Source organism: Mytilus californianus, unplaced genomic scaffold, assembly GCF_021869535.1.
Source record: "Mytilus californianus isolate M0D057914Y unplaced genomic scaffold, xbMytCali1.0.p SCAF_9, whole genome shotgun sequence".
NCBI classification, from domain to species: domain Eukaryota; kingdom Metazoa; phylum Mollusca; class Bivalvia; order Mytilida; family Mytilidae; genus Mytilus; species Mytilus californianus.
Window position 1 is genome coordinate 56433218 of NW_026262745.1, and position 144179 is coordinate 56577396.

General features: G+C 32.5%; 2 protein-coding genes and 1 long non-coding RNA gene across 3 annotated transcripts; 1 reads left to right on the forward strand and 2 right to left on the reverse strand.

The window, feature by feature from the left end:
• Window positions 1-29125: 29125 nt before the first annotated feature.
• LOC127714496 (uncharacterized) lies at window positions 29126-50825 on the reverse strand. The gene is made up of 6 exons (XM_052220568.1): window positions 50411-50825; window positions 48276-48328; window positions 45937-46008; window positions 39141-39209; window positions 34983-35090; window positions 29126-31723 (listed from the first exon to the last, which is right to left on the reverse strand). Exons 4-6 carry the CDS (start codon window positions 39202-39204, stop codon window positions 29460-29462), a joined length of 2436 nt encoding a protein of 811 aa, XP_052076528.1. The 5' UTR covers window positions 39205-39209; window positions 45937-46008; window positions 48276-48328; window positions 50411-50825; the 3' UTR covers window positions 29126-29459.
• Window positions 50826-52048: 1223 nt separating this feature from the next.
• LOC127714511 (uncharacterized) lies at window positions 52049-73472 on the reverse strand. Its single transcript, XR_007987760.1, has 4 exons — window positions 73429-73472; window positions 56857-56919; window positions 55050-55230; window positions 52049-52426 (listed from the first exon to the last, which is right to left on the reverse strand). It is a non-coding gene; the product is annotated as an uncharacterized LOC127714511 (long non-coding RNA).
• Window positions 73473-75678: 2206 nt separating this feature from the next.
• On the forward strand, window positions 75679-100678 carry LOC127714500 (uncharacterized). The gene is made up of 6 exons (XM_052220572.1): window positions 75679-75831; window positions 78946-79028; window positions 92818-92926; window positions 94024-94058; window positions 94843-94902; window positions 100136-100678. Exons 1-6 carry the CDS (start codon window positions 75683-75685, stop codon window positions 100384-100386), a joined length of 687 nt encoding a protein of 228 aa, XP_052076532.1. The 5' UTR covers window positions 75679-75682; the 3' UTR covers window positions 100387-100678.
• The last annotated feature ends 43501 nt before the right edge of the window (window positions 100679-144179 follow it).

Consider the following 144179-nt stretch of genomic DNA (forward strand, 5'->3'; position numbering starts at 1 on the left):
CTAAATACCGTTTCGATTCCTAACATCACTGAAGAGACATTAATTGTCGAAATCCGGATATGGTGTACGAAAACCTTTGCACCTTTTGTTTGCGGTATACCATCTTTGCCGCAAGTTTATTGTTTGGTATTAATTTATAAATATGATCCATTTATTACACCTGGTGATCCGTTTATTTGGCAATCGCCAATGGCAGTCGGCAGGGTTTAAGAACATTTGTTGTTCGACCAGTTAGTCAAATACGTTTTGTTAAAATATACTTTTTCACTTTTTTGGTCTTTTGGAAAATGTTGTTTGTGCTGTATTTAGACCCCTCTAACAAGAAATTTGTTTTGCATGCACACGTATAAAAATTGCGATTTTTATCCAACGCAATCATAGGTTTGAACGTTGTTTTCAATTTAGACTTGTTTATATTTTTTCGTTTGAGCTTGTATTATATTTGCCTTCGGGTTTATATGATCCGTTCATCCTATTTTGACTCCTCAAAATTCAAGAGTCTATCCTAAATTGAGGTAAATTATATGGCCTTCCAAATACCGTTTCGATTCCTAACATCACTGAAGAGACATTAATTGTCGAAATCCGGATATGGTGTACAAAAATCTTTTCACCTTTTGTTTGCGGTATACCATCTTTGCCGCAAGTTTATTGTTTTCTGTTTTGTATTAATTTATAAATTAGATCCATTTATTACACCTGGTGATCCGTTTATTTGGCAATCGCCAATGGCAGTCGGCAGGGTTTAAGAACATTAGTTGTTCGACCTGTTAGTCAAATGCGTTTTGTTAAAATATACTTTTTCACTTTTTTGGTCTTTTGGAAAATGTTGTTTGTGCTGTATTTAGACCCCTCTAACAAGAAATTTGTTTTGCATGCACACGTATAAAAATTGCGATTTTTATCCAACGCAATCACAGGTTTGAACGTTGTTTTCAATTTAGACTTGTTTATATTTTTTCGTTTGGGCTTGTATTATATTTGCCTTCGGGTTTATATGATCCGTTCATCCTATTTTGACTCCTCCAAATTCAAGAGTCTATCCTAAATTGAGGTAAATTATATGGCCTTCCAAATACCGTTTCGATTCCTAACATCACTGAAGTGACATTAATTGTCGAAATTCGGATATGGTGTACGAAAATCTTTGCACCTTTTATTTGCGGTATACCATTTTTGCCGCAAGTTTATTGTTTTCTGTTTGGTATTAATTTATAAATATGATCCATTTATTACACCTGGTGATCCGTTTATTTGGCAATCGCCAATGGCAGTCGACAGGGTTTAAGAACATTTGTTGTTCAACCTGTTAGTCAAATGCGTTTTGTTAAAATATACTTTTTCACTTTTTTGGTCCTTTGGAAATTGTTGTTTGTGCTGTATTTAGACCCCTCTAACAAGAAATTTGTTTTGCATGCACACGTATATAAATTGCGATTTCTATCCAACGCAATCATAGGTGTAATAAATGGATCTTATTTATAAATTAATACGGAACAGAAAACAATAAACTTGCCGCAAAGATGGTATACCGCAAACAAAAGGTGCAAAGATTTTTGTACACCATATCCGGATTTCGACAAAAATGTCTCTTCAGTGATGTTAGGAATCAAAACGGTATTTGGAAGGCCATATAATTTACCTCAATTTAGGATAGACTCTTGAATTTTGAGGAGTCAAAATAGGATGAACAGATCATATAAACCCGAAGGCAAATATAATACAAGCCCAAACGAAAAAATATAAACAAGTCTAAATTGAAAACAACGTTCAAACCTATGATTGCGTTTGATAAAAATCGCAATTTTTATACGTGTGGATGCAAAACAAAATTTCTTGTTAGAGGGGTCTAAATACAGCACAAACAACATTTTCAAAAAGACCAAAAAGTGAAAAGTATATTTTAACAAAACACATTTGACTAACAGGTTGAACAACAAATGTTCTTAATCACTGCTGACTGCCATTGGCGATTGCCAAATAAATGGATAACAAGGTGTAATAAATGAATCTTAATTATAAATTTAATATCAAACAGAAAACAACAACCCTGCGGCAAAGATGGTATACCGCAAACAAAGGTGCAAAGATGTTTGTACACCGTATCTGGATTTCGACAATTAATGTCTCTTCAGTGATGTTAGGAATCGAAACGGTATTTGGAAGGCCCTATAATTTACCTCAATTTAGGATAGAATCTTGAAATTTGAGGAGTCAAAATAGGATGAACGGATCATATAAACCCGAAGGCAAATATAATACAAGCCCAAACGAAAAAATATAAACAAGTCTAAATTGAAAACAACGTTCAAACCTATGATTGCGTTTTTATACTTGTGCATGCAAAACAAATTTCTTGTTAGAGGGGTCAAAATACAGCACAAACAACGTTTTCCAAAAGACCAAAAAGTGAAAAATATTATTATATATATATAATCTAACTAATTTGCAATCAATTCCATCTTCATGCCTAATATATCGTGTACTGTGTTACAATTCTAGATTCTACTGACGAGGAAAGGTAACACTAGGCCACCGAAAGCTGAATTTTTAGTTCAGTCTAGGTGGCCGAGTGGTCTAGAGCGCTGGACACAGTGCAGGTGGTATTGTCTCGATATCCCAATAGCATGAGTTCGAATACCGGCGAGGGAAGAACACAAATTTGCTTCCGCAAATTTGCAGATTTAACATTGTTGTGCTGATATTTAGAATAATTACCGACGTGCTCAGCTAGTTGGATATGACTGTGCATGCGCAACATATAATATATATTGTACATAACGCAAATATGCATTATTTTATATCCACTATATGAAAGCAAACAGAAAACACGTCATTTAACTATTGTACATTCATTTATGTTAGAGTCACAACTGTGTAGCATCACCATCGGATTTAGGTACTCTTGAAGCAAAGAAACAATGATCGCAAAAATTACCTATTCTAATACCCGTACAGTAAACAACTATTCGCAGCTATTCGCCATACAATTTATCTGCTTTATTGACATGAATTTCTCTGCAACCACCAATCAATAATTTTAAATAGGCCGTTTATTTATAAATTATAAAGAAACTCAGGTTTCAACTCCCTCTGGCAAATTTAAGTTTTCTTTTTCGATTTAATATTAATTTTCTGTACTGAAAATAATTCACAATAACCTTGCAGTATTACGATATATAAGAAATCTCTGGGGGCTTTTTTTTAAAACGGTCTTTAGCACCGAGTACAGGGGATTCATAGTCTTTTCAATTCAATCTCATGCTAACTTTGTATTTACAGTCAATAATAAAATGATTGATACATATTACAGAGGCGAACTAATGTGTTTTAAAAACAGGGATAAGAAAACTTAGGAATAGCAGTGAAAAATCAGAAAAAAATAATATAAAAACAAATTTTCTACTAAAAGAGAACTCCTCCGCAATAAATTAGATTATAGTAAAAAAACTTAATCCGCCCATATACTATTTCCTGTTGACAATAACATTTGAAGTGAATGGAATATCTAATAAAAATTTAAACAACACTTGACAGCATACGTCCGAAGCGCTTTTCTGTATTTACCTACATCCGGAACGCTCAAAGCTGAATATTTGGAAGCCAAGTAAATATAAGAACCGAAACAATTGAAGAGGTGTATGGCCAAAAGGGACATTAGAAATAGCAAAATCCACCTAAAGGAAACTTTGCCCGAAAGAGTTGAAACCTGAGTTTCTTTATAATTTATAAATAAACGGCCTATTTAAAATTATTGATTGGTGGTTGCCAGTGGCAAATATTTTATGCATGTTCAGGACGATAACAAATTAACAATACATACAATAGGTAGTTTCTGTAATAGAGTCCGTTCAGGGTGGAAGTCGGCAAATTTAGATCGCTACTGGAAAATGAGGGTATATTGGATAGGGACAGAAATTTTGCAATAAACGAACCACTCAAAGAGATTTTGTAACGGTTCGTAACGTGCAGAGAGCGTGGCACTCTCTCTATACGCCCCATTCTGACTGGGTGTGGCTGCGTACCTGTATTTTGCTCAAAGTTGATTGTCGCACAATAACTTACAAAAGTGCAAATAACAAATACGGAACTATCCCTTATTTCAAAAATCAAATATCCCGTTTCCTTTTATTCGTTATTTAAAAATAGCGGTAATCACAAAGTCGACAAGTATAATTTCTGCATATTGTTCATTTAGTTAGAGAATCAAAGTGTGTCAAAACCAGGTCTTACTAATTATTTTTAAGACTTAAAGAAACATATTTATCTTTTTCACCCTGTAGATCAAACAAAAGAGGGGCGAAAGATAACAGAGGGACATTCAAACTCATATGTCAAAAATAAACAGACAACGCCATTGCTAAAAAAGAAAAAGACCAATAGACTAACAATAGTACACAAAACACAACATAGAAAACTAAAGACTGAGCAACACAAACTCCACCAAAAACTGGGGGTGATCTCAGGTGCTCCGGAAGGGTAAGCAGATCCTGTTCCACGTGTGGCACCCTTCATGTTGCTCATGTTATTACAAACCCGGTAATAAGTAATTCGGTAGGTCACAAGTTAGCCTTTTGTTTATATAATTTTATTATATTTAGTTTTTTTTCAGAAAATATTGTTTTCGTTTTGATTTGTTTTGGTAAATTTCATTTCGTTTTCTTCCATTCTTATTCCGTTTCTCACGTGTAACAGGTATCCACATTTTAGTCCTTTACCCCTTTCCTATATTTTATTAAAAAAAAAAATTCAAACTTTCAAAAAGCAAAATGATCAAAACTGTACGTTCAGTTTAGTATTTTTAAAGTTTGCTTAAATATCTAAACTATTAAATTTTAAAACGAAGTTTATAATTTTAAAATTTTAATTATTTGGTGAAATTTTCAAAATTTAAAAAAAAATAAAAAATTTGGAATTTTGATATTTTAAAACTTTGATCAAAAATCCAAAAAACTAAAATTTGAAAACTTTTTGAAAGTTTGAATTGATAAGTGTTACACGGACCGTGGTGGTCGTTATAAGGACGTGCCAAGTCTTCATGATCGTGGGGGTCCACGACCAACTTTGAACATGCTCAAAAAATTCGTAGTGCAGTCGTGGCCAAAACTTGTCGTAGTAGAAGCGTAGGAAGGTCGTAGTAAGTACGTAGTAATATCGGGATGGGCATAGAATCATCGTATTGGATAACTTCTATGACACAATTTATTTCTAATCCAAAATTACGAAATAATACAAGATACAAACGTTTGGAAATAGCACATTTATAACAGCTTTTATTATGCAAAAGAAAACAGAATCGTATTTTATTTAACATCACAATTTACTGATTTCAATTAAATTATGTCCATTTAATGGTCACTGTTTTCACATTAAATTTGTTAGCATCTGTGCACTGTTTTTTAATTACATGTGCATGATAATTGTTCACACGAGTAAGCTAGAAGTAATTTACATATACATAGACAAAGACATAGTTCGATCACCAACCGTAGTTATACTGCGATTGTAGCAAAGAATTATCGAACTGTCGTCCATCCAACCGGAGTAACCTCACAACTCTGAAAAGGTTGTGCTTTTCTAAATCGTGGCTATGTCTTGTAAGTACATCTTTTAAAAAGGTGGAATACTGAACAATTTTACAATTTCTTTTTAAATAATACAGGAATGGTTAATTATGCCATTTTTTGGGGTACATTTGAAACCTGTCGGTAACTGTTTCTTACTTATGTATGAAATATGATTTCGCTAGAATGAATGGTTCATTTTTTCAACTGCATACGCCTCGTTAGGAACCTTTCCATCACGTATTATTGTGTCATGAATGTTTCCTAATATTATGTAAAAGGTATATCTATTCATACGGTAATTAGATTTGAATGGTCTGGGATTCATATTTGTAATCATCAACTTTAGGTTTATAATCTCTTCTAATAATCAAGTTTTTTACACTTATAATATTTTTAGATTTAATGCAAACCTCAGAAAGGAAATCTTCCTAATCGTCATCAAACATTTCCAACATACACATTGTTCGAATAATGATTTCATATTTACTAGACTAGACTGGTACCGTACTGTGTTCGTTCAATCTGCCAGGAATCTGCACAGGAACGTTACTTAAACCAAACTAAAGTTCGTGATGGAACTAGGCCTTATTCCTAAAATGTCTCTGTCAACTTCTGTATCAGTTAGGAGTGTTTACTTTGTGAAGTTATAATAATTTAAAATTGGCTACTTGAAAAACATTTTTTCAGTTGTTCAATTGTTCAATTGATAATAAAGGGAAAAAAATAGTTTTAAAGTTTGTTTTTAATTTAAGCAGAAAACAAGTTTTACCGTCGGTTGTCAAAATAAAATAAAAATAACCGTATGCACCCCCCTCCCAAGATAAATATTCGGTGCATCATGAAAATCGTTCTTCTTATTTGGAGCACTTTTAAAGGATGTCACGACTACATTATAAAACACAGGCTACATTAGCGTTTCACTTGGCGAAAAAAAAATTGTTATTTTCAGATTATTTCAGCAACGTATACGAAAGATTACTGCATTTTTAACTACCGTAAGGGTGACTGGGGTATAGAAATATGGTCACCTTGGTCTTCTTCCGTCCTGAAGTAAAACCCTTGCAACAGTAAGCTAGAGCCGCGGTTGGCTGTGTGGGATTTATAAATTCACAGCCACGTCCTGTTAGAATCGGAACGTTAAATTCGTTACCATCGTGTAGATACACGCCGATATTGCACAATAAAGAACCATTGAGACAACTCTAATTAATTTCTGTATTTATCCGAAATACCCTTATTTCAGGACATTCTAATTTTACCGCCCTATATTCAGGAAGATTATTACAGAACCTACCTTTTGTATTAATTGTTAATTTGCTTTCTTCCTGAACATGTATGAAATATTGGAACTTTACGTTAATCAAACAACAATCAATCAATCAATCAATCATTTGTCATTTGTATTTTATTCCATTTTGACTTGTCCTGCACATACATGTACTATAAAATTGTTTCTTCACATGATACTGCTGTCATTAATTTATTTAAAACGGTCTTTAGCACCGAGTACAGGGGATTCATAGTCTTTTCAATTCAATCTCATGCTAACTTTGTATTTACAGTCAATAATAAAATGATTGATATATATTACAGAGGCGAACTAATGTGTTTTAAAAACAGGGATAAGTAAACTTAGGAATAGCAGTGAAAAATCAGAAAAAAATAATATAAAAACAAATTTTCTACTAAAAGAGAACTCCTCCGCAATAAATTAGATTACAGTAAAAAAAACTTAATCCGCCCATATACTATTTCCTGTTGACAATAACATTTGAAGTGAATGGAATATCTAATAAAAATTTAAACAACACTTGATTGCATACGTCCGAAGCGCGTTTCTGTATTTACCTACATCCGGAACGCTCAAAGCTGAATATTTGGAAGCCAAGTAAATATAAGAACCGAAACAATTGAAGAGGTGTATGGCCAAAAGGGACATTAGAAATAGCAAAATCCATCTAAAGGAAACTTTGCCCGAAAGAGTTGAAACCTGAGTTTCTTAATAATTTATAAATAAACGGCCTATTTAAAATTATTGATTGGTGGTTGCCAGTGGCAAATATTTCATGCATGTTCAGGACGATAACAAATTAACAATACATACAATAGGTAGTTCCTGTAATAGAGTCTGTTCAGGATGAAAGTCGGCAAATTTAGATCGCTACTGGAAAATGAGGGTATATTGGATAGGGACAGAAATTTTCCAATAAACGAACCACTCAAAGAGTTATTGTAACGGTTCGTTACGTGCAGAGAGCGTGGCACTCTCTCTTCACGCCCCATTCTGACTGGGTGTGGCTGCGTACCTGTATTTTGCCCAAAGTTGATTGTCGCACGATAATTTACAAAAGTGCAAATAACAAATACGGAACTATCCCTTATTTCAAAAATCAAACATCCCGTTTCCTTTTATTCGTTATTTAAAAAAAGCGGTAATCACAAAGTCGACAAGTATAATTTCTGCATATTGTTCATTTAGTTTGAGAATCAAAGTGTGTAAAAACCAGGTCTTACTCATTATTTTTAAGACTTAAAGAAACATATTTATCTTTTTCACCCTGTAGATCAAACAAAAGAGGGGCGAAAGATAACAGAGGGACATTCAAACTCATATGTCAAAAATAAACAGACAACGCCATTGCTAAAAAAGAAAAAGACCAATAGACTAACAATAGTACACAAAACACAACATAGAAAACTGAAGACTGAGCAACACGAACCCCACCAAAAACTGGGGGTGATCTCAGGTGTTCCGGAAGGGTAAGCAGACCCTGCTCCACATGTGGCACCCGTCGTGTTGCTCATGTTATTACAAACTCGGTAATAAGTAATTCGGTAGTTCACAAGTTAGCCTTTTGTTTATATAATTTTATTATATTTAGTTTTTTTCAGAAAATATTGTTTTCGTTTTGATTTGTTTTGGTAAATTTCATTTCGTTTTCTTCCATTCTTATTCCGTTTCTCACGTGTAACAGGTATCCACATTTTAGTCCTTTACCCCTTTCCTATATTTTAATCCAAAATTTTTTTCAAACTTTCAAAAAGCAAAATGATCAAAACTGTACGTTCAGTTTAGTATTTTTAAAGTTTGCTTAAATATCTAAACTATTAAATTTTAAAACGAAGTTTATAATTTTAAAATTTTAATTATTTGGTGAAATTTTCAAAATTTAAAAAAAAATAAAAAATTTGGAATTTTGATATTTTAAAACTTTGATCAAAAATCCCAAAAAACTAAAATTTGAAAACGTTTTGAAATTTTGAATTGATAAGTGTTACACGGACCGTTGTGGTCGTTATAAGGACGTGCCAAGTGTTCATGATCGTGGGGGTCCACGACCAACTTTGAACATGCTCAAAAAATTCGTAGTGCAGTCGTGGCCAAAACTTGTCGTAGTAGAAGCGTAGGAAGGTCGTAGTAAGTACGTAGTAATATCGGGATGGGCATAGAATCATCGTATTGGATAACTTCTATGACATAATTTATTTCTAATCCAAAATTACGAAATAATACAAGATACAAACGTTTGGAAATAGTACATTTATAACAGCTTTTATTATGCAAAGGAAAACAGAATCGTATTTTATTTAACATCACAATTTACTGATTTCAATTAAATTATGTCCATGTAATGGTCACTGTTTTCACATTAAATTTGTTAGCATCTGTGCACTGGTTTTTAATTACATGTGCATGATAATTGTTCACACGAGTAAGCTAGAAGTAATTTACATATACATAGACAAAGACATAGTTCGATCACCAACCGTAGTTATACTGCGATTGTACCAAAGAATTATCGAACTGTCGTCCATCCAACCGGAGTAACCTCACAACTCTGAAAAGGTTGTGCTTTTCTAAATCGTGGCTTTGTCTTGTAAGTACATCTTTTAAAAAGGTGGAATACTGAACAATTTTACAATTTCTTTTTAAATAATACAGGAATGGTTAATTATGCCATTTTTTGGGGTACATTTGAAACCTGTCGGTAACAGTTTCTTACTTATGTATGAAATATGATTTCGCTAGAATTTATGGTTCATTTTTTCAACTGCATACGCCTCGTTAGGAACCTTTCCATCACGTATTAATGTGTCATGAATGTTTCCTAATATTATGTAAAAGGTATATCTATTCATACGGTAATTAGATTTGAATGTGGTCTGGGATTCCTATTTGTAATTATCAACTTTAGGTTCATAATCTCTTCTAATAATCAAGTTTTTTACACTTATAATATTTTTAGATTTAATGCAAACCTCAGAAAGGAAATCTTCCTAATCGTCATCAAACATTTCCAACATACACATTGTTCGAATAATGATTTCATATTTACTAGACTAGACTGGTACCGTACTGTGTTCGCTCAATCTGCCAGGAATCTGCACAGGAACGTTACTTAAACCAAACTAAAGTTCGTGATGGAACTAGGCCTTATTCCTAAAATGTCTCTGTCAACTTCTGTATCAGTTAGGAGTGTTTACTTTGTGAAGTTATAATAATTTAAAATTGGCTACTTGAAAAACATTTTTTCAGTTGTTCAATTGTTCAATTGATAATAAAGGGAAAAAAATAGTTTTAAAGTTTGTTTTTAATTTAAGCAGAAAACAAGTTTTACCGTCGGTTGTCAAAATAAAATAAAAAGAACCGTATGCACCCCCCTCCCAAGATAAATATTCGGTGCATCATGAAAATCGTTCTTCTTATTTGGAGCACTTTTAAAGGATGTCACGACTACATTATAAAACACAGGCTACATTAGCGTTTCACTTGGCGAAAAAAAAATTGTTATTTTCAGATTATTTCAGCAACGTATACGAAGGATTACTGCATTTTTAACTACCGTAAGGGTGACTGGGGTATAGAAATATGGTCACCTTGGTCTTCTTCCGTCCTGAAGTAAAACCCTTGCAACAGTAAGCTAGAGCCGCGGTTGGCTGTGTGGGATTTATAAATTCACAGCCACGTCCTGTTAGAATCGGAACGTTAAATTCGTTACCATCGTGTAGATACACGCCGATATTGCACAATAAAGAACCATTGAGACAACTCTAATAAATTTCTGTATTTATCCGAAATACCCTTATTTCAGGACATTCTAATTTTACCGCCCTATATTCAGGAAGATTATTACAGAACCTACCTTTTGTATTAATTGTTAATTTGCTTTCTTCCTGAACATGTATGAAATATTGGAACTTTACGTTAATCAAACAACAATCAATCAATCAATCAATCATTTTTCATTTGTATTTTATTCCATTTTGACTTGTCCTGCACATACATGTACTATAAAATTGTTTCTTCACATGATACTGCTGTCATTAATTTATTTAAAACGGTCTTTAGCACCGAGTACAGGGGATTCATAGTCTTTTCAATTCAATCTCATGCTAACTTTGTATTTACAGTCAATAATAAAATGATTGATACATATTACAGAGGCGAACTAATGTGTTTTAAAAACAGGGATAAGAAAACTTAGGAATAGCAGTGAAAAATCAGAAAAAAATAATATAAAAACAAATTTTCTACTAAAAGAGAACTCCTCCGCAATAAATTAGATTACAGTAAAAAAAACTTAATCCGCCCATATACTATTTCCTGTTGACAATAACATTTGAAGTGAATGGAATATCTAATAAAAATTTAAACAACACTTGATTGCATACGTCCGAAGCGCTTTTCTGTATTTACCTACATCCGGAACGCTCAAAGCTGAATATTTGGAAGCCAAGTAAATATAAGAACCGAAACAATTGAAGAGGTGTATGGCCAAAAGGGACATTAGAAATAGCAAAATCCATCTAAAGGAAACTTTGCCCGAAAGAGTTGAAACCTGAGTTTCTTTATAATTTATAAATAAACGGCCTATTTTAAATTATTGATTGGTGGTTGCCAGTGGCAAATATTTCATGCATGTTCAGGACGATAACAAATTAACAATACATACAAAAGGTAGTTCCTGTAATAGAGTCCGTTCAGGATGAAAGTCGGCAAATTTAGATCGCTACTGGAAAATGAGGGTATATTGGATAGGGACAGAAATTTTGCAATAAACGAACCACTCAAAGAGTTATTGTAACGGTTCGTAACGTGCAGAGAGCGTGGCACTCTCTCTTCACGCCCCATTCTGACTTGGTGTGGCTGCGTACCTGTATTTTGCCCAGAGTTGATTGTCGCACGATAACTTACAAAAGTGCAAATAACAAATACGGAACTATCCCTTATTTCAAAAATCAAATATCCCGTTTCCTTTTATTCGTTATTTAAAAAAAGCGGTAATCACAAAGTCGACAAGTATAATTTCTGCATATTGTTCATTTAGTTTGAGAATCAAAGTGTGTAAAAACCAGGTCTTACTAATTATTTTTAAGACTTAAAGAAACATATTTATCTTTTTCACCCTGTAGATCAAACAAAAGAGGGGCGAAAGATAACAGAGGGACATTCAAACTCATATGTCAAAAATAAACAGACAACGCCATTGCTAAAAAAGAAAAAGACCAATAGACTAACAATAGTACACAAAACACAACATAGAAAACTGAAGACTGAGCAACACGAACCCCATCAAAAACTGGGGGTGATCTCAGGTGCTCCGGAAGGGTAAGCAGACCCTGCTCCACATGTGGCACCCGTCGTGTTGTTCATGTTATTACAAACCCGGTAATAAGTAATTCGGTAGTTCACAAGTTAGCCTTTTGTTTATATAATTTTATTATATTTAGTTTTTTTCAGAAAATATTTTTTTCGTTTTGATTTGTTTTGGTAAATTTCATTTCGTTTTCTTCCATTCTTATTCCGTTTCTCACGTGTAACAGGTATCCACATTTTAGTCCTTTACCCCTTTCCTATATTTTAATCCAAAAAATTTTTCAAACTTTCAAAATGCAAAATGATCAAAACTGTACGTTCAGTTTAGTATTTTTAAAGTTTGCTTAAATATCTAAACTATTAAATTTTAAAACGAAGTTTATAATTTTAAAATTTTAATTATTTGGTGAAATTTTCAAAATTTAAAAAAAAAATAAAAAATTTGGAATTTTGATATTTTAAAACTTTGATCAAAAATCCCAAAAAACTAAAATTTGAAAACTTTTTGAAATTTTGAATTGATAAGTGTTACACGGACCGTTGTGGTCGTTATAAGGACGTGCCAAGTGTTCATGATCGTGGGGGTCCAAGACCAACTTTGATCATGCTAAAAAAATTCGTAGTGCAGTCGTGGCCAAAACTTGTCGTAGTAGAAGCGTAGGAAGGTCGTAGTAAGTACGTAGTAATATCGGGATGGGCATAGAATCATCGTATTGGATAACTTCTATGACATAATTTATTTCTAATCCAAAATTACGAAATAATACAAGATACAAACGTTTGGAAATAGTACATTTATAACAGCTTTTATTATGCAAAAGAAAACAGAATCGTATTTTATTTAACATCACAATTTACTGATTTCAATTAAATTATGTCCATGTAATGGTCACTGTTTTCACATTAAATTTGTTAGCATCTGTGCACTGGTTTTTAATTACATGTGCATGATAATTGTTCACACGAGTAAGCTAGAAGTAATTTACATATACATAGACAAAGACATAGTTCGATCACCAACCGTAGTTATACTGCGATTGTACCAAAGAATTATCGAACTGTCGTCCATCCAACCGGAGTAACCTCACAACTCTGAAAAGGTTGTGCTTTTCTAAATCGTGGCTTTGTCTTGTAAGTACATCTTTTAAAAAGGTGGAATACTGAACAATTTCATATGTTTCACATGTAAACTAAATCCTATAAAATTAATTTGGTGCATTGGTTCTCTGAAACACATTTTTTTTTAATTTGAGAGTGTCACCTCCCTCATGAAGTAGTGGTTTCGGTTAGTATAAACATACAACCAAAGTCTATGTTGGAATAGTAAGTTATTATTTCATTTAACATTTTTACAATTGTTGACAACAAATAAAATGTTATGCATGTTTTACTTAGCCATACGTTACTAGTCGTCTCTGGTTTGAAAAGTTTGTAAACAAAATTTAAATATCATATTTATATTCAAACTGAAGGATTTAAAATTTAAATGATTTATGTAAAAACTAATGAATACGGAGCGTGGGTATTGCACGAAGTCAGCCAGACTAAATCCTAGCCTCCGAACTTGTATGATCACCTAATCCAAAATTTAGCGTGTCAGATGAAAAACAAAACCGCTTAGGTTTAGGACTACAGTTGAAAACTCGCATTTGATAAAAATCCATGCAAAATAGTAAGATGTATGTTCCTGAGCGTATAATGCACAAAGAAAGGGTTGTTGTGTACTTTTTAACTTAGTATGGTAGTATGGCTACCATGCACCTTCCTGTTATAACAGATACGAACGACGTGCACTACAGAGGAATTACGGTTTCAGTTGTTATAGTACACACACAATTTAATTGGGCTAATTTGGTCTCTGCTGCATACTAGTTTATTTCATTGGCAATCATAGCCCACACTTTTTATCTTTAAAATTCACTTTGCATTAAATATCTAAATGAAATTACATAGGAATAACTTGGAGTGTATACAGGTATATGTAAAAAAAAAACAGAAACCAACAGCAATATTTGACAAAGACGAAATTGATGATCAATGGAATTTTAACATATTACAATGCATGTCGAACCAGAACTTGAATTTGACAATAGGTATACATAGAACCGTCGCTTTTCCAAAGTATTGATGCATAGTTAGAATTTCACGTGCTATTTCACAAGGTTCGCATTATAGTTATACATGTTCAATATAACTAACAATTGTGAGGACGAATTTCTTTAACTGTTCTGGAACGTTCTGGTTGAAATATAAATCTGTGATTTCTCTATATTCATAACTTCGACGAAGCAAAGCAAGTTAGAAATAGAACTGGACTGATATGCATAAAACGATATCCAATCGTAGTATTGATTTATCGTATAACATGTAGAAAAATCCGTCCGTTCGGAACAAATCTTAACTTTAGTACCTTTATACATATACGGGCCCTGAATATAAATCAGATCGGTTCTGCAGGTTTTTGTCTTATTTTCAAAATACATATTTTAAATTGTGACTATCTTTATATTATGTTATGGGAACAAGAAAAATTACTGTAGGTACAAAATACTACCTTGTGGTTACAAGAAAACCATCTTGAGGAGACAATATACTCGACTTGTGGGTACAGAATGTTACATGTATGTTGTTGGAACGAGCTAACATATTTCTTGCATGGCCTCATTCTGCCACCGCACACACATCACTTCTTTGTACCATCCTATTTGATTAAACTTTGTAAATTGCTGCTCAATATCAAATCAATATCTTAATTGCGTAATTATGCTTAATAAATCATCTAATTTAGCCACTATGCCAATTCTTATCATTTTTTTCTCTCATAAATTTCTAATTTTTATTAGTATGCATGGCTTCAAAAACAGCCAATACTATAATGTCCGTTGTTGGCTATGGTTGTACACATACACTTAAGACTCATACATTCAGACATAATACATGTTGGTCCCAAATGTAAATATAAAGATTTTTGCATAATCAGAATATATGAACACTCTTCATTATTTTCAAAAATAGTTTTCCGTACATTTCGGATATAGCGCGGAGGCATTGTTCTACGATACATAGAAAAGTGTTGCGTGCAGATGGCTACGAACATATCTAAACATTTGTGTTAATATGTCGAAATACTTTTTTGTTTCTAAAAAAGCGAGAAGATTGTTTATGTAGATATTCAACAAATGTACATTATAGGATTAAACACATTTTTTCTCCAGATTATTGATAGGAACATCATTCAATGTTTTTTTCATCATTGTGACTATTTTTATTATGTTTTAGACAAAGCAGAGACGAATGATATAACAACTAAATCAAATGGTCAGTCTAACGGTCAGGATGCAAGTAAGTTGATGCCATGGTTAACAAATGTTTAATAATAAGAAAAGCGGATTGTGATCACTTGATGATTCCAAGTGTCATAATGGCTGTTTGTTCTTGGTGTTGTAGTCTGTTAGAATGCGCTGTTGTCCCAACACCGCCGTCTTCAGCACTCTAGGTTTTCTGTCGGGGTTACCTCACCCTTAACTTCGGAACAAATGTTCTGATCCTGGAAGTACAGGAAGGATGTTACAGATTCCTAATCTGGATTTTTCTCGAGGTTGTCACCTGAAGCCTTTCCCTGGCATAAGGGTGTGGCCATAAGGCAACGGAGGTTTTGAGTCAGAGTTTTCCTTCTCCTAGATGGGCTACCCTCCAGGTTGACGATCCCCATCTGCCCGAGTACCACTTGATTATATATTAGGCGAATCACATTCAAAGGAGCTGCGTTGAATAGAAATCGACCTTCTGCAAATGAATATCAATACATTTGTTTACCTATATCGAGTTAAACAAATCTCTATGCAGATTCTGTAAATGTTAAAATTCAGTTGTTGCCTGCAAAACAGACAATGAATTCCTCTTTATTTCGTATTCGAATGTTCCAAAATCAATCAAAGTCTTGTATATGTAAATGTATACGCCCACTGGCATAAGGTCGATTTCTATCCGACGTAGCTCAATTAAAAGTATTGCCAACGTCTTGTATGTCGGGATTTCCCTATATCAACAAGAGATCGATTCAAAACAGAAAAACATCAAACAAAAACACAGACCAGTCGTGGCAGGGTAGTAGACATTTTCGAAAAGTCGTCTACACTGACACTTACATCGACACCGATATCTACACGGACTATAAAAATATAGGGACCGTCTCAAAATTTCGAAACATACTGAATGAATGACCTCGTAAAACTTGGTTGCAGATATAAAAAATATATTCTGTATTTTTTCTTATGTAATTTTTTATTCGGAATCGGAGCTAGAAACCTCGAATGCTCTCATTAGTTTTGGATTATTTTAAGTAAAGAATTTGTGACATTCAATCTGCTTTTTTTATTGTCTCCGTTTGCAACCATTCAAATGGAATACAGTGTTGCAGTAGAATATACAATTGGCGAATTGGATTGCTAGAAAGAATTCGGAACATAAATAAAGTATCTTATATCTTATTTCTTATGAAGCAAGGCTTAGCGTATATTAAATCAATGTAAGTCAACAGGTCTTAGGATTTGTAATGGAAGTTTCGGTGACTCGAGTTTAAAATAAAATTTTGGTTATAGTCCAAAAGTTAAAAAATAACTGAGAAAAAAACAATAAAAACGAAATGCAAAAAGTAATAAAAAAATTACAAAATTACAACAAAATAAATAAATAATGACCCCCCCCCCCCCCCCCAAAATAAAAACAACTTTTTTTGCTGAAATTCCTAAAAACAAAAACAATTTCTCAAAAGTAAACACAAAAATATAGTTTTGATCCCCTTCCTCCACCTTTACAAACAAAAACATGTATATCAAAGTTATATTTGACAACGTGCGCGGCAAAACCAGTGTTGAATTGTGAAGTGGAATTTCTTCCTAAAACTTTTCAATTTAATACCCAAGTATCAAAATTAGTAAAAGAAAGTTTCATAAGAAATAAAAAATTGTTTTCTTTGTTTTATCAGGGGTGTACGGAATTTTACAATGTATTTTCAACACCGGTGTAAAATTCCGTACACCCCTGTTTACACCAAGCTAAAACATACAATCATCATTATATCTATACGTTCTGTTTCACGCTTTAAAACACTTTACACGTTCCCGTTTCTGATTAAAGTTTTACTATTTTTTTTACAAAGTACAATATTCAGATCGATCAATTCTCAGCTACTAAACAGACCTAATAAAGTAGCAAATCATCCAAAATAAAAGTTTTAAAGAATGTTTAAAATGTAGATTAGACAAAAATATAATATAAATGCCTGTGGTCGTTGTACATATTGAGATGACCCTTCTCAAAAAGGTTACCTGTAGGCATAGGCGTAGGTGTAAGCGTCGGTATCGAATAGTTTTCGAAAATGTCTAGTTATACATTCCTCATCCCTAACATGAAAAAGACACTAAGTACAGATCTGAGAGTACTCGCAGTTAATGGCTGGTTCAAAGCCAATAATTAACTAATAAAAAAATCATGTATCTAAGACTAAAATATCGATCAGTACACATACAATTGATTTAGTATAAAGAAGTCATTAACAGTAAGAGAAAAAAATGACCTTGTGCAATTCCAATCTATAGGTATCGACAGATTGTAGTACCGTGAAAGTACATATGCGTATAACAATATCATTTAGTATGGTTTTAATTTTCTGATAACAAAATCAATATTTATACCAATAAAACAATACTCAAAGATGTAATTGCAGTGTTGAATTGTTAACCTTTATAATAAGTTTATTTAAAGGATTGATAAGTTTACTCGGATCGTATCTAAATGTCCGTGATATATAAACACCATAAGACATTGCCAAAGGAAAATAGCAGTCCAAAAAAGGAAAATGAACAATAAGTAAATGCTGAAAATAGTAGAAATGTCAGAAATGAACAACATTCAAAACTGACCAGAAGCCATACCGCATATCAAGCTTTTTTAAAACGGCCCGACATGTAAATGTAAATCAATTCAAACGAGAACACTACCTACCTGATTAATGTACAAAACAGTAAACGAAAAAAAAAAAAAAAAAAAATACAACAACAAACGACAGCAACTGATTTACAGGCTCTTGACTCTGGATAGGCACATACAGAATGTGGTTGGATTATACATGTTTGCGTTTGCCAAAAGCTAGCCCTGACCTGGATAGAGGTGTAACAGCACAGCGTAAGAACAAACTAGAAAATCAGGTGAAAAAGATTTGATTCATCAAATCGACACAAATCAAACATAAAACTACTAAAGTTGTATAATGTTTTCTACAGCAGGTATTTTGAGTTTGTATAAAACTTTCTCTAATTCTTCGTCAATTTATCCCTTTCTGCACCCATTGTATAAAAAAAATTTAATCAACGTGTGGTTTGTTTGATCTCAGTTCTTCATTGGTTAAAATCCGATTATGACGTCGAATTTTCTTGCTTTCCTCTGAATTTCCTATTGTGACGGTATGAAAAAAGGCGACCATGCCTGATGAAGTCACATAGAAAGAACACATCTTTTTGCAGATCATTCGAAAAGAAGGAATACATTTGCCTGCGTATTGTTTGAAAATCATTAGAGAACCAGATTCCACCACCAAATCTCGTGTAATATGATATTTATCCACTCTCGACAGTTAAATTTTAAATATTTAAAACGCTCGGCGAGCCTCGCGTTTTAAATTTGAAAATTTAACTGTCTCGAGTGGATACATATCGTATCACACTCGATGCAGTGGTAGAATCTATATTTATCTAATTCTTACTCGAATTATCCCTATCCTGAGCTGTTGATTATTTATATTTAATCAACGAGTGGTTCGTTTGATCTCAGCTCTTTATGGGTCAAAATTCGATTATGACGTCAAATGTTCTTGCTTTCCTCTGAAATTCCTATTGTGACGTCACGAAAAAAGGCGACCATGTCTAATGACGTCACGTAGAAAGAACACATCTTTTTGCAGGTGGTTCGAAAAGAAGGATTAAGACTGTCTGCATATCGTCTAAAAATCATTAGAGAAACAGATTCCACCACCAAATCTCGTGTAATACGATATTTATACACTCTCGACAGTTAAATTTTAATTATTTAAAACGCTCGGCGAGCCTCGCGTTTTAAATTTGAAAATTTAACTGTCTCGAGTGGATAAATATCATATCACACTCGATGCAGTGGTAGAATCTATATTTATGAAATGATAGTTTGTGAACATTTGCGCACATGTGTACAAATGATGAATGCTTGGAATAGCTTCGAGGCGATATTATTTTTTTAGATGTTCATACACTGTAAAAATAGCAACTATAATAATGTTATCTATTATTTTAAATTTTCCAAATGGATGTTTGTGTATTTAATATTTAGTTGCCTTAAAGTGGAAATTTTCATGAACGAGTTTGTTGCGACCAATACTTGTCAATGTGTTTCAGCTGCTGCGATGTCTCTTAATAAATTGGACAGTGGGCAAGTAAGGGATTTAGATAATTTATTACAATATACGTCGAATGCACAACAAAAATGAAATAGAATGTAACGTTTAAAAAAACCTTCAATCTATCTAAAAGATGGACAGATTTTATACGTTATGATTATATGTAATATACATGTAAATATGTCAAGACATAATGTCATGTATGTTAACTACAAAAGTAAATGTATATAATTGTATTTTCAAGTTGCAGGAAATGTCAACATTGCTACCTACACAACTTGCGTAGCAGTTGGCAGCGTTTTAGTTGTCATCTGTGGTCTACTTGGGAAGAACAGAGAACCTATTTGTAGACGAAATGGTAGCACCATTGCCATGAAAAATGAAAGAACGAAAAGAAAGCTACCAAGATTAGGTTCTGGAAAAAACAATGGTAAAGACAAAAAAGAAAGCTTGTATGCTGATATTAATGAAAAGTACATGATCAATTTTGACGGAGAATAAATAAGAACGTACCCAGATTTTATTTTCAATTAGATATGCTAATATAAAATAAGTTTGTATCTGTGTGTATATGTTATTTGTCTAACCTTTTTATTTACTATTTATGTACTGTATTTAGGTCTTTCCACTTTTCCGTGGAAAGTCATATTGCTTTTGTAGATTATTATTTTTTTCATCTTCTGCCACATTATTTTCTTGTGGTGTATAGTGGTTTCGCAAGATGTCGCTTAGATTTTTTGCATAAAAATTATGATATCGAACAGTTATTGCGCTTTTGAGACTGACCCTGTTTAACCGAACACTTTTTATTGTAAGAGTTATCTCCCCAAACACTGATTTTCTTTTGTGCGCATCTCCTTCGCAACCGTAAAAGATAACGACAAAATTATTTTCCCAGTTTGCTCGTTACATCCTCAGAATGTTGAGAATAATTTTGACCGAAGCTATCCGGAGACTCCATATAAGAGTTATTTCCCCTTATGCATTTGATATAAGTGATATGCATTTGTAACTGGTAAACCATAAGTGATAGAGACCTAGGGTCTTTTGATTTGAGGTAGTGGTCCAAAAAAAAAAAAGAAGAAAAATTAGGTCAAGGTCATGTTCTTATTTTTTACATTAATTTCATATTGCTTCTTCCCAGAAAGAGTTATAGATATCGACAAAAAATGTTAACCAAAAGGTTTGTTGCAACATGGAAATTTTTTGTCAAAATGGTACGCGTCATTTTATTGTAGGATCAATGCCCCTGCAATGGTCAAATCATCAAATTACTAATTATAACTTCAAACTTTGCAGCTATTCTGTTGTAAATGTATCTTATCTCAATTATCAACCAAAGTCTACCACTACACTCCCCCCTCCTTTCCAACTGATATTTTGTTGTTGTTGAGTTATCCCATTTCTATGAAAAGAAAATCGCCTTCAGTCCCCGTACATTTTACTGTAAAAATGCTAATCCTTCTTATGAACAAACTTTTGAAACAGAAATCCATCCCTGCAAAAAACTGCTCCAATTCATCTATTTTCTGAAATTAATTGATGAACGTTTTGATAAAGTACTATAAAAACAGCATTATTTTTTGTGTGCATGCAGTGAATGAAGACTAGACAATAGTTACATGTAAAATGAATCAAGAAAATATATTCCCGTTAGCACTATAAATACACGAGCGGTCCTCTTGACGGCCTGACCTGGATTGAGAAATAAAAATCAATGACATAGAAATCGCTCCCAAGTTCGTAAATATTAGTGAAATCCTACGATCAAATTTCTAAACATGCATTAACATACAAATCTGTGCTCTCGTAAATATGTGTACGAAAAAAGCATGCATGATCCGACATCAATGACCTGTAAAAAAATAAAATCAATAGTTATCGTGTTACTCTTGTCAATACACATGAGGTCTGTTCAACGGTCTGCCCTAAAAGTTCAGACATATATATTCGAGCATCACGTGAGTTCACAAACACCACCACGCGCGCGGACCTAAATTTAGAATAAAACATAATGATTCCTCGTACAAATATAGAAAGTGAAACTTCCTAGACAAAAGGCTACTTAGTTTTCCTACAAATTCAAACAAAATGCATACACAACAAACAAATGAAACATGAAGTCCGAGGTAACATTGAAAATAGAGAAAAATTATAAACGGAGGTTGCTAGGATCAATTTTTATGAGGACATCCAAGGCGTACGTTTGGCTGTGCGGGAATTATAAATACGCAACCACGTTCGGTTAGAATATGGGCGTTAAGTCCGCTGCCTAGGCCTCGCACAGAGAAAGTGCCATGCAAAATTTCAATCAATCAATCGATCAATCAACCAACCAATCAACCAACCAACAAATCAATCAATCAATCATGTTTCGGAGGAGAAAGACCCTTAACAATTATTTTTAAAACAATTGATTTATTTTTTTTAATTGTTTTTGTTAGTTGTTTGTGTGTGTGTGTATGTGTTGTATGCCCATTTGACCAATCCAGATTTTTCCAACTGATTTTTAGTTTGTTTTTATGTTGTGTTGTTTAACCAATGTCAAAGGTTAAGTAGAGGATTAAACGCTAAAATACATAGTTAACCCCGCCACATTCTGTATATATGCATGTCCTAAAAAGTCAAGAGCCTGTAATACAGAGGTTTTCGATGGTTGCTGTCTATCCTATTTGTTTTTCGCTTATTTTTTTTGTACATAAAGGCCATAAGTTCTCTCGTTTGAATTGTTTTGCGTTGTGACATGTCTGGAGCTTTTAAAGCTTACTATACGTTTTCAGTTTTTTTCTTTTCTTTTTTTCATGAATGCCGTACGGTGACACATAGTTCCTCACATGTACGTCACTTAGTCTCATGTGGATATTTGTTTCATGCACAAACATACACATGTTGAAGTTCTTACTTTATAATAATCTACCTTTTTTATTATATGATATCGAAATCATCCTTATCTGATGTTATTGTAGATTTTAATGACTAATTTTTTTTTTACTGCGTGCTATTATACAAGAAGCTTCGAAGTAGCGGGGTATATACATTTGTAGTTTTTAAACCGTCCGTCCGTCTGTCACCTCATTTTTGTTCCGGATTATTGCCTTGATTCTAAGTAGAACATGTTCTACAGGGATTTCAACTTCACTTGAATATATGAATTGTTACAAACAATGAGAGGAGGATCCTTATTACTTATGAGGTCATTACTTGTAATGTCCATGTCATAGTTACATGTACCTAAAATAAAACAATACAACATATACATGTATGCAGAAAACTGGTTTCAAGAGGCTAAACCAAAGTAGAATTGAAAAACCACGACATTCGAAATGAGAATCAATCTCAACATTATCTATATGGTCCTAGAAAATTGAATATAATCTTAACCCAATTTAGATGTTCGGCATCTTTCTTGAATTGTGACTTGTTTAGAGCCAACATTATATCTGATCCCACATGTAAATGTGGTTTGAATATTGAGGACATGCGCCACTTTTTCTTTGATTGTCCTTTCTATTTAAATGAAAGGGCTATTCTGTTTAATAATCTCAGCTGGCTTCCAGAAGGCTGCGATTTGGACTTAAAACTATTGGTTTTTGGAAAAGAAACTCTTTCCTACGATCAAAATGTGCAAATTGTTAAACAAGTATTCAATTTTATAAAGAGATCAAAACGATTCCTTGTAGTATAATATCAACATAGGTAAAACCCACATCATCATCTTAATCTCATTCTTTCTTCATCCCCTTTCCTTTTTGCAGTATAGTTTAGTAATATTTATGTTGTTTATATTATATAATGCATGCTCACATTCAATTTGTATTGTTATATATATTGTATTGTGGAGAAGACTTTATAAGTATGTTTTAATTGTGTCTGATCCTTTTTGCTTTGAGCAAATAAAATATGTTTAAACTAAACCAAATACTCTATATAAGATAGCATCATAACTTGGACAAACGATCACATGTTATATAGGAAGATCCCTATCGGTTTGAAAGTCATTAGATCAAAGACCAAGGTCATAGGTCCAAAAAATTAACCTACAATTTGCTAACAAGGAGTTTCGGGATTTTAAATCTTTACCTAATATAAGATCGGAACCAACATTGTATAAGGTTTCGTATAGACGGAGAGCCGCTTGATTCGGAGATCTAACTCTAGATGTCGTTTGCATTTTTGTGTTTTCATGTTGCTGTCTCATATTAACATGTGAAGTTATACAGGGGCTATTTTAATAAAAAAATCTTACGACAAAAATTGGTCGTAAGTTATACTGTATTATTATACCTCAGTATATAAAAAATAATGAAATATTTGTGCTATTTCATTCCACAGACTATTTGCCAGTCAATAAATTCAAAGACTATTACCCAGTCAATAGTTTTATAATCATATTTCCCGTACTTTTTCATACTTATTTTTCATTAGACAATAATGACGTCATTAACTATTTTGTTGGATTTGTGCGCTTGGTAACTTCAATCTCTGATATCGTTAACACTATAATCTGTTTATGTCTGTCTTTGTTATTTCATTTTAACATATCACTTACCAGAAGTAATTAAAATAGAAGAAGAAAGTCTACGCGACACATTTTAAGGTCTACAACATAATAAATGTATTATAATATGGGTCTGTCGTCGTCTTCATTTACTGTGATTGCTTTGGTGCACAGTAACTCAGATATATAGAATTTATTATATGCACACGAATTTTTACGCAAGTATACCTAGTCTTGATTACAGTAAATGAAATGTTTACAAATACAACACGGACTATAAAAACAATCTTATAGCTCATCTTGTGCATGTTTATGTGACATTATTTTTTCTTTCGGATGATGTATGTAGACTTTTTAGAAAGTTTGTTTGATTGGTATAATAAAACACTTAATGACTGGTTATAAGGGTAATAGCAAGTTTATTGTCCCTTTGATACTAATTATTGCCCTCGGCTTCGCCTCGGGCAATAGTTGGTATGTCAGGGACAACAAACTTGCTATTACCCTCGTAACCAGTCAATAGGTGTATAGTATTCATGACTGACGAGTATTAGTTCTCGTAAGATTTTTTTTGAAATTAGTCACATCAGGTTCCTAATATTGTTGACACAATACCTAGAGCATGATCAATTTGCTCCAATTAAATGTTGATCAACTGTTTTAAACAACACCAAGAGGGCAATCAGAAACCATGCAAGTTATATCTTGACATGTTTTGTGTTTTTTTTTTTAAAGATCTTTATTATTTTCGTTTGATGGTGCATATGTAACGTTGAGCTCATGTAAATAATATCTTTAGATATAGGAAGATGTGGTATGAGTGCCAATGAGACAACTCTCCATCCAAGTTACAATTTATAAAAGTAAACCATTATAGGTCAAGGTACGGCCTTCAACACGGAGCATTGGCTCACACCGAACAGCAAGCTATAAAGGGCCCCAAAAAATTACTAGTGTAAAACCATTCAAACGGAAAAACCAACGGTCTAATCTATATAAAAACGAGAAACGAGAAACACGTATGAACTACATAAACAGACGACAACTACTGTAATCAGATTCCTGACTTAGGACAGGTTTCCCCATTTTATGTTTTATCAATATAATTACATTTTATGACGTTACGCCTTTGATTTACGTGAGGTTGTACAAGTTCAGATTTATTAGATGCTGGATGCTCTGTTTTTTGTTTAGAGAGATTATAATCGGTAAGAGATTGTTATGAATATTTTTAAACGCAGTATTTTATTTAAAAGGAAAAAAAACGTTTTTCTTTTTTTTAAGCAATGTAACAAAACATGTTCTATTAATTCCAACATACTTTTTAACTTTATGTAGTTATTTAGAAACGTAATAGACAGTGACTATGTATGTTAAAAGTGTAATTATCTTTTTATGGCAAAGTGCTGATTGTAAGAGTTGTTATGTTTATTCAAACAAAACATTTGATTAATAAAATATAATTGGTGCAAATCGCAAACTTGTCTAACTTTATAATGATGTCAGCTGCTGTAAGGTTGGTTAGGTTCTGACGTGTAGTAAACATCATAATTCCATCTTGTACACCATCATCTGCCATTAGAAACTGTTCTCCAACTGTAGTGACTGTCCAAGGTTCTGTTAGGTTGATCTCATTGCGTGTTTTTGGTAGTGCTGGTATGAGTTTTGATCTCTCGCTGTAAAAGCTACCTCTGCAGGATTCAAAAGTTGGCAGATTTTCTACTACCTCTTGTGTTTCGTCATTCCATTCTGTGTTGCGTAATTTAATGACCTCTTGTTCATATATAGTTGGAACTGGTGTAGTCTCCTCTCGGCACCGTTTCTTTATTGTCTGAAGTATCTCATCTACTTTGAGTTTAACTTTGTGGTTGTCATGATTGTGTCCATTTGGTAGTTTGGTAGGTATGTTGTTGCGAGTATTTAATGTAGCTGGGCAGTTGCGTGTAGTACATATCCAGTATACTCTATCATCTCGTCTGGTTTTGACTCTGTACTGGTACCCATTGTGTATATTTATACTCTGGTTGCCTAGTTTATTGGTAACAAACTGAATATCTAACTGTGCATTTTTTTTCTTTTTGACTGAATAGAAAGTTCTATTAATAGAGTAGGTATAAAGAATAGAAAATATCTAACTGTGCATTTGCCATACTGACTTGTGAATGAATAATTTCCAGAAAACATTTTATTTTATACACTTCTTAGCTTGGAACTCAGCAATATGTCATAAGTGAACTCATTTCACTTTAATTAAACTTAATTATTGTACCAATTTGGTCAATTAATTTTAAATCACTAAGAGTAAGTAGTCTAAGCTGTATCAGTGAGATTATATCATATCAATTATTAAACTTTAACTATTAAGTAATAATTTTATTTGATAGTTATTTTACGTTTCAGTTGAAAAAAAATTAAAATTAATTATTTTTTGTTAAAGTTTTGTATTGTTTATTGTATAATTCATATTTGTATATCATAATAATTAATAAAAAATTTGCAAGATCAAGTGTTATATTTTATATTTATTTAAAAAATTTTTTTTTTATCAATTTCATTTTTACTAAATCACAATTTTGCAAACATTTTATTTTTTGTTTCTAACTTTTCAAAGAGTAAAATTAAGTGCTTAAAAATACTGACTGTATTTTACCTGTTATTAATTAATAATTGTTAAAACAACACCTATTGTATTTTGTTTGTAGGCATAGGTTGAATATATTTTTATCAAATGTTGGCATAGGTTGAAGACACCCACTGGTGATCAACTGATTATGGTAACTGCAGATACCACGATCCCAATATGGTGGAGGTAGAAATAGGTAAAATCGTTGTCTGCTAATTTCTCCGTGTAAACGTGTTGTTTTCAAGAATTACTCAGCTGCCAGGTTGATCTGTTCGGTTTTGTTCTGTATGTCTGTTCTTAATATCATAGATCATAGATATTCTATATATTTCACAAGTTAAAATTTAAGGTAAATATGAATTGGTATATTGTATACATTTTTACTTAAGGAAGAAGAAGATATATTCCTTAATTTTAAATGATTTGGGAAATTTTAAAACATTTTTTCAATCAATCAATAACCGTTTTTCTGTGACTTACAGTTCATTAACAGAGATGTCGACCTGGTAGTAGTAATAAGATTAACGGTACCAATGTTCCTATACTGCAACATATGTGTATTACGACAACTCATATCTTCAGTGATGCTCGAGACCAAAACCTAACACAAACGGTGCAGAGCTAATAAAACCACAAAGGACCTAAAGTATATCCGAATCAGGACAAGGAATCGGAGCTTTGCATGAAGGACTTAATTCCTTTATTTAAATGATTTCTCAACTTTTATATTAGCAATGAAAAAATATCCGTATTTTAATACTAGTACCTAAGTAGTGGCTACTGTGCAAGTGACATACCCGGGGACTTATAGTCCACTAACCAAGGTATCGGCCCAGCGGCCCGATATTAGTTATAACATTGACGGTACCATTTGTTCTGCTCCAGATGCGCTTTCGACTATTTCTGCTGATCGTGTAGAAATGGATGCCTTTTATGACAACACATATAAGATTGATTGATTAATTTTTGGGTGCTTAAAGTCCAGTGGCCAATATTTCATGCATGTTCAGGACAAGAGAAAATTAACAATAAATAATGCCCTGTAAAAGGGGCCTTCCGGGATGAAGGTTAGGAAATTTGAACTGTCACTGGAAAATGAGGATAAGTTGGGAAGGGACTATTTTTCCTTGCAAAATGTCACCTTTGGCCCCTCAAAGAGTTTTTGTAAGGATTCTCAACATGCAGAGAGCGTAGCATACTCTCTACACGAGGCATCGGATTAACGTCCCTATTCTGACCGGACGTGGCTGCGTATTTATACATCCCGCATAGTCAAAACGGACGCCCCACTTTGGCAAGTAGGATTTTACTTCCGTTGGGAAGAAGACCAAGGGTGCCCATATTTCTATTCCTTAGTCACCTTTGAGAAGTTAGGGTAAGGGGGACCCGATATTAGAAGGTTAATCAAAAGATAGAATATAGCATACAAAAAAACAAAAAAAATCAGGGAATAAAAAGAGATGTTTCTTCATAAAACGAAGTAGAAGAGCGCTCACAAGCATGTTTAACCCTGCTACATTCTGTTTGGAGCCTACAATTTAGTAGTTGTCGTTAGCTTTCTCTTTGAGTTTTGCACATTGTTGAAGGGGCTGGGGGTTCCTTCGAATTGGGACATATGGTTAACCGCCCTTTTTATCTTGGGTTGGAACCCCCTTTAAAAATGGTTGGATCCGCCCCTGGTGCATATATTTGTTAACATCTTAAATTCAGGCTAATATAAAGTGATCATGTATGGTGGTGAACAAAATAAATGACGAAGCACTATCGCGTTCGTTGTAATTATGACGAAATCTTTTTATTAAAATCAGTTACTATTATCATTGAAATATTCTGCAGTTACGATCATCTTTCAAGTTATTTGTCCAAACGTTACGATTATCTTTCAAGTAATTTGTCCACAAGTTACGATTATCTTTTTTGTCAAACGTAATACAGAAGATTCATTTTTTTTTCTGTTCATTAACAAATATGTTTTTGAATGCTACAAGTAAGATACAACCTTTAAACAATGAAGATAATGATGTCAACCAATATTGTCAATGCATAGTAAAGCAAACCCAAAATATTTATAAAAGTTGCTTTGTCCGTATCTTTTCTCTCCTTTTGATATGTTCAAATAATTTGCAAGTCTTTGAGGTGATATATGGGATAATATAGAAACGCATTAAATTTTTGTAATTATCAGCAACAGGATTGTTAAAAACCATTTGATAATTAATTCTGTAAGTCAAAGGTGTTAAAGTTTTCAAATTTGTCGATGAAAATGGTATATTTTATATAAGAAATGATGAAGTTTTTGCATTCTTATGGACGCGGAAAATACAATGATTTTGTGCGAAAAAGTTTCGAAATGTAAACGGCTTGTGATGAATCTGTCTCATTTATGATAAAGGTCGACATACACATAACCTCAACTGACATATTTATATACTTTCTTAAATTCCCAACTTAATAGGAACATTGTTATTTCATAAAACATAATGTTAACAATTAGGAGGTTCGTTCTGTATTTTCTTAATACTTCAGCAATGTTCGAATGCCCATTTTCAGGGAACTGTGAGGGCAAATATCTTTGCTGTACCGCAAGTACCGACATATGCTTTTGGTAGATTAGGATCTCTAATTATAAAACAAATATTAAAAAACAGATTGACTTAATCTATATTCCTGGTATTACAAGCAAATGGAAGTAATGATCAGTTATCTTTATTGCACTAATTATCATCTGAATTTGAATGCAACCATTAATCGACCACATCTTTATGATTCTCTTTGCAAGCAAGCTTAAGTGAGTTTACTTTATCTTCATCAGAAATATTTGGTTTTGCCCCTTTTTGTAGAAGCAAATCAATAATTGTATAAAAACCTTTGAAAGAACTAATAGAAAGAGCCGTCCCTCCTGTTTTGTCTTGTTCATTAACAACGGCTTTATTATCCAACAAGATTTTGACAACATTTGCATGCCCTTTTCTGCAAGCTTCATGGAGAGGTGTTATACCATCTTGAGTTTTTTGATTTACTGACGCTTTCGCGTGAATTAAAATGTCTATTATACTCTCATTTCCCACTTTGCACGCATCGTGTAAAGGAACAGCGCTTTGATCATTACTGTTAACCTTAGCTCCACTCTGTAAAAGCATTTTGACGATGACTGTATTTCCGTTTTTACAAGAAACACGAAGAGGTGTCATTCCATTATCTGTTTTTTGATTGACCACGGCTTTTTTGTCAAGTAAAAGTTGTAGAACCCTTTCATGATTTGCACTACATGCAATATATACAGAAGTTTTACCAAACAAATCTACTGCATCTACATTCGCACTACTATTAAGTAAAGCTGAAACTGTTCCAGAATTTCCGTTGTAACAAGCTAAATGTAACGGTGTACATTCATCAGCATCTTTAACATCTACTTTTGCATTGTTTTTAAGCAGTAATATCGCAAGATCTGTATATCCATTTGCACACACTACGTGAAGAACACATCTCTTATTCTTTCTGCTGTATTTTTCATTTACTTTTATCCCCGAGTAATGCAACATGTACTTTGCAACATCGACGGAATTGTTTTCACAAGCATAGAAAAATGGCTTCAATTCCTCGTGGTTTGGAATATCAACTAAAGAGTTGTTTTCAACAAGGTCTTTGACAATTTCTAGATGCCCTTTTTTGCATGCTAAATGTAAAGGAATATTGCCAGCGGTATCTCTTTCATTAATCATACGTTCATATTGTATGAAAAATGAAACGTACTCATGATATCCTAGAGCGGACACAACATGAAGGGCTGTCATTCCTTCTTTTGTTTTTGTCAATTCATTACACGTTATATTTAGCTTTATATGTTCAAGAAACTTTGCCCTGAATTGTGGAACTACGTTCTGTGCACTTTCAAAAACTTGTTTATGAAATCCTTTTTTTAATTCAGTAACAAGTCGTCGAAAATATGCATTTGTGTTTTCTCTGGTTACTTTTATGATGTAGACATCTTGTTCGTCACTTATACAATACAATCGAATCTGATTTAATATCACGTCAATTTCACAATACTTAATAACTGATTTCATGAATGTTTTTGCAATACAACAAAGAACGATGTTTCGCATTGTTTTATGAATAAACTCGAAACAACCATGCTCTTCTCTCACGTATTCCCCTTTAAAAGCAGCTAAAGTAGACTTCAGAAGATTTTTCGATTGATTTTGAACAAAAGTTGATTCATGAAACAAATCCTGTAATAAATCATCATGTTCATGTTTGTTGATTGTAAGTGAGTTAATTGAAATTATATGTTTGATTGCAAGAATTGCTAATGCAATAAATCTAACTTGTGATTTGGTTTTGAAATTATCTATCTCGTTTTCAATAATCAAAAAAGGAACTTCTAAGAATTTTTTTAATGAGTATTTCTTCGAAGATGAGTACATTGCGCAAACAGATAGAAAAATATTATACAGCATTATGTCATCCTCATTCAAAGCCATTGAAACATCGGTGTTGATATAAGATTTGAAGATATTCAATCTCTCTTCTGCTAATAGCTGTAAGTTTTCCGATAACAAATCACACGTGTAAGATGGGATATTTAAGTATTTATACCATTCTTGTTGCCAAATATATGTTCTACTTGTAAGAATAATTTTTGTTTGATCTCTTTTGCTGACAATTATTTTTAATAAAGGTCCATTTTCTTCCCATGATACTGCTTCTTTTTCATCAACCGCGTACTTTCCGATAAAATCATCAACGAGGAAAATTTGTTTTGTGCCTGGTACATGATAGTTTGTAATGTCAACTGGTTTCCTGACAGGTAAAATAGTGTAACCAGCTTCTTCTTTTAGTTTGAAAGCTGCATAATAAGCAAGGCTTGATTTACCAGTCCCCGTCGGTCCAACTATAAGAATCACGGTTTCGGTCTTCGTATGGTTGTATATGACGTCTGCTGCTCTTGTTTTAACAAACTTGTCAAGTTTACTAGCCCAGTCTCTAAGTGTTTCATTTTGAAATTCTGTAAGGATATTGTAAAATTAAATCAAAACTATAATTGTATAAAATCAAAAATAAACATGTAGTTTTTCTGATCTATATAGGATAATGATGTTGCAAGGCGCTTCTTTTACATCTGATATTTTTTTATGTCAAACACGAAGACCCTTTGACAGACAATAGTTAGATATATATCATTATGATCGGAGTAAATGCGAGAAATAGAATATGCCGCCCCAAAAAGAACAAAAATATGTATATATATTTTTCAACAAATGACAGTTTCAACTGAGATAGATTATGCATTGTCTGTAGCATCAATGTCAGATCTCATATTATAAATGTGCCCCCACCAAAGGGTTACTGGAGAATAGAAATATAATCGATTGATCTTCTCCCGACCGGCAATAAAACCTTGTCAAAATGGGGCGTTCGTTGGGATATGCAGGATGTTTAAATTCGCAGTCACTTCCAGTCAAAATGGGTACGGTATATCTAATTCCATGTGTTGAGAGGTTGCCACGCTCTTTGTACGTTAAGAACCCTTGCAACAACTCTTTTACGGATCTGTTGGTTGTCTGTCGCAAGACTAAAATTTCTGTCCCTATCCAATTAACCTATTTCTAGTCTAGTGGCATTCCAAATTTCCTGCCCTTCAACAATGTTAACCCTATTACGAAACCTACTTATTGTATGTACTGTTGATTGTTGATTTGTTCTCGTTCTCAATATGCATGACATATTTTTGACCGAATGTTTATTAATCAACAATCAATCAATCAATTATGTACTAATTGAAATATAATAAAAAAAAGATGCAAATTGAATTTATTGTTCTTTTTTGCCGAACGTCCGGTATTTAATAGTTCAAGCATATTCAGGACCAAACCCTATTTCTTTTTAGATTATAACTTGATGATAATCATTATGCAATTTTCAATAAAAGATATCGAATGGATAATTAAACAAGAAGGCCAAAGCAAACTGAAAATGCCCGATCCTGCTTCATAGGTGGCACCCGTTGTGTTGCTCATGTAAGTACAAATCCGATGATAAGTCTTGTTTAGTAGGTCACATTTGAGGAAAAGAAGACGGGATTTTGGTTACGACAATTGGGACATGTCTGTCGTCATCAGTGAAACAGATATTCCAAAACAGTCACCCAACTCGTGAAACGTCCTTAACATTTTCAAAGGAATGACTTCAACTTTACTACTTGGTACTCTTTATTTGATAGCTGTATGTTAGCAGCAACCCTTTGTGAAGGAAATCATTATCGGAAATGCAAACTCTGAAATATCGTATCAACTTGAATGTATATACTTCATATGCAGGTGCTGCTCAAATGTTGCTTTACAGAAACGGAAAGTTCATAATTGGGAATTGAAATCACATCTATGAAGCCAGCAGCTATTGATAAGTTAATTGGGGATTTTTTATTTAGAATAAAGACATAGGTAATGATTTTCCTCATATTGGCTGTTCATGGACGAATATTGAATTGATGATCATAAAGAAATGGATTGTACATAATGGAGTTAACCCATTTTAGAAACTTTTCGTAGTACACTCCAGATAATTTGTATTTCTTACAAAAATGGGTTAACATAGGAATAACTTATTAGTTGCGTTTGATACTCATCTTTTCAAATAGAATTTCCATAAAAATAATTATTTGTAAGCATATAATTACTGCTACTTCTGATGACACGCTGGATAGAAAATACATTTGCAACCGGTCTTCTTATGACGCTCGTATTATTGCAAGGGTTCTGAAGATTTGTGAATGTCAGAATCAACGTCTTCGATAACATTCAATGTGATGCTTAGTATTAGTTACCTGCATGTAAGCCTATACGTATTCAAATTGCTTTTTACTTTCAAGACAATGTTTTAAGCTAAGAAAGAACGCTTTCTTACAGTTACCTTTAAAGTTACTTACAGGAATGTTCTAAATGACAATATGTATTTAAACAAATTAACATTTTACGCAATATCACGGCGCAGTACCGTCAGTATTTTTTAAAGTATTTAACCAACCCCGGTACACATATATTTAATATGTAATTGTTCAGAAAACAATTGAAGGTCTTTCCACAATAATTCCTAAATAATTGATAAGAAGCTATTTCGGGTTTCCTTAAATTATTCCCTGTTTCATATGATGGTTTTAGTTCCACTATTTCGATACATGTGTGGTTTCAATATACTTTGCCTGAAATAAGGGAGATAATCACCAACTTCTGGTTGAGAAAATGTCACTTCCGGTCTCATTTGAAAGCAGTATTTACACTAATAACAAAAATATATGGTTTCTATATACTTTTTCCTGTAATTACGGAAAATATTAGCTACTTCCGATTATTGAAGGTCACTTCCAGTCTCAAATGATAGGTTTATGTATGTATATTAAATATATATAGTTTTGTCGTACTTTTCCAAGAAAACAAGTGCAAAATAACCTACTTACGGTTTACTCAAGGTCACTTCCGGTTGACAATTTTCAACCTCATATCTCAACATTTTGCAAAAGACCTTATGACTTTATCATGTACTGAGTTGAAAAAAATAACCTTAAATTAAAACATTGCAGGGGAAATATCTCCTTTAAGATGTAATTGGACTGTTTCAAACCAAATATATCATATTTCATCACAATGAGGCACTATTTCATTTATATATATATATAGAGCTTTAAAAGTGTCAGAGGAGATCATAAAACAAACATAAGAAAAAATTGAGAAAATGGTTTTGACTTTTAACCTTGACATCATTTTGGTTTATGAGTTACAAAGACATAACGAACAATTTAATTGTTAAGGGTAGATAACTCATATGAGATGTCACCACTGGATCGCCTATGTTCAATTCAGTTAAATATTCCTGAGGATGTAACAAACAAGGAAGATAAAGAATTTTGTCGTTATCTCTTTTTTTTTATTGAGCAGATACAATAACAAGAAAGAACAGTGTTTTGGGGGGGGGGGGGGGGGTATCCCTTACAAAAGTGTTCTGTTTAACTGGGTGAGTTTCTAAAGTGCTATAACTGATCGATAACATATTCAAAAAATCAAAGCGATATCTTGCGAGACCACTACATTGCACTATGCAAGAAAGACATCCTTTTGAATCTATTTGACTAGTTATGTAGTTAGTTAATGAATTCTTGTGTGGTCTATGCATCATATGAAATTCTACAAACTCTAATGTTTAATAATATACTGCCTAACTGTATTTGTGTTTGATCGGATATTGATTTTTAAGTATTGATATGCATTTACCTTGAATATAAGACGGCATCTTAACTTTATTATGTACATTGGTTTCAACAGTAGCACTTTTATCTTCAATATTTTCGTCCATATCCTCTGGAGGTGTCTTAACTACATCTACAAAATACAGCAATGTACAAGCACTAACTTGATTTTATAGTTTCTCTTAACTTACTGTAAAAATATATGTTTAAATATGTATATTTCTTTTTTTAGTTGACAAAATGCATGTTTCAAATAATAAATTTGATATGATTTATTACAGTAAAATTTCACATTAATTTGGCTTTAAAATGGGAAGAATGACTAAAATGAAATATATAATACATTAGGACGACCTCACAATGTATATTATGTTAAATAAATATGCAATAAAAAATACTGTATTGTTCTCTACGATTAAAACAAAAACATAGGGAGCAAAACTTTAATCCAAGGCAAATCACAAAGCATGAGATATTGCGAAGAAAGACAAAATGACGTTAATCGTGTGTATGTTCTTAGAAATTGGAAATATGTGATTATCTTTTGTGTTTTGTGTTTTTCTAAATAAACAAAAAATAGAATAGAATAAAAGTAAATAGATCTGTTATCATAAAATTTCTATTTTCAGAAATTGAAATGTGTCATGTTTTCTCTTTATTCTCTATGTAGTGCAATTATTCCATAGTTTTTGGTTTTATATATCAGTGTAAATGTCTTCCCAGTTTTTCATACATTCTTGATTTGCAATATCCACATAGTACCACAATATATGTCTGATATATAAGCAAAAATATGACAATAGTTAAGGCAAGATATAACAAGTTTTTGCACCAGAAAAATAAATAAATCACATAAATGATTTTAAAGCCTAGTAAGCCTTGCAGTAGCCAAAACCATGGACACGGATACTTACCTTTACATTACATGATTACATTTGATTTATTGACGAACGTTAAAAATTGAATCTTTCATAACCTGTTACACTTATGCACTTGTCATTGAAATCCGATTAATAATGATAGTAGGACATTTTTTTTAAACGAGGAGAAAGGATGTTAAACTCATATTTGGTAAAATAGACATGGGGAGTACATATTTAGGCCGCTTTACTTCTCCCACAATTGTCAAGCTAAAACACTTCATGCTATATAGGATTTAAATATAAATACTAAAGGTGATAGCATTATCAGAAGTTTTCATGAAATTTTCCACCTATGACTGGTTGTTGATTTGTCATTTTTTGGTATAAGAAGTCATAAGGGGAGATTGTTTTTCCGGCCAACTTCTCCTACTGTTTTTATCTAGAACTGTAATATTTGGTTGGGGGTAAGTACATTTACTAAAGATGCACACTCTATCAGGATTATGATTTTCCTCTTATGATAGACAAGCAATTTAGAAGAATGAATTTCCATAAAAGCCTTTAAGAACTAACGCAGGATGAAAAACTATTTAAAAATCAGAAAAATGTTATTTGAAAGTATGGGTCAATGCAAATCCTGCTTTAAAAAAAGGACGGCTGTAAACGATTAAAAACACAGTAACATGGCATATACTCATTGGTGCATTACAACGGCTTTGTAAGTGATAATTAAAATAAAACAATGAAAGAAGATGTAAAATAAAGCTCCTAGCTAGAGGATTTGTGACGACAAAAAGCCTTTGAATCAAAGGTTCTTATTTGATATACAGAAGTCATCTTTGCGAAGTAATTACAATCGTAGTTTTGACCGTAATGCAATGTTTGAATAAAAGAAACGACCATATGTTCAATTTGTCGTACATGAAGCTATTGACCTTTCAAAAATTCTTGACACCGACTGATAACAATTACAGTCTACATTTGAAATGGAGGGGTCGTATCAAAGATAAAAATTATTCAGGTAGATGTTAACCTATAAGTTCATATTCGATATAACGGAAACGGATATTCAGCAAATAGCTATTGGAATTTCCTGGTTGTCCTTTTCTCTCATATTATACGTATCACATGTATTTATAATTAATTCAACTATTTAATCTCCAAGTAATACAAGTGAACTTTTTTCTACAATTAAGGAATTTCAGAATAAAGATATTTTGATGCGTGTGTGTGTGAGTGTACCTCATATAAGACTGCGCTGCCTGCCAATAGCTGTAACTCGTTTCTTGAATGCCTTTTTATAATTCTGCATTTTATAATCCCCTTGCTACAAAGTGGGAATATTGTATCAGGAGTATCCGTCTGTCCATAACGCATCCGTAACACACTTGTAGACACTGTATGACCTTTACGAGAACATGTCGGATGTCTTGCAAGAAGCAAACACTTCTAGCTTTTTCGGATCACTAGACATTATCCATGCTTACTTTGTCATTGTTTTTCCTATACATGTTTTTTTTTTTTTGTAAAATTGTCCTTTTATTTTCATTTTTTTGTTACTTGATTTCGCTTTTATTTTATCAACGTTTCGGTTTTTACTTTTTTCTTTGTTAACTTTGCGTATCTAGAGTATTTATTATTTTACCTCCTACCAAACGTAGGGAATATTTTGTATCCTAGTGAATAGGTAAAACTATTTTGGTCATTGATATGACCTTGACATGACTATAATAAAAAGAATTGGCTCAAGTCTAAGAGAACGATAAAAGCACAATTATTTATTTCTGATTTAGACCTATAGGACTCGTCTATATCATTTTTTATGTTGAGGAACCCCCTGTTTATACAAAAGTTTAACATCGCTGAATAAAATAACATTTCAAATTTAAATAATTGAATACTTATAAGCTTATTCTTATGACGACATTGGCGTTTGAGATAATGTTTGTTTTACAGTAAATGCAATACGTTATTGTGTGCTTTTTGATATTCTTTAAACTTTTTTACCATTTATCTCTATTCTTTATATTCTAGCACCAAATTTTCTCTATTAATTTTTGGGTCTATTTTTACGTATTTTTTTTTATATAATTATGTTTTGCATACTATTCTCTATTCTGTAAATCCCATCCAGATACACATTTGACTTTCAGGAGTATGCGAAATACAGTGTAGTTTTGTTTTATATCGAATTGCTTTGATTAAAGGGCCATGAACTATTTTTATCTACATATGAGATACATTGATATACGGTCGGTCAAGCTTAAAATAAAATATAACGCAAAAATGTGTTCATTTAGCTCTTGTTATTTAGGGTACAAAACGTTAGAAACATGGGTTATGTACGTAAAGTGTCACATTTCGTTAAATATATGACTAAATGCATTTTATATTGAACTGTCCATATGCTATATTTAAGTTGTTAATGATATTAATATTATTGAAAGTTTTAAATTATAACATTTGCAAGTTTCGAAAAAGTATTACGTCGTAAGCTCTAAATGTCAAATGGTTCATGCCCTCTTTTCACTCAATCCGTTGTATGTGTACTGATTGCTATTAATGTCTTGTTGAACATAAAGGATTTATTAGTTGTAATTGGCTTTGAACCAGCTGTCAGAAACTGCGAATACTAGATATCGGTGTTTTGTGTCTAGTTTTATGTAAAATGCTTTCATGCCTCTTACCGATCTTTGAGATAAGCCTATTGCAAACATTCCAGTTTGTTATATGTTGTGCTGTAACACTACTGTTCCAAGTTAGGAGGAGGGTTTGGCACCAGCTCACGCACATGTTTAACTCCGCGGCATTCATTATATGTTTGTCCCAAGTCAGGAGCATGTTGTTCAGTGGTTGTCGTTGGTTCATGTCTGTCATGTTTGCTTTTCATAAAACGTTTTGTTTTAAATAAAGCCGTTTAATTTGTTTTTAATTGTTCCACACTTTTTATGTCGGGCCTTTTAAAGCCTACTATACAGTATTTTTTTTATTGTGGACGTCCGTACGGTGGACTATACTTGCTTACATTAACTTCATTTCAACTTTTATGAATAGTTGTTTCATTGGCAATCGTACCATATCTCCCTAATTTATTCAGAATACTCAGCAGATATATGCATTCAACGTGTTTCTTAGCCTTGTACTTACAAATTTCATATTTTGAGACAACGTAAGTATGGTGAACCTTTTCGTTACATATTAACTGATTGATAAGCCCATACAACACCGTTAGTAATAAGTATTCGGAACTTTTACTTCTGTCCTCTGCAAAATGGCATTTGATTATGTAAATGTATGTTGTTTTGAATTACGGTACAAACCTGAGCATTGGTGTTTGAATATTAATGGCCAACATTTCAAAGTAAGCAACCAAAACACCAACATTGCTACTGAAAATAAATTAAAAAAACAGACATACATTTTGTAAATTTGAATATGCAATTAAACATCGGTTGAGGAGCAACATGCACTGAACTAGATTAAAAACAAAACAAGTTGTGTGTATAATTACAAAGACAGTCGTCTGTTTTATGTGTTTGTATTGTATATTTATTTGATTGACACCAACATGTAATGTATTTTATGCATCTGCAGCTGTTATCAATTCTATTTAAAGCAGAAGACAATGCTTAGAAAGTGTTTATGACGGAATTGTTCAAAAAACAAATCTGTTCGTAGAGTGTATAAAAGCAAATGAAGCAAAGCATATTCAATTTTGCAGTTTCAGGTATTTTTATGTCGAGTTTCTTATATGCAATGAAATTTTGTCTATAGTACTGGACAGGATACAACTTTACTCATGCCAAGTATATCTTTATTTGAAACAAAGATAAATTCTGCACATTTTTTTGAAAAGTGCAAATTTAACAAAGACTAATAGGGGAAAATCAATGGTGGTATTACACCTATTATGAGAAGCTGCTCATGCACCTTTGACCTTGTGTGTACTCTCATTTGTTAAAATTTCATGCTATTTCAGTGAAATATTACACAAATGAAATATTCTGAGTGGATTGAGTCTCAAAAACACATTTTATGAGAAAATTGCCTTGAAATAGGACTCTACCATGAATATTATTAGACAGAGCAAGCCATACTCAGTGTTTTGGGGAGCTTTTTCTCCTTATTCTATATTTTGCTATATTAGAAATCTTTTTCCTACGTAATACTTTAATAAATATATAGATATTAGTAAATGAAATTATTTTTGGAGCAGTAACAACAAATTATTTACTAAAAGGTAAGCTTTCTATGTCCCTCTCTGGAACATGGCGTAAATTTAAGTTTTACGTAAGGACTTCTTGAAACCTCCATGGAGTCAGTAAACTTGTATATGGATAGTTCATTCAGCTTGAATACTTCATTTACTCATTCATTATCACATTTCTTTCATAAATAAGTGACAGTTTCCCCAAAATTTTTATTTATTGGCCTAAAAAGTTGCAATTTTGAGGAAATGAGAGGTATAAATGGACCAAAAGGGACATTATAATGAAGAAAATGAGGTCCATTAGTGGTATTTATCATCCTCGAGTCATCTTTTGTATCATATTCAACTGTTTGTAGGCAGATGAGATAAATATTTGATCACTTATTGGTTCACTTTGTAAAACGTCACCAGTGTTTGAGCAGAAAGTTGATGAATCAGGGGTATGTCAAAGAACGTCTCGTCCTTTTTTTTTAAAAGTTCATCGGAAGATACCAAGACCTTGTTGATAAATATTCCGTATCAACTTCACAAATAATACACGTTGGTCTTGAAGTATAGATTCTGTGTACTGACGTTGTTTATCATCTTAATAACGTGTTATAGTATTCTTTTATTTGTCTTTTTGATTATTACTTTTACTGTTTATTCTATTTTTGGTGATTTCCATTCGACGTGGCTCTGTACTTATACATCCCGTTCTTGTGTTATTGTGCTATGGTAAATTTTTGTATTCTTGTCTTTCATTTTTGCTAATTGTGCTTTGTCTATATGCCTTTTTGTGTTTCTTTGTTACATATGACGTGGCTCTATACTTATACATCCCGTCATTGTGTTATTGTGCTATGGTAACATTTTGTATTCTTGTCTTTCATTTCTACTAATGTGCTTTGTCTATATGCCTTTTTGTGTTTTTTTGTTAAATATGACGTGGCTCTGTACTTATACATCCCGTCAGTGTGTTAGGGTAAATTTTTGTATTCTTGTCTTTCACTGTTGCTAATGTGCTTTGTCTATATGCTATTTGTGTTTCTTTGTTACATATTTGTTTGTTTTTATAGTAATTAAGATTATAACACAATGTTGACTGCTGTACCCCAATTATTGAAATTTTTACCTATTGTGTCTGTTTGTTTTGTTCACACATCGATGTCAATATAATGGAATTTTATGCGACTGTCATACAAGTGAGATGTTTAGCTAGCTATAGAACAAGGTTTAATCATCAATTTTCTACATAAGAAAATGCCTGTACCAAGTCAGGAATATGACAGTTGTTATCCATTCGTTTGATGTGTTTGAGCTTTTTATTTGCCATTTGATTAGGGACTTTCCGTTTTGAATTTTCCTCGGAGTTCGGTATTTTTGTGATTTTACTTTTCACACTATATGCTATCATGATGCGGCTTGATTTGAATTTTTCGAAGAAATTTTGCTCGAATCGCTTGAGATGTCGCCTTACATTATACTAGATTTTACTCTAACTATTGAACTGATTATGACAAACTTTTACAGTAATGCTTGAAATAACCAGTATTACAAATGAAAAAAATCACATTCAGTTTATTCAACAAAATAGTCTTCTTCCCTTAGTTTATTTAATTTGTATTTACATTGTGTCATAGGTCAAATTTATTTGTTCAGTGTATGTTAAATGGTGTTAATATGTCCTTTGATTGAGTTAAGCTATTTCAGTTGATATTTTATAGTGTGTCTTTCTATGTTGTGATGTTACACTATTGTTTCAGAAAAAGGGTGAAGGTTTGGTACCATTAAAACGTTTAAACCCGCTGCATTTGTTTGCACCTGTCCTAAGTCAGGAATCTGATGTTCAGTAGTTGTCGTTTGTTGATGTGGTTCATAAGTGTTTCTCGTTTCTCGTTTTTTATATAGATTAGACCGTTGGTTTTCCCGTTTGAATGGTTTTACACTAGTAATTTTTGAGGCCCGTTATAGCTTACTGTTCGGTGTGAGCCAAGGCTCCGTGTTGAAGACCGTACTGTGACCTATAATGGTTTACTTTTATAAATTTTGACTTGGATGGAGAGTTGTCTCATTGGCACTCATACCACATCTTCTTATATCTATTCTTTAGGTGTAATACCACCAAATCATAGTACGTCACACCCGGTTGCATACGATAAAGGGTGGAAAAAAAATATTCCCATTAATTTGACAGTTGTAGGAAATTAATCCTACATTTCATTGCAGTAAAAAATTTCTGAGTCATTAACATATATCTTGGGTGTTTGAAAGCACCATTATTTTTTTATTTGGTGTTTCTATAGAATATTTTGAAAACTTGAGGTTACATAGTTACTAAAGCTTGTACACAGGAAAATAAGGGGTGAAAATTTAATTGGTTAACTTTCAGTGATGTTCATTTTCTGATATGCAATGCAATGTTATGTGAAATTTTGTCTTTAGTACTGAACAGGATAAAACTTTACTCATACCAAGTATTTCTTTATTTGAAACAAAGATAAATTCTTCATAATTTTTTGAAAAGAGCAAATTTAACAAAGACTAATAAGGGAAAATCAATAGTGGTATTACACCTAATTAATTTAAAACAGCCTTTCAAGACCGTCATAGTCATAATAGTTATTTTGACTAGTATTGTGAACATAATTGTGAATTTTCGGATTTCGTTCCATATAATTGTATGATTTCAAGATTACTGTTTGTGGTGTCCTATGCTGTTGTCAATGGGAGATATCCGTTGTTATTCTGCGGTTTACATGTTGTAATGTACTAAAATATTATTAATTTATGCATTTGTCTGTGCTGAGTGTTCTTGTCTTTGGTTGTACTGTAATCCTATCACGCCGTGTTGTCATTTTAGCGATATTTTCAACATTGCCATATAAGCGGGAGGTTTGGCGAGCCATAAAACTAGGTCCAACCCACCATTTTTCTTAAAATGTCCTGTACCAAGTCAGGAATATGGCAGTTGTTATAAAAAAAGTCCGTTTCTATGTATGTTGGGTTTTGTTTTTGTTGCAGTTCAGTGTTTCTGTTGTTCCGTTGGTTTCCTCTTATAGTTGATATGTTTCCATCGGTTTTAGTTTGTAACCCGGATTTGTTTTCTCTTAGTCGATTTATGACTTTTGAACAGCGGTATACTACTGTTGCCTTTATTTTTGATTTATTATCTGACAGTTTAACATATCAAAACGAATATGTTATTATTATCTAGGTATTATCAAAGCTTCCTTTCAGAAACAACAAGTGCATACATGCAATCTTTAGAGCTAAAAATCATTACAAACAAACAGTTTTGTGTAAATCAACTCAAGTTTTTTTTATTTAATTTTTCATTTTGAGTGTCATTTTGTCTTTTTTATCTTGAGCCATTGTGTTGACTGTTATTTTTTATTATTATTTTAGAAACCCCCTTGGTATGTCCCCACTACTTAAAAGAACGGTACAGATAGTTATTTCAAATGCAACGCAATCGCTTTATCCTTCAATTATTCTTATCTCCAGAAGCAAACAAATATATGGTAAAGAGATAGAGATCATATCAACTTTCAGGATAGTTTCAATTGAGCGCTTTCACAAATGCCAGGATGTGGGAGGTCTCTTGTTGAATAACCCGTAACATCATTCAATTCATCTTGACATATCAAAAAGAAAATATGGAGTTGAAGGGTTGGGATCTTAACTAGTTGCAAGGCATTTTTACACTATCAAATATCATGAGTGGAGATGACCCCTGATGACTTAATTGTCATTCGATGTCTTTTGATGCACCGAACAAGAAGAAATCATGTGGTTGAGGGGCGGGAATCTCAACCATGTTTACGATATTGGAGTATTCTCCAACGCCGTTGGAGTTATTAATCGTTCATATGTATTATGCAATGTATTTTGAAATATCAAACAAGAAAACACGAGACGTACATTATGTAAGAGACGGGTGTCTTGTCCATTTTCAAGATGTTCAAGGTTGCACTTTGTAAATACAGCTGTTTCACAAGCCACGCCTCTTTTGGGGAGATATATAATATTCATAGAGATTTTGTTTTGTTTACGTACTGGTTATCAGATATGATCTTTATGTTTCATCTCATAGAGAAATAATTTGGGAGTGTTACCAGTGTAAAAACACATGGTAGCGACGAAAATTGAATTCTGAGGAAAGACTCAAAGTGAAGTAGGGGTAGTACATAATTTAAGTATAAGTTTAAACTCTTAGAAGTTCGGGGCATATAAATGTTGAAAATATGCCGCACAGCCCTATGTTTTGACCTCTGGACAAAAAAGTAGTGCATACCAACTTTCCGTTCTAGGATATAATTTTTCTTGAAACCTCATAGTAAAAGTTGCACAGCTTTAGCCGCAAAGGGAAATGGGAAATTGCATTGTCTATATTTACAGAAGTGCAACCTTAAAGATATACAAATGGAAGAGAGTGGAGACGAACATGCTACATAGGGACCCGCTCCATATTAATTCTTGTGTATTGGAATGTAGACCATGTTTACCCCGCGCGACCCGTTACGATGGAAATATGAATACCGGGTGTCTATTCATCTGTCCGTCTTATAAGTGCTCTGACATGTACAATTCTTGCCAGATACTTATAAAATGTATATAAAAGGTTGAAATTAGCTTTTTCTCAGACAAGTTATAAAAACCAGTGCCGACAAACTATTTTGCAAAGAGCTACCCTTTGATTTTTTTTTATATACAATTGCATTGTTAGCGCTTTCACATGTATACTTCATGTGCGTATGGTAAATTGCATTGTACGCACTATCACATGTATAACTCATGCGTACAAGATTGTTATCATCTTTATTTTATAGGTTATATATAAGCAATCTCTCGGAAAAGTTAGATAAACAGTACCGATCAAATATTTAAAAAAAAAAGTTATGCCCCTTGGAAATATTAGTATGAATATTTGCTTTGTAAGTACTCTTGGTAGTACAATATTTCCCAGACTTTCATCAAATCAACATCAAAGGTTTTTGAGAAAGGACCAACATTTAGAGCTGTTCAATTAACTGTTCTGGATTTTTGTTCTTTCGAAATGTTAAATCAAATTGCATTGTAAGCGTCCACGGGTCCAATCCTTTCCAGATATTTATGAAATCTAAAGTAACAGTATATGTGAGCAATGGTTCATATAAATTAAAAAAATAGTGCCAATCAACAATTTTGTAAAGAATTATGACCATTGAAAATATTAATGATATGGAAAATTGTGCTTTAAGCGCTCTCAAGCCTACATTTCTCTAAGTAAATCAATTGACAGTCTTATATATAAAGAACAAATTTTTTTTTAAGGTTTTGCCCTTGGACAGATAAATTAAGTACAACCCGTGGGACATTGGACATTTTTCCTGATTAATTAATTTTACCATATCTGTGTACGTGTTTTGTATAAATTGAAAAATTATGACATGGATCCAGGTCATAAGCAAAACTAGATCTTTCTGGTCTCTTGCTTGCACAATTTCTGTTGTTAACTAAATAAATACAAGAAAAATTCTGAAAATTTACGATGCTATTGTGCAAATTGTACATGACGTTTCTGACGTCCATTCAAACTAGGTAAATAAATGGAAATTTTGTCTCGTATTAGAAAATTAATTTATCAAATATCTTATTATATATGTACATGATGTATACTAATATTATGCAATTATTTACCAATTTTACATAACAAACGACCGAACTCGATAGGGATTTAGAGAGGCCCCAGTCCAGGTTGCACTTACGAAATGCTTACTGGTCCAGATATGTTGGTATTGCTTGATTCTGATTGTATTCCCTAATATAAATGCAAAATAAAGCATATTTCCACAAAGATGTGATAAACATTCACATATAATTGAAGCAAGACATATATATAGGGGATTCAAATTATCCTTTTGTTGAACAATACAATTACTTACTTGTTATTGAGATTATTATTATGACAACTTCCACACGTGCTCGGTTTCTATACTTCCAAAGCTCGTAGTTCACTGAATATGTAATAGAAAATGAATCTCATTATTTCATAAAGTTTTTTTTTTTATTATTATTATCATTAAGGCAGCTGGGGTGTCTTCCTCCATCTTGGATTCTGAAATAGCAGATAACAATCGGTCTAGATCTTAAACAAAATGTGCAAATTTCTAGAGTAGTGTGTAATTCACATGTAAAACTTTTCATGCCAATATAGAAAATTATGTGTTTTATCATATTTACGGCTGTATTTTACCAAAACAAAAACAGAATTTTTTTGTTTGATTTATTTTTTCCAACTTTGCCACATAAGTGGAGATAACTCAGATATAACGGAAGATAACTTATATAAAGTAACTTTTATTATAGAATGTGTTGTGAATTTTCCTATTTGTTTATGTAGCAAGAAAACGAGTCCAGTGACCCCATTTTTTTCTTTTTCTTATCTGAAAGCATATTATTAAAGGTATCTTAATAGTTTATCTTAAAATTCTATGGTGTAGTTTTTTTTTATAACACAAAATTCGATTTTCCATGCATAATCTATACGGCATCTGACAATTTTGCACAACCTGTAGCGCGAAAAAGTCCGGTGACCCATACTTTTTATCATATGTTTGAAAAAAAAGCATGATATAAACTACATTTTCACAAATTATTAAAAAATTCTATGGATTTTAATTTAGACCCCCCCCCCCACCCCCACCCCCACCCTTCCAATCTACCTTAACACGAAAGATTGTCTTGAAATACTATTATGCGGCGATTACCTCAGTCATCTTTTATTCACCTTGGTATTAAAAACAATGTACAATATGTGATTTAAACAAACTTTCACAGGATGGCTGACTTGCATTTAAGACACGGTAAATACTATAAAAATTTGGACCTGTTGCTTGAAGGCGATCCATCGATCAAGATATAACCGTTTTTTGCAATTTACTTGTCAGTTTTATATTAAGCAGCATATTAAATAATATCTAAAGGTATCATATAAGACCCTTCTTGATACACCATTATATAAATAAAAAATAGCTGAAAAGGAGAAAGAGCAGATTTTTACTCCTGGAACACATTGTCATCCAAAGCAAAGACCAGTGGGCGTACCATAAATTTTCGTACGTAATACTCCTAAATATTTAATATACTGTGGTATGTAAAAGCCAACTGAAGATTTATTGGCTCTGACTTTCATGTTTTCATCCAATAAGGATCCAAATGAGGAGGATTCTTTTTTGAAGTTCACCTGATTCACTCCAATTGTGTTTGTTGACTTGATTTGTCTCTTCCTGGTCGATTTATGAGATTTGAACATCGGTTAATTACTGTCGCCTTAATTTGGCAATTATTTGTAGGTTTTAGGGCCATTCAGGTCATATGCATAGAGCTCTTCATGTGTTTAGAAATTTATGCATCATTGGTTTTCCAATATTTGACTTTGAGCAATCCCGATGTCGAAAAATCAAGATAAGAGCCTCAGATGCATATATTTATACAGCATTGTTCTTATACATGTTATATTCTAAAGAAAATAGCATAAAAAACGTATAACAGAATCGCAACAACTTGATATTTACTGTCTATGACATTATAAGTTTATTGACAATTTTTTTCATTTGACTTATAAGTAGATATCATATTTCTGATAATTTGTCTGTTTACCGTTTAAAACTCATCTGGTGAAAAATCGCCAGTTTGCTAATTATGACTTTTATATGCACATCTTGCGGATGTTCTTTGTGTACATATTCAACCAAACTTATAAACATTTTTAGATAACAGACAAACATGCAAAACACAGACACTAAATCATCGTTTTAGGGGTATCAACTCCAAAACGGGCTGTTACACATTCAAAGTAAATAACTGTTGTCATGTTGCTTTTTTTTTATTAGTTTACACTTTTTACCTAACTCCTATAGAATTTAAAGTAAAAGCCAAAACAAATTAGAAAATAATCAATTTATCATGGGCAATATGTCAAAAACAGGTTGACAGATTAATTTTGAAATTTTCAGGGTTAATATATCTTATCGTGCCTATCATAGTTTACTGTTTACCCAATTACCTTGTAGTATTATCATTCCACTTTACCTTTTCTTACAAACCAGTTGAATGTGTACGACCTACAGTGTTTACTCGTTTAAGTCAAAATATGACTAGTACTTAACTTAAGCTTTGTGAGGTAAGTACATCTTCTGACATATTACTTCGCTTGAACTAAAGTATCAGATGAAAGTCAAATATTATTCTTGACAACATATTAAGCGTTCTATCAACATACCTGTTCCAAACCCCGGTGTGATGGGCGATGATATATCGATATCTCCTGGCAATCTATTAAAGTATTGATCATAAATAACTAAGGATGGATAATGGCATCACATTTGATAAAACAAATCAAATATATATCAAATGCTTTTGTCTAATCAAGAGGCAATGTTTGTGATATATAATGGATGGTAGAGACAAGCGTAGACAGTTCTATAATGTTTACAAATGCTGTGTATAAATACGTTTTTTTTTCTGAACAATGAACACAATACTTCCAAATAGGAAGTCTAAAGAAAATGTGTTTCGTAACTTTCTTTTTTAACCTTGCAAATCGATGAACGTTGGCATATAACAAGTTCTCTCTTCGAAAGAGGTTGATTTTTGACATTCAAGTAATACGATTTCAGAATTGATTTCAGCTAGAACAGAGCAAAGGAGCACATATCAAGGTCATCTGAGATCTTTCATTTTCATGTCAATTTTAATTTCAAATGTTATGTTCACCAGTACGATTTTTTTGTTAGACTGGCAGTGTATGAGTAAAAACTCTGAATGAAGATTATGTATCTAACGGAATGTTTGTGAATTTTCACTTATACATGTACCTTAATAAACCTGCACCTGAATTACCATAACAGACGGGGGAAATACCGAAGAGAGTATCAAAATTTATTTGCATATCGAAGGGAAACCGACAAAAAAAAAACGACGATAAGACAAACAGTCTACACAACACTACATATATAGCTATTGGCTGAGCAACACGAACCCTATATAAAATAATATGTGAAGGATATTGTCAATCCATTTTTGAACAGAATTACTCCTCTTGTTTACTGATTATAACTATATCTATATCAAAGGTAATTGAGATCAATGTTTTAAAACCATGACAACAGATATTATATAACTTAACATTGATATAATATTATTGACAATAAAAAGGATCAGTAGAGATAAACCCTGACCGATCAATATCAATACATAACAATGGTGTATGTAACACGTATTCTTGACCTGCTGACGTGTGCATTTAAGATATTGAGATTCTAATAGTTAAATGGAAACTTGATGCTGATCAATTAATGGTGTACATGTGGGATCAACGTCAGATGAACTTTTGCAGACGGACGTGTACTCCTTACAATCACACTACTTATCTGCTATAGTGTACTTGTTACTTGTAATGAGTGTTGGTGGTTCTCCTAACCATCATGTGGCAAATATGTCAGTCATGCCTATTCAGGAAAATGATAAATTAATAATCAAACAAACATGCATGTTTGTAGCAGTGCGTCAACCATGAAAAAGAGCAGGAATATTAAAATACCTCCGAAAATTAAGTGTATATTCACAAGAGAAGAATTCTCAGGTAAATTACTAATTATACAAATGGCTATTGCAAGGGGTCTATAATAATAGTTAGGAGTCGTCTAGAACAACTTGCACTGATGTGAGTCTTATTACTTATATTAAGGCTTCACTTTGACTTTGATATGATGAAGGACGTCAAAAGTTGTGTTCTTTTGTTTCATGCGCGTGTAGTGATTTTGTGTTACAAACACGATGCATGCACAATATATGTTTTTTTTCATTTTCCAGACAATTTAACATTGATATATGACTACTGAAAATGAGACCAACGCCAACTAAACGTTGTATTATACAGCATTGACGCCATACAATCATCTCACATTAATTCTTTAAAGTGAACGCGTTAATTATAGTATTATAGAAACTGAACTAAAAACAAAACTTAACGATGGCAAGTGAACCCTCTTTGCAGACATATATTTCTTGCTTGGTTTATCTCCTTAATTGTATCTTTACAAATAATTGTGTCATGACCTGTTTATAATTATAGAAATCCCGTATACTTACTTATAATAAAACAACAATACAATGTTTATATTCAAAGTTGCCGAATCTTTAAAATGTAGAGAAGGACAACGGAATGAAACTTTTGCAATCACAAATTGATATAGAAGAAATTCAATGTCAATCTCTGCACAAGAACATGCGTATTTTTATACAGATGTAGTAGAATAATCTGCGATAACAAAAATTACGTTTTAGTACCTTTAAAATAATAATGCTTGACAACGGATTACAATCCTGATGTCAATGTAACATTAAAAAACTTACACAGTTACAATATGGTCGCACTTAAAACTTGTTTTCCACTTATTCTTATCAAGGCATTCATAATCTGGAATATAAAATTGGATTCAATACGTTTGAGGAGTAATACATTTATTGTATTATATATGTAAAATGGGTTTTGAAATATGTCAGCACAAAGAGATCTAATATTTTCAAATATCACAAAAGGAAGTATGCCATTTAAACTAAATCCTATTAAAGTATGACTTAAGTTACATTTCCGGAAGTGAAAAGAAGAACTTCCCGAGGAGATATTTCAGTACTTCAAGCTCTTTCAAAACTACGAACACAATATATCGTTTATATCATGAATAATAGGCGAGCTTTGAAGGAAGTACGATGTATAAAACATGAATATTGATAAACCTATATAATTATGAAGACTTTAGTCGAACTGTATTGAACTTTAACTTAACAATAAACCTTATTAATATACATACAATGGAAGTAGCTTGAACAGGATAAAGATATCCTTGGATTCGAATCTATTGTCACACTAAATATCGAGGGCATCACAATCATTTGAACAAGGGAAACACTTGTCGGAAAAATCACACTTTAACAAACAAAAGACATAAAAAAATGTATATATATATATATATATATATAATGTCTAAAAATAGCAGCAATCAACATCCAATCTATTTAGGCGTGGATCAGTTTGTGAAAATAAACTGATACAGTTACTGAATTAAAATTATATAAATGTCTAAGAATATAACTTAAACACGTTAATTAATACATTAAAAAATTCTATTAGATTTTAAATAGAAATACGCAATATTTCGCTAAACAAATTAGCTTCATCAGGCGTGTGCATCTCTCAAGGTGAAATCGGATGCATGAAAAAAAATATTTTTGTAGCTTGAACTACACAAAATTTGAGTAAAAGTTTAACATATTTATTGATGTTCTATAAAAAAATATGTGTTTGTAGCTTCAACTACATAAAGCTGGAGTAAAAGTTTAACATATTTATTGATGTTCGATAAATTGTATGAATTTCTATAAATTAATTTGTATTATTTCAAGATTATTGTTTTGATTTGTTTTTAAATCTTTTTTCGTCTCTCTCATTGAGTCCATCAAGTTCAAGAGTTCGTAACTGGTGCATCCAAAATCTCTCTCTCTTTTGTCTTCCTCTTGTGTCCCAATTTTGGTTTTTCTCAATGATTTGAAATGTGACGTTTTCAAAATCATGTCCTACCCTGGAGTGATAATAGAAGTACATCTGGAGAATGTCGTTCGTATGATGAAAAACGCTGAAAATGCTGCCTACAGATGCATCACTCATCAACTTTTCACAGTAAGGCAACCGAAAATAACTATTTGATATTTTGCAATGTTACCTGCAAAAGTATGAATGTTATTTACATTCTAGAATGTTCAGTTTGTGGCCTCCAATATGTTGGTGAGTCAAAGCAGCCTTTCCACAAACGCCTCAATGGCCATAGGAGTGATATCTCTAAGAAGCAAACAACCAAGGTGTCACAATTAATTATGAATATAATAAATTTTATCTTTTGTAAAAATCCAAGCAAGGTCTTTAGCGCTTTGTGCATGTTATTTAATTAGAAAATACAAATTTTCAAAATCAAACTTTTGATTGAAAACGACACAAAGAAAAATATAACATGTAAAATGTATCCCAATAAGTCCCATTTAAGAGATGTATATACATGCCTGGTGATAAAATGTCGTTAGAGGAACATATCTTTAGGTGACAGGAGCAATCTTCCTCTGTTGGTTCACAATAACATCGATGTTTTGGCCTGATTATAAAATCATAACTTCTAGTATAATCACAGCGGCATAGCCTATCCTTTATCGTTGTACCGTTACTAAAATTGATTTGTCCTTCCTCGCTGCAGTACGATTTCCTATAAGCACAGCGACTGTTCTCGGATGACAAGAATCGAAATGGTTGGTAGAAAGCTTTGTCACAATCAGCTCCTTGTAGCGTCCCTTGAACTGACCCAGCAACTATTAGTTTTTGTCCTATAAATCAAATATATTATGTACAAGCAAATCGTTGCAGATAGAAGAAACGCATAGTTGCAAACCATGAGAACCATGTACAACACTAATAAAATTGAGAATGGAAATTGGGAATGTGTCAAAGAGACAACAACCCGATCAAAGAGAAGAAAACAGACGAAGGCCACCAATGGGTCTTCAACACAGCGAGAAAATCACGCACCCGGAGGCGGGTTTCAGCTGGCCCCTAAACAAAAATGTGTACTAGTTCAGTGAAAATGGACGTCATACTAAACTCCACAACATATAAATGAACTAAAACTACCAAAATATGCCATCTTTAATGACCTGACAACAGTATCGTATCTATATTCCTTCTGAATAAGTCTGTTAAAAGGCTTGGTTAGCTTTTTAGGTGAATACCGACATTTTTGTGCTTTGTAAAGAAGATTACCATAAAAAATTTGATGTGAAATACCTGAACGTATAAGATGTCTGCATGTTGAATTATATTTACGAATGATGTCCATGTACCGATGATAAACTTTAGTAAATATTTTGACTAGTTTGTGATATCGAAAACCCTGGTTTAATAATTTTTCAGTAATACAGAGATTTCTTTCGTTAAAATCAAATACGTTGTTACATACACGAGAGAATCGAACACGTTGAGATATATAAACACCATAAGATGGTGACAAGGGAACGTCACCATCTAAAAATGGATAATTAACAATAAATAATCCGTTTAAAGATATAGATCCAGGAAAGGGCAGTGTTCATTGTTAGTATTAGCTATATTTAAAGTCAGTTCAGCCGGATAAATCTCTTTAGTGTACATACTGAAGTCGTCATTATTGAGAGCCAATATATCACCTAAATATATAAAAGTGTTATTAGATTTTTGTATCAGATGTTGTTTCGATGGGTCTTTGCTAATTTTAGTCATAAATTGTAACTCATAACAATATAGAAACAGGTCCGCAATAAGTGGTGCACAGTTAGTCCCCATTGACTTGACGATATACGGAATCTCCATAGCGAACAAAAATGTTATCTAGCAAAAATTCAAGGGCAGTTATAGTATCAAAGCAGGTCCAATTGACATAGTTCTTTTGTGTGTTGCTACTAACAAATGACCTAAAAGAGTTTGAACATAAATATTCGCATTCTGACTTTTAAAATGCACATTTAATTAGGTGTGTGAATTTTTTCTCAATAAGATTATGAGGAAAAGTGATATATAGGGTAGAAAAATTAAAACTTTGAACAGATTCGAAATCACCAATATAAGCATGCAATTTATCAAGTACTTCCAACGAATTTTTTACACTCCAAAAGTCATTAATTCCACTATTTTCAAAGGCCTTATTTGAACAATTTGTTACCAGGTTTTTGATTGTACCAAGTACACTAGTAAGTAGAGTAGACAGTTTAGTAGTGGAACAATGGCTTGAAGACGAAATAAATCTATATTTGTAAGGTGTGTTGTGCAGCTTTGGAACCCAGTACATGGTAGGAACTTTCATTGTATTTGGTTCTGCTTGTAAAGAAGTAGCTATTAGTTTATGTTTGTTACAGATGTCATTTTCTGAAAATGGAGTCAGTTGGAATGTTGGTGAATTCTTGATTTCCTTTTGCAGAACCTCAATGTAAAATTTATGTCAAACAATAATGATATTATTAGCAGCCTTATCAGCCGGGACACAAACAAATTCCTTGGCGAGTTCTTTTAGCTTTTGTTTGATACGAGAAATAGGGTTATTATGGGTGTTTTTAGGAGTAAAATGTTCTTTAAAATGTTGTATACGTATATCAACTATGTTCATTACTGAATTAAAAAAAGAATCTGAGGATTTCTTTTCAGCTTTTTCTCGTTTTATCCATTTCGAGCAGTAAGTACGGAGTTAGTCGTGAATGATGTTACGACACTCATTCCAATTAATAATTGACGGGGGACGATATTTAGGTACTTTGCTGAGGAATAATTTCAATTCTCGGTCTCGAACGATATTAAGGTCTCCTGTTATGACATGGGAACTGGGGCCAAAAATGTATTCGGAATTACTGTAATTTCATGACGTAGGTGTATTGTTATAGTTCCATTTAGATAAACTAATATAGTTTGACGAATACTCAATTTTTTTTTTTATCAAATACAATGCAATTGTCAGAAATAACCTTAAAACATTTCAGATTTTAAGATTTGCTTGTTTACGTTTGGACTCTTATAAAAAAGGACTTAGTTTTCATTTTGTATTGTTTTATATCTGTCATTTCCGGCCCTTTTAAAAGCTTAACCAGTGGTATAGGTTTTGCTCATTGCTTAAGACCGTACGGTAACATATAGTTGGTTCTTAACTTTTACGTTATTTGGTCTCTGGTTAATAGTTGTCTCATTGGCAATCATACCAAATCATACCAAATCAACCAGAATGGATATAACATCTCATGCTTATTACTTTATATCAAAATAACAGTGGTACATTTCGTTGTTAACAAAATTTTACACCTTCACCCTGGGTCGACTGAAGATGTCCCGAAAAGGGTAATAAGGTCAATGTAAGCAGTTACTTAATGCAGACCCTTGTTGAACGGTTTCAATTGCATTTTCAAAATTGTATTTGGTTAAAGAGTGTATTACCAGGTGCTTCAAAATCTGGATTTTCTCTGCAAAATTCGACAAAATTGTTTTTATTTTGATCATACAAGCAACAGTATCTGGCGCCAGAACCACAATACGTTTGTGACCTTCGTTTCCAGTGTGCCTGAACAGGACACTGAAAGCTATAAAAAGCTTCAGATATCTCGTTCGATAACAGAATCTGAAAAACAGTAAAGTAAGCGTTATTAATGTTAGTTAAAAAACTTTTTCAAATCGTGGTGTATGCATTATTTCTATATAGTAAAGGCATATTTTAAGGTATGGAATACATTCATGAGCCAACCAATCTAAGGAGAAACGAACAAAACTAATGGGCAATTTGTACAGAAAAACATACGATGTTCTTTAAAACACGAAAATTGATGTCCACACAAATTTATGCAGCCAAAGTATATTGATGACGTTTGTCACTCAATGAGCTTCTCGTCAGTGAATTTGATATTTCAGAAACAAACGGAACATTACGAAAGTAGAAGTTCTGCTTCCTATGTTGATCTTTTGTTGTCTTTCCCTGTATATTGACACATATATATGACTTTAATCTAAGATCCATGACAAAGGGGATGATTAAAGATTTGCAAGTGTCAATCTCCAATTCTAAGAAATAGCATATCCTCGTTTCAGTCATATGGCGCTCACATATCTAAGTTCATACGTCACAACCTTGCATTTTCATACTATACGGACTTTGTAAACAAGGTTTGTTCCTTGGACAAAAACTGCTCCAAGTTTTGAGAAAGAACGACTGCAATCGTGACACTTCATTATACCGTAACCATCACGAATTGGATAACTTATACGATGTGTCGGTGTCTAAATTTCTAGCATCATATTTTCGCGATCTTAGATCCTAAGATACCACTCTTGTCGTCTGATCAATAATTTTACCGATTGTTTAATTTTGACTGCGGGTGGGTTCACATGGCAGTTGATGTGTGCACAGCAGGAGACACTTACATGTATCCTCTCGACGCGTTTGGTCTCGATCTTTTTGGAGTTCCGTTACTTTTGTTTAGTTACTTTGATTTGTATCTTCACAACCGATTTATGAGATTCAAATACCAGTAAACTTATGTCCCTTAACTTAGCTAGATCATCGACTAGTACTGGTGATCACCATATGATCTTTCCAAATTATGTGCCGTCTATAATGTTCAAATTAGCAGTCATCCTGGTTGTAATTTGAATATGCAGTTTATTTTTTATGTATGTTTTCAATAACGAGATATGGCCTATATAAAAAAAGTGGAGTGTTTGCATGAACGCGAAACTGATGCAATCCCACCACATTGTTTTAACGATATCAATATTAAAGTAAGGAAATATGGTATTATTGCCAATGAGACAACTATTCACCAAAGTTAAAATGAAGTGGATGTAAGCAATTATATGCAACAATAAGGCTTCCAACATTGAAAAACCAATACCGTATAGTCGGATATAAAAGGCCCCGACATGAAAAATATGTAACAATTCAATAGAGAATATCTAATCAATATGTTATTCGTTATCACTGGTCTTTGTAAGTATAGTTTTATGAGGAGTCGTATGTTGGTGGTCCGTGTGGCCTGTTGTCTTGTACAAAATTTGTTTGTAATTTCTATCAATACTTTTTTTTAATTTAAATTGGGTAAATTATTCAGGAATTTGAAAAACATTCTTTATATATTTTCTCGTTTAGGAGTATGTATACATGCAACCCATTGTATGTGTGATAAGGGTTGAGTTTCAGTTATGTCTTTAATATAGTATTCATGTATATATACATGCATCTAAACAAACTTACCAGGAAAAATCTGAACACACTGTATAACTGCATGTTAAAAGCTTTAAGAAACCAGTCTGCGTGCTTAAAATAAAATAAAATGGATGGCATTTAAGGAAAAGGTAACAGTGTATAGATATGACATAGTGTTTTAGGGTATTAACTGCTTTATTGTTTGTAGTGTTGTACCTCTAACTTTCATACGATATGATGATACACTATCATTATAAAACTTACAGAGTGGCTGCTATTCACCGCGAGAAAGTCGTGGTACAGACATTTTCAAATTGTCACATGGATTCGACTTTTCGGCCACAGTTTCTTTCCTTCATTGATTGAAACCTTGTATGCTCTCTAGAGGATAATTGTCTCATCGGCAATCAAACGACATCTCCTTATTGCTATTTGTATTCCTCTTTGGAACATTTTACTTTGAAATAAAGATTGACAAATTTCAATTTTAAAAAGGACACAATTTAAGAAACAAGAACTCAATCACAAACCAAGGTTAATAGACCAAAGGTTTCATACGTGTGGAAATCAGTGTCTGTTCCACTAATATTACCCGTCGTGTTACTCTTATGACGATCCGGTGAGAGACTATAATCAGTTATAATGTATCATACTTTTATGAATCTGTAGATATATCTTGGTAAATATTACACCTTGGAAGTTTATAAACCATCGGTATGTATAAAATCTTTGGCCTTAATACAGGTGCATACTTTAAAGTTCAAAAAAAAACACAAAGCGTTAAAGTAATTTTATGTAACATTTTTAATGTTACTTTTGTAATTTCATTGATCGTGATTCAAAGAAAGATGGTTGAGATCTAACCAGAACAATTTTATTCCTGCAAGATATTAATGTACAAGTCCAAAAATTCGACATTGTTTGTATTTTCTTATGTCTAAATATTTGGAATTGAGTGTTCAAGATTGTAGATTATCGTTCCAAAATTTTGTCTCTATCATTTTAGACTTAAGTCAATTTAGAGATTGACTTTTTTGTATAAAAGTAAACATTCAATCAAGCGTAAACTTTCCACGCTATCTCAGGGATATAAATTATCATTTTTTGAATATATGAATATATAAAAAAATGTGTACACATTGTTTAATTTTGTATAAATTTGTGCACATTATAAATTGTACAGAATTTTTGAACTAGTTTTCAGTATTTTGCAAACAACTTACGAAATCTTGTATACTCATTCGCAGCTTTTTTAAGTTAAGTGTCAAAATACTGAAAACTTGAACAAAATTACAAATTAAACAAAACAGACAGATATATATCTTAAATTTAGCCCAACAATGTTAGATCAGCATATTTGCGTAAGCAAGTTTTTGTTTTTCTCTCAGCACGAACCAAACGTGATAAAGGAGGATAATTTTACTCATCATATATGCATGCAATCTGGATAATGCTTTTGTTTTATTGTACAATTCCCTTATGTCCTCACGTCATTAAAAGTAAAGGGATGCTGGTTAATCAGTATAAATCATTTAACAATGCATGTACATCACAATTAACCCTGATTAAAATCATTTATGCAAAAACAAGTCTCATAGTCATTCAATGTGTCTGTTTATACACAATCAACATATCAAAATACTTTTCTTTGAAAACAGTAGAAAATTATTAATCGATTTTTCATTGCCAGCAATAAATGTTTCTTAGAATAGGTTTGTTCAGTTTGTAATTGACAATATCAACGTAAAATATCGGTTATCAATGTGTATATACAATTATAAAGTAATATATATACATATATAACAAATAGATTTTTTAATTTGTCATTTCCTTTTGACAACCTGTTAACTACAAGGTTTGTAAAATCTTTTTTAAAATGAAGGTAGAGGTTTTGCGAGCAGAGCTAACAAAGTTGTATCCCCTTCCAACACCTTCATCATACTGATGTCAGAGAGACTGATGAATATCTGAAGGATGTTAAGTAGTAGATTTATTATACATTTTGATTTTCGAATTCAAGGTGCCAAACATATGGCCTTATCATTCATTTTCCTTTATAGATTTACCAGGCGTTGATATTATGACATATATCTAATGTTGTACTTGTTGTAACAATGACAATATCAAAAAGTAAACGAACACTTTACTACTTTTAATTTTAAAGATTTTACAAATAAGACCAAAAAAAATTACATATGACTTCCATATTCTACTAGTATGGATTTCACATGAGGACATTGTAAATATATTTTCACATATCACTGCGATATAAAGTATACTAGCAATGATGGACGCATTAAGTTTCAAGATATATACAATCGGAATTAGATCGCTGCATTTATGATTGAATATTCTGAAATTTAAAAAGAAAAATCCGACATTCAATCAAGATGATGTTTGAAGTTTATTTTCCCTGAAAGTGCATGTTCATCCACACCCTCCTGTTAAATATCCTAACTGCAAAACAATACGGAAGTTGCTAACGAGGAAATACAACTAATATAACAACAAATTGAGGAAACATTGCTTCGTCATACATGTGTCATATGATTACGTACTAATTAGATCTCTTTGTTTTGATATTGTTAACTTTAATCGCTAAATCGTAATTGATAATATTCGGAACTCTCGACTTTTGTCTCTATTGTATTGTTATTGGGTTCAGCACAATGGAAATACGAAAATAGATATAGTTAGATGTGAAAACGAACATCATTCTATACATATCTAGTGTAACGTGATCACAGATCAAAAATTAGAGTTTTTTTTTCATTATATTGGTCATTTGTTGTGTAATAGGAAATTAACGATATTAAAACTTATTCGAATATATGTTTGAACAAACCTAAATGGCCAGTTATATGTATATATGTGTAATATACGTATAACTATATGTGTTATCAATGAATTGGATATTTTGATAGATTTTATTTTCACAACAATTGCTTTTTCAATGTTAATATGCCATGGCAACAATCTGTATAAGAATATGATTTTGCACGACAACCATCTACTAGACACCAACATGACGTGGATGTAAGTATTTACAAGTCACCGTGTAGTTTCCGACGATAAGCAAACTCATGTTGAATAGTAAGTTACAAAAAGACCTCGATAAGATACAATCTATGACAACTAAAAAAAAAACACTGTGCTAATTTATGTTATAAAAAGAATAAAAACAGATGACAGAAACCGATCAATGACAACAACTGAATTACAGCTCATGACATGGGTCAGGCATACATAACTTAGGGTGGTGTTAAACATGTTTGAAAACGCTTAAATATCTTACTATCATATGTAACAGAACAACATAAGCAAAATAAACTGTAAAAATCATTCGAAAAGGGCTTGACTCATAAGATATACACGAAGCAAAAATGAATAAAAATCAAAAGCACATAGAATGGATCTAAGAGTACTCACAATTACTGAAAACTAGATCATAGCAAATAACTAAGACATAACTATAAATTCATACACATCCGCGATTTAATATGAGTCTTTATAAACAGTCGGAGAAAAACAACACCAAGTTCAATGTCAAAATATTAGTATCGACAGGATGTAGGACTACATGTATACGTGTTTGTAACTGTATAGCAGAGCTATTTTAAGTTATTACGTTTAAATTCATTAATAACAAAATCTATGTTAGAATCGATAACGACAAGACAGTCACTGTGTTAAAGTGATAAACTTTAAGAATAACTTTTTTGAGAGGATCGATAATATAAATGTCATGCTCTATATACAACATCACTGTAGATTTTGGGATTTGATATTTTCCTTGCCCCATGCTTTTTGGCATTTAGACCGAGCCTAAAAAAACACTAGGATGGAAAGTAGTTCCATTGGCACTCATACCACATCTTCTTGTTTATATTAGAATTCCGTAGGTCTACGGAAGCGGCAAATTTGTTTCTTAAGGTCGTTTACTTACGATCGTACTATTTATTCTACGTATTGTATGCCTCATTTCAGTGTTCTTGTTTGCAGTATATTGATTGAAAAATGTCACATAATGCTCTAAAAAATGCTCTTAAATATGACAGCTGATGTAAACGTTTTATCTCACCAAATAAAGGTATTTTGGTTCTTTTTTGTAACGCAAGTGAACCACAATATTTGCATTAAAATACAAGCGGTTTCGATATATTATTATGTATTACGAGTTTTGTTTAGTATCAAGTTGAAATAAGATATTTCATAATGATACCGCACATAACAATCACTCAAATCTATAAACAGAGTTCAATCACATTAATCAGATCACATTATAAGTGAAAATAAAATGGCCACATTTAACTTTCTAGTTATAGGTTAAGTGGTTTGATCATTAATATATTGTAAAAGTAACAAAATAAATATTTATTGAAATACAAATGTATCTTTAGATTGATCAAAGCTCAATTATATGGAACTGAATGATAAAAACATGTTTAAATTCACACCAATCGCATAGAAAATACTTAGATCATATCATAAAGTTTAAATTATTTGAAAATTTAAATTGGTATGTAAATCTTGTATTGATTCGCTCGGATTAAACACACAAGTTTAAAATAGTTTAAAATAAGACTTCAGATACATTTTACAATTGTACATTTGTGTGTTTTTATTTTGATGGCATATTTATAAAACGCTGTTGTTGGTTTGCACATACAAACAGGCTTAACAATATTGATAATACGTACGTGAATCATACATGTAAAAAGCAAAATAAAAAAAATACCGAACTCCAAGGGAAATTCAAAACGGAAAGTCCTTTATAAAATGGCAAAATCAAAAGCTCAAACATATCTAACGAATGAAAAACAACTATCATATTCCTGACTTGGTACAGGCATTTCCTTATGTAGAAAATGTTGGGTTGAATTGATCGATCCAAAATGAAAAATTTAAATACAATAAACTATGTACTGCGGTATGAATTTAAAAATAGATTGTCTTGTTAAAAAAAGAGGTTTATCATATGTCGTCTGTTATATAATAAATCTTGAAGCATTGCCAAGTTAAATCTAACGTTAAAAATGTTTAAAACATAAAAAGTTTTTTTTACATACGGATACATGTATACAATATTTATTTTGGAATATTTGTTTAAATACTTTTTCGAGGCAAAATTTTATTTATTGATCATTATTTTCTATGTTGTGTTTTGTGAACTGTTGTTTGTCTTTTAGTCTTTTTCTTTTTTTTTTTGTCATGGCGTTGTCAGTTTAGTTTCGACTTATCAGTGTGAATATCCCTTTGGTATCTTTCCCCTCCTTTTTGCAACATACGAATAAGCCACTTCAAAGCAATGAAGAAAATATATTTAATGTTATGAAAACTGAATTTTGTTAATAAGGGAAACCCGCTAATAGGATTATTATTACTTTTAAATTGATAAGGGCTTGTATTCAAATTATAAAATTAAAAGTAATTTTTTCAAGACAATGTAAGCTATTTGTGATTTCACAAATAGTTAACGTCGAAAGTTAACACAGACACATAATGAAAGATCGTTTACACGGAAAGACCGCGTTAGCGTAATTAAAGTAAACCCTTGATTACCAGAAAACGCACATATGCAAATATGCAGATCAAACATTTTGACTACTTTTCGGACGAAGTACATGTACATTGTAGTGTTTGCCCTGTATAACTAATTGCTAACCAATGGATTACGTATGTTATAAAGTCATCGCATATTTATATAAGAAAATAAAATTGATGTGACCGAAAGGTAATTAAAATGATCATCGTTTTCGACGTTAACTATTTGTGATTTCACAAATAGTTAACGTCGAAAGTTAACACAGACACATAATGAAAGATCGTTTACACGGAAAGACCGCGTTAGCGTAATTAAAGTAAACCCTTGATTACCAGAAAACGCACATATGCAAATATGCAGATCAAACATTTTGACTACTTTTCGGACGAAGTACATGTACATTGTAGTGTTTGCCCTGTATAACTAATTGCTAACCAATGGATTACGTATGTTATAAAGTCATCGCATATTTATATAAGAAAATAAAATTGATGTGACCGAAAGGTAATTAAAATGATCATCGTTTACGACATTCAAAACCACCTGATTTGCAATGTATGCTATCTACATGACACGATACATCATGTAACAGTTTCAGATAAAGACAACGGGAATAGGCATTACTTGTCTTATATCGTTTTATGTTTAAAAAGACTAGTTGATCGAGTGGTCTACGGCACTGGACACAATGCGAGCGCTGTTTCCAAGACGATACAGAAGCAGGGGCTCGAATACCTTGAAAGAAACACAAACCTTTGCTTCCAAAAATAAGCAGCTCTTATAGTGAAGGGTCGTCGTTATTTATCGGACAAAAGAGAGGCGAAAGATACCAACGGGATATTCAAACTCATAAGTCGAAGATAAACTGACAACGCCATGACATACATTTAACAGTTTACAAAACACAACATAAAACTAAAGACTGAGCAACACGAATCCCACCAAAACAAAAAAACCGGGGGGTGACCTCAGGTGCTCCGGAAGGGTAACCAGATCCTGATCCACATGTGCCACCCATCGTTCTGCTCATTTAAGTACAACTCCGGTCATAAGTTTAATTCGGTAAATCACATTCGAGGAAAAGGAGGACGGGATTGTGGTTACGACGATTGAAACATATCCGTCGTCATCTGTGAAACAGATATTCAATAACGGTCAACGAACTAGTGATTGCGTCAGTTAAATTTTCGAATGGATCATTTCATCTTCACCATTTTGAACTCTTGGTTCAATAACCTCCTTTGTTAAGGAAATTAAGATAATTCTAACATATTATACCCATTCAAATCACAACGTGTTTCATATCATTAAAACAGAAGTGTCCATAACAGATATATGTAGTTTTAGACAAGATTATTACGACAGAATTTAGCAATTCTAAAAATGAAAACAAATACTTTTATGTCGTTTTTTTAAGTGCATTCCACATAAATGATTTAAACTTCTATCTATTTCACTAATTCTAATTGATTGTGTATTTCTTGAGGTAAAATGCTACACAGTATTTTCTTCGATCTTTACAAATTGTAAATGGTGTTTATTTCTTGAGGTAAAATGCTACACATAATTTTCTTTGATCTTAATCAACAAATTGTAAATGCATAAACAATTTCATAAAACAACCGGAACACTACCTTATAACATATAGTTTTTTTTACTTAATCTCCTTAAATCTGAAACTTTTTTGTATCTTATTGAATTCAAATCGACACCGGTGCCTGTGTGCACATAGTCCTTAGACTCAATTTTCGCACTTAATGCAGCCAGTTTTGATATTTTACGCTGGTCGAACACAAGACGCAATTTTCCTAGCGTTAGCCGGGAAACCTCCAAAAAATTATTGTAAAACCTTGCGTTCTCATTTATGTATATAAAGTTACATGAAAAAAATAAAAACAAAAACAACACCTCGTCAAAATTTGATGAAGTATATCACTTGAATGTAACTACTTATTAAATTCAAAAGAATACACAAGTCGTGTTCGAGCGTAACAAGCATTTTATAATAGCAGGTGCTTGGATTGCAAGTGCTTGTTCAACTTTTTAGAATTTTGAAATCAATAGTTCATTCCAGATAATTTCCCCTTTTTAATAATAAGACTTACTACTTTGTCCTTCAATTAAGTGTGATGCATCGTACTTGTAAATGTGCTTTTTTTTAAATTTTTGCAGTAGGAAAAATACCTCCATAATAAATCTATATTTGTAATAATAGTTTGTAAAAGTTCCGGACATTTATGAAATCTAGTGGAACTCTCCATTAAGTCGTACACATTTTACTTTGCACACTTCTTGAACCTTCATTGGAGTATACAAGTTCCTTGTAAAGTTCTAATTTCCAAAAACTACCATCACATATCTAAAATTGTCCCAGATACTATCGCAACTTTGCTTAATTAATCACAAAATGTATTAAAATTTTGTTGCTGCTTTCACTGTATGGACACTTTAGCCCTTCAGTCGAACACCACAAATAACGCGGTGTCTATATAGGACGGACATCTTGAACATAATATTATATACCAAATTAATTTATTCAATTAATTAAACAAGAAGGTTTGTCATGCTAGTGAAGAAATACGAAAACTCTGCAAAAAAACTTAAAAAAAAACTGTAGTAATAACTGTAGCAAATTACCTGTTTGTTTCTATAATTCTAAGAAGGTTTGTTTTGAATATAATAGATAACAGTTATAAATAGATATTTTATTTCTTTTTGAGATATTGTTCACTTCTTGAACATCATCGTTTTCATGTTGTTGTTGCTCTAATTGTGCTCTGGTTCTGTGATGAAAACGCGGATTAATTGGGCGTGGCCGGCCACCATGAATTCGCCGTCAGAGCATTGTGATGCCATTGCCTTTGTGATGCCATTAACGACAGAAGAGAAAATAACAAAGCCGATAAATCTGCTCTCGACGAAGGAAACTCTGAAAGCCGATATATCGGCTTTTGGCATAGTAAGGGTTAAGTAAGTACTAATGAATTGAATTCAAGTGTTCAAAGAGCGAATCACGACCCCTGAAAATTATTTGCAAGCGTAAAATTAACGGAAATTATATCAAAACAAAATCAGTAAACATGGTGAACAACAAAACAATGACCCCCCCCCCCCCCCCCCCCCCCCTTCTTTTTCAGACTGAAATATACTTGTATTCATAGGCATAGCTCATGGTACTTCGCTCATGTAATTTATTTTCAAATTTGTGGACCTTAGAGTTCAGATGTGTATACATCTCCATAGGAGTAGGACCATTTGGGTTTCATGGAGAAAAGGTCATGAAAGTAGGAGTTTTTTTAACAGAATTTTCTTGTTGTAAATCTGGAATATTCGAATGCGGGTGATTTTGCCCCGATTCCAGTTGTCAAATTTTAGGTTAAGCATACACACTGTTAAAATTTAGAACATTTCCCGTCTAGGCTGTATAAATTATTTTAAAAAATGAATGATTTCACAAAACTTAGTAACATTTCCTTACTGATGGTCTGGATGGAGGGTCCTTCATTTCTTTCTTCTCTAATTCTTTATACCATTTATCTCTATGATTTTATTTTGTTTTTTCCATTTTTCTGTATTTCTTATAATTTAACACCTTATTATTCCTCATTGTTATGTCTATTTTCTTATTTTCTTTTTTTATTGTGCACATTACATGCATTATTCAGACCCTCCTATTTGATCCTGCAGAACCTTCATGTTAGAAACACAAAACGTTTACTTCCTAACATGCTAACAGGAAAACCTGTCTTGTCATAAACAATTTTTTTTTTTAATTTTTAAAGCTTATTAGGCCTCTGTCATAAATTAATATTGCTGTTGAATGGTCAGCAATTGGCTTGAGAACAGTTATTTCGTAGTGCATTTCTTTAAGACAATAAATGAAAATTAAAAAAATTGCACCTGCGCTTTCTCAATAATATTTTTACAGTGTATTTACTACTTTTGGGACAATTTATATCAAATTTCTAGAAAACTTCATCAGCTTTAACTCAAAATATGGACAAGTTTATGTTAAGCGGGTCTTGAAATCTTTTGACAGCTTCAGGCATCCTAATTTTTAACCTTTTTCAGCTGGACCATTCATGACCCAAAGTTTTTTTACAGCGTAATTTCATTCCCTTACTTCCACTTTATTAGGCATAAATTTTTTGAAAGGTGTATGAAAAAAAAATTGCAAGTAAAACAATGTTCACACAAGAGACTATAATTGTAGACAACGAAAAATCAAAGGACAATAACTATGTTCCTATCTGATAGGATAGAAAGACTTAACCGATCTTAACAAAACTTGGTGTGACCAAAGCTTACTTAATTAAAAGACTGTTGACCAAGTTTCATGGCAATAAGATATATATGATAGACAAAATGACTACTTTTATATTCAAATTTGGGTGTTAAATTTTGACGTTAAAATTGAAAAATGTTAACTATCAATATTTGGGGATTTAAACATTTAAATATTGCGAAAAAAATACCTTTTAAATGCCTTAATATTAAATGTGTCATGTATTTAAAGCAAAAGAATACTCATTTGATGTATCAGATGTATAAAAATTATTCAAAAGTCAAAATAACAAAAATGTGTGAGTATGTGCCTTAAAAATTAAGGTTTGCGAATGAAGGGGGGCCTTGCATGAATGAAGATGTAAGATTTTCCAGCAATTTAAAATTTGTGAAGTGTTTTTGCTGTAAATAATCCTTCCATATATACAAAATGTACTTTAAATAGAAAGAAAATTACGAATAGCATATCATATTAGTATTAAATGGTCTTAGGTCAAATAACACTGGAAATTATTCAGGGTCAATTTAGGCTGTATCACATGTACATACATTGTATTTACATTTAAAAATGCATACTAAAGCTATAGTTATAAAAATTTGGTTTTTTTTGCTCATTTCTATTGCATGTATTTCTAGTCTCAACAGGCATATATTTGAACCACTTACTATCCTACAGTAGAAGAGAAAGATAGTATGTGAAATGCAGCAGTTGCAAAAGACATTGCAAAATGCAAATTTAATGAAATTTTTATGATGGACTTTTATGTACAAAGCTCCTCACATTTCACTTGCTTCATAACGGCTGTTAGACACCATTCATACAACACATTTTGCACATTTTTTCTGTGATTATCTACTTTTCTCTAGATTCAGAGTTCACAAATGAATAATACAACTTGATAAAAGCCTTCCATATGCTGTACCATTACACCACTGTCCCAGGTTAGGGGGAGGGTTGACACCTTCAAACATTAACCCCACCACATTCTGTATGTTCCTGTCCCAAGTCAGGAACCTGTAACTCAATGGTTGTTTTTTGTTTAAGTGTTACATATTTGTTTTTTTCATTATTTTGTACATAAATTAGCGGGTAAGGCCGTCAGTTTTCTCAGTTGAATGGTTTTACATTAGTAATTTTTGGGGCCCTTTATAGCTTACTGTTCGGTGTAAGCCAAGGCTCCGTGTTGAATACCGTACTTTGACCTATAATGGTTTACTTTTATCAATTTTGACTTGGATGGAGAGTTGTCTCATTGGCACTCATACCACATCCTCTTATATCTAATTAAAATCAGGCTATGCAAAAAAATCAGATTGACAAATAGTCATGATTATAGTTCTCATACAATAAAAGTTATATTTTTATCCTTAATGGCAAAATGTAATTTGATACACAAATTTTTTCTTCACACAATGAATGTACTTTTAACATGAAAAAAATGCATGTACATGTATCATTAAACAGAGAAATTATGTGGCAAACCAGTCAATAAGGTCATTATACAGGATTCATAAGAATTTAAAAAATTATATACAAAGATACATCATGGGAAGTGAAAGTTAGTGCTTCCTGGTGTTGGAATCCCAACTAATTTGACGATCAATGCTTTTGAATGGGGACATATGGTTTGAACCACCCCTTAAAAAATGGCTGGATCCGCCCCTGAATAAAATATCTGACAATCGCACTTACACAATGTAAATATCCCATTGAGTGGACCTTAATATCTGCAATGTACTCTTATTTTTTACTAGTGAATCAAAAATTCACATTTATATACAAGTATACTCTTTTGGAGAATTTAACATCTGAGATATTACTGATGCACATATGTCTATGGCAAAGGTTTTTATACGACCACAAAAACATTTTTTGCGTTGTATATTGCTATGATGTCGTCGTCCGCGTCAGCGTTGTCCGAAAACACATTTGGTTTCCGGACAATAACTTTAGTTTTAGTGAATGGATCTCTATGAAATTTTAACAGAAGGTTCAATACCTCAAAAGGAAGGTTGGGATTGATTTTTGGGGTTATGGTATCAACAGTTTAGGAAAAAAGGGCCAAAAACAAGCATTGTTGTAGTTTCCTGAAATAACTTGTGTGTAAGTGTATAGATTTCTCTGAAATTGTACCACAAGGTTCAATATCACAAAGGAAAGCTGGGATTGGGTTTGGGGGTAATTCCCCCAAACGTTCAGGAATTAGTGGCAAAAAGGGGCCAAAATCAAGCATTTTTCTAGTTCCAGACAATAACTTGTGTTTGAGTGTATGGATCTCTCTAAAATTGTACTACAAGGTTCCATACCACAAAGGGAAGGCTGGGATTGAGTTTGGGGGTAATTACTCGAAAGGGGGGGGGGGATTTTTTTTGGGTACTGGTAGTTCATTTTTAGCTCACCGTTCCGAAGGAAGTGTGAGCTTTTACCATCACTAAGCGTCCGTCGTCGTCGTCCGTCCGGTGTAAACTATTTCAAACATCTTCTCCTCTGAAACTACTGAACCAATTCCAACCAAACTTAAGCTGAATGATCCTTTGGGTATCTAGAAGAACGTTTGTGTTTTATTTTTGTTTCGTCAAATAACATGGCCGCCATGGCTAAAAATAGAACATAGGGGGTAAAATGCAGTTTTTGGCTTGTATCTTAAAATTTGTGGGAGGCTCTATTTTGAATTAAATATTCAAAATATATCAAAATAGCAGGAACTTGATATTGCGTCTGCTTATCCCTACTAAAAATGATTAAAGTGCCCCCCTCCCTACACATACAAAAAACAGAATTGGAAGGTAGTTAACCATCTGGTAGTTAGAACCATCACAGCCTAGCTACTAAACTGGATACGCAAATGCTAACACTAATCTATGCCTGTTTCATGTACGAAATGTCTTATTTACACCATATCGCATGGTGTTACTCCTCAGAAAGGAGACATATAGAGTACACATAAATAGCTTAGTCCTTGTTTTACCATAATTGACCACAAGTCAGTTTGGTAACAAAAAAATTCTATATGCTATTTGTATTATATATCTACAAATGATACTTAAAATAATCCTTTGAAGTTTTAATTAATTCTAACAAATGGAAATTGAAAGCGACATGTTGATGACATTTGAAATAGAGTAATGGCTTAGTCCCTGTTTTACCATGGGAAACCCCTAAAATAAACTTTTGTTTTTGCAAATAGTACCTAATTACCCTTCCAAATTTTATTAAATTCCCTTGGAAATTTTTAAAGATATGTTGATATCAAACTTCTCCATTCATAAAAATTGCTTTTTTTCTGAACTGTTACTTTTAGTCTGTTTCCATGGTAAGTCAGAGGTCAAAAAATCTCTTGGATGGCCGGTGACCCCCAAATTTTATTCCAATTTTATAAAATAGTGACATCAAGCTTTTCAGTATGAAAAAATGAGCAACTTCTGTCATTTTGTTTGCTGTGAAAACTCAATCAAAGAGGTTTTATGTCCATTTTCCCTATATTTAGCCTTTTTGCACTCATTTTCAGAGGTCAAAAAATCTCTTGGATGGCCGGTGACCCCCAACCAACCGGTGACCCCCAAATTTTATTCCAATGTCATAAAATAGAGACATCAAGCTTTTCAGTATGAAAAAATGAGCAACTTCTGTCATTTTGTTTGCTGTGAAAATTCAATCAAAGAGGTTTTATGTCCATTTTCCCTATATTTAGCCTTTTTGCACTCATTTTCAGAGGTCAAAAATCTCTTGGGTGGCCGGTAACCCCCAAATTTTATTACAATTTCATAAAATAGAGACATCAAGCTTTTCAGTATGAAAAAATGAGCAACTTCTGAAATTTTTTTTGCTGTAAAAATTCAATCAAAGAGGTTTTATGTCCATTTTCCCTATATATCCATTGAGAAACCTATTTGCACTCATTTTCAGAGGTCAAAAAATCTCTTTGATGGCCGGTGACCCCCATTTTTTTTTTGCATTTTTTCAATAACCATGCTTCAAAGTCTAAGTCCACAAAGTATAAGAAAATTCTGTCATTTTTTTTCCTATACCCCTGAACTACCTTAAGGAGTCGATTGACAATTTCCGAATTTGATTTACAAAAAAATGTATTTGTAAATCTTATATCTTGCTGATCATGTTGATGGCACAGTATGAATATGTTTGACAGATTGGCACTGAACGTACAAGCAACAACAATCCAATCAAAAATTTCTATATGAACTACCTGACATTTTGTTATGCTACATTCAATATCGGAGATATTTATTTCGTCGATCTTTTTATTTACAAACTTTCATGTTGTATTGTCATTTTTATATTATTGAAATATGTTGTAGGTCTAGCCAAGTTGTTATGAAAAATACCTTAATAAAATAGAGGTTAAAGTGCTAATTTTCGAGAAAATTGAGGCTTTAATTTGGGTACTTTTGCTACAATTGTGAAAAAAATTAATCCAAAGTTAATAAAATTTAAAAGTATGTATTCTTCATCATAAATAAATAACATTGGATTCATTTTGAAGTTGTGATAAGTGAAAATAAGGGGGAAATAAATCGTTATTCAAATTAGATTGATTACATGTAGTATATGATACAAGCCATGCTTGAAATCACAAATAATATTCTAAAAGTGTGATTTATTTAATCTTCAAATACGGAAATCGTGCAGTTCTAACAATGTCCTTGTTCTCATTTAAAAAAGCCTTCAGTGTGATATTAATTTATGGAAAACTGGCCCTACCTTTTTATTTTGTAATAAATAATATGCTCTCAAATAAGTGGTCTTTTAACAAAACGGCAATGTAAAAAAACCTGTTTATGTCTCTAACAAACTAGTTGCGTAATAGAGGTTTCTCAACATCTTACGAACGGACGAAACTCTACGAACGTATCGTTAAGGAGCAGTAATTTTGTTATAATAAAATCCACGATAAATGTCTACCGATAGTGCAGTGTGTTTAAAGACAACAGTTAACAGTTGCATAGTCTTTTTGCCACCTTGCATTTTATTTTTGCGGTTAAACATCGGTGTTCCAATTTATTTTCTTTTGTTGAATGTTACGTATTCTTACGTTGGGTTTCGTTTGTTTACATGTCGAATATATGCGTTCGATTTATCTCCCTTGTCCATTTAAACAGAACATTGTCAGTTTGTAATGCAGTTAAAAAAATCCCCGCGTCTTGTTTGCATTTCACTTGATTGATGGTTGGGTGTTTAGCGTTCTGTTGCAAGTATTCCATGCTTGTCACGACGAGATTAGCGTTTGTAAAAGGATTGAAAAGTGATTGATCATGATATGACACGAGTTTAGTATTTTTCATTTATTTAACCTTGCATAGGCGGATCCAGGGGTGGGGGGGGCCACCTTTTGTGGGAAAAATTTGTTGATTATATAGGGAATCACTGTAGCATGACTGGAGGGTGCCCCCTCGTAGGTCAGTCAGCGGGCCCCCCTTATGAAAAGTTCTGGATCCGCCACTGTATTCACACATTCTTTATAAATATGGAACGAATAAAGGAGAGTGAGTTTGGGTAAATTCTGTCTCCTAGAATAAAGCACTCAACAGGATAGTCTCAATGTGCACTAGGTCCAATTGGTCCGACTTGCTGTTAAATCATTTTTGGGAATAAGTTACAGAAATATAAAGGTGCACTCGATCAATCGTAAAGTTATAGAGTTTTGTGTATTCTTGTTGAAAGTATGAGTGCTACAACACTAACAAAACTGATAGTTACATAGTTTTTTAATGGTACATTTTCTGTAAATTCTATAATAAAAACCGAAGAAAAACATATACAGCATTCCATATAAACTCCACGAAAGCAAAAAAAAAAAAACCCACAAAATAATTATATATACTAACAAAGAAAATAAGAGCTGCAATGAAAAGAAAACAAACCAATAAACATAAATACATTACAGAACATCTTTTTAAAGTGTTAACTGTTTTTTTGCTTTTTTTCAAATATTTACTTCAATGTTTCCCTTTAGTTATCTTCTTGACTTTATCAGTTTAGCTAGAATATAAATCAGTTATAATCATTTAAGGTCAAGAAGTGATCATTTGGATTTTAGAGTTGGGGCAACGAAGTTACCTCGGATCCGAGGATGTTTTTTTTTCAAATTATAAAAACTAGAGGCGTTCACGCGTAGATTAGTTTTAGCTCATGTTTGCGCTATAATTTATTGATCAATTAGATTTACAACTGTTTTGATTAAACCGTAAATTGTATATCATTACGACTAAAAATGGTCTTACAAATTCCAAAATGTATATATTTTTTATGTAAAAGAAGTTTCAAGGGGAAGAAGATCACAACCGATAGTAAAAAATTATTGAATAAATTACTGCTCCCTCTTTTTTCGTTAAGGCAAGTTACGTCAAGTTAGGTCAATTTTCGTTCGTTCGTAAGATGTTGAGAAACCTCTAATACTACTTTATTTATAGATGAAACTTGTGAAACCCACTACATATTTTATTATAAAGGAACAAGTTGGGACGTATGTTAGTTTCCAACTACATTTGTTTTGCATTTTTTAAATCCCTTCTTTCGAAGTGATCATCGTTTTAAACAATAAAGCTTGAGCGTCTAAAAATATTCTATATATTCCAAACTCACAATATAAATATGGTTAAAATTGTCACATTTTCCAACTTCAAACATTCTTTCGCATCTATGCAAAAAATAAAAATACAACAGGTCAATTATATTGATTCACTTTTTAATTGGTTGCAATTGTAAGCAATACTGTACCCCTTTAATACGAACATATCAAATACAAAAAAAAACAAACAAACAAAAAACTTACCAAGTAAAATAAGTCTTGCTTAAATATGTAGGTGTGTTTACCTGTAACGACCATAGTTCATTGATCCGACACATTTTTCACCTTTTTATGCAACTGATAATTGAGGTTTACACTATAAACATGTAGCTGTTTTAAAAAGCTTGTCGTCGTAATGACATGTAGCTGATTATATGCAGCATTGCCTATGCCTTGTTATTTCTTCTATTAAAAAATCCTTTGAATATAATATGTAGAGGGACCTGGACAAGAGGAAATGCAAATACAATGTTTAAGGTTGAATATTTTCTTTTCTTGGAGATCTTAAAACACTGAAAAGGGGTTAATTTCTAAAAAGCCAACATTTTTACCTTCTCATTATTTCGGTAAATATTTGTAGTTGTATTTGTTTTATCAGCAAACTATTTTTTTTCTTTTTGTTAGTTGGTGTTAGAAAAATTGTCATTTCACTATGTATAATTTTAATTCATATAATCAAAATAAAAAAATAAGTGAAATTTGAATATTAAAAAATTAAATAGTCTATTTCAACTTAAACAAATTATAAATGAAAGTATGGTTGCATAATGGGGCCATGCAAGCTCGTTGCCACAACAGGGTATTTTGTTCCCACAAGCGAATATCATGGTACCACATGTTGAGTATGTTATTCGAACAAGATTGTTTTCTTCTTCCCACACGTGGCATATTGTTTCCACAAAAAGGTTTTCTTGTTTCCATATGATAATATCCTGTACCCACAATATGGTTGTCTTGTTTCCACAACATAGAATATTGTTTCATTCGATAGTATATTGTTACCACAAGAAGGTTTCTTGTTTCAATTTGATAATATCCTGTAACCCCAAGATGGTTGTCTTTTTCCAACAAGATGTCGTCTTGTTCCCGCAACATAGTATATTGTTCCCTCGAGATAATATCCTGTTCCCACACAAAGATTATTTTGTTCCCATAAAAAATATCCTGTACGGATAAAAAGAGTCTTGCATGCCTTATTCTGCTCTCGTAGAATGCGGTCAAAAAAGGATTTTCTTTACCACAACAAAGTTTGTTGTAAAAAGAAGATATAATTTCCTGTACTCATAAATTGGCTTTATTTTTTCTACACGATATATAATATGCGATGATTTTCACCCGATTCCGTACTTAACATGAACAACACGAAGGATGACATATCATGATCAGGAACTGCTTATTTTCCCGGAGCATATTAGATCAACCCCAGGGTTTTGGGCGATCAACTTGCTCATTCTACTTATCTGTGTAGTGCTTTTCAGACTGTCGTTTATCATTTTGTCGTTTTTCAACTTTGTTTGCAATGGTGTAGCCGTTTTTTCTTCGACTTAATAATTATACTCCCTTCATAGTTTTCCTTATTTGAACCCACAAGAAGGTATGTTGTTCCCTCGAGTGCCCTAAGGATGACAGCTGGTACTCACAAACAAATAGCTGTACTTATTTGAATTAATCGAATGACACCGGGGTTTTTTCGTAGTGTGTAAGGTGCGTTCCGAGGGAATGCCATTGATATTTTCCAGCAAAAGTCATATTTCAAAATGGAGCTGACTGCATTTCTTTCCCGGCTTTGCCATTAAAATGTCACAGAAGCAGGGATCAAATCCTGCTGAGGGAACACAATGTTAGCAAATTTGGCAAATCTAACATTGTTTGGCTTAATTTGAAACGAATTTCTAGGACTTAGTGGCTATAATATCTGCTACGATATTAAACGTAAATTTGATAAACCCAAGATAGAAGACTTATCAGCGACGTTGTCATGTAAGGACAGAACGTAAAGATCTATAGTTAACTTATAATTGAGCAACCAATGTGAAAATTCACAAAAAAAAAGCCTAGAACCAGAACCAAAACGCAAATTTGCTTCGAGATTAAAAAACAATGTGCCGAATGTCTGATAATTTATACGTAATTATCACAGTGTATAAAATTATGAAGAAATTATTTGTATTGCTTATAGAACATTTTATTTTGGAATACACGTAATACAAGGTCTTTCTTTTGATCTTATACTCAATCCGTTGTAATCCTACTGATTGATATTACTTTTATTTATGTGAATGCACCAGACCAGCATTCTGTATTCGAAACTGTTATTATGACATTAATAGAAAAGTACAATGACGGGAAGTATTTGACTTCTAAAAAACATAATATTCTGTATAAATATTTCCTGATTTTCACACAAAACACATTTGACCCTTTTTTATTATTATTTCCTTGAGTAGAGTTTACATTGATGATAAATGGTCATGAAAATATGGCATGGATTTTAGTCTATATTGTGTTTTTTATTTTCAGTACTATACATGCAAAAACTCCCTCTTACGGAGTCAGTACTGCACAAACAACAACTCATACTCCTGGAGTTTGTTATGGATACGGCAGGTATGTTATCTTCAATTACTCCCAGAAATAAACAAAAACACAATAAAATAATGGAAGAAAAATCTCACATCCATTATAAATTCAATCAACGGAAAACAACTCCAGGTATTATCGTCGCTTTCTTGATTCAACACTATTGTATCTTTTGTTTTAAAGCTCTAACAATATAATTGCCAAACAATAAATTTCTATTATCTAATCATACTCGCTCCTTTCCCATTTTCATCATTCCAATAATTATGTACAATTTCCCCATAAAATACAAATGTGTTCTTGCCATTATAATATAGGATGGGCAAAGGTTATTCAAAAATAATTTTGATCACTCTAATTGCGGTTATGTGATTAATCTTTGCTATCACGTTAAAGAGGGTGAAGTTCTTAACATTACAGAAACATAAATAGAAAAAAACAAAATTTACACAAATACTTGTGACTTAACGATATGAATAGATTGTTTTCTATTCTTGTATTTGCATGATAATGAACAAATGTACAGTACTTTCGTCCCGGTGTCTATGGTTTTTGGAGACAATGTTAATTTCTTCCTGCTTGTCATCTCAAATGCGTGCCGTCATTCGTAAGTGTATATAGTTACAAAATGTACAAGATAAATACGAAGATTAATGTACATGTAATTATGAAGGTTTGTGGACTTTGTGCCATTAACACAGCAGTATTTCATTGCACCATAGACTAGATTGTTATTAAAGGTTTTGTTTGGTGTTCTAGTTTTCATAAATTTTAATAGTCCGTAATTCACGTTTTCAATGTGCTCAAAAAGCTGCTTGAGCTCTTCATATTAGTCGGAAATAGTGTTTGTTTCAATTTTTTTACAACGAAGTGTAGTCTTCCATTTTCGAACGTCAATGATTTCAATATACAAAATGTATTTCATTCTGATGGAAACTGTGTTGCAAACCTTTCTATAATGTAAAGCAGTAGACGCTTATCCTACCTAAGCACCCAGTGTAGGTCTTTTCAAGTTCATACAAATCCCTAGGTTTATTTTTTGTTTGTCACCTTGCTAATCGAGTTTAAAGATTCAAACATCCGTAAACTATTGTCGCCTTAATCTATAGTAACTTTTCTTATTGGAACTTATACTGTATACCTTTTTTTCGGCAGGAATACATACTTTGACATTTATTCCAATAGAAAAATTATTCCAGAATATGTCTTCCATTTGGCACCAAAACACCACCCATTCCTTTCAATTTACATATAGGCATGTTTTTATTTGATAAATAAAGTGTTTGAATCAAAATTTCTTCAAAAATATTAAGTTTAAAAGAAGCTTCTTCCTCCTGTATTTTTTTTTATAGGAAATCAGTTTGTATTGTATAAAGCAAAATAAGTGTTTGTTCTGACCACCCCAACCCCTTCACCCTTTTTCCAACCCGAAGATAAATGGTCGATACATGATGTTATTGAATAACTCCTATTCATTTCAGTCAATGGCATTAATTATATTCCGTAATATATTTCCGATAGCATAACTTAAGGTATATAGGGTGTCTTCCTCCATCTTGGATTTTGAAATACCAGAAAACAATCGGTCTAGATCTTTAAGAAAATGTGCAAACTTTGAAATTAGTAGGTAATTCATGTGTAAGAATTTTCATTTCAATATAGAAAGTGACATGTTTTATCATATTTATGGTTGTATTTTACAAAAAACAGAATACTTTTGTTTGATTCAATTTTTTCCAACTTTGCCACATAAGGGGAGGCAACTCAAATGTAAGGGCAGATAATTCAGATAAAGTTACTTTTACAATAGAATGTGTTAGGAATTTACCTATTTTATTATGTAGCAAGAAAACGGGTCCCGTGACCCCATTTTTTCTTTTTCTTATCTGAAAGCATATTATTTGAGCTATCTTCTCATATTTTATCTCAAAATTCTATGGTGTAGTTTTCGTTTTATGGCAGAAAATTGGGTTTTCCATGCATAATCTATACAAAGTCTGTCAATTTTGCACAACCTGTAGCGTGAAAATAAGCCCCGTGACCCATTCTTTTTATTATTTTTTTTAAAAAAGCATGATATAAACTACATTTTGGCAAATTATTAAAAAATTCTATGGATTATAATTTAGACACCCCATCTACCTTAATGTGCATAACCGATTTTGGACAATACTATAAGTTCGACAATAAAAATAAAATTCCGCGAATAATACTTCGCTAGATGATACCGGCATTATGAACATAACGTTAACAATACTAAGTAATAGCCACAAGGGTAGGGTTCGTGTTGCTCAGTCTTTGGTTTTCTATGTTGTTTTGTGTACTTTTGTTTGTCTGTTTGTCTTTTTCTTTTTTAGTCATGGCGTTGTCAGTTTATTTTCGACTTATGAGTTTGAATGTCCCTTGGTATCCTTCGCCTATCTTCCACAGTACGCCAACGTCTGATAACAATAATATGCTACCAAATACATGTATTATAATATCTCCGAACAACTACCTAAGCATGAAAATGTCATAGTTACAATGATAGTTTTAATCCTACATCGGAGGCTATAGCTTATGGAAATCGAAGCTTTGAATGTGTGTATGTACTTTGTGTGCTAATGAAGAAATTATTTTGTTCGCAAGACAACCAGAAAGTTGGAACTTACAAAAGTCTGTTTATTTGAATTTCATATTCAACTAGTAACAATATGTTCATTCATATAACTATCCAGCAATCACAAAATGAAATTGAAATCCAAAGGAATATGTTAAACAAAACAAAAAACATATGACCACTGAAATTGCAAATTTATCAAGCTTCAAGTCTTAAACTATACAAATAATGGTAGTGTTGTTGAATGACATAATATAATCCTGACACTGTTATTCTGGAAAGTCATTTGTGATGTCTTTTTATTGTCGTTGACTTGTCGTATTGACTTATTTTACTTCAAACGTCCATTTTAAGAAATACTATATATATTAGACATGGATAAGGTTTATCCAAAAGGATATATTTACCCTCATTTTCGACAAGACCATGGCTCATATAATTTTTTGCCTTGTATTAATATGTTATATTAGTTTGATTATTTCAGTACACATTTTTTATGTCAAATTTCTTTTCCCAAGAACTCGTCTATGTTTTTTTTTCAGAATTTATCGAAATGGTCTTTACATGAATGTTATCCTAGGGAACTGTTGCAACAATTTTTACAAGAAGAATGGAGTCTGTGTTGGTAAGTTAAAACTATATTTGACAGTCAACATACATGAATGCCTGTGTGTTTTTTTTGTTTTTTGTTTTTGTTTATTTCATAGGGTTTTTCTTTACATTAATACGATACATGTTCAAAGTTGTTGTTAAAATAAACATTGGCATTATAGCTCTGCATAAACATTGGTACAATTTTTATGTGGTAGATAAAAGGATAATATGAATTTTAAAAATATCGGAAAGAACAACAATTTAATAACACCATACAAAACTACTACGCAATTCCCCAATAAAAGACTTATCAACAATGACGAACAACTCCAAGCAACACATTATTCAAACAGCATACACGTTTAAGGCACGACATGTGGTTAGTAAAGTCAATGAGAAGTATGCACAAAACTCCTCTTGGTCTCTATGGACCATATAACGTTTACCATCCAGATGACAAACGGGATAACCACTTACTTAATCAAGTCACTTACAAATGAATTTCCAGTTTATAATTCCAAGTATTTCCCCTGATGAATCGTTACAATTATTGTCATCTAAATATATTTCAAAGTTCCCAGGTCGATTCGTAAAACAAATATTAGTTCACACGACGACTTATTCACAGGTGTTTTTCCTACAGTTATATTAAATACCACAGTTGATACTTTTAAGAAACTGCCTATAACGATATTTAAAACTAGAAGGTGTTTTCCTCTCAATCTCTCTATACCGGTATATCATGACCAAACAGATTGCTTTAGAATGATTTTTGTAGATAATCTTGAAAGTTCTCATATGATCGCAATAATATACTTCGTGGAAATTATACAGTTCTATTTTCATTGTTCATTATAAAACTTTATCAACAAGATGTGGTCAAGCCTAACATTAGGTGACAAAAGCATAAACACACATCAATGGAGTGTGACTAATTATTTGTCAATCAGTATACATAACAATAACATAAGAAATACAAAATGTATCATTGTACATGAACAGGTATACAATACCATTTTATTTGCCTCCACATAAAAGACAAACGTAATGTAATTTACAAAAACATATATAGTCTCTCTTTCCTCTGATTATGAACTTTCTTGAAGTAAAGAAATAACATATAATAGTATGTATGTTTCTAAGATTATGTTATGAAAGATACAATGAGATAGTCTGTAATAAAAGTCATAAAAAGCAACTTAGTATTGGAGTGGACGATTGTCCTATTTCAATCCTTAGAAATAAAACAAAATGCATAACGTGTCGGTTCCTTTAAACAGTCTTAGGCCGTGTTCACATTGAGCTAAACTTGGTGTTGTGTGGTGTAAGTGTACTCAACACTTAAAATTTACTTTACTACGTTCCCATTGATACACATCAATGTTTACATGTAGTTTAAAACAGGTTTTGACTACATGCAGTCGATGTAATAGTTATACACCGAGGGATAGGTGTGTCTGGATAAGAAACCACGACGGCCGGAGTGTGTATAACTAACTTACACCCGGTGCTAAACCCTATATTTGTTAACATTGATTATTAAATGAAACCATGATTTATAAGAATTTTTGTTTTGTTTTACATGAAATCCCACTAGTAATCTTACTTTGGCTATCATCGTTCAAACTGACAAGTGAGTAGATTTTACAAATGTCAAAGTTGCTGTTTTGCATATTCCCGTTAAATCCATGTGCTAATATGGATCAGCAGGTCAAGGTTGACCGTTTCGTGATTCTTATTACAAAACAAATGCATAGCTCCTTGTATGCAGTTGTCAATATGGACGGGTATAAGACGGACGACATTTTGAGTCAAGCGTTGGATTTGGTAGAAGAGACTAAAGATAAAGGCTATATTAGAACCCAAAGTACTTATCTGTATCAGTTTATTGAAGGTAATCATAAAATTGTATATGTTACGGTTTGAAAAAAAAGACCCCCCCCCCCCCCCCCCCCTCTTCCCAAGAATAATTATAACAAACATTCATGTTCGGACATACTGAGGGATAGGTGTGTCTGGATTAGAAACCCGACAACATACAAAAATACAAATTGAATATTAAGGAACTCCCTTTTTGGGGGCAATCAAGGGGTGGGGGGGTGTCCGTGAGTTAGAATCCCCGTTTTTTTAAGAGATATATGACTGGGATCAAAAATTCTACCTTCAAGCAAAGGAGTATTTAAAGGATTTGTTTTTATTCAAAATAGATGCTAAATATTTTTTTCGAGTAGAAGAGTCTTCTTTCTAGTAAGATGTGTGCTTTGGGGCGAACCGGAAAATAATAATTTTCAAGTTTTTTTGTTAACCCTAAAGAGATTATTTTTTTGTTTGCACTCAATGCGAGTATACAATATGGTGTTGGTACCAACAACTATGTAGCTGGTATTTTCTAAACAATGCCCGTGATATAAAAAGTTCCGCTAAGTTTACACCAGTTGTATGCTAATAGATGTGTTTTCTTAATATCTTGAAACAACTTGTAGTGAACACTAGCTATTTATAATTTCTTATGTTCATGCTATTTATTAAAAAATCAATTTCTATTGTTATGAATAGCAATGAACTGTGTTTATGGGATGTAGAAGCAGGGGTTTCAAGAAACCCCGCTCGTCACACCCTGTGGTCAAAATCCATTTTTATTCGTAACAATAGATGTATTCAATTTACACTTGTTTCAGAAATAGAAACTGTGAAGTATAACAATAGAACTGGGGTGTAAAGTCAATGTAGGCCTTGTGTGGGTTAAGTGTACATCACACTAGATATTAAGAACGTGTATTTTATTATGAACATTTAAAGACGTTACATATATTGAATAAGAATTATTATAGTAATAATATGAATTAAGTTATTAACCTATTTATATGACAAAAACTAAAAGAATGCTCAGTTAAACATATGATAAAAGAGGTAGGGCCAATTTCCCGTGAGTTTTTTTCATTTGATTAGCTAGGTAAATCATGTTTTTAAATAGCCCGATAGATACTAATTATAGTATATGAAAACACGTCACATCATCTATTTTCATACCTTCAACAGGTATTCCTACAATAATCAAGGCCAAGACTATTGATTTTTTTTGTTTATCAAAACCAATACTGATTTTGTTTGTAAATGCCCCTGAGGAGCAGTAAAATATGAATTATCAACTAATAGATATTCAAAATTAGTTTTGTATTAAAAAAAACATGGTGCATCAGTTAGCGTGTTGATGTTAGTAGGTGATTTGTAGCGTACATGTATTTCACGGCTTTGTTTAACTTAAAACTAACAAAATATTAAACAAGAATGTGTCCATAGTAAACGGATGCCCCACTCGTACTATCATTTTCTATGTTCAGTGAACCATGAAATTGGGATAAAAACTGTAATTTAGCATTAAAATGAGAAAGATCATATCATAGGGATCATGTGTACTAAGTTTCAAGTTGGTTGGACTTACACTTCATCAAAAACTACCTTGACCAAAAACTTTAACCTGAAACGGGACAGACGGACGAACGAACAGACGGACGAACGAAGGGACGGACGGACACACGAACGAACGGACGCACAGACCGAAAAACTGAATGCCCCTAAGTGGCGCATAAAAAAGGGGGTTAAATATAAATACAAGAAACATTTAATAATCTAATTAATATCTGATATAAATCAGCTAATCTGATTCAAGATCGGTCTCTGTTTTAATGCCAAGAAGCCAAAAAATATCGGACGCATTTAACTGGGATGTTGTTTTCCTCAATCTGGATGTATCTATATCTATACACTGTTCCAGCTTTTAAGGTTTACCGTCTATATGAACCGGACAACAGCTTACACCAGTTGGTAATAGAACGGCTTGCGTAACAAACACACGCAATCTGGTCTTTTCTGCATGGCATTGTTCCAAATGGATCGACCCGATGTTGTGATACAGATTCAACACTTTCTTGATGTTTTACCTACAGTCACGATTGGTAGTGTAATTGGTTTTTTCTGTGGTGTTTTTTCACTTTCTGGTGACTTAGGTTCCGGTGTAGGGACAATGTAACAATGCCAGTACTAGTATCTACACAGTTGGTGGATTGGCGATAAAATTACTGTCTGCATTTGTTACATATCATACCATTTTTTAAAACGTTCTTGTTCAAGATTTATAAAAAAAAATTTTGTTGTTTTGAAATTTTTCTTCTATGGCCTTTTTTCGTTATGTGTATAACACACACAACATTTGGGTTGCATTGCTATATAATCAATTCTCGTGTTATTGGTTATGTACAAGCACCTACTTCAGTGTGACTCTTTGAATTAAACAAACATCCGAAAAAATGTGATAGAAACATAACATTTTAATATTTCAACATAAAAAATCAGAAAAATTAGCGTGAGATTTGAACCCCATCTTAAAAACAATCCATTATTTACAGTTTTAAGCGCTACCGATGGAGCCACGGCGACTCTTGAAAACATAGTCGATATTAAGCATCTATATAGGTAAAATTTAGTGATGTTCCACTTTTTATTAAAAAAGTTGGTTTTTTTAGGTATTAAGGACACACTAAACCAATTTCATTTTTGAGGGGAAAAGTTGTATAAATTACAACAACAAAAAACATAACTTTGTTTTGGTTTGAAGTGTCCTTCTAGGGAGATTCCCTATTTTTCCAACCTAAAAACACGGTAAGTTCCGCATATTTGACTTTCATCCTTTTTTGGAGGTTAAATTAACTATTTTCCAGTCATAACATAATACATAAAAATCGAGATACTGACCAAAAAACATTTTTATTTCATGTTTTTATCGTAAATTTTATTCTTTCAGCACTTTTTGAAATTGGCCCTTCTGTGAAAAAAATTCAGGGGAAATTGGCCCTACCTCTTTAATAGCCTTAGTGGGCCATTTGATTTTCAGTGAAAGGGGGGATTCTTGCTGATAGAATATTCATTTTACACCAGTTGATAGTACGGCTTATTTAGTTAGCGCGAAAAATTATTTTCACACTTTTTGTGCAGAACTATTTCATGCAAAGTCCTGCATTTTGAAGGACAAAATATTCATTTTCATCATGTCTTGGACAAGGTTGTTTTTACAGTTAGAACCAGTCCAGACCATTCATTTCCAAAATGTCCCCATTGGTGACTGGGGAATAGAAATATGATCACTTATGTCTTCTTCCGATTGGCCGCAAAAGCTTTGCCAGAGTGGGGCGTCCGTTTGGCTGTGCGGGATGTACAAGTATGCAGCCACGTCCATTCATAAAAGGAACGTTACATCCGATGCCTCGTATAGAGAGTGTGCCACGCACTCTGCACGTTAAAAACATTTGCATCAACTCTTTGAGAGGTCTGTAGGTGGCCTGTTGCAAGTTAGAATTTCTGTTAGAGTGGGGCGTCCGTTTGGCTGTGCGGGATGTACAAGTATGCAGCCACGTCCAGTCATAAAAGGAACGTTACATCCGATGCCTCGTATAGAGAGTGTGCCACGCACTCTGCACGTTAAAAATCTTTGCATCAACTCTTTGAGAGGTCTGTAGGTGGCCTGTTGCAAGTTAAAATTTCTGTCCCAATCCTATATAATCTCATTTTCCAATGGCAGTCCAAAATTGCCCCGATCTTCATCTCGGACGGCCTTCATTACAGGACCTACTTGCATTTATTGTGAATTTGTTCGCGTCCTGAACATGCATGAAATATTAACCACTGAACGTGAAACAACCAACAGTCAATCAATCAATCGATCAATCAGTATTTAATATCTTGTTTCGCCTATTGTTACATTTAGCCTGCGTAATCGTGACATTTTTAGGACTCTTAAAGTTCTTAAATTCAATAGAACGAGTTTCTTAAAGGTACCGACCATACATCTTCGTGGGACAAACCATTTTTTTATATACGTTCATGAAACAAAAAGTTCAATAATATACAGGAACATTTTGTAAACTCCATGTTGAATCTCCCCGTCCTTCGTTTTCATTGGAATCAAAAGATTTGTCTCACTTCTCTCCTGAAACAAATATGTTTTTTTTCTTAAAAACGATGGATTTAAACAATTTATCTACTCCCCCTCCAAACAAAATAGAAAAAAATATAATATGAATTGGTCTGTGCCTAACTGATACAAAGGTTTACAGAGACATTTTTAATTCATTTCTATGTAATGTACATGTTAATTACGTGTACATGTTGTTTACTGGTGTGAACAATTTTAATGTACAGGTAGTTAAAACCGATGTACAGATAAGAACAAATTTAATGTGAAACCAGTGTTCATTACATGCAACTAATTGTAAACATGTTTAGAGTATGCGAGGTTTGGTGTGAACACGGCCTAACCCTTCAACTTGAATGTGGATGTTTAAAAATGAAGGAACGAAATACACTTGAAAATACGCTTTTGAGATCGGTACCCTGTTTCAACACTGAACATTACCGAAAAAACGTATAAGGAAACTAGGACAGTTTGATCAGTCAAAGTCTTTAGATAGACTCGATTAAAAAATGGAGAAAACAAAAGTTTTAAATACAGGGTAAGAATGCTAATAAAAGCAACTGTTTGGCCCATGAATTTAGCAAAAAAAAAATACATTCTTCAATCCTTTTAAAAAATCAATTTAGTTGATAGAAGATGCTACAATTTTTTTTGTCACTGCTATCTGGGATGGCTTTATAGTTATAGTAGTGTATAATGTGGTTTTCATGTCGTGTTTAAGGGATGAGTTCGTAACGACATTGCAATGTTACATTATCAACAGGAAATGACGTCATAAAGGAAGTGATCCATCAAGGATCGGAAGTAGGACTTTTGCATGTGCATGACCAGAATTAAGTATGAAAGCCCAAACCTCGGATTCTAGAAGGGCGTCGGGAATTTAAATTTTGTTTCCTGCATTTTGTTGGAAAGGAGTGGAGTGAGAATTTCCTGCCAAGTTTTCGTTTGGAATCTTCGGTTGAATAGGATATGTGTATGTATGCATACTTGGTTACAATAGTTAAAAATCGTGTCAACAAGTTCTGTGTCTGAACAAATTAGTTTTAATTCCGGACGTTCGTGCATTCAATAAAGTCCATGTTTTCAAGTTCAGTGACGGAACAAGATCTCACCTTTGAAAATGGAAATCATGAAAGGACTTGAAAGGGTTGTCATGGTTTAACTTTTATAAGATTTATTTATTTTGTTTGTGTTAAAAGCATAACACTCATCAGACGTTGGTGATGACGTGACTTGTTCAAAAGTAACTTTATGTCAAGTGGTTGTATGACGTCATTTTCGTTCAGTTGAAAAACTGGGAAAACGTAGTCCCCTATCAGTAACACAAAAAGATTAAATCAATCTGAGTTCTTCGCTGCTCATTATTAAACCTTAAACATCTTATACATTAAACACAGCTGCCTTGGGTTACTCGAATAAATATGAGGAGCAGTTTTGAAAATCTCTGAAAAAATCAGAAGCCGCTGGGAGCTTCTCTTAAAATAACTGAAGCACTGTGGAGCATCTTTAAAAATATTGGGAGCAGATTGGATCAACTGGAACAATATTGGGAGCAACCGGAGGCAACTACGTCAAAACGTGTCAACAGAAGAAACTAAGGTGGAGAAGAATAGTTCGGGGGACTCTATGATGATAAAATATGCTATATAAGACATTCAAGCAAAAACCAATTAGCTTTTCAAATTTCCTCGAATAATCCGTATGTCTAAATGATATGCCATATATAACTGAAGCCCGCCTCCGAGTTTGGGATTTTCTCGCTGTGTTGAAGACTCGTTGGTGGCCTTGTGCTGTTTGCTGCATTTTGGTCGCGTTGTTGTCTCTTTGACGCATTCCCTATTTCCCTTCTCAATTTTATGGCTGATTCTATTTCAATTACTACAAAATTTCACAGAAAATAAAGAGAATAAAATAAGAGCACAGCGAGGATTTCAGAATATCACGAACCCAAAATTATCATATATATTTGACTTTGAAAAAATGATTAATAAAAGGTTGGTTCATTATTAGTTCAAGAGTTAAGAGCATATTATATAAAATGCATATATGCGTCATATGTGGATTTAACTCAACGTCAATTAAATCTTCATGGATTCCACACAAATAAAAAAGTATGGAACAGTAGATAGCGGGACAGAGTTGGAATCAGAATCGAGGTCCAATTTGGAGTCGGCATTTGATTTAGTCATAGACGTTAACTCTTTTAAAGAGTTCGACTAATATTTTTTAGATATTTCCTTTTTGAAAATACAGTACTATTTAGATGTTTTAATTGCAGTCTATTCAGTACTGCTCAGTAGCTTTTCATACAGTATGTTTTATTTATAGACATAACATACAGAAAGAATCTAAAAATGAGATTATTTTGGATTTGTTTTTCTTAAACACAAAAGTTTTAAAGGCCATTATATGAATACTGATAACTAAAAGACTTATTTTCAATGAGTATCGGAAGGAGTATATATAATTTATTAAACTAGTATAATTTATTCTCGAGCAGATCTAACCACATTTCCATAGCATTTTCCGAACCATATAATATAAACATTACTTAGATTGTGTTTTCCAATCGGTACAATGGACTACAATGCATGATTGAATTACTACGATTTTACTATAAAACTTAGGAACACGTGAACTTAGGATTCTCCAGTTTTCATTTAATAATATTTATCGGAATCTTGTATTTAATATTTTTGTTTATTTTTAGAATACACATGATTTAATTAGCATATTATTCAATTCGCATGCTCTGATAAAAAAAGTGTAAACCACCTCCAACATATATCATTGGACAAATTTCCTCTTGTTTTGAATAGTACCAGTGTGTCCTGAAACATGTACTTAACAATGAAGTGACCTAAAAAATGAAAACAACACTCAGTCTGTATAAATTTCTTACGTGTGAAGCGTTTTCCTGTATTTACCTTCATCAATAACGCTCAAAGCCGAGAATAAAACTTTTGAGAATTATTTAAACCAAGATAGGATTGTTGTGCTGATAATTACTCTAAATATCAGCACAACAATGTTAAATCTGCAAATTATATATATACATATGCACACTGTAAATCTAAGTGTTAATAAATAGAACACTGCTTGAACGCTTTTTTGTAACACTTTTTGAACGTGTAATGGTGTTCCAAATGTTTACACTAGTGTTCATCAATTGAATGTGTGGTGTTCAGTTTTTAATGCCTTTGTGTTTCATTTTTGAACACTTGATGTTAGAGTTCTTAACACTTAGTGTTCAACGATTTAACGTGTCCGAATGTTCAAAATCTTAATACGTCGACGCGTTCAACAGCCATGTAACACTTTTTGAACACATAGAACATGTTTAAAGCCAAAGTGTTAAGATTCAGAACACCAGACGTTAACTTTCAGAACAGTTGACATAAGTGTTCAAAGTGATGGTGTTCAAATGTGGAACATGTTCTATTTTCAAGCGTACATAATTTTCCACAAGTACTCAACTTAAATAAACTGTTATAAAAACTATATTCAATCAGGCAAAATATAACAATAAAACATATTTTAACAAGTAATTCTTTATGTAATCAAATGAGCATATTATATGTAAGAAAAGTACACCAGATACCTTATGATATCACAAGTAACAGTCAGTGAAATCACATACATAATGTTTTTAAACAGACTTAATATGTATCACAAATAATGATTTTCCTCTACATGACTAGATAGTTGCAACATCATTTGTATCCTAACCAAAAAAGCATGTCAATGTGATAATTAGATAGTTTATGATATAGGTATTTGTCACAATGAAAGTTTAAAAGTTTGCACATTCCAATAGTTCTTGTACGATCACATACAACGTACGCTCCACTTTTCAGTGCATCTTCACTTAAAGCTATCAACTGGGTGGCATTTTATGTGTTGTTATCAACTTCCAATGTCAAAATCCTCCACAACAATGAATGTCTATGAGCCTATATATCCTGCAAAATAAAATTAAAAATTAATAGAAGAGAGTTTTTCATAAAGCATCAAATTATGCAATGCTTGTTATGCTTTAATGTCGATATATACTAGTGTACAAATTGATATTCTATAGCAATGAAATGCAAGTTTTGACATTATAAATTACAAAAGTCGATTTCTTGACCTAAGGTGAACAGATAGAAATGATACACCCACATAAGCTATTAATATACATATATTGTCATACCTTTTTTCGACATCTTTCTTTTTTCCACCACTATATAGCATGCAGAATGACCTTTTTGGGATTATTGGCTACCGGTTCCTAATTCAAACATTTTAATCTAACGATTCCTGCAAATAAAAAAAAACAAATGCATTTTCTAAGTCAAAAATGGTGTTCCAAATGTTTGCACTATTGTTCATCAATTGAATATGTGGTGTTCAGTTTTTAATGCCTTTGTGTTTCATTTTTGAACACTTGATGTTAGAGTTCTTAACACTTAGTGTTCATCAATTGAATGTATGGTGTTCAGTTTTTAATGCCTTTGTGTTTCATTTTTTAACACTTGATGTTAGAGTTCTTAACACTTAGTGTTCAGCTTATGTATGTGGATGTCGAAAATCATCATTTATTCTGTATAACATACAGACTGTTTATTCATCAGTTTAGGAAATCATCAACACAGCTGACAGGTATTTACGTTTATATCTAAAGCCCGTTTTTTAATTCGTCTTTTATGTTGAATATTGAAAATTTGGATATAACAGTTATGAATATTTGACAAATATATATCTGGCATGAGAAAATAACAAGGAAGCCATCGAACTACCTATGGAGATTATTCTAACTTGTTACTTACTTCTTTCGTGTTCATATGGGATAGAAGTCCCTTCTCCAGTTCTCTTTCGTATGTGTATCCATTCTTCGTTTAACCGCCTAAATCGCCAGCCGATATCTGTTTCCGGTATTTGGTATCCTGGTATATTTTTTTTAACACGAGGTGTTCAAAATTTCGAGCGATTTGAACACTGATTGAACATGTAATGTTAATAAAATGAACGGATCATGAAATAAGATAAACATCGACATATTTTTATTACGATATTATCATAACAGGCCTCATTGATATGCATAATTATGTCACTTATAAGTAAAACTAGTATATATAAATAAATAATAAAATAAATTCATAAACTATACATATATGCCAGCTTGGAAGTTTAATATTTCATAATTACTAAAATATTAGCCAAAAATTCACAAGATCATCATCCTGCGTTTACATTCATATTTTTTAAAGAACTTCTTTTTGAATTTGCCAATTGGAAGGATAGAAAATCGGACAAACGACTATCTTCTTTTTTAGATCAGAATTTGAACACCGGTGTTCACTGCGTCTGAACACACATGTTAATATTTTTAACACAAACGTTAAAACTTTGAACACGTCTCTAAGCATGAACATTTGACGTTAAAATATTGAACATTCGGTGTAAAAATTTTGAACGCGTCCGGACGCGTCAGGCGTCAGGTATATTTACAGTGCATGTATTGCATATGTGACAATATTCTCATTGTAGAAGGCCGTACGGTTGCCTATAATTGCTTACATCTACTTCATTATAACTTTGGTGGATAGTTGTCTCATTGGCAATCATACCACATCTCCTTATTTTTATATAAAAATGTTGCGAATCGAGGAGTAGCAAAACAAATTGATTTAAAAGTTATATGTTTACAGGACAATTGAAGGTTTTTCTTCCTTACATATTGATTTTAAAGCCTACATGAACCTTTATATAGATGTGCAAAAGCAATGCCAGAAGAAAACTTATTTTCCACAGATTCCAAAAATATATTTTCTTTTTAATGAGAGAGATGATAATCTACTTCCGATCAAACAGGCACTACTGATGTCAACTTATTGTTTATCTTTGACTGATTCCAAAAACATATGATTTCACGGCCTCTGAAGAGAAGCGAAATAATAAAAAAACAGCTAATGTGGTTGTACATATATGTATGTACATACATGTACCTTATGTATATACCTTATGTAAAAAATGTTCGGTTAAAAAGAATGAGTATCAAAAGCGCAATAATTGTTCGATATCAAATAACAAATATCGTACCGCCATATTAGAAAAAGTGACATTTAAGACACATAGGAGACGGAAGGAAAAACAAGTCATAATAAAAGCAAAATGGGGAAATATTTAGTAAAGAAAATTAAATTCTCATAAATTAATAGATTATTTTACAATAGACAATATGTCGAGAAACAAGGTAAAATGCACAAGAAAATCTATTTGATTAACTCCGATTACGTTATACTTTTGGAGGTTTTTTTTTAATAAAACGTCATCCTATTTCCAAACCCTTGCATTCATGGTATACTAGATAAGCGAGGTATCACAAGTGGTATTAATATGTGTTACATGTGTAATAATGATAAGTACAAGAGATCGTAGGTTTTATTCCCGACTGGCTCAATTCAAAGATTTTAAAATTTGTATATGCTATTTCTCTTACAAGCATGTGGTATTACAGAGTACTTAAACCGCATGTACTGGTTAGTTCGGAGTCTAAAACCGATTGGAACCGATGGAAGAGGGGGTTGAGAATAGCCAGAAAATTGGGAGTAAAAAAAGGGATATGCAGAAAGTGGTTTTTTTTTAATAATTTTCGTCTAGGATTAAGGGGAAAGGAGTCAAACGTAGGGGAGAAAATTATGTGTTGGGGAGGGAAGTGAGAATCAGGGATCCCCTGTCCATCTTCTCTTCTGAAATAGCACACCGATTAAGTGTGTTGGTCTGGTACAAAGCAGGGTATATTCAAATATATTCATCATGGTAGCGACCTGAATATGCATTCAATAGTTGTTACTCGAAATTAAGCAGACATTATTCGATCTACCTTTATTCCAAGACTATATTCCAATTAGAAACAACAATTTTTCAGATACAAAAATATGGTTTCTCTTTCCTACATTTTGCGCTGATCAAACATGTCCTATAAGTAGTCTTTTAAAAGTAAAGAGTTGGTGTTTGTTTTTCAACGACATAATAAAAAAAAAATATATATACATGTTTTAGAAAGGTAATAATATGTCTTAAAACAAATTAACTTTTGCATGATTGAAGTAGGTTTGATTTTATACCGTGCACACAACTATGGGTTTTTTTCTGAGCATTTCACAGGTATTTGACTCATGCTTTTTCGAAAATCTTGATAGCAGAATACAGTTTTATAAAGGATGACTGTCTTCTTTTTTCTTGTTTCATGTGGTTGATGTCTCCTGGACATATACCAAAAATATCCATGTGTTCCCCATTAATATAAGGTAAAGTGCGCGTATCGCACTCTTTTTTGGGACGGAAAGAGTTATTCGTAAATTTGAGCATGCATGGTTTGTAAATGTTAACACAAACGAACAAAAAAATAAAATGAACTCTCTTTCAGGCAATCTAACGTGTATGTCACTAAAAAGATGAGTTATTGGTACATTTGTAAATTATCAACACGTATTAGCCATTGCATATGAATCGTTGTCAAGACTTAATATAATGATTGTGCGTTTTATGCAAACAAGAAATGTATTGGCGGGCATAGTCATGATAGTAGTGATAAGTATACTAATTTAAGTATCCCTGGTGAGTTGTTTTGCATGTCCGTAAAATGAAAGATAGTGTACTGGACCTATTGAATTGATAGTTATTTTTAACAACGTATCCTTTATGAACTTCTTTAAAATTCAGGGTGCTCAGACATATGTTTTAATGTAGAGCATTGAAAGGTCCTATGTTTTTAATAAAAATCTGATATGTTTGATGAAAAATAAACATATAGAAGGTTGAATTGAATTGTCTTCAAAACTCTCTTTGTTCTTTATTTTTTTTCCAGACTGTCCAATTGGCTCTCATTCAAAGGGTGGTGGAGGATGTAAAAAATGTGAAAATGGATATCATGGTAAAAAGTGCGCATCGATATGCAGCTGTAACAGTACGGAAAGGTACAATAAAACAAATGAATTTAAAAGGTTTTGATTTTTTGTTTGTCTTGTAATAAAGCTTACCGATTGTTGTAATGTCCTTCTGATCAAGTAGAGTAGCTAACTACGGATACAAAAATAAACAACAAAAAACGATGTTTCCGGAGTGATTCATTCATGCGTCCTTTGATTTTAGGGGCGTTTTACTTTATATTGTTGATTATGCTTCTATGGAAGTCGCGCAGCTCTTAACCTGAACATTGTTATAATTTACCATTTGAAAACTTAATTTGTTTTAAGAAACCCAAACCAAATTATTTCGAATTGATTCGTTAAATTGCATTACGTAATGACAAGGCGAATTCAAATAATCAAATTTAAGGAAGAATGTAAACAAAAATAGGAGCGTTGCTTTGAAATGTCGAAAACATTACTTATTTCAAACTTGACTCATCATTAGATAGATTTTTTGAATTGTTGTTTTAAGACGACTAGAAAAATACGTTCAATTAATCTGCATCATAATTGCAAATTGTTGTTAAGCCAAGTGGGAGCGTTTCCATGTAAAATATGAAAATATTAAATATTTGAAATAAATTGAACAAATATACTTAACTGAAATCAAACGTCATTCACATATAGTTTAGGTCTTACATCCAAATATATAATATGCTACTGTAGCCAAATATGTCAGCCTAATTGTATGACATGTATGACTAACACTCATTTACAAAAAGAACACATTAACATGCAGTATAAATTGCATATGGATCAGGTAAAGGGTTATTGTTTTATCATTTTAAAAATAAGGAGGTGTGATGTATTGACAATGAGACAACTACCCAACAAAGGTCAAATGACTAGGATATAAGCATCTAAAAGTCATAGTATGACCTTCAAGATTAAGCAAAACCCATAACATATATTAAGCTATAAAAGGCCCGGAATGACAAAATTTGAAAAAAATTCAAACAAGAAAAGCAACGACCGAATTTATGCTAAAAAAAAACCCCAACAACAACAAATAAGATTGACAGCAATCTATGACAACCACATAATTAACTTCCCTTTGGTATCTTCCGTCTTTTTTAAACAACGTTGTTTCTCTTATTATATAGATGTGATCATGTGTTGGGATGCGTCTCGATAGACGGTAAGACTTCATTGCCATATTCATGTATGATACATAAACTTTTACGAGTGCGCAAGGTGTCGAGTTAATATTAGCTTGGAGTTGTACAATACTTCTAATATGCACATTTGGATTTTAATGGGCATTTTATGTGTCTAAACATCATAATCACATAAGCGTAGCCGAAAGGCCAGTCTCAGGATATATCTTTTTTTTTAAATTTCAAAACGTTTACCGTGTTTACAGATCACCGAAAGATAACACGAAACTAAAATAAAACAGCCAAAACAAATATAATAGAAACATGATTAGCATATATTACCAAATTAAAGTATTTAATGTTGACAAAATAATCAGTCTCAAAATCTTTGGTGTCTTAATCGAGGAACAAGGCAATAGTTTTGTGTCAGGAATCTTATGTGCTATATATAGAAGAACATCACTATGAAAAAGAATGTACGGAAATGATGCACTACAATATGTTCCTCAGACTATTCCGAGACAACATAAAAAACGACCTACATTTGTATAACGAAACCACTTGTCTCACTTGCAGTTGTGTAATACATGGGTATCCACCTAAATTAAATTATCAGTAGCACCGTAGTTACCGTGTGGATTTTTTTTTCAATTTTGCAGTATATTTGAAGCTATCACCACGAAGACATCATGATGCTTATACTGATAAAAAAAAATGTTCATCAAGTATAGTAATGATAATGCATTTTGAATATAAGTTATAAAATGAAAACTATTTTGAATGCATTTAAAATCAATTTGAAATCTGTTTTTATTCATAATGTAGATAAGACAGGAACTGTTGTACCTACTGATAAAAGGTCCCACAATGACGTCCAGGAAGCAGGTGAGACAATAATATCGATAAAAGATAGCATGAATTGTATTAAACTTAATCAAGATAAACTAGGCTTTCCGTAAATTCATTTTCTCTCTGCGTTTTTGTAAATTACTTTACTTTTTAAAAGTGTTGCCCGGCAGATACTACCAAGTGTACCATATGCATGCTCAAATGTATAAAATGTAACACACTATTAGGATACCTGATCTATGTGAGTAAATACAATTATTAATTAACTACTCTGTTATTGGACTTAATATCATGAAAACTGCCTATGCAATACAAAAGTGTCAACTCGGCCAATACAGAATAACTCGGCCAATATTGATTTTGTTCCGTATTGGCCGAGTTCTGATCCGGCCAATACAGGATTTCGGAACGTCTCTAGTTTTTAGATCGAAAGTCATGATAAACACAAACGTAAAGTACACAGTCGTTTGGAAGACGCAGTTTTATTTTACTAATCATAAACATGCATAAACGTTGAAAACATTCAGTTTGGCATATATTTCAGACGGGAGACGGTCGTATTCATTTAAAAAAGCATTTTGTAAGCAGACAATTGAATTATTTCAGGTTTGGGCAACGATTAGATTATCACAAAGTTCATTTCTTGAGGTACAAATCAATTTACTGTTTATTTTCGCTTCTCATGTTTTGTGTAAGTGTCATTTATCTTTCAACCCGAACCAGGCATATGAATTGTTGAAGGGTGACCTGTAATTGTCCAAATATTCGTTTTTCGGTCAGTTGTTTTATGGATAGTTGTATCTTTTTCAATCATATTCAACTCCTACTTTTATGTTTTTTAAATCATCCTTTTTGTTTCTGCATTACTCATGCAATGGCAGTACCTTTCCAATTACTATTTATGTGTTGCGTCTAAATATGAATTGTAACACTTTATAGTGACTGGAAAGGGTAAAAAAATCATCAGAAATGTAGAAGACACTTGGAAACAGCATCAGATCATTTGATATTGCAGCTTAAAAAAGGGAACTCAGACTTATATAGTTCCACTTCAAGGTAAAAAATGTTAATCTCCTGTGAAATGAAATAAAAGATATGTTAACACTGTAGTTAATTAATAAAGATATCATTACGTTAGTATTTCTGTATTGGCCTTGTTATTGGTCTTATGCCAGCTGTATTGGCCTTCGGCTTCGCCTCAGGCCAATACAGCAAGCCTCGAACCAATAACAAGGCCAATACAGAAATACTCACGTAATAATATCATAATACATCGTATGTCATTTATACAGCTGGGGGAATGGGGTGGGGGGGGGGGGGGGGGGGGGGGGGGGGGGGTCTCATTGGACGAGTGGTCTAAGTAGTCGAACTTAAGTATAACTATAGCCTGTCAACACTAAGATTGTGAGTTCGAATCCCGCACGTGGCAGTTGCGCTCGACTCGAATCTTAACTGACTAGGATTGTCAGTTCTCCAACCAAAGATCGATGGTTCTCTCCGGGCTTTCCGGCTTCCGCCACAAATAAAAACTGACTGCCACATAATAGAACAGTAGTGTTGAAAGCGGCGTTAAACACCAATCAACAAATCATTCATATGTACAGTTGAATGATAAAGTAAACGATGATATGTAAAGTTTTGTATTAGTTAGGTGCAGACCAATCATGATATTTTTTCTTTTTTGGAGGGGGGAGGGAGGGAGTTGATTTTTTAAGGAAAAAATACATTGGTGTCAGGAGGGAAATGAGAGAAATCGCATGATTCCACCGAAGATTAAAGGTCAAAGGAATCAACGAAGAGTTTGAGAAATGTTCCTGTATGTTATTAAAAGAAAAAAAATGTTTGTGTTTCATTAAAGTAGTAAAAAAAAATGGTTTGTCCCACGAAGATGAATGATCGATATCTCAAAAAAATCATTCTATTGATTTGGAGAACTTTCAGAGTTCAAAAGATGTCACGATTAAGCAAGCTAAAATAGCGTAACAATAAACGATAAAAGTATGTTTTAAATGTTTGATTCATTGCATGATTGATTTATGGTTGCTTAACGTCCAGTAACAAATATTTCATGCATGTTCAGGCCGAGAACAAAATAACAATAAATATAACAGGAAGGTCCTGTAATAGAGGCCTTCCGGGATGCAGACGTAGGAAATTCGGACTGCCTATAGAAAATGAGAGTATATTGGATAGAGACAGGCATTTGGCCATGCAACAATTCGATGCACAGAAAAAAAATATATTCTGTAATTTTTCTTATATAGTCTTTTTATTCGGAATCGGAACTGGAAACACCGAATGCTCTCATTAGTTTTGGATTATTTTTAAGTAATGAATTTGTGAAATTCCATCCGTTGTTGTTTTTTTCAATTGTTTCTGTTTGCAACCATTCAAACGGTATACAGTGTTAAGGTAGAATATACAATGAACAAAATGAATTGCTAGAAAGCATTGCGGAGACATCTAATGAACAAATCATCTCCCATTGGTGATATCTGTGCAGGATTGGTTTATCGTCGATGTCACTGTTCTCCTAAATAAAGTATCTTATTTCTTATGAAGCAAGCATATATTAAATTGTGTAAATCAACAGGTCTTGGGATTTGTAATAGAAGTTTCGGTGACTCATGTAAAAATATTCTATTAAAAAATAAATAATGGTTGTAGTGTAAATTTCCACAAGACTAAAAATGCCAAAAGTTAAAAAAAAAAAAAAAAAATACAATCAGACGAAATTTTGCCAAAACAAAAAAAAAAGGTACATTTTGACAAAATTCACCAAAAAATACATAAAAATAGATGAAATATATTTAAGTTCTATTTGAGATGTTGAAGTGGAAGTTCTTCATAAGATGTTTTAAATTTTACACCCAAATAAAAGTAGTAAAGGAACGTTTTATAAGAAATGAATTCGTTTTCTTGATGTAATCAAGGATTTTTATAGTGTATCCAAATCCTTGGTGTACTCAGGGGTGAACGGAATTTTACAATGCATTTTCAACACCGGTGTAAAATTCCGAACACCCCTGATTACATCAAGATAACTAATAATATCATCCATATATCCATACGTTATATTTCACGCGTTTCTGATTAAAGTTTTGCTTATTTACACAAAGCCCCCCACCCACCCCCTTTTTTTTACAAAGTACAATTTTAAGATCGGTCAATAGCTCCTAAACAAAACCAATCAAGGAGAAAATCCAATAAAATATATGTTTTATACAGATTTGAAAATGTAAATTACAAAAAAAATATAATATAAATGCGTGTAGCCGTTATACACATTGAGATGACCCCTTCTTAAAAAGGTTACCCATAGGTATAGATGTACCGGTAAGCGTCGGTAAAGTTTTCGAAATGTCTTCTAATAGAGTTTAACAATTAATGACCCAAGCCAACCAAATATGACCCATGTTCAGTAGTTTATAGCGTGGTCGGATGATGGAAGTATGATAGGCAATGAAATACTTATTGGTCGGACAATACTTTTGTTTAAAAGACGAATCTTTTATTTGGTAATACAAACTGCATAAGCAGGGTCTGTTCCTTATATAAAACTGGTCTAACAGAGTTATGAGAAAGAACGACTGAAATCAACACTTAATAAGTTATTCAGTCTGACGTAAAATGGCTGGCCGATACGACATGCGTGTGTCTAAACGAGCAACATGTTCAGATGCCAGTATAGTCGTCTTATTTGCAATTTTTCCAATTTTGTCCGATTCCAGATTTTGACATTTTGACTGAATTTGATTCCCAATACGGGTAAAACATACATAGAAGATGACACTGATCCTGTCGATGCACCCGGCTCGCTCCGTTTTCTTCGATGAATTGCTTGATTATAGCGGCTTATCGGGGAACCTCTTATAACTTACTACGCAATTGGTTTTGGTTATTTTTTAAAGATCTTACGATGATCGATAGATTTTTACAAACATGTATTTGTTCTTTTTTTCCTTGGTGATTGGTTATCATGAATAACCATGTCTCCTTATTTGTATATTCCCAGAGCCATACCAACATAATGTGTTGGCGGGAAACGTTAGTTAATGAGATGTGCACTGGCTTATAAATTGATTAGTTGTACGTGGCGCCAGGTCTTATTTTTTTTGGCAGAAAGAGATGTATTATCCAATACCAGCTGGTACTCTGAGTTATTTTTTCTCGTATAACCTGACAGGAGAAATAATTGAATGATACATCGATTAAATGAATCAATTCAGGTTTACAGATAAATATTGATTTGAGTGTTTCGTTTCTCTATTTTATACCCACATATTTCGACTTTCTTGACTGACTACTTTTTTTTGGGATTAATTGTAATAATGAGACTGACAAATATTTTTCTTTTTTTTTGTTAAGATAAACAATAACTTTACACGTGTACCTAGCGTAGCCGTGCAGAAAATGCATTTCGGCATTTCTCTCCCAAAAATGACTTGTTTAATGGAATAAAACGTTTGATTTGTAAATTTTCTCTTTTTTCTTTTTTCTCGAGAACAGGCTATCAAAAAATAATCTATCTACTCGATCTATATGTAGAAAATTATGTAAAAATATTAAAATTGGCAAATTTGAATTCTTACCTTTCATACCTTTAGTCTCATTGATGAAACATATTATGGACTCGTCCAGTGTCCAGTTTAAAGGTCGTTTGCGTTACTGTACATATTCATGCACGTTCTGATTTAATCAATATAATTACGTGTATGAAAAAAATAAACAGTTTGAAGGCAGAAAATTAATAATAACTTAATCCAATCAAATTGAAATAGATTCAATAACAATGATCAGTCCACATCATAATAAGACATAGGGGTAAACTGGGTAGGGTGGAAATAACAGATATTGTCAGTTTATTTTTTGTATTAACTAATGAAATTTGTCAACAAAAAGTTTTGCTATAATTTCAAAATCATGTCGTTTTGTATTGGTATAGTTTTCGGATCTTTCATTTGCGTATTTAAGGCAATATAAAGTCTGGGCTTCAAAAGTCTACACAATTATTGGCTTTATACAGAAAATTCGTCCTTTCAAAACATTTAATGTTTCACAAATAATACATGGATACAAAGTAAAATCATTTCTTAAAACACTGCAAAACATTTCATTCTGATTGGTATAGTGGTATTGTCATAAAGTGCGATGAAATGAAACGTGGTATAGCAAACATCGAATTCCCTCACAAAATGTTATCACACACTATAATGGATAATTTAACAGTTTTACAAATATAAACATAAGCTATAATTTTAACTTCCAGTAAACAGCAACGTTGTTACCTACATGACCTGTGTTGCAGTTGGAAGCGTTTTAGTTGTCGTATGTGGTCTAATTGTAAAGAACAGAGAGGCAATATGTCGACGAAAACCAAGCAACAAAGCCATCAAAACTAAAATAAAGAAGAGAAAGTGGTCCAATTTCAGTTTTGGAAAAGCAAATGTGAAAGATAAAAAAGAAAGTTTGTATGCCGATATCAATGAGAAAGACATGCTAAATCTCGACGGGGAATGAATCATAACATTGGAAGACTTTTTCAAGACAATTAGTGTACATATGTGTATATATTATTTTTTTTTTTTTAGTTTTCCTTAGTTTTTATTTAACATTTTTATTACTTGTGTAGATTCAAAAAGATAGCATTCTTTTTTTTTTGCATCAAACATATTTCTCACTTAAATGACATAAAGTTTTTTTTTTGAAAGTTGAGCACAAACTGTTATATTGTACAGCTATACATGTTTTCCTTGTGACAGATTTGTCTATCGTCAGTTATTAATAAATTTGTTCTATTCATTTAAATGTATTACCTTCAGTTGTTGCTTATTTCCACGTCATTTGGATGCTTGTAGGTAATTGTATCTTTAGCAATCATACCACATCTCTTAAATAGCTCCCCTGGCCCAAAGGGCTACGTGAGCTTTTCCCATCACTCGGCGTCGGCGCCCGACGTCGTCTGTTCACTTTTACGAAAATATTCTCAAATGAATTAACTGGATCAAATTTAATCAAACATAGTCACAATCAGCATTAGGGCATCAAATCTTTAAAAAATGTCCAATGACCCCGCCTGCCAACCAACTCGCCTGCATGGCTTCATAGAATATCGAGGTATATTATCATGAAAACCGCTATAGATAGAGAAAAGGTGAGAAATGTCAAGATCTACTTACTGTCCAATTACATTATAACTGTCAGACAACTTTTCATAGTTGTTGTCCCTAAATGACGATTTCACCAATTTTTTTTTTTGGCGTTTTTGCCTATTAACTTGAACACTATTAAAGACAGATAGACACTGTATATAGCAATACAGATCGTTAAGACAAGAATAACTAGTAATTCATTTTTTTTTTTCGGAATTCTTATTTGACTCTCTGTAGAAGTTATTGTCCTTAAATAACAAAATGAATGTTCCTCTTTTATTATTTTTTGCAAAAACCAAAGCATATAGATGCAAATTGAACTGTGGTGTGCTTTTATGTTGCACCGGAAATAATTGAGAAGGGACATAATATAAGTCAGCAAAACGTCTCTAATCACTTTTTTGTACACTTTTCAATTGTCAAACACTGAAACAAGACCTGCATAATGCCAGATAACGAAATTATTTGGATGTGAGTGGTTCACACATTGTTCAGTTGTTTATTGTCATTAGCTGTATAAACATACTGCACTTGGATGAAGGTGTTTGGGTTGATTAACATATGAGGGTTAAAATTATCACCCAAGACGAAGTCGCGGGTGATATTTTTTTTCAGCGAGTGTGTTCATCACCCAAACACCTTCATACAAGTCCAATGAAATGATTGGGGAAAAAACTGCATAAAGTATAATAATATACATTATCATTTCCCCCCTTTTAGTAATGATGATGCAAACGCATTCTATCTATTCAATATAATACCGTCAGCAGTTGCCTCAAATTGTTTGTAATTATACCACCTCTTAACGAGAATAAAATTTTACCAAAAACAAAGTCGTGATTAATTAGCATACATTCGTGGTGCTCTGATGATAGTTATCACACAGCATTGAGATTAAACGCTAGTCGGAAGAAAAGACCGCCTGACGTTGTAATCTCTCTCTTTGACGTAGACGAGTCTGTATGTTACCCTTTTGGTATTTTTTTTTTCGATGGTCACGGTATATTGTCTAATTGATTACATTGAGTGGGATGCTCCCGAAAGTATGGCTTACCATCTTTGCATACAACATCCGTAGTATTGCCAAGCGGATAAAAACAAGAATAAGTCAAATTACCCATGTTGTAAAGACTATTCCAACACAACCTGAAATAAAGTTGTCGCAATGTTAGAATAAGTTATATATTCAAGTAAAAATGTTATACATTATTCTTTATTTAAATACCTACAATTCGGATGAACCATTTACAGTAACTGTAGTTAATAATGGAAGGATATTCTCTGCAGTTTATAGACATTCCAAATTTCCTTATACCCAACATCTCCTTGCATTTAAATTAAATATCATAACTGATGCATTTGTAATTAATCTTCAAAAATAAGCTCGAAGTTGTGTTGTTTAAAAAAAAAAACATTTGATGATTGGTAGTTGCTTGATTATTATCCAGTAGCAAATATTTCATGCATATCATCGCCCTTCATATATAGATATAAGAAGATGTGGTATGAGTGCCAATGAGACAACTCTCCATCCAAGTCAAAATTTAAAAAAGTAAACCATTATAGGTCAAAGTACGGTCTTCAACACGGAGCCTTGGCTCACACCGAACAGTAAGCTATATGCATGCAATAGATACATTGTAGGTATGGTTTGTAGATAGGTCCACCGGATGAAGAGTGGGAAATTTTAAACTGCTACTGGAAAATGTACATAGCTATGCTGGATAAAGTTCGAATTTTTGCCTTAAAACAGGCCAACTACGGACTCATCTATCTTTGTGATTTTATTCCACCATCAATACAAAGTACAATTACATATAGTTTAAAGAAATGGTGAAGATATAATTGTATACGAATAAGGAGATGTGGTATGATTGAAAATGAGACAACTATCCACCAAACTTCAAATGGAGTGGATGTAAGCAATTATAGGCAACCCTGCGGCTTTCAACAAGGTTGGCAAAAAAGCGGTCTATACGAGTATTGACCATGTCGTCGGTAAATACCGGTACATGTAAATACCAGGAAATACTGGCAAATACTAGCAAATACTGGTCGATCGAAATTTTGAGTGGACATTACTATAAAAACAACTGTCTACCTGATTAATTACTGTTAGTAATGAAATAATGAAAGTGTTTTAGTCATTTTAAATGTTCTTATTTCTATTTCATTGTAAATTCCTAATAAACAGTGATTTACAATGATTTATTAGACTACGTACAAAAAGTAAAAACGGTTTAGTCCTTGCCAAGGAACTTGTCAGGTGGCTTTTGCACTGACTATTGTATTGCAATCATTACATGTTGCACTGGTTTTGTTGTTGTCTTCTTATATTGTATAAAAGTTCCAAATAGGGTCTTTATGTTTCAGTTTGGTGCTTAAGGTCAAGGTGGTTGTACTTTGTTTACATGTATGTAAAACTTGTAACTAACCGGTGGTGTTAAACGAATTTGACTCGCTGGTAAGGCTCGGTACCCGAAGGCGTTTTGTGAGCTTTAAATATTTTGTTATCGTAAATATGGAAAAATTGGAAAGGACGGCCGTCATTTTGGTTTTGGTATGATATTTTGGTTTAGTTTACTGTCTTCCCAACGGCTGCTTCCGGGCCAGCTGGTTGGTCAGCTGTGCAGCCCGCTAACCACGATGATGTAGTACTGGTCGATGAGTCTCGGGCGTAGTATTAACGATGACAGGAAGCATTATCAGGACTTAAGTCGTGAAACAGTGAAATGGCGTCCCATTATCTAACACCACGGATACAGGGCATAACACTCCCACATCCATAATGGGATTTGGGGTGTATGCTGACGTGGCTATTTAGACCAAGCAAAAAGTAGACTGTACAGCGTGGGATTGGTTTCTATCATCGAAAGTAGTACGTCATTTAGTCATCTATCAGTAAATCAACATCGTAGCGGGTAGGGATGAGCTGACCAAGCACTCCGTTCAGCTGTAATGACTGAGGCGTGACTGAACGATTAAAAAAAATGATTATATGTAAAGGTAAAATTTATACCACATTATATATTTTTTTATTTAAACCATAAATTACAGAAGCCATAAGAGTAAGGGTACTTCATACCTTCCATTTCCTGCAGGAAGATGATTTTTGTCTTACAGTTGAATAGACAGGAAATATTTTATTGTTTAAGGGTGTTTTCAAATATCACTTTTATTACATTCAACCCATGTGTTGTCCTCATTTATTGGGGGCTGTTGTTTTAGTAATTGAATTTTCACAACTATCAATGACACGTGATAGATAATAAAACACCTGTAGTTTTATTTACCTCTAAAAAAAAATTCATAAAATAATATCTGGATTTATAAAAGTCGAAATAATCATTATGCTGAAACATGCTAAAAGATAAAAGTTTAAATGTATCCTACTTTTTACTTCAATAAATAGTATAAACCACCATGAAAATTTCAAATGACCAGTACTTGACAATATTGACCACTGGAGAAGTATTGTCCGGGTCGGTAAATACCGGTAGATACCGCCGGTAAATACCAAGGACGGAAAATACCGCCCAATCTTGGCCTTCAATGATGACCAAAACCGTATAGTCGGCTATCCCAGCAAACACATAACATTTTAGAAACATTTTTCGAATGTCATATAGATGTCTTTCCGAAAACATTGCAATAAAATGTCCTTTGAACATCAACAAAATGTTTATTGTTTTTGAAATGTTTTAATTCTAACATTTAGGTCAAATGTTTTAACAACATCAAAAAAATATTATTTCCTAATATATTTTATTTACGTTCTCAAACATTGTTCTGAAATATCCCGTACATATTTCTATAAAATAAAAAAAATAATATTTTCTTCAATTGGTATTTTGTAATGCTAAACCATTTATCCCAAAAACGTTCTGCTAAAAATGTTTTGCAGAAAATATAGTTTTGCTATTTTACATAAAATGTTTTATAACGTTTAATTAAAATGTTTTACATTTAACATCTGAAAGATATCGGCTAAATGTTTTCTATAAAATATTTTGACATACACTTTATTTAATTTTTTTACTGATATTTTATTCAACATTTTACGGATATGAAAATAACATTTTATTAAAACTTTGTTCAATATCTCACAGACAACGTTTTATGGAATTTAGTTAGTTGGTTTTTTTTCAGTATAAGTTAAATAACACTAGACACAATACATCATCTTATCAATACTTTAATCATGAAGTCAGCTGATTATATTTCTTCTAATATCAAAATTCAAAAGAGTCAACTTTAAATTAAAAATAATGTATTTATAAACAATTAATTTTCTTTAATGTTTATTTAATTCGTTCATGTATATTTAAGAAATTAAGAATTGAATACTGTCGATTAAATGTAACTGCCCTCGTTTCGTTATGCATTACGGAAAACCGACCTTTTCCGGAATTGGTGCAGAAGACACAAGTCGACTGTTTTGTTTATCACATGTAAATATCGGGAACCAGTTTGCGGAAATGCGAAGTTTAAAATTTGAAACATAAAGAAAAAAGTAAAATCACAAAAATACTGAACTCCGAGGAAATTTCAAAAAGGAAAGTCCCCAATCAAATGGCAAAATTTAAAAAACAAACACATCAAACGAATGGATAACAAGTGTAATATTCCTGACTCGGTACAGGCATTTTCTTATGTAGAAAATGGTGGATTGAACCTGGTTTTATAGCTAGAATTTATACCAAGAAGAGCGAAGAAAATTGTTTGTTACTCACTCGGTTAGAAAGATTAAACTCCTAAGATGATACTTGTGCATTCCATTTGTGTTTCAATCATAATCGGAACCAATACATCTGTTACAACAGTTCAAGTGCGGATCGAGGATTTTGAAAAAAGAAGGGGGACCCGGCCCTGGCTCACATGAGTTTATTACAACTTGCCGGGTTTACTATCCATACGAACCCGTGATTTTTTCGGGGTTCGTATGGATAGTAAACCCGGCAAATTATAAAAAAAACCCTGTGCCTGGCAGGCCAATGTTTGGAGTGATACTTGTAAAATAGTGAAGTCTATGTATTCATGTATTTATCTTATATGTAGCTCTAGTCCAAATAATTATTACGTCTTGAAAGGCTATTTTATTTTTTTTCTGTGACGCCTTCCTAGGATTTTATTTTTTTTCTGTGACGCAGAAAAAAAATAAAATAGCCTTTCAAGACGGAAGGAAGGCGTCACAGAAAAAAATAAAATAGCCTTGTTTCAAGACGGAAGGAAGCACAGAAAAAAATAAAATAGCCTTGTTTCAAGACGGAAGGAAGGCGTCATAGAAAAAAAATAAAATAGCCTTTCAAGACGTCATAATTATTTGGACTAATGTAGCTCTATAAGGGGGTTGGGGCCCCCTAAATCTGCCACCGTTCCAGCATCCACGTACACCAATAATGAATTTGTCCATGGCATTGATATAAAAATAAGTAGACGTGCCATGTGACTTGCGTTTGATACACCTTATCGCTATTTGTCCGCCATTATTTGACATCACAATTTCAAAAGTCCCCGTCAAATTTTGATGTCATAATAGAAAATATCTGACGCCACAATGAAAAAATGATTGTTGTATGATGTTAGAAGTTCAAGCGGGACAGATTTCAACAAAGCGATAAGGTGTATTGTCAATGTCAATGATGCAGCTATTTAAGAAATAATTTCTTCATGTCATGCTCTACGCTCATTTCAACATTGGTAGGCATTATATTTGTCGACATTTTACACTGAGCGTAAGCGAGGTGTAAAATATAGTCAAATATAATGCCTGCACCGGTATAGTACCCATGTTAAAATGAGCGTAGAGCATGACATGAAGGAATTATTTCGATTCTAATAGGACAAATACCTATTTTTATAGGTCAAAGCGTACGAAATACCTTAAAAATGTTTTGCTGTTCTCGTCTGTCATATTACATTTTCATATTCAATAAGTTTGAAATCTAAAAACAGGGTAAATATATGTTGTTTGATAAAAACATATAATAATAGTTTATGTTAGCTGCTAAAATGTATATATTTTTTTTATCAAAATATGAAAATGCAGAGAATATAAACAGTAAATTTGTGCACATGTGTAAAACATATTTTGTGCTAGTTAGAACACGCCTTTGCTTACAAAGCGTAATAAGCATGACAAGGACGTCATATTAGAATCACCATTCACCAGAATTTAAATGACTTGGATTTTAGAAATTATAGGTCACTGTACATGACGTACGGCCTTCAACAATAAGAAAACCCACTCTGTATAGTGCACTTTTAAAGGCCATGAAAAACAAAATGTGTTCTCCGAATTAATTGAAACAAACAAAAAAACCAAATTAAAAGCCTAATTTATATTAAAACAATACACCAAACAAATATGATAGACATCAATCAATGAGTATAATAAACAACAGGCTCTTGACTAAACACACCTGAAGTCCCAATTTTCTTTATTTTTGTTTTCTTATAACAAAATGAAGTTCAGCTTTAATGAATGGCAATTAAGCCCTTTATGGATTGAATGAAAAGGTTTTTATCTGTACTGTACATTGTATATTTGATCCTGTTTAAAGCTATATACGTTAAAAGGATAACATAAATGCCATATTAGAATTTGTCAATATCTTCATTGTGAGACTACTTGTTATTTGTTTCAAAACTTTTAGGGGGACGGGCTGTGTGTCCTTCAGGCATCTTGATTTGTTCACTTATAAAGGAATATTTAAGAAGTTTATATATAAATGTAAGATTAATAAAAAAAATTTATTAATTTTTTTCAGAAGCATGGCACAACAAGAAAAAGATTTAAGACTCTACAAGACATTCTAAGTGATTCGGAATAAGACAATTGATGGACTTTTCAAATGTATTCTTAAATAAATCAAATTATTGATGTAAAATAGTGTTTTGCTCCTTATCTCTTAAGCCAATTATTGACTTTTGATATAATCCTACCAGTAGTGTAACATTTTTTGTTAAGATGGAGAACATGGAGAAGTTATTTTGAAAAAAATCTGAATTTGTGACACAAGTTCAAGTTAATGTAACCTCAACTTTAAAATGTGTATAATGAATTGGTTGATGTTTGCTTAATGTCCAGTGGCAAATATTTCATGCATGTTCAGGATGACATGTGTATGATGTGTATTAGAGAGGTAATAAAGGTTGAGAGTGAAAAACTAATCGTTATACCATTGGCATTCAGCAGGAATGTGGGCTTTATTGCAATGCCTGTCTGTCCATCTTTCTTTGTCCAACAAATATTTTCATTACTGTTTTCCCAAATACTGCTGAACTGGATGAGTTCATATATGGTGAGCTGTTTGATAGTGATGAACTGTGATGTGTGAGCCTTTGTATCTGTCACTCATATACAAAATGTACGTGTTTCCTGTTGGCTTATATTTCAGTATGTTGAATGAACACAAAATTTTAATGACTTTTATTGGTAATGCTGCAGAACAGAATATCTTCAGATTTGGCTAATGGCTTAACCATGATGAGTTGTGTCTGCCATTTTGGATATGTCAAAATTTGTGTATTTACTTCCTGTTTTCAGATACTTTGAATTGTGAATTGTCATATGTTAAGTAAAACAACTGATTTATTCTACTTGTTCGTATATAGAATGAATCTTTGTGTATCTATTAAACTAATGATTTAGTTATATTAAAAAAACTGGAAACATAATTTAAAGTACAGAGAATTTTATAATGATATGATATAGATATCAACCAAAAACATCTTCTAAATAAACATTTTAAAAATATTTTTCAGGCACTGGAAAGAAAATATCCCCAAAACATTTTTATAACATTATTTGATGATCATAATATTTTTCAAACGTTTAGAAAAAGTTTCGAGAAAAAGATTATCAAAATGTTTTATATGCCATTATTTTTCACATTATCATGATATTTCTTGACAATATTTTAATTATATTATGCCAACATTTTAGGAAATATTTTAGAAAATGTTTTTGCGATATATATCCAACCATACACTTTCATATTTTTCTAACGTTTTTTGGCGATCTTGTCATGACATTCGACATAACATTTTAATAACATTTTAAAAATATTTTTGTGTTTGCTGGGATAACAGGCACCAAAATGAAAAATATGAAACAATTCAATTGAGAAAACTAACGACCGAATTCATAACAAAACAATGTACGAAAAACAAATATGACACACATGATCAAACGAAAACCACTTAACTACAGGCTCCTGATTTGGGACAGGCACTTAAAAATTGTGGCGGGTTTAAACGCAATTTTAAGGCGCCAACGCGCCCCTTACCTGGGACATTGGTGCAACGACTAAATCAAGAACAAACTATACAAAACTATACGAAAACGAATAAGAAAAACAGCAATAAACGGCAACGACTCAATTGCAAGCTCCTGACTTAGGACAGGCACACATGGAGTGTGGCGGGGATACACGTGTTTGAAGGCGCTAACCCTACATTAACCTGGGACAGCACTGGTGCACGTGTAACAGTAAAACATAAGAACAAACTATAAAAATCAGTTGAAAATGGCTTAACTCATCAGATCGACAAAGCAGGAAAACTTCTTACAAAAACACAGACCGGACGTGGTAGGGTATTTATACATCCCTCACAACAAAAACGACACAAAGTACAGATCTGAGAGTATTCGCAATTACTGATAGCTACTTCAAAGCCAATAACAACTAATAAAAAAGCATGTTTCTAAGACTAAAATATCAATCAATACACATCTTACAGCCAATGTATTTAGTGTAAGGACGTCTTAAATAGTCAGAGAAAAACATGACCTTGTGGAATGCCAAAAAATAAATGTCGACAGATGTTGCCTTTTTGTAGACTTTCGAAAAGTACTGACTCAGTTATTCCATTGTATGTTAGGGGATGGAATATAATAGACATATATGTGCGAATAACTGAAACGTAATCAAAATTTAAAAATAAATTAAAACAGACCTCTGGAGTAGAAAATAAAACGGTACATAGTAACTAAGCTTTTGGTATAAGAAACCTCAATACATGATTGATAGATGTTTAGCTAGTAAATTCCTAAATTTTGATATCTTTCAAATAAATATAGTATCAGATCCATCGTGTCGCTGTAGGTCTCCGTGGAGATTATGATAATTTCGTCTTTAAATATCCTTTATATACAAATTTTCGTCAAATTCTTGTTCAATCATGTTTATAATTTAAATGTATTGATCTACACAGACACACACAAACCAACACACACACATGCATAGTTTTTCTCTTCCCCCTTTCTTTCTATTTTTCTCTTTTCTAAATTGTTTGTTTCTAATGTGTCTTTCAGATAACAAATGTCTGATAAGAATTATGTACATGTAATACTGAATTTGATATTGAATAATATGAAAGTCTATCGATTATAATTGTAGTTAAAGAGAAGACGATCTGAGTTGGAATAACGTGTGTCTAATCTTTTTTGTGATATTTTGTAAATAAAATAAGTTTAAACTACAGACTCATCGGAGAGTAGTGGCAAGCTTAAGGATTCTTTAGCGTGCAGAGAACATTTCACTCGCTCTACCCGTCCCATCGGATTTAATGTCTAAATTCCAACTCGACGGATTGTGTACTTTTACACTGCACACACTTAAACAAATAAAGAAGATACTGATGGTGTAATAATAAAAAGCTTAAGTTAAGGTTATACAGATTATAACAAAATCAAAAGATAAATGGACACAAAATGTCCATTTAATCCAAGTAAAACTTAAGTCTGAGAAAAAAATAACCTACTAAGAAATGGTGACAAACTAATGTACCCAGAAGAGTAATCAGTCCCTTCAATATCTGAATAATGAAACTGATATTTTACGACAGTGTGTTATACACTACATGTACCAGTATTCAAATTGTTTCACTGAGGAACAAAACACATAATGGAATATTTTGTATCTGCGTTTTGTTAATCGACTTCCTTAGGTCCTTCCTACGGTGTGAGTCTTTGTCAGCTGGTTCAATATTTTCGTGTGAAGTTATGGAGTGTTTCATTACTCAACACTAATTCAGCGAGGGTAAACACATCATAAACTGGTAAAAACTGTTACAAAATTTTACATAAAGATATTATCGTGGAAGTAATTCTACGTTAAGAATTGAAATAAGCTGTTGACGCAAGATATATGTCTAGTCTTTATGTAGTTCTAGTAGTATACTGCAAATGTTGAATGCAAAATAGTAAAACATTTTAAATATGCAAAACATTCGAAATCAATGAACCATGATTGAGAGGACAGGCCAAATAATCTTCATACAAATAAGATATGCAAAATTTTGAATGATATACAAGTGCATACTGGATATCATTAACTTATCATACATGTCATAAGTCACTGTGGGTCCACTTAAACTGACCATAACACACAAATGTTAACATCTTAACTTTGTAAGAACTCCAAAGTCAATGAACCATGACTAAAGGGGTAGAGCCATGAAATCTCCAGGGAAATAAGACCTGATAATACTAATTAAACTACATACAAAATATCATTTATTTAACTTACCATTTGTGGTTCCCTTCGAACTGACCTTATCACAAACTTTAAACACTGGCACAAAAAATCTCCATGGCCATGATGGATAGGGGATGTGTAAATACTGATTCCATCAAAAACTTATATCATTGACTGACCATTTGTTGTGTCAACTCACGTAATCAGAAACTTTAACATTTAGATTAAGCAAATACACCACAAACATGACAAATGAGGGGGCAGTGAACACTAATCTCCATTTAAATAAGATGTCAATGCTACTTTAACTAAATACTAAATATCATTGACATACTATTAGTTATTCTCCCTTAAACTGACCTAATCGCAAACTTAAACAAATTGTTGACGACGACACCACAGACGCCGGAAACAGCACGCCTACGTCTCACTTTTTCGACGTCATGGAGGCACGACAATAGAAAATCGCGTTTCACATCCAGTAGGACAACCGGAAGCGTCTGAGTAAGGATTTCGGTGCTCAGTGATACGGTTCACTAGACGACGTTGTCAACACGTAATGGCGGCCATTGTTTGACGTTGGATTTGGCATTCCACGTTGTTATGTTGCATTTATCACATTCTTGGATGCTCAAACTTTATGCCACACAACATAAAAGGTAAACGCTAATTTCAGATATTCAGTTAATAATTTTCAAATAAGTGTGATCCCAGGAAATGATTCAAAAGGCAAAAATTAAGTGTAAAATGATATGTATGTGTAAAATTGAAATCCTATTTTTCATCATTTGACAATTCCTATTCATATATTGAATCCACTATTTACACCAACCACTGATGAATTACATTCGGATTTCGGTCTTAGGTATCCGCCCTTGTCTCCGAAAATATTATACCCAAACAAGTTGTCAACATTCGTTTTCAAACTGTTCAAAAGTGAAACTCAAATAAAGTGTTATTCACAATCTCCGTGGAAAATATTGACGCCATCACTTCATGCTCAGATAATGGAACATTGTAAACCTTTAACAGCAAATACGGAACAAAATGAATCAAATTTGAATGCAAGGACAATACTATACATGAAATTTGCTGAACGTCTCAAGGCAGGTTCAAATCAAAAGTCCATGTACCAAATCATTAGCATGTGAGACACATTCACTTTAACTCTTGGCTACTTTATACCTGGTCTAATAAAAATATATTCGTCCCGTTTCATACATGTACACCAAAATTTGATATTTATAAAAACTTCCATGAACATAAATACAATCCTGATCCTGATCAATATATAGTTTGACACAACTGGTCTCTTTGTGCTAGCTTGTTTCAGCTAGGTACTGTAGTTTCTCTGAGTGACACATTATAACTTAGCTTTTTTTTACAAAGTAAAAGCTATCACAGGCAGTTGTTTCTGTCAATGTTCGCAATAGACTATTTTCATAATACCGACTTTTGACTCCGGATTATATAATTTGTCGACTGGTTACCTTGGACATCATGGTACCAAGTCAGGTAAGAGCAAGCTAAAGAAGTAAAACCAAGCTTTCAATCGGTACAATTTTGAGGGAAAATTTTTTTTTCACTACAAAATCATCGGAAAACAGTAAACTTTCCCCTCAAATTACACCGATTATATGATTGATTTTACTTATTTTGGTTGCTCTAACTTGACCGAGTACCATGATGTCCAAGGTAACCAGTCGACAAATTATATAATCCGGAGTCAACAGTCGGTAATATGAAAATAGTATATTCATACTCGTACACAAAAAATAGTTTTTATGTGGGTGGGTAGGAGGAATTTTTAAGGGACATAGGCCACCTTTATTCATTTTCTTATTTTGCTATTATGACTATTAATATATAATATTTTATTTTCAATCTTTACACAATTATTTCCCGCATTTTATAAGACAGAATATTCATTTTCATACTGTGTCAGCAATCTTGAGTAATGTTTATTTTATTTTCAGTTTTATCATAACATGGACATCTACCAGATCAGAATATTCATTTTACCATAAGACTCCTGCTATTAACCAATCACCCATTCATTTGAAAGCTTACACATGCATTACATGTACAATGTATCCCCCAAATCTAACAAATTTAAAATGCCTGTTGTCTGTACAATTTCTTTATATCTGACATGTTATATTCTTCCAATAATTATATATACAATCAAATTTATTAGAAATGAAAATCCATTGGCAATATTACTTTTTCAAACTACATTAATATTGTCAAATTCAAGTTGTCAATATGGTCTCGACATGGTAACCGGTGGTTCCAGGATTTAAAAAAAAAACTGGGTTGTAAGTGGTATTAAATATAAAAATGTTATCAAAAGGTTTGGTATAACATGAATTTGCTCCATGTTAAACCTAAAAATTATTATTTAAGACTGAAATGTTTACTTTGCCTGTAAATTTTATGTATTGAGCAAAAATCCTGGGGGCATAATTATTTATAATACTTAATAAATACATGTACATGTATTTGTTTGGTTATTCATTTGGCAAATTTGTTTTCATGTGTTGATGATAACAATGCAAAGTTTAATTTTGCTTTGAATAATTTGGTTTTATACATTTAGTAATTGTATGCACATTTGCTTTATATTTACAGGATGGAGAAAGATGTTCACTATGCATCAAAAATTCAAAACAGAGGACTTTTTATATACAAACAAAAATACTTGTACAACAGTCAGGCGCGTAGCTCCCTATACGCCTACACGCACGTGCGTGCACATCGGCAGGGTGAACAAAAAAAAAAATATTTACAATTTTCAGCATTCTATGTTTTAAAAGAGTTTATAAAACGGAATACATTTCTATTTTTCTATTTGATCGATCGGGTTTAGCTGGCCTAACCTATTTGTCATCACTAAACGACAGTCGTTCGTCCAACCACAGGATTTTTAAATCTTAGCAATAATGGTGTATAAATATGTCAAACTCGACTATCACAGTAGAGCATCTCTCGAATTTGACAAATTTATTCACCGTTATTGCTAAGATTTCAAACTCCTGTGGTCCAACCGTCTGTAAACTTGAAAGCGTTTTATATTTCTTTAATGATGTTCATTTGTGTTAATGGCATTTTTTTATTATGCCCCCGCCGAACGGCAACGGGGCCTTAAGCTTTATCCATTTACGTCAGTGCACCCATTTGAAATTGGTTTCCGCTCTCTAACTTCGGTTTGCCTCAACCAAATGTTTTAAAACTTATACACAATGCAAAGTGCTATAAAACACAGATCAAGTTCGATTTGCAGCTAGATCCAATTTATGGTTTTCGAGTTAGGTCAGCAGGGGCATCCTAGTCCCTCAGACACATTCTTCTTTTATTTGCTGTCTTACTTTGGTGTCATGTATCACAAAAAAATAATGATTCACATCAATCGCGAGGTTGATCGATGGAGAGCACGCTGGTGTATAACACCTCGCGATCAGATGCCAACTTCGCTGTGTGAGACACTCGATACGGTAAGCCCAGTGCTGATTTACCGTCTTCAAAAGAATTCTGAATAGTTTTGCATTAATGAATTGTCTATAAGTCCTATGAGCACAACATTCCTATTACCGAAAACCAACAAAAATATATTTTCTCCATAAAATGGTCCCAAAAATTTTTCGCCTCGCTCCTCTCGGCGCTTAATAAGCTGGCACATCATTTTAAACTAGCTACGCCCTTGACAGTAATCAAATGGAATGTCTATGTGATTGCAACCTCACATTTTAATGGAGTGATGTTGAAAGCTTATTTTTGTTAATAGAAAACAATAGGACTACAATATATTACTAATTAGGGGTGACTTATCCAAAAGTGTTAGTTTAGGGTATTTACAAAAGTGTGTGCTATGATTTCAATCCCCAAAATATGAAACAAAACATAATATACATGGTATTCAAACTGTTTTCATAAGGAAACAGACTGAAAATATTCTGCATTTAACAGTCAGACATGAAATATACAGATGCATACTATGAAATGTTGTCCTAATAAAGGGAGGTAATATTTGTTGTATTGAGACAATATTTCATAGACAGCTTGTCATGAAATTTTGTCTCATGAAGGGAGGTTATCAACATATATCATGTTGGATAATGATATCATTAAAGTGGTTTATTTGATTGATAATTACAAATAAACACAAATTAATAAATAGATACAGGTATTGATTTATTAACAGAAAACTATTTTTGCTTATCATGGATGGTATTAAAGGAATACAAAACACTTTTAGAATATCTCAGTCATAAAGTTGTACCGGAAGGAATTTCTGAAAATCAGAATAGACTACATTCATTGTACTAAATAAATCAGAAGAAAGGCTAATTCCTTTTGTTTACAAAATAATGATATTTATGCCAAATGTTTTGACAAGAAAACAGATGATGTTTCAAAAAAACCTTGTAATTAAATTTATGAAGATAAACTTGAAAGAGTTACACTCATGTACTGTACTTGCTTTACAAAATAATTTCAGTTATATAAATTTAATAAAATGCTTCGCTGAGCGCAGCTGGATACAACCGCAGATGTCCAACCCTGAACAGTTGGGGGGAAAATGGACACAATATACGCGCTTGATACAGGTCTGAATTTGGATTGTAATTAAATATTTGACACATACATTGTAATAAGTTTCTGACACCGAATAACTGTAGTCAAAGAACTTAGAATTTGTTATATGATTTGAATTTATATTCAATTTTTTGCTTTTGTGATATACACTATGCTGTTGCGAATTGACCCCCCCCCCCCCCCAACAACAACAACAAAAAAAATTACCCCCCTTTTTTTTGGCTTTGTGAAATACACTATGCTGTTGCGTATTAATCCCCCTTCCCCTTTTTATTTGCTAAAAAAAAATATTTGAAGAAAATTTTTTTTTAATTTCTGAAATCATGGATATCTGAAATGAAAAAAAAAATTGACCCCCACAATTTCTTTTTTACCCCCCTCCTCCCCTTTTCTAAAAAAAAAGTTCTTTCCCTCAAGATATGGTCATAATCTCAATTCAAATTTCCAATGGAGTTTGCAACCATAATTACCAATTTAAATACATCATAAAAGTCTTAAATAGATAATTTAAAAGCAGTGTAAGGGAGGTAATCCAACATTGTACAATTTTGTTTTTGGATTACCTCCCTTACACTGCTTTTAAATTGTCCATTAACCAGGAAACCCTTGTTTTTTTCCCTTAATTCCTAAACAGTTTGAGCCATAACCCCCAAAGCCAATCCTAACCATCCCTTTGTGGTATGGAAACTTGTGGTATAATTTCAGAGAGATCCATACACTTAAACACAAGTTATTGTCTGGAAGTTACACAAATGCTTATTTTTGGCCCCTTTTTGGCCCTTTATTCCTTAACTGTTGGTACCATAACCCCCAAAATCAATTCCAACCTTCCTTTTGTGATATTGAACCTTATGGTAAAATTTCATAGAGATCCATTCACTTAAACTAAAGTTATTGTGCGAAAACCAATGTGTCTACGGACGACGACGACGCCAACGTCATACCAATATACGACCAAAAAAAAATTTTGCGGTTGTATAAAAATGAGCACGTTGCATGCCTGTGTAATGTTTTTAATTTTATAATAATTTGATTGAGAAATGTTTTCATGGACAGTATTTCATAGTGAACATACTGTCCTCCATGGAATATTGTCGGTCGGACAAAATTCTATATAAAATTTTGTCCGTGGACACTATTTCATAGGGAAATATTGCCATGGACAGAATTTCATAGTGAAATATTGTCCAAATAGGTGTGTCCCCGTGAAAAAAATTCATGGACAGGGACACTATTTCATAATGAAATATTGTCCTAGACAGTATCTCATTATGAAATAGTGTCCACGGACAATATTTTATATGGAATTTTGTCCGATGGACAATATTTCATGGGGGACAATATTTTATGTTACATATACATTGATATAGGTCAAGTAATCCTACACAGACTGTAAGGCCAAATTGTATACTTTTAATAGTTTAAAGATTTTATTCTATAATCTATGCCGTATAAATGTCAATATTGTTTCATTTGGATTTAACACCTAATTTCAAGAATGAAGGGTACAGTAATTTAAAATTAATTTATATGATCAAAAATAATATAAGGGAAGTAACTCTTACATGACGTGCATCATATCCTGATATTCCTTGATGAAGCGTTTTAATAAATTTGACCATTTTTTTAAGATAAGAGAATGACTTGAGCAGACCATATTGTTGTAATCAATGTAGATGGCCATAATAATGAAATACAGTATATTATAATTATCATTCTTCATGATTTTTGATTGAATAAACAAACTTAATTTAATACGAAAATATTTTCTCAATTTCAGTACACAACACATCAGAAGAATAATTTTACTGGAGGATACAAATTTTGATACCTGGAATCAGCAATTTATATGAAATTTGTAAAGAGAGATATATTCACGCAGGAACATATATATTGATATACTGTTCCCAGATTCACGTACAGAGTGGAAAACCCCACCAGATAACCCAGTTGAACTTGGTTCAAGTGATTATTAGCAGACATTTTTGTTGAACTAATGCAAAATTTAATAAATGAAACTGTAGCCGACTATGAGCTCCAAAGTGTTGTAAATAGAGGAATTTTAAATACCGGTATGTGAGACTCATCAACATTAAAATGTGCATAAGTGAAATGTAACAATATTTTGTAAAAAAAATTAGATTATTAACTCAGTTGTTTTCATGAAATTTTTTATCAAAGCAATATCACTTTTATATAATCAACATGATTAATAAGATTCCATATGTTTTATTGTATACTTTTAACTACCGAATATATCTTCCCTCTGGCCTCAAGTGTTTCCCTTTTATTTGCATAAGTGTAATTAAAAGAAAGCTCCCTTTTGCTTTTGGCGAATTCAAGTTTTGTCATTCCAGAATTATTGGACTTTATTAATGGAAAGTTAGACATTTACCCAAATGTTGTAGAAGGACTCAACTTTGCTTTGATACTTTTTCCAGAAATTGTATCACAAGGCTAGATTTGATCAAATAAGCTCACTTTGGAGTATTTATCACATAATAAAATAAAATCTAGTATGCTTAGATTAATTTCCTTGACTTTTGCCCTGTTGTTGAGATTGAGTGAAAGAATTTAATTATTTTATCCCTATCAATTTGGGGGGTGACATTCAGACCAGCATTCAACACTGCATAACTATATCCTATCACAAGTTATGATACAATATAAAAATAAGAAATTTGGGTTTGATTGCCAATGAGACAATTCTCCACCAGATACCAAATGACGAAAAGGTTAATTAGTATAGGTCTCTGACTGCCTTCAACAATGAGCAGAACCAATACTGCATAGTAAGCTACATGTATAAAAGCCCTAAATAACATGAATAGAATAAATGAAAATATATTTCGAAATAAAGCATGTGTAGTAATGGATGCAAATAATAGTTTATCCAGAAAAAATCCTACTACCTCCAACGTTATGGCTTATGCGTTTTATTCACGAAATTGTTAACTAACTTTTACACACTTCATTCAAATAATTTACATTAAACAAGACATCAAAAATAAAATAAAATAACAGGTCAAATGGGTATAAGGGCAAAAGGACCCAAGGCGAACAGGTACTAGTGCGAACGGACCAGTAATCCCCTCCCACCACCTACCTAGAATAGCAAATGGTCGTGCCCCTTATGCATAGATATATTAATAGTCATGCCCTAAGAAACTGCACATGGATTTTTTAAAAAGTAAAGTCATGAAGAGTTTAAAACCTACACTGTCAACCAGAAATTAAGTATTTCGAGCCCCTAAAAATGACACACGCCTTTGCCTGAATCTAAGACTACTAGTCTCAGCCTGAATTAAGATTTAAAAGACCCCCCCCCCCCCCCCCCCTTTTTCAAAAAAGAAACAAAACACAACACATAACAATAACGAAAGGAAAATTATGAAAAAAAGATAGCTTATCTATAAACCTATTTATAGTAGATATTCATAAAAGACTCATCGGCCGGTAACAAAATTCACGAAATAAATATGGATACACGAAGTACGATGTCAAAGACAAAGATATATATGGTTTATCATGTTTATGTAGGCCTTAAGCTGTTATTTAACCAAGCTCGGCCTTTTTTGGTACAACGTTGATATGGATTCAACATATCGCATGACTTCCTTGACATTAAGATAAACAAAATTGCTACAAAGAAAAGAAGAATCCAACTTTTAATTACATTTTACGTTGACAACGGTGATCTATGTATTGACACAACTTCGGATGAGGTCGATTCCGCCAATTCTGCTTCAAAAAATCCCTAGCACTTAAAACTTATTGATGTCTTAAAATATATTTGTTATGTTTCAATAATTTTTAGTTGATAATTATTTTCGAGAGAAGAATAGCTATCGTGTACTTCAGAAACAAGGTTAAGGGAGGACCACGCCCCCATAGTGGGGACATACAAAATAAAGATGACCGTTCTCCATTTCTGCTCGATAGAAATGCCTAATTTTTTCATAACATATACATTATGTACCAAAGATTATTATATGAAAGTATAAAAAATCGAGGCAGAGATTTTTTTAGAAACATCTAATAATTATAGCAGACCAATAGACGTAATAGAAAAATAGACGAAAATGGCGCCTTCTTCAATTTCGAAAAAAATCTATAATTTTACAATTTATGCCAGTTGAATGAATGTTTACTTTAAAAAACAGAAACTGTTCCTATTTCTAAATCTATCGACCTTGCAAGGAAAAACCTATAAAAAATTGAGACCCCTACTTTAAAATGGGTACAAATTTTTGCCCTTGCTTGAACACCCCTGTTTTTTACGAATTTCGATGCCAAAAACTAGCGAGAATAGGATGTAAAAATTTTTAGAAAATCGAAGGATATGTATTTTTTTGTACCCATTTTTAATATCGCTATTTAATTCTACAGTGCATAAAATCAAAATCCGAAATTCTATGTTCAGATATAAAAAAATTAGATTTCCTTTTATTTTAATGTTCGAAAATGAAAATAATATGTAAACTCATATATTTTTCTCTTATAGATATGCTTACAATCAACAGTATTTACCGTCGGTACTTTTCCGTAAGCGAATGAAAAAAAATTACAAAAGCACGCCATTTTTCAGTTGACGTCGGCCGACGCAAAAAAGTCCAATTTTCGGCGTAGGACTACTGGGCGCCGCCGAATCACATTTTGGCCAAAAAGGCACATCCGGATGTCCTACTGATCCAGATATTTACTTCAACATTGTTTACACTGTAAATATTGCGGACGCCAGACGCGTCCGGACGAGTTCCAATTTTGAACATCTATGTTCGGTTTATAACACCAGTGTTCAACATTTAACGTCAGCGTTAAGATATATAACACGTTGTGTTCAGTATTTTAACGCACATGTTAGGGGAAAATGTTCTGACGGTGAACACTCGAGTGTTCCAAAATTAGAACCAGAATTAAAACTGTATTTCACAATCTAAATATCACTCAAGGATTTAATTAGAGCTTTCTATCTCCATGAATTGGCAATACATGTATATTTAGTGTCGTCAACATTCTGTATTTAATTTTAGCAAATTAACCTTGAAACTTATCCCCGAGAGGTGTTTGAATTCTTACAAAAGATGAAAATTTGATGCACATCTTTTCCTTAATTACATAACTACTTTGGGTTGACTTTTTTTATACAAATAGAACAAGTTATTATTCATGAAACCATTTCTATTTATAAAGCGTTCTGGTCTCAAACATCATGTGTGCTTAATGACCCCCTTTCCGGAACACAATATGTTCCAAACAGAGTTAATTTACATCGCGGAACGTCATAAACTGTACCGGAAGTTTGTATTTTGCGGCGCCATTTTTGAAAATCAGAAACAGCACTGGAGAAACTTTCCAACAAAGCTTGATTTATAAGTAATAATAACTATGTTTAATGCATATATTTAGCAAGTAAGGAGTTCAAACATTTCAATGATATTTGAGTGATTACTTCCACCTTGAAAGAACAAAATTTAACTAGATGGAAGCAGAAAATTTTGTCTGTAACTTGTGCTGTTACGCTTCAAGTCATTTCGAGGAATTTAGTAAGTACTTTGTAAGAAAACACAAAAATGATCCCAATTTTATTGTGTCATGTGTAATTGATACATGTGAACTCGCAGATGGAACACTTTTAAAGTACACGTGCATAGAAAGCACAAGATAGATAACCTCTGCCCTCGACAGAATGTGCAGCAACATGAACCCATGAATGTTGATGAATTAAATGAATGTGTGCCATTTGATAAACCAATTTTTCGATTACCTCTGGACTTGTGCAAGACCCTATGCATGTATTTTTAGAGGGTATTTTACCGAAGGAGTTATCCTCTCCCCTATTTCACCTTGTTTTCAATCAAAAACTTTTCACACTGAAGTGGTTAAATGGGAAAATTAGAAGCTTTAATTACTCATATTTGCACATAACAAATAAGCCAGAAGAAACATTTGAGAAGGGTGATGTTGAGAATTGTACTCATATTAAGCAGTCTTCTTCAGCTCTGCACACATTATACCAGATATTACCACTGATATTGGGTCCTAAAGTTCAAATGGACAATGAACATTGGATTAACTTTTTAAGGCTTGTGCAAATAGTTCTGCTTTGTCTGAGTTCCTATTGTAATAGAGAAACTGCTTTAGTGCTTAGAATCCTAATTGGTCTATATCTTCGAATTAGTCGCCGCTTGTATCCTAAAGCTTCGTTTGTCCCAAAAAGCACTATATGCTGCATTTACCAAAACAAATGCTCAAGTATGGACCCATCAAACATCATAGCTGCATGCGCTTTGAAGCAAAACACGGATTTTTTAAAGCTAAAAAAAAATCGCAACTTTAAAAATCTTTCAAACTCTTTAAGTAAGCATCACCAGCTATACATGTGTATGAAACAGTCAGGGACAAAGGGTGAACGTTCAGGTATTTTTTTGTATGATGGTGATGTAGTAGTCAATGGAAGGAAAATAAATTTTACTGCAGAATATCCAAATCTTACCATTGAAATGGCCACTGTTAGCCACAAAAATGTTCAAGATGAGTGGCCGATGTATGAAACAGAGTCTGTTACTAAACATGGCTTACATTACAAAGTAGGATGCGCTGTCGTCCTTCGATCTGAATCTGACATCCCTATATTTGGATTGATAAAGGATATCATTGTATATGATAAAGACAAATATTTCATTATCCAAAATACAACTGGTCCAGCATTGTTCGACCAGCATATTTTACACTATATCTTAGAAGCCACAAATGTAATGTCACTGAATAGTTAGCACTCGCTTGAGTTTAAGTGGCCTTGAAGTGTCTACAACTATGAAGGTAAATTAGTGACAATGAATTTCAACTGTCATGTATGTGAAATTGTTTAACATTAAACAACAAAATAAAACAATTACATTTTTTCCTAAACAGAAAAAAAAAACGGATTGAGGTGACTTGCAATTATTTGGATTAGAACTATCTACAACTACATTTTAACAGTCTATGATTATATAAACTTGAACTACATCATGTACATGTATCATGACTAAGCCAGTGTTCAGAGTGTGGGATTCCATGAGAAAAGTCAAGAAAATCGTTATGGCTCGCACAGTTGCTGAGCTTAAGGACAAAGGTATACTATTATTGAGTCAGCATTGTACTATTAAATGTGTACTTTGTCCCAGCTCTCTGTTAAGAAAAAGTGTTCTGGTTGAAATTTCTACACAAGTTTTAACAGCAATTAATTTCCCAGTTGGGCAATACTCCAAGAAACAGATAAATTCATAATACAAGGCAATATGATTTTTTTCAGCTTATTTTTACACAGAATAGTAAAGACTTGTTGTATTTTCACAGTTTTATAGCTAAATATATACATGTATATAGATACAATATATGTACATTGTCTGAAAATATAGAATATATTTGTATGAGCTTTAGAAACAAGAGGAAAAGTGAGACTTGCCAAGCTTTTCTCCTGTTTCCTAGCAAGTACAAATACATTTTAAGTTTTGGACATTGTACATGAATATTTGATTTTATGCTGCAATTTACACCAGGTACTTGCAATCGAGCATTAGTTGTTTGAACCCAAACCATTTCCTCTGATTTTTCAAAGAAATCAACATAGTTGAAACATGGACCCCTTTATGAACTGTTACCCAGAAAATAAATGGAGAATGTGTCCCCATGGACACAGATGATGCCCCCGCTTGCATACAAAATTATAAAGGGACATAACTCAAGAACAATAAAAGTGACACTTTCCATTCAAATTTGTACTTGATCTGAGTTTTGTGGTAATAAGTATTGTGTATAGGTTTCATAATGTTTAGTAGGGGCAAACTTAAGTTACAGAACGGAAACTAAATTTTTTGCAATTTTTCCATTTTTAAAGGGGCATAACTCGATAATGAATATATGGTTTAAGGGAAGCCACCAAAATTCAAACTTGATCTGTATTTTGAGGTAATAAGCATTGTGTATAAGTTTCATAACATTTGGTTGAGGCAAACTTAAGTTAAAGAACGGAAACTAAATATTTTACAATTTTTCAATTTATAAAGGGGCATAACTCTAGAACGGTTTCAGTGATGCCACCAAAATTCAAACTTGATCTGTAATTTGTGGTAATAAGCATTGTGTTTAAGTTTCATATAATTTGGTTGAGGCAAACTTAAGTCAGAGAACGCAAACTAAACATTTGCAATATTTCCATTTATAAAGGGACATACCTCTAGAACGGTTAGAGTGTCGCTACCTAAATTCAAACTTGATCTGTATTTTGTGGTAATAAGCATTGTGTATAAGTTTCATAACATTTGGTTGAGGCAGATTTAAGTTAGAGAACGGAAACTAAAAATTTTGCAATTTTTCCATGTATAAAGGGGCATAACTCTAGAATGGTTAAAGTGACGCCATCAAAATTCAAACTTGATCTGTGTTTTGTAGTAATAAGCATTATGTATAAGTTTCATAACATTTGGTTAAGGCAAACTCAAGTTAGAGAACGGAAACCAATTTTGGGCGGTACGTACGTACAGACGGACAAGGGTAAAACTTAATGCCTCCTCCGCTACGGCGGGGGCATAAACATATCCACATAACCGCTTGCTCATCATGGAAGCGGGTAAAAGAATACTTTACTTGTACATGTACATGTACAAATAAGCAAACATTTATGTGTGTAACCTGTTATTTGTACAATAGTTTCCTGATTGCAGGATAAATACATTTATACAGATATCCAAGATAACCCATGAGAGTCATTTCTACAGGATTAATTATTCAATATCTTTTCTCTAATTCTATGTAGGCAGAATATAATTCTATAGTGATCAGTCTGTCCGTCCGTTACAAATTGTGTCCGCTTTATATTTAGAGAACCGTTATGATTTCAAAGTTTATACTTGACATGTCTATTAACCAACACTTGACCTAGAGTTGCTGGAACGATACTTTTGCAGATTTATGCATTTTATAACAAGTGAACTTATATATAATCTAAAGTAATATACAGACTTGTGTCAAAAGTGAAGATAATTCCAAGATGGCTGCCACATACAGTTATCAAGTATCTCTCACTTTTCAACCTTTGTAATTATATTAATGAAATGATCTGAATTCACCTAATACTTTGTGATGTTTCCTTTTGCCCTTATCACTTGCCTCACACGTCTTGGAATTGAATCATAGAGTTTTCTTATGAATTCTAAGGATATATTTGTCCATATGTTGCGAATTGCTGTCTCCATTTTAGCCTTTGTAGTGATGTTAGGAGCCTGTTTTTGCAGTTCAATTTTAATTTTACGCCACATATTCCAATAATATTAAGGTCTGGACTTTGTGCTGGCCATTCCATACCATGAAGTTGGTTTTGTTTTAGGTATTCTTTCACAACTTTAGCTCTATGAACTGGGGCATTGGCATCTTGGTATATGTAAATGTCACCAGGGAAATTACGAGCAAAAACAGGCCAAACAAAATTGTCAACAATCTCAATATACTTTAAAGCACTAATATTACCAGTTACAACAGTAATGGTACCAACACCAACACAGGTAATGCAGCCACAGATCATCAAACTCAGTCGTGACCCACGGCCAGGATTTAAAAAAGAAGGAGTCCACTCCTCACCGGGCCGTCTCCAGACTAAAACACGATTATCCATTCCAATTTCCACCTTACATTCATCACTCTATATGACCCTTCTCCAATAATCTTACACAGTTTTGTGCCTGTTTAATTTAAACAATGCCAGCCTTTTTTGACATTAGCAGCACGAATTCTGATGGATTTTTTTACAACACGCTTTTTAAACCCTTCTTCATACAATTTTCGCTGAACAGTACGCTTAAATACTAGTTCTTCCCTGTATTCATTAAAACAGCAGTTATTTCATGCAGTGGACGTTTCTATCCGACTTGACAGTGGTACAAAGTTTGCGAGTATCCCGTGGTGTTAGCAGATTTGGCCTTCCCGTTCTCTCCTTGTTTTACAAACTTCCTTGACCATTCAAACGATTTAAAACCCAATAAATAGTTGGAAGTGGATGTCTTGGTTGCCGTGCAATGTCAGGTCCTTTCATACCAGCCTTATGTAATGCTGCAATTGCTTTTTTCTCCGACAATAACAGTTTCTTGCGTTTTGAGCCTATTCTCAAGATTATACGAAATGTTAACAAAGCAGACTATTCCAAACTTCCGATGACGTATCAGGTCAAGGACCGACCACATAACTTTCATATTGTGCAAAAAGAGAGATACCAATAATTTAAGATAAAAGAGATGATTTTTCATTTCCTATTGTTAATTATCCATTTTTAGATGGTGACGTTCCCTTGTCGCCATCTTATGGTGTTTATATATCTCAACTTGTTCGATTCGCTCGTGTATGTAACAACGTATTTGATTTCAACGAAAGAAATCTCTGTATTACTGAAAAATTATTACACCAGGGTTTTCGATATCACAAACTAGTCAAAACATTTACTAAATTTTATCATCGGTACAAGGACATCATTCGTAATTATAAATCAACATGAAAACATCTTATACGTTCAGGTATTTCACATCCAATATTTTATGGTAATATTCTTTACAAAGCACAAAAATGTCGGCATTCACCTCAAAAGCTAACCAAACCTTTAAACAGACTTATTCGGAAAGGATATTGTTACGATACTGTTGTCAAGTCATTAAGGATTGCATATTTTGGTATAAATATTGATTTACCAATAGGGTCTTTGCATCGGAAATAAACACATTTATTCTAAATCCAGTTGTTGGCATGATACGGGTTATGTTCTTCTTATATATTTTATGATGGTATGATACTAAACCCCTAACGGGAGGGATTGTACTTGATTTTCATATGATGAAGACATAATCTTTCAATCAGTTTAATTGAGGTCTGGAGCTAACATGTCAGTAACTGCTAGTAGTCCTGTGTTCATTTATGTATCATTGTCATTTTGCTTAGTTTCTTTTGTTAACTATTCTGACATCGGACTCGGACTTCTTTTAAACTGAGTTTTACTGTGCGTATTGCTATGTGTTTTTTTATTCTACATTAGCTAGAGGTATAGGGGGAGGGTTGAGATCTCACAAAACATGTTTAACCCTGCCGCATTTTTGCGCCTGTCCCAAGTCAGGAGCCTCTGGCCTTCGTTAGTCTTGTATGTTTTCTAGTTTTAGTTCATTTATATGTTTTGGAGTTTAGTATGACGTCCATTTTCACTGAACTAGTACACAATTTTATTTAGGGGCCAGCTGAGGACCACCTCCGGGTGCGGTATTTTCTCGCTGCGTTAAAGAACCATTGGTGGCCTTCGGTTATTGTCTACTCTTTGGTCGGGTTGTTGTCTCTTTGACATATTCCCCATTTCCATTCTCAATTTTATTTTTTACAGAGTTTGTTTTTAGTGCCGTGTTGAGACAGTAGAGTGCCTCCCCGTGCTTCAGGTTTATGCTCTTATAATATACTAGTTAATAGAGTGTGTGTCCGAGCGAGAACATCTCTATGTTCATTACTTTAGGAATATTTATTCAAAACACAGTTTTCACTATTCAGCCCCATTCTACTATTAAGTCAGACGTCAGACGCTACCCTGATATACCCTGTCTTTTGTTTTTTCTCCTCAAATTTTGTTTTTTAACGTATTTTGTCGGGTACTGAATGACGGATAGGCTTTTACGCCGTTAGCCGAACAGTCTTATCATTTTTACTTTTTTATATTCCTATGTGCTGGTTCATATTCTGGACGCCATTCTTTGCTCCTTTCAATTGGTAAAACTTATAACAAAAAACAAATCATAAAACTTCGAAAAGGAAAAATACTTAATACCAAACTCGTTCAAAGGGTATCTACACGTCTCAATCTTCAAAATCGCTTATCTAAAAATACTACAATCGCTAACATTTTTAATAACAACAATCGTGGTTACCATTCTATCTATAAGTATGATGCCAAAAAATGACTTACATGTTCCCGTCTTTCCACCAACAATACGGTAAGGTCCACGTTTAATGGTCGACAATTTTCCCTAAATTTTGAAAGTGATATAACTTGAAAAACTAACAGTATTATATATTTACTCACATGAAACAAACCGGAATGCGGTATTCAGTACGTAGATGAAACTGGACGATATTTATCTAAACGCCCGCAAGAACACCTGTATCGTTTTAAAAGACCCAATACATTCAAAAGTATCATTTATCAACACCTTAAGAAGCACAATCATCCTTTTAAATATTTAACAGTTCAACCTTTAGAAGTAGTTAATAAGCAGTCTGGGGAATCTCATTCAAAATTTGTACGATCACGAAAAAATAATTGAATTAAATTAGATTAAAAAATTACAGACAGTCTATCCTCTCGGTCTTAACAACAACATCATGGGAATTGATAATATATCTAGAACAGATTCTGTTAACATTTTGGATATAGTTTCTAAAACAGTACGTGAAAACCGTTCTCATGGGCGTAGAATAAATCGCAATAAAAGAAAATTTCGTAATAACAATACAAATATTTCGGACCTAGTTTCTATTTCAAAAAACAACGGTAGACACTATCTATTAACCAAGCTCTGTTCTTTGCCTGTTAATAAATTACATCAAATTTTGGAGGAAAGCAACACAATTCCATATTGCAGTCCTAAGTATGAAATCGTCCAAATTATAATTGCATATTGTTAATCTAAATTGTTTCCCAAAATTGATCGCCCTGAAGATCACAAAAAACATTTTATTAAAATTAAATATGTCAATAAAGGTTTTGATTGTGTAAATATTGCCGGTATTTTTAATGATCATTCTGTTAAAGAACAAATTCCTGGCTATTTTGATAATACTGAACTCACACTTATTTGTTATGTTTACAAAAAATCTACCCGGAAATATGTGTTTAATTACAGCGAAGTGTGTAAAGATGTTAATATCAGTGACAATACACCTACCGCATGAAATTGCAGTAAATCCGAATACATTTATGGCCCCAGTTCCATGTTATAACAGGACACCTTAATATCGTTCGTGACCGAGAGTTGAAATCATTCCTCAGTAAAGGACCTAAATATTGTCCCTCGTCAATTATTTATTGGAATGAATATCGTAACATCATCCACGACTCACTCCGTACTTACTGCTCTAAATGGATAAAACGAGAAAAAGTTGACAAGAAATCATTAGATTCCTTTTTTTAATTCGGTAATGAACATAGTTGATATACGTATTCAACATTTTAAAGATCATTTTACTCCTAACAACAACCATAATAGCCAAATTTCCCGTATCAAACATAAGCTTAAAGAACTCGCCAAGGAATATATTTTTGTCCCGGCTGATAAGGCTGCTAACAATATCATTATTGTTTGACGTAAATTTTATATTGATGTTCTACAAAAGGAAATCACGAATTCTTCAATATTCCATCTGACTCCATTTTCGGAAAATGACATCTGTAACAAACATAAACTTTTAGCTACCTCTTTACAAGCAGAACAAATACAATGAAAGTTCTAACTATGTACTGGCTTCCAAAGCTGCACAAAACTCCTAACAAATATAGATTTATTTCGTCTTCAAGCCATTGTTCCACTACTAAACTAACTTGGTACAATCAAAAACCTGGTAATAAATTGTTCAAATAAGGCCTTTGAAAAAAGTGGAATTAATTACTTTTGGAGTGTCAAAAATTCATTGGAAGTACTTGGTAAATTGCATGCTTATATTGGTGATTTCGAATCTGTTCAAAGTTTTGATTTTTTCTACCCTATATACCAAGTTGCCTCATAATCTTATTAAAAGAAAATTCAAACACCTGATTAAATGGGCATTTAAAAAGTCGGAATGCGAATATATATGTTCAAACTCTTTAAGGTCATTTTTTTTAGTAACAACAAACAAAAGAACTATGTCAATTGGACCTGCTTTGATACTATAACTGCCCTTCAATTTTTACTAGATAACATTTTTGTTCGCTATGGAGATTCCGTATATCGTCAGAATATCGGAATGCCCATGGGGACTTACTGTGCACCACTTATTGCGGACCTGTTTCTGTATTGTTATGAGTTACAATTTATGACTAAAATTAGCAACGACCCATCGAAACAACATCTGAAACAAAAATTTGATAACACTTTTAGATATTTAGATGATATATTGGCTCTCAATAATGACGACGTCAGTATGTACACTAAAGAGATTTATCCTGCCGAACTGACTTTAAATAAAGCTAATACTAACAATGAACACTGCTCTTTCCCGGATCTTGATATCTTTATCTTTAACGGGAAGCTTAATACCAAAATTTATGATAAAAGAGATGATTTTTCATTTCCTATTGTTAATTATCCATGTTTAGATGGTGAAGTTCCCTTGTCGCCATCTTATGGTGTTTATATATCTCAACGTGTTCGATTCGCTCGTGTATGTAACAACGTATTTGATTTCAACGAAAGAAATCTCTGTATTACTGAAAAATTATTACACCAGGGTTTTCGATATCACAAACTAGTCAAAACATTTACTAAATTTTATCATCGGTACAAGGACATCATTCGTAAATATAAATCAACATGAAGACATCTTATACGTTCAGGTATTTCACATCCAATATTTTATGGTAATATTCTTTACAATGCACAAAAATGTCGGCATTCACCTCAAAAGCTAATAAAACCTTTAAACAGACTTATTCGGAAAGGATATAGTTACGATACTGTTGTCAAGTCATTAAGGATTGCATATTTTGGTATTAATATTGATTCACTCATAGGGTCTTTGCATCGGAAATAAACACATTTATTCTAAATCCAGTTGTTGGCATGATACGGGTTATGTTCTTCTCATATATTTTATGATGGTATGATACTAAACTCCTATTTTTGTTTGCGCCTGTCCCAAGGCCTCTGGCCTTTGTTAGTCTTGTATGTTTTTTAATTTTAGTTCATGTATATGTTTTGGAGTTTAGTATGACGTCCATTTTCACTAAACTAGTACACAATTTTATTTAGGGGTCAGCTGAGGACCACCTCCGGGTGCGGGATTTTCTCGCTGCGTTGAAGACCCATTGGTGGCCTTCGGCTGTTGTCTACTCTTTGGTCGGGTTGTTGTCTCTTTGACATATTCCCCATTTCCATTCTCAATTTTATAACTCTAATTTATTTACAAAAAAAATCAAAGACAAACATGACAATATTCACAAACATACAATATTTGAATTTAAACAACATTCATTTTCTATAAAACTGTATTTAGATGTTTTAGAGGAGGTGTTACTTTTGCAAATTTGAAAGTACAAGTACAATATTCATAATGCAATTGTTATAAAATATAATACAACCACTACTATAAGAAAAATATAAAATAGTCATAACTTTGTTAAATTAATTAGTTTTTCTTATCAGCTAGGCTATTTCTTAATACATATGAATCACTAACTCCCTTGACAATAATTTTAGTTATGTCATAACTATTAAATGTAAACATAAATGTAAATTTCTCCTCATCAGACATTTTTGTGAAAAATGGAACTATTATACTCTCTACTCCCTGAAAAGTTTTTGCCAATATTTTTGTATTTTAAGGTTGTTCAAAGCTGTCAATGGAGAGGTCTAGGTTGCAAACAGTTGTACTTGATATAGATGGTACAGAAGTGGAGGACGATGAAATTCTTCTAATGGAAAAAGAGCCCATGGTATTTCTTGGACCAAATGAGGAATGGGTTCCACAAGAGAAATCTGTTACTTCAGCAAACATTCAGAATACCAGTAACACATGTACAGACAAACACGTACTTCCAAGTTCATCAACCATTAAACCTCCAGGTTTTTCAACCATTAACATTGATGTTGATACTGACCGTGATGTTGTAGTACACCCATCTGCTATTCTCATTGATCATGTTGATAACCAGGAAGGAGCTGACTTTAAGATTTTGTGTATGTTTATATATTTTATCAGAGCTTACTTTTACAGTCTGTACATATAATCTGCAGTTTTAAATTCCAGTCACTATTAGTCATAAAAATTGTCCTTGAACAAAAAGTGTATATAGATATAAGAAGATGTGGTATGAGTGCCAATGAGGCAACTCTCCATCCAAGTCAAAATTTATAAAAGTAAACCATTATAGGCCAAAATACGGTCTTCAACACGGAGCCTTGGCTCACACCGAACTGCAAGCTATAAAGGGTCTCAAATATTACTAGTGTAAAACCATTCAAATGGGAAAACCAACGGTCTTATCTATATAAAAAACGAGAAACGAGAAACACTTATGAACCACATCAACAAACGACAACTACTGAACATCAGATTCCTGACTTAGGACAGGTGCAAACAAATGCAGCGGGTTTAAACGTTTTAATGGTACCAAACCTTCACCTTTTTTCTGAAACAATAGTGTAACATCACAACATAGAAAGACATACTATAAAATATCAATTGAAATAGCTTAACTCAATCAAAGGACATATTGACACCAGTGAACATACACTGAACAAATAAATTTGACCTATGATACAATGTAAATACAAAATAAATAAACTAAGGGAAGAATAATAAAAGTAACATGTCATACCGCTATGAAATGTTACACAATTTAAGAAAAAAATGTGCTCGAACAAAAATATCAGTCATTTACAATTACTTTAAACACAGGTAAATGAAAATAATTTTGTTGTTAGGTATACGTGTACAGTTCAAATAGAGAAAGGAAATATTTTTACAAAATAAATAATTTTGATGTTCATAGTACGAAGTGAAAATTTAAATTAATACCAAACACTTATCAAAGCTGGTATATAGACCAAATATAACCCTGAATAACATTAAATAACAAAAAAGCATTACAATTAGTATCAACAGGTCAAATAAACAAGAAAGTATGATTTGAGAGTACTCGCAGTTACTGACAGCTAGTTAAAAGCCAAAAACAATTAATAATAAAAAATCATGTTTCAGAGACTAAAATCAACTAAAACACATCCCAGGGATTTAGTATTTTAACGTCATGGACAGTCAAAGAAGATATGACTTGTGCAATGCTAAAAATAAATGTATCGACAGGCAGTAGGATAGTTAAGAGTTTAACCTCTTTATAGATCAAAATGAACGTGGATGTGTCTTTATACATCCTATGTCATTTTCTGTCAAGAATAGTTAGTTTTCTACCTATTTTAGTTTATGTATTCATATGTGGTAAAGAATTACACACTGACACGTAGGGTTTCCATCATTTGTCCATAGGCTTGGCAACTCACTTAAATATTGGGAATAGTTACCAAAACATTGTTTATGCTCCCATTGCAGGGAAGAGTGCATTAAGTGTTGCTCTTGTCCGTTCTTCAGTCCGTTTTTATTAGTCAGGGAACTTATTGAAATAAGTGATTTTTAAATCACTTATTTAAGTAGCAAATTCTAAGTTTTGTCACAAATTGTGATTCTGTAGTTTTACCAAAATTTTAAACACATAGGTTTAGATAATATCTTTTCATTAGTAAAATTGAAAAAAAAATAACCTTTTGCTTAGTTAAGTAGAAAGGTTTATGCCTTTGATGCAATAGTTTAGCTGTAAATTCTATTTTAATTGAAAAAATGCTATAATAAAGGCTTTACATAATGAACTGATACTTTCTTAACAGACTTGGAGACTCTGACACTCATTGTTTTTCTTAATTTATTTCAGCTCCTGTTTCATGTTATTTAACGTCTATACAGCTGCCAAAATTTTCACCAGTAGTAGAAAAATGTCTTGCAGACCAAAAAACCAGAAGTTGTATGGAACCAGCTTGTAGCTGAGTCTGTCTCCTTTTATTTGTCTCAGCTCGCAGAGGGAGGGGAGCAACAGATATACAGAGCAATTGGAGAAAAAATGTATATGGCTCATCCATGTATAAGAATGGAGGGAGGATCTCATGCATGGGTATGTATCTTAATTACTGTTTTGCAGAGTATATCTATCAAGAATATAATTGAGTATGGAAATGGGGAATGAAGTTAAAGCCTTTATTTATCTTCCATTTCATTTTTCTCTTTGTCTGTGATTGCTAAATTTCTTGTTATTTTAATTTGATAGGAACTACTCATGATAGATCATTGAAATTTGATATAGAATTGCATTACTATCAGTCAAATCAGGTTTAACGACTATTTTGTGGCCCTGAGCCCTAATCGACTTAATTAATTGGTAATTTGCAATGCTAAGTTTTGTGCATAAGTCACTTAGTCAGTCTTATAAGAACTACTTGTGATGGATCAATGATATTTTGTATAAAGTTGCATTACTATCAGAACATCTAGGACATCTTTCAGTGACTTTGAATCAGTATTTAAGCAATCTTTAATATTAAGTTTTATGCTTAAGGTGGTATGGGAATTAGTAATTTAGTAATTATGTTCACTATATGATCTTTCTTAACTTAATGCCAAATTAGAGTTTTGACCCCAATTTCAGGGTCCACTGAACATAGAAAATGATAGTGCAAGTGGGGCATCTGTGTACTATGGACACATTCTTGTTATGCAAATATTACAGCTTTAATAAAGTAATTTTTAACATTATACATGTATAAATTTATAAATATGTTAAAGAGGAGAAATAGTTAGTCAAATATTCAATAATACATAGTTTATGGAATATGAAGTACTTTCCATTGACTAAGCTTAAGCTCTGATCAAGCTGCGACCCAAAATGATCTGGTGGTTATAGGTAAATATATTTCAATTTCTGATCAGTTTTGTTTGAATTAGGATCCTTTTCAAAAATTTAAAACATAAGTGAAGTATAATGAATAAGAATATACATATTTAGAAATAAAATAAGGATGCTGGATGACTGTTAAATCTTCGTTAATGCATGCAATTTTTCTACTGGGCGGATGTTAAATCTCCAGTGGGAAATTCAAGAATTTTTCAAACGAGAACATGTTATTGTGATATAAATATGAATCCTTCTTTGTGCAAGATCGCTGAACACGATTTTTAACATGCAAGTTTACAAGGTAGCGGACTGTTATAAGTATAATGAAAGGATTGTAATGATAGATAGCAGATGTTCTTACAAGAATACATGTTAATAAACTATTAAATAATATTTTGTAGACCTTCTTCACAAAAACACTTTCGCAAAAGGTTAGACATATGCGCCATAATATGAAGACAAAAAGCCAATTGAATATACATGTATCTAATAAGACTGATTCCTCACCACAAGCCAAAAAGTTCAGAGTGCTTAACGAGGTGCCACGAGAAATGACGCCCAACAAAGCTAAAACAAAGGAAGAAACGACTACACACGTAGTCAAGCTTAAAGAGGAGTGGAGAAAATTACACCGAAATAGAGACTCCAGCCACATAAAAATGCTACTCCGGGAAACTAGATTACAGTGATGAATTCCTAAAGTCCCACACAAATAGCCTTTTGAAGGATTTGGTTGAAGAATTTCCGTGCTTTTCAGATGCTCTCTATGTAAGTTATCCAAACTATGTGTTTACAACTTCTAAGCATGTATATTGAAGAAGTAATCAATACACTTTGCAATTTTTTAAATGAATTGACCTATATTACACAACAGTCAATATTTAGCTACGACCACCCACATAAAATTAAAAAAAAATGCCTTCCCTAGGAGGGGGGGGACATATTATTCTCTGGAGCAGCCCTCACAACAAAATACAAGCACAATCTTTAATTCCAATAAAACTCTTTTTGTGTTAGTTGTTGTTCTGTTTTAGTACTATAGATTCATAAATTTGTTGCAATGATTTTGTTACATATATCATGTATATATATACGTTGCATATATATTGCTAAATTTCTAAATTTACAGTATTTTGTCAACATTTATCAATTATGATAACCAGAGCATTTAAAAAAAAGTCTGAATTATGTGTGAATGGGGCTCGAGGGTATAAATCCATTTTTTTTTAAATATAGGATTTTGCTATTTGTTTCTATCAATAAACTTTATCATATACTTAATAGAAAAACAAAATAAAAAATTTGGTCACCGTTCATTTAAGCTCACAATCTGCCACCGAAAGAAGCATGCATTTTTTTAATGTACTTTTTTCTGTTGGACTAATAGGAGAAATAGAGATAATATCGAAATAAAAAAAAGAAGTTCAACTAAATTACAGAAATTGCTAAAATTTTACAATTGTTTAGTTTAAGTACAGCTTTTTTGAAAAAAAATAGTAAAAAATATAGGTCACCGATGAGTTAAAAAAAGATATTTCAATTTTAATGCAAAAAAAACGGCGTTTTTGCACCAAAGGAAGATAATTTGGATCTTTTTCAATGATATAAGCATTTTAAAAGTCATCTGGGACCAAAACGAATCGATTTTGTTGGTGTATTTTTGTACCATATCATAAAGTTAGAACTAATTGTGTAATAAATAAAATTTGTAATCGAAAAAAAAATGTTTGAAATTTTACTGAAATGTCTGTACCCGCGAGCCTCCTTAACAAGTACTTTTATTTTTAGGTTCTTTTTGAATTAGCTGTAAGATTCGGTGATAAGAAGCTCAAAGAAGTGAGCCAGTCTATAAAAACAGTTGTTGCTACCACATTCAAGATGATGGGCATTACTAGTACCAATGATCAGTTAACAGAGGTATATATTGTATTGATACATTTAGGAGATAACTGTATTGTGTTTTAAGCTCCGACGGCATTAATTGGTGAATTGATGGTCATAAATAAAGTTTACTGGCGACACGTTAGCCGGACCAGTAAACGGGTATTTGCGACCTTCAAATCACCAATTGATGTCGTCGAAGCTTAAAATATAATATTGTTATCTCCATTCTAATGAAACTGATAGAAAACAACGTACAAACATACATTTAAAATCTGTCGTACGTCTTCTGCGCTTGCATGAACGTTTTCATAGCATCAATTGTGAGTTGATGCCATGAAAGTTGGTGACGTTATCCAATAAAAATGAATGTTACAAATGATGTTGCATTACAACAATGCTCAGTCCAATATTCTACTAAAGTACCGCAGAAAATTTTAGGTAACCATATTATAAGCATTTTACTTTAAAAACTAAATTGCAAGCTATAAATCATTCATTTTTAACGGTGTGCTACTCATAATGTTGTGATCAAGTAATGTACATGTTTTTTTTTCTTTTCTCTTTAGGGACCAGAAACAATGACTGAAGTCATCAAGTATTTAGAGGAGGCAACTAAGTTTGACAGGTCTGGGAAAGGACGAGATGGACACTTTTCCAGCATTATTAAGATATATGAAGTAAGTAAAAGATTTTTGGAATCCTTGACATTTAACTTTCTTTGAGTTAAGATATTGTATTAGAGGCTAAAAAATGTATGTTTATATCTTCCTTAAAAAGAGTCAAAAGCAACCAAATGGACATTCAAATTCATAAGTCCAAAAAACACTGTTAATGCAATGGCAGAAAAAGAAAAAGATCAAAAGACAACAACTGTATACCAAACAACACGGAAAACTAAAGACTGAGCAACACAAACCTTACCCCAAAAAATGGGTTGATTTCAGCTGTCTGAGAGGGAATGCAGATCCTGCTCCACATTGTCAATGAACAAGGTTGCATAGTTTAGCATGTTTTCTATTAATTCTTTTGAGGCTGGCGCTCTAAACAAATATGGACAGAAAATCATCAAATCATTTTATTTTTATGACCTTTTAACATAGACTATGAACCTATATCAACCCATTAAAAGAATCTTATATAAGGATTACTTCACATTTAAAACTCTTTGGGTTGGTATAAAATTACTACCATATCTCAACATTAAGTAAAAATAATTGCATAACGACATTGCTTCCTTTTGATGCAGTCTTTTGATAATTTTGTGTTGAAATTAAACAATTAAAAACAAACAAAAAAGGATATTTTCGAACATGTTTGTCGAGCCTGTGATTAATTTGTCGCAAAAGCGAGACATAGCAATCCTAAATTCCGTAGGTGGCGTCCACAAATATTCACTCTGTGGTTAAAGTTTTTGAAATTTTAATAACTTTCTTAAACTATCATGGATTTCTGTCAAACTTAGACAGAAGCTTGTTTATGGTCATAAGATAGTATGCAGAAGTAAATTTTGTAAACAAAAAATCATGTTTATCCATATTTTACTTATATTAATGGACTTAGTTTATCTGCCAGTTAACATAAAATTCACTCTGTGGTTAAAGTTTTTAAAATTTTAAAAACTTTCATAAACTATCCTGGATTTCTATTAAACTTGGACAGAAGCTTGTTTGTGATCATAAAATAGTATCCAGAAGTAAATTTGGTAAAAAAGAAAATCCTGTTTATCTGTATTTTACTTATAAATGGACTTAGTTTTTCTGCCAGTTAACATAAAATTCACTCTTTGGTTAAAGTTTAAAATTCTTTTATAGGTTGCACTTTGTAAATACAGCTGTTTCTCAAACCACGCCTCTTTTGGGGAGATATTTAATATTCATAGGTATGTTAATTTGTTAACGTACTGGTTCCCATTGATGATCTCTGTGTTTCATCTCATAGAGACATCACTTGGGAATGTAACCAGTATAGATAAACATGGTAGCGGCTAAATTTTAATTCTTAGGAGGTCCAAAAATGGAGGTAAGGGTAGTATAGAATTTTAGTATAAGTTTAAACTCTTAGAAGTTCAGGGCATATAAATGTTGAAAATATGCCGCACAGCCCTATATTTTGACCTTTGAATAAAATAGTAGTGCATATAAACTTTCCGTTCTGGGATATTATTTTTCACGAAACTTCATAGTAAAAGTGTCACAGTTTTAGCCGCAAAGGGAGTTCCTATGGGAAATTGCATTGTCTGTATTTACAGAATTGCAACCTATATAGGGTTAAAAAATAGAACATACAGAATTTCACAAAATCTGGTTTATCTCAGAGATTTTAAAGAATTTAACTCAAATATGAAGTTTTATAAATATTTCATGAAGATTGAGAAAATCCTGGGCCTTAACTATGATGACTCAGCATAAATTCACAGTTTACAGTATGCATGGTTTACTTAAAGCCCTGAATTCAAAATAAATTCATAATATATGCCTATTTGTAATTTAAATTGTTTAGAAGTGCTTATATTTACTCTTCGCAGTAATTGCAACTCATTGATCCTTCCTAAATATTTCTGGTGGGGTGTTTTTGTCCTGTCGATAACCCAAAAGTAAGCCGTAACGCCTAAATGTGCTTTTTTGTGACTGCGGCATAAAAAAGTACAAGCTAGAATTACAAAAAGACCTCAGTAAAACTTACAATAGTGTGTTCTATCCTAAATATGTAGTAAATATTTCACATTGCTAGAAACAGGGAAAAAAATTAGGAAATGTGAGGCCCCAGGGGCAAAAAACAGAGGAAAATGCCTACCCCTGAGTCATAAAACAGATAATTTAACTTGTAAATGCTATGATTTTTTTATTTTAAAGGTCTTTTATAAAGTAAACAATAACTGTGCTAGGAAGTTATGCAAAAATCAGATGTAAGCAGTCATTTCAATCAAACTTTTAGTGAATTTATGCACCAGACTGATATCTTCATAAATACAACTTTTGCAAATATGCCTTTGTTTAAACACTTCTAGGACATATATTAACTAACTTATGTTAGATATATGGTTAGGGATGATACTGTTGTGACAAGAATTCTAAACTGACCATTTGAGGCAGAAATTGTGAACTTTCATTGACAAATAGGCATACAGTAAGATGTGGACTGGAGACACAGGCAGGATTGGATACTTTGTATAATCTTGAATGTTGGAATGCTTAACTACTAAACAAAGCATTTATAGTATTCTAAAATGCTTTCAATTTGTTATCAGAATAGTTTCAAACAGGTTTTAGACAGTTCATGTCAGAAAACATGCACATAGGGTAAGCTGGCAATAATTAGAGTCTTGTTTTCAAAATCTTTAAAAAATTGAAACAGGGGTAGGGGTATAAAATGTACTGTAAAAGGAGACTTAGAGTATATGCAGTGATTTCTTTAAGGCTATAATTCTGATAAATAAGTATTGTTGTGAGAAAAAGTGTTTTTAGAGAGTTTTCTATTTGAATAAATGTTTGTATAGGTTGCACTTTGTAAATACAGCTGTTTCTCAAACCACGCCTCTTTTGGGGAGATATTTAATATTCATAGGTATGTTAATTTGTTAACGTACTGGTTCCCATTGATGATCTCTGTGTTTCATCTCATAGAGACATCACTTGGGAATGTAACCAGTATAGATAAACATGGTAGCGGCTAAATTTTAATTCTTAGGAGGTCCAAAAATGGAGGTAAGGGTAGTATAGAATTTTAGTATAAGTTTAAACTCTTAGAAGTTCAGGGCATATAAATGTTGAAAATATGCCGCACAGCCCTATATTTTGACCTTTGAATAAAATAGTAGTGCATATAAACTTTCCGTTCTGGGATATTATTTTTCACGAAACTTCATAGTAAAAGTGTCACAGTTTTAGCCGCAAAGGGAGTTCCTATGGGAAATTGCATTGTCTGTATTTACAGAATTGCAACCTATAACTATCTTAAAATATCCTGGATTTCTACCAAACTTGGACAGAAGCTGGTTTATGATAAAAATCTAGTATCTAGAAGGAATTTAATTAAAAATTATTTCCTGTTTTTCCGTGTATTACTTATAAATGGGCTTAGTTTTTCTCTCAGTTAAAATTACATACAGTCTGCAGTTAGAGTTCCTAAAACATTTATTAGCTTCAGAAAGTAGGCGAGACACTGCGTTCCGCGGAACCCTTACACATTTTGTATATAGATTAAATTGTTGGTTTTTCTGTTTGAATTGTTTTACGCTAGTCACTTTGGGGCCCTTTATAGCTTAAAGTAGGCAAGACACTGGGTTCCATGGAACCGTAACAAATTTTTCTGACAAAAAGGAATAGAGGACTCAACTGTTGTAGCTATTTTAAAATTAATTATTTAAGTAATTTTGAAATTGTCTACCTTTAAATATTTTAATATGAAATTTAATTCTAACTCTTGCGTACTATTCACAATATATCGTATTAATTAACTTGGATACATGTGTGTTTGACATTTCAAAACATAGAAGATGATGATGTTAAAAACAAGTTAAAGTCCAAGGAAATGACCCCACCACATCTCGTCATCTTTAAATCAGAGTCTAAGAAGTTGGCCATATGCATTGTTGGAGACTCTATTCATATCAGCTGTCAGGGAAGTAGCGTAACTTCAGCAATAATCAGTTGCTGGCTATATATTATGTTTTTGATATAGATTATCCAAAGTGTTATGCAATGGTCTTGGGATTGTTGCAAATATTTGTAATGAATGAAGCTTTCACATATGAGACCTCAAAAAATTTAAGTTTTTTGCCAAGAAATTTAGGACAGTCTTTGACTCCTTTGCCAAAGATGACTAGAATTGTTATATGTTTCCAATAACATGTCTGGAAAATTTGGGTCTGTAAGTAGTTAAGTAATTTTCCCCAAATTTTTTTAACTGGGTTAAACAGACTGAAATTATTAATATTATATTTTGGAAGCCATGAAAATGACTATGTTAAGTGAACTACAATCAATCAAATAATAATAAATATAATTTTCGGCGCTAAAAATAAGGGTAGGCCTTGTCATGCTAGTTGGTGGAAACACATGTTTATTTTTAAGCATTAGAATCATATTTCATATATATTTCACTCTCGTTGAATATGAAACATAATATTTTATTTTTGGCAAGTAGTTTAACTTAACTATTTTATGTTGTTTTTTTTAAGAAGAAGAAGAAAAGTTCATTTTTATTGTTATTGTTAAATTCTAGTATATCAATGACCATTTATGTTAATTTGGATTTAATGGAAGGTTGCACTTTTATAGTTATTTTGTACTTTTTTTTATCTTGACGAAAAAATGCTTATTCTTATTTCTTCCAAATTCATAATTTTGAAATGCTATTCCCTTATTGATCCTTTATGATTATTATTAAATACTTTACTATATTTTTGTTTTTGTTTTACATTTGTTGACATTTTATTAATGGCGTTGTGTGACTTGTAGTATGAAACAATAATTTTACTGTGACAAAACCTTGTTTTATCATGACATCATGACTTCGCCACAAATGTGTACTTATTTTTGATGGTTTCAATCTAGTCAATTTGTTTTATATGTGTATAGTCATCTCATTTTATTACTGCTGACGGGTTATTTGTTATAATTGTTATACTCATTCAAGTTCACTTGTTATTTTAAGATCTGATCTTCACCATAATTTTTTTGCGCCTAATAGTTTCATTTAGTAGTGCTGTATAACTTTACTTTTAATTGATATTCATGAATTGTGTCCTGGAACATTTTTATTTCCACATATCCATTTTGAAGACTAATTTATGGAGCCATATAAAATTTGCTTTATTATACATTAATTATGTGTCAAGTTATCAGTATAGTTGTTCAAAGTTGTTTTTTTTCACTAGAGTGTTTTGTTGTGGTTATAATAATATTTAAAAAGAAACTTTGCCAAAAAATGAAAAAATGATATTATGTTCATTAAGGTGGCGCGGGTGTCTTCCTCCATCTTGGATTTTAAAGTAGCAGATAACAATTGGTCTAGTTCTTTGATGAAATGGGCAAATTTTTAAAGTAGTATGTAATTCATGTGTAAGACTTTAAATGTAAAGATAGAAATTTATGTGTTTTATCATATTTACGGCTGTAATTTCTAAAAAAACACCTTATTTGTGTCCGATTCATTTTTAAAAAACTTTGCCAAATAAGGGAAGATAACTCAGATAGTAGGGGAGATAACTCAGATAAAGTAATTTTATTATAGAAAGTGTTGTGAATTTACCCTTTTTTAATATGTAGCAAGAAAACAAGTTCAGTGACCCCATTATTTTTCTTTTTCTCATCTGAAAGCATGTTATAAGAGCTATCTCCTCATATTTTATCTTAAAATTCAATGGAGTAGTTTTCTTTTTATCACACAAAATTGGATTTTCCATGCATAATCTATACAAAATCTGACAATTTTGCACAACCTGTAGCGTGAAAAAAGTCGGGTGACCCTTACTTTTTATTTTATTTTTGAATAAAAACTTCCTTTTGACAAAATAATAAAAAATTCTTTGGATTTTAATTAAGGCCAGCTTAAGTATAAAAAAGAACAAATTCATAAAAATTAGTTTTATTCTTCTTCATAATATATCACCTTCTATTTTAAATTGAGAATATCAATTCTCGACATGTAGTTATCTTGATGGCATCCCAGTTAATAAAACCATGTGATAACTATAAACCACAAAGTACCCAAACAAACAGAGATAAGGTAGTCGTAATTAAGTGTTAAAATCTCCTGTCAATTGTACGGTTGTTTTACCCGACAAGATAATGACAAACTCAAACACAGTTTCATAAATCCTACCAGACATAGTTTCTACCTATCGGCAAATTATTTTTAATTAACGTCATACGGGATATAGAACAAGTTTTTTTTTTAAATAACTATAGTCAGTCGTTTTTAAATTGTTTTTTTTTTACTAAATTTATAAAACAAATAAATGTAGGGGAATTATAGTTAAGATTGCTTTTATAGATTGTCTCATAGTTCAAAGTCAAACATGCGGTGTCCTTTACAAGCAAAATTTCAAAATCTGATTTTGTTCATTAAGCTTTTATGTGATTCATTTATTTAATTCAGTCCATCCCTAATTTTATCATCAGCATTGCTAACAAAATTATTGCCAGAGGTATTGTGAGGTGATATGACTATGTATTTAAGTGAGTTCATGTCGGGCTTAAGATTTGTTATAACACATTTTTCGCATAACATTGAAAATTAAACCATTTGCATGTATCTTTTTTTCTCTGTTGAATTATTACATTTAATAGCAGTTAGATTTTCCAGAAAGCACGTTTTTGAATATTTTTTAAATCTGCTTGTTTGGTGTTTATGTGTTTATTTTGAAATATTGTAGATTTACAAGCTTTACTACTAAACGTGTAACAAAGCACAAAAATATCAGTATTCACCTCAAAAGCTAACAAAACCTTTAAACAGACTTATTAAGAAGGGATATAGTTACGATACTGTTGTCAG

Excerpts from the sequence above, each read along its gene's own strand:
- LOC127714500 (XM_052220572.1), top strand. The coding sequence starts at position 75,683 with ATGATAAATGGTCATGAAAATATGGCATGGATTTTAGTCTATATTGTG. Across the intron at positions 75,832-78,945 it reads GTTTGTTATGGATACGGCAG|AATTTATCGAAATGGTCTTT; the intron begins GTATGTTATCTT and ends TTTTTTTTTCAG. Across the intron at positions 94,059-94,842 it reads GGGATGCGTCTCGATAGACG|ATAAGACAGGAACTGTTGTA; the intron begins GTAAGACTTCAT and ends TTCATAATGTAG.
- LOC127714496 (XM_052220568.1), bottom strand. The coding sequence starts at position 39,204 with ATGTTGGTGTTTTGGTTGCTTACTTTGAAATGTTGGCCATTAATATTC. Across the intron at positions 35,091-39,140 it reads ATTCAAACACCAATGCTCAG|ATGTAGTTAAGACACCTCCA; the intron begins GTTTGTACCGTA and ends TGTATTTTGTAG. Across the intron at positions 31,724-34,982 it reads GATGCCGTCTTATATTCAAG|AATTTCAAAATGAAACACTT; the intron begins GTAAATGCATAT and ends ATATCCTTACAG.